The sequence below is a fragment of the Leucoraja erinacea genome, chromosome 26, assembly GCF_028641065.1.
Source record: "Leucoraja erinacea ecotype New England chromosome 26, Leri_hhj_1, whole genome shotgun sequence".
NCBI classification, from domain to species: Eukaryota; Metazoa; Chordata; class Chondrichthyes; order Rajiformes; family Rajidae; genus Leucoraja; species Leucoraja erinaceus.
In genome coordinates, this window is record NC_073402.1 from 15354961 (window position 1) to 15499139 (window position 144179).

Consider the following 144179-nt stretch of genomic DNA (forward strand, 5'->3'; position numbering starts at 1 on the left):
GAAAAAAATTCCCATTTAGGCTTAACAATTAAGAAGTGAGATTCCAATGTCATGACTGAAATAGAAGAATTGTGAATGAAAATCAACTTTAGATAAATAGACCCTAATGCTGACTGCCGCTTGTGATCAGTTCATTAAACCACACCTCACCCATGTTGACAGATTCATTTCCCTGCTTCCACATATGTCACGCATACCCACCTGATGTACACACAGCATGTCGGCGTAACATCAATCATTGTGCAAGGCACATTTGGCACGCAGCCTGCCAAAATCAGTCTACATTTATGAAACTAGCACATGATGGGGGCAACACATTAAAAAAAAAATCAGCTCTGAACAGCAGAAACCATGGTAATTTAAAGACACCATCAATTATGTGGAGCTTTGTTTGAGGATTCACTTGAAGGAAAGATTGTTGGGAGCAGCAGGACTGCATTTACAGCTGTAAATCCCTGCGCAGATTGTCCTGAACTGACTCCTGGTTTATTTCCAAAATTGGGTACTGTGGTGAAGTCCAAAGAAACCTAACCAGTAGCAGCAGCTGATGGGGGGGCACAAAGGAGGAATAGGAGAAGCCTTGTAGAGCTGTTGGCTTCGAGTTCCACTGACCCAGGTTCAACCCTGACCTCAGGTGGTGTATTTGTGGAGTTTGTAAGTTCTCCCAATGATCATGCAAACTCCTTCCTGGTGCTACGGAACCCTCTAGTGTCATAAAGACAGCTGGGTTGGTAGGTTAATTGGCCGCTGTGAATTGGGCAAGGGGTACAACCTGAGGGGATTTGATGGGAATGGGTGGAGAAAGAAATGGGGAAACAAGGAACTAGATGCTGGTTTATACCAAAGATAGCTACAAAGTGCTTGAGTAAGTCAGAGGGTCAGGCAGCATTTCTGGAGAACATGTCTAGGTGATGTTTCAGGGCGGGGCACTGAAGGGTCCAGACACAAAACGTCACCCATCCTTTTTCGCCAGAGTTGTTACCTGACTTGCTGAGTTAATCAAGCATTTTGTGTCTATGTTTGAGAATAAAATGGGATTCGTTTAAATGGGATTGGGATTATGAATGGCTGACATCAGGATTTAGGGGCCCTTGCTGCGATATGTTTTGGCATTGTGTGGGGAGGGGGTGGTGGATCAGTGGCTAAATGGTGTAAGGGATGGAGGGAGGACATGAATGGGCCAAGCAGCAGTCTGATGATTGGCTGAGGTGATTGGGGGGTAGGAAAAAGAGGGAGTCAAACCCCTGCCTTTGCAGCGGGGTCTTGAGACTGGAATACCCGATTTACCTGAGAAAGAATGTTAGGGCAGCACAGAAGCGCAGCAATAGAGTTGCTGCCTTACAGCGCCAGAGACCCGGGTTCAATCCGTGCTGGGTGCTAAAGACACTGTTTGTACATAGTTAGTACATTCTCCCTCTGACTGCGTGGATTTTCTCTGGGTGCTCCCGTTTCCTCCCACATTCCAACGATGTACAGGTTTATAAGTCGATTGGTTTCGGTAAAAATGGTAAATTGTCCCTAGAGTGTAGGATTGTCCTAGTGTACGGGGATCGTTGGACAGCATGGACTCGGTGGGCCGAAAGGCCTGTTTCTGTGCTATATCCCTCAAGTAAACTAAATGTTTTTGCCATGGAGCGAAGGGTCACCAGACTAATTCTTGGGATGTCAGGATGGGATGTGCAGAGCAATTGAGATGATTAGCTTATATTCACAGAAGAATGAGATTTATAAAATCACGAATGAACTGGCACACTAGTTGCGGGAAGAATGCCGCTGATGCAGGGAACATCAGGACGATGGATCACAGCCTCAGTATGCAGAGCAGGCCATGGAGAACTGCAATGAGGAGAAATGTCTTCACCCAAAGAATGACGAGCCTGTGGAATTCTGTACTGCAGAAGGCAGCTGGGGGAAATCATGAAATATATTCAAAACTGAGTTGGATGTAATCCTAAAGAGATCCAGAAATGTGGGGCGAGAATAGAAACAGGGTCTGCAGTGGATAATCCACAACCATCATATAGAATGATGGGCAGATTGGCCTACTCCATCTTGTGGTCCATATGTTTATTCCGCCAGGGGGGTGGATGCAGAAGAGGAGCAAGGCCAGAGTACAAAGAGTGGTGGAGCATAGTTTAGTTGAGAGATATATAGCACGGAAACAGGCCCTTTGGCCCACCAAGTCCGCACCAACCAGCGATGCCTGTACACTAGCATTATCCTACACACTAGGGACAATTTACAATCTAATGGAAGCCAATTAACCTACAAACCTGTAGGTCTTTGAAGTGTGGGAGGGAACCGGAGCACCCGGAGAAAACCCACGTGGTCATGGGGAGAAAGTGCAAACTCCGTACGGACAGCACCCGTAGTCATGATCGAACCCGGGTCTCTGGCGCAATAAGGCAGCAAATCTACCACTGCACCACCTTGTCAGGATGGGGCTGGTGGAGTTTTAATGTGGGGGGAAGTTGTAAGCATGTATCTCAGTGTTTCACTCAACTTCCAGACTACCAAAACCTACCCAGTGGCCATCAAATCATTTTGTCCAGAGAATGTCTATCAATGGCAGCTCCCAGGACCACATGCGAGGGACTATGCAGTTCCCCTGCCGTGTTTACAAGGAATGTATGACTTCATGTTCCTGAAACAGTAACCGCATTGGAATTGCAATGGTGATTCATGACTGGAAGTGCCTGGTCAAATTTCCTGACTAGCCTTATTTGAACTGGAGATGTTACAAATGTGAGTTACTCCTGGGATAAAAAAAAAATTCAGTTCCAGAGTGCCAGGAAAAGCAGCAGGATGCAATCCAATCCCCTTCATTCAATGTTGAAGTTCTGTTCTTTAAAAGGCTGTGCTTTCCTTGTCGAATACGTGTGCTGAAGGATTTTTCCACTTCTCCATGATGTGGTTCAGAAGACTGAGGCAAAAATGCAATTCAAACCAGATGGATGAAATGCACTCACCTCAAGCTCCTTTGCTCTCGGCTCCCTCTCCTCCCCTCCCCCCACTTCCCCTCCCCCCCATCTCCTCCACAGGGGCAGCTAACGTTCTCACAGTCTCCATATATGGAAGAGCAGACTGCTGTGTGAGTCCGCCTGTCTGTGACTGTTCTGATTGAAGCTGACCCCCATCTGCATGGCTGATGCCCTTTCTCAAGAACGGAATCTAATACTAAAACCCAACGTTAAATGGAGACAAGAAAGGTTTATGCACATAACTTCAAGACAGTATTTGAGTACTATTTCTACAGAGGGTGGGGTGGGAACTGAGAGAAAGGCAGAATGTGTCCAGAAAACACAAAAAAGGATTATAAATTAACTTCCAAACAGCTCATGGGGTAATTTATTTTACAAATATTTTAATTGCACCTCTGTTAAACATTATAAAATTCACAATAAAAGGCCACGCTAATGGAATTGGGGCTCAACACCTCCCTGTGTGCCTGGGTCCTAGACTTTCTCACCGCCAGGCCCCAGGTAGTCAAGATGGGAGGGAATACATCGGAGTCCCTCACCCTGAGCACAGGATCGCCCCAGGGTTGCGTCCTCAGCCCCCTATTGTACTCCCTGTACACACATGACTGTGTGGCTAGGTTCAGCTCCAATTCAATAATTAAGGTTGCTGATGACACTGTGGTGGTGGGCCTGATCTCAGACAACGATGAGAAGGCCTACCGGGAGGAGGTGGCTGGTCTAGCACTCTGGTGCCAGGATAACAGCCTCCTCTTGAACATCAAAAAAATGAACGAGCTGATCATGGACTTTAGGAGGGCACATCATCCGAGGACGTACACTCCATTGAGGATAAATGGGGATCCTGTGGATAGGGTGAACTGTTTTAAATATCTGGGAGTCCACATCTCCGAGGATATGACATGGGCATCACACGCCTCAGCACTCGTGAGTAAGGCAAGGCAGCGCCTTTACCACCTCAGGCAATTGAGGAAATTCAGAGTGTCTCCGAGGATCCTCCAGTGCTTCTACGCAGCGGCGGTGGAAAGCATCTTGTCCGGGAACATTACCATCTGGTTTGGGAATTGCTCTGCCAAGGACAAGAAGGCTCTGCAGAGAGTAGTGCGTTCGGCCGAACGCACTATGGGAACTTCACTCACCCCCCTGCAGGAACTATACAACAGGAGGTGCAACTCCAGAGCAAACAAAATCATGAGAGACCCCTTCCACCCCTGCAACGGACTGTTCCAGCTGCTACGGTCAGGCAAACGCCATGCGGTGAGAACGGAGAGGTTGAGAAGGAGTTTCTTCCCAGAGGCAATTCGGACTGTAAACGCCTATCTCACCAGGGACTAACTCTACAGAACGTTTTTCCTTCCATTATTTATTATGTAAAAGAATATGTGTGTTATGATTGTGTTTATAATTTGTTTGGTTGTTTTGTTGTTTGTCTTTTGCACAAAAGTCCGCGAGCATTGCCACTTTCATTTCACTGCACATCTCGTATGTGTATGTGACAAATAAACTTGACTTGACTTGACTTGACACAGTGTACTTCTTACGGTACGCTGTAAAAATAAGTTCCTTGAGCTCTAGAGTTGTGTAACATAGACGAAAGACTTGGACGACAACATAAAACAGCCACATCAAAATCTGAGCAGTTACCAGATTAATCCCAAAATCGGATCCCCGCCATAGGTTTCTTGCGATGCCTTTTATGTGTGTTATGTTTTATTATATTAAGTTTTCGGTATGTCAGAGAGGATTCTCTTAAACTTCTACAGGTGTACAGTAGAGAGCACATTGACTGGTTACATCACGGCCTGGTTTCGGCATCTTGAATGCCCAGGAGCAAGGAAGACTGCAAAAAAGTGGTGAACACTGCCCAGTCCGTTACGGGTGCTGATTTCATTAAATGGCTTGCAGATCTCATCGGTGTTGGATGTCTCTTTATTGTGCTAGTCACAACAGGGTCCTACAGCAGATATTACACTCCCCAATACTGAAGGGATTTACAGGAGTTGCCTGCATTATCAGAGACCCACCCCTGGCCACATTCATTTCCTGCCATGAAACTATAGAATACTACAAACTCCATAAGAGCTCTGAACTAGAGCTTTAATGACTTGGGACCATTGGTTTTGTATTTTCGCTCTATTGTTTTTTGTTTATATGTGTACGCATGCACGTATATATATATATATATATATATATACTAGACAAAGTGCAGACCCGTTGGGTCTGCTCCCCCAACGCAGCCGTTCCCTACCCGTGGTCATCCAACTGAAGATTCGAGCACTCAGCAGTGCGGCTGTTTTTAAATGGCGTCTTTGAGGCGAGAGGCGGGCGCCAGTAGCCGTTATGGTCGCTGGCCAGCAGGAGGCGACAAAATGAGTGAGTGGTCGGGGGGGGGGGGGGGAGAAGGATTTTATTAAAAATGTGTACATAAACATGACGAAATTTAATGAGGAGTGGATACTTGGAATGAAAAGTGAAATCTCTACCGAAATGGAAAAAATCTGGGTGTTTGTGGATCTGGTGTTGGCGTAGCAACGAATCAAAGGCTGGCACCCACAGGCTGGCAACCACATGACAGGCTGAAACACACAGCACACACACACAGTTTTAAATATATATATATATATATATAAGATATATATATATATGTGTGTGTGTGTGTGTAATGAAAAATGTTCACTACATATACTTTATATATAGTAAACTTTCTCACTTATTATATTTTTTACAGAGTACCATGTTTACATATTTTGTTTATTGGGTTGTGCCGCTGCAAGTAGGAATTTCATTGTTCTGTTTGGTATAGATGGCAATAAAACAGTTGATTCTTGGCTCTCTTGTCAAACGTGGTCTGATTTCCCTTGGCCATGTGCACAGTAAGCTGGTAAATAGACTGTTGCATTCTTTTTTTTTTAATAGGGTGCCTCAGGATTGAGGATCACCTTTTTCCACTCCAGTTTTGTGGGCCCTGAGATGTGTGCCGAGGCCAATTGCAAACCACACGCTCTTCCCAGCTTTTCCACAGATGGGGCAGGTGGTGGCTGACAGGACGTGTTCGTGGGTAGTTTCTGAGGTGGTGTGTTCCTCCTGACACTTCTACACGGTTTCTGGATGCTCCCACTGCATGGAATCAAGGTTCTCAATATCATCCCAAAGTTCTAACCCAGAACTGTTCCAATTGGAGATAAACATTGAAACATTGAAAATGGGTGCAAGAGTAGGCCATTCGCCCCTTCGAGCCAGCACCACCATTCAACATGATTATGACATCATCCAAAATCAGTACCCCGCTCCTGCACTCCCCCCCCTCCCCCCCCCCTCCACCAATGGATATGGGGGGGAAAGCAGGAAGGGGGTACTGATTTTGGATGATCAGCCATGATCCTATTGAATGGCGCTGCTGGTTCGGGGCCGAATGGCCTACTCTTGCACCCATTTTCTATGTTTCTATATTTCTACATCTCTCTCTGATTGGAACAGTCCTGGGCTAGTTCTCAGGAATCAATGGGAACATTGCATTGTTTCTATGTGTCTATGAGCAGTGTCTTGAATATTTTCCTGAGTGTCCTGGCAAATCTCTTCTCATGACAGAGCTTGGAATTAGTGTCTGGTGTGGGTCTGGTGTCTGATTACCCTTTTTTTCAAACTGGCTGATAATGCACACAACATGATCTCAAAAACAATAGTAGCTTGACCTCGGCACGGCTCCGAACTTCCAATTTTTTCCAATTCTCCCATTTGTGTATTATCATACCAGATCCCAGGTTACTGCATATAGGAAGTCAGGCCAGGGAAGGTCCTTCACCGTGGATGGCAGGATCCTGGGGAGTATAGTGGAGGAGAGGGATCTAGGAATGCAGGTTCACAGTTTCTTGAAGGTGGTGTCACAAGTAGATGGTGTGGCCAAGAAGGCTTTTGGTACATTGGCCATCATCAGTCAGGGTATTGGGTATAGATGGACACAAAGTGCTGGTGTAACTCAGCGGGTCAGACACCATTTCTGGAGAGAAAGAAAAGGTGATGTTTTAGGTCAGGACCCCTCTTTAGACAGAGTTGGGGGTGAGTGGGGGGGGGGGGGGGGGGGGGGGGTGAAAGAGTTGGCAGTGACAAAAGACCAGGACAATCTGGACTAGCCGTTAATTACCTCAGGCAGGGTTGTGCCTTAGTGGGCCCATTGTATAGACAGATGCAAAATGCTGGAGAAACTCAATGGGGCAGGCAGCATCTCTGGAGAGAAGGATTGGGTGACGTTTCAGGTTGAGATCCTTCATTGTACAGATGTTTGGATGTGATATTACAGTTCTACAAGACCTTGGTGGCTTGGTTCTATGCCTCCTGGAATTCAGCCATTTGTTTCTCAATATGATCCTTGCCCATAAATATGGTTTGTGAAACAAATGATATAGGTCTAGAAATTCTAACACAGCTGAAGATGCAGCAGTGGAAAGTTAAAATGAATCTTTGCATTCTTTTGTATTCGAAAGGTGTGTTTTGAAGGAAGAGAATTTGGGAGCAGAGGGCAGGTCAGAGTTAATGATTGTGTGGGAACCAGCAGAGGGTATCGATCAGTCTGAAGAAGGTCTTGACCCAAAATGTCACCCATTCCTTCTCTCCAGAGATGCTGCCTGTCCCGCTGAGTTACTCCAGCATTTTCCTACACATGGGGTGTTGGAGCTTGCCACTGCTGAGTGGGAGGAGGGAGGAGGGTGCAGCTGAAAGTCATCGGAGGAGGTTGAAGGAAGAGAAGGGCACTGCTAAAATGGAGAGGTTACTGGGTAGATAGAATGCTTCAGAGAGATCTCATCACTTGATAGGCTACCTCAAGAATGATATGATCTGGTAGCACTGATTGACCAGGGCTGATACTGATGGGGTTTCAGGTTCTTGGCTTCTATTTAGCAACCCCCCCCCCCCCCATAAGAACTGGAATAAGCTTGTGAGAATCACGAATAATGACAGCAACAACAATAAAGCAGAGCATACTACATCTGAAGTTTGAATCTTGGGAAGTGGGATAGATGCATGTTTGGGTTTGGGATAGGGATCAGAACATGAACGTGGAATGGTATTGTCACATGAGACACCAACAATTAACTGGCAAATAACAACATGGACATGATTTTCACATCCCTGTATTTTTGTAGTTTAAATGCCAAGAAGAAAAACAAGGGGCTATTTCAGAAACAACTGAAGTAGTTCATCAATGATCTCACAAATCTGTATCTCTTCCTTATTTCCATCCTCTTCTCTCTCTTCCCACTATCTCTCCCCTCATCTTTCTCTAGAGGTAGTGAACCATTTTGAAGGGCAGTTACAATTATCAGCTTCCCCAAAGCAACTACTGAGTCCCACAGGCAATAATAAGATGACAAAATAATACATGTATTTTTGGTGATATTATTGTGATAAGAACAGTCTATAGGACAGGAGCAGTGCAACACCACCACCTCAATTCACATGCAACCTGATAGTATACTGGTGGATCACCATTCTTTTTATCATTGCTGTGTCTAAATCCTGCAACCCCTCCCTTACATTGCTGTGGAAGTACTTGACTCACCACAACCATGAGTAACTCGGGATGGGAATAAATACTGCCTCAATAACCAGTAAACACATAAAACAAAAATATAAATATTTCCCTATAAACATTCTCAGATGTCACCTCTCAGAAAGCATCCAACTTTTTGAAATGTAAATCATGACATTGCGTTCATGTCCTGGAATGGGGATGATGGCAGCTTACTCAGGGCCAAAGACCTGGGTTCAATCCCGACCTCAGATGCTGTCTGTGTGGAGTTTGCATGCTTTCCCTGCAAACATATGGATTTCCTCCAGATGCTCAGGGTCCCCCTGCATCCCCAAAGATGTGTGGCTTGGTCGGTTAAAAGATTGGCCACTGTAAATGGCCCTGTGTGTGTGGGTGATCGATGGACAGTTGATGAGAAAGTGGTGAGAAGAAAAGAGTAGGATGAATATGTGGATTTTGATGATCAGTGAGGATTAGGTTGGCCTCAGGGCTTGTTTCCGTATGGTGTCTCTCCCTGACTTGATGGCCACAATATAACATATGCTATGAGAGATGTTATTAAAAGGGGAATAACAAAGAGAAACAAACAAAGTGGAGAAACGTACGTGAAACTTGTTTCTAGTTTGGATATTTTTTAAGGAATGTTACAAATGACCATCTCAGCCACCTGAAAAGACTGCAAACCTCAGAGAACTAGGGTCTGAGTTGGGCCTGAGCGTATACTTGCTAAGTTTAGTTTAGAATTACAGCTGGTAAACAGGCCCTTCGGCCCACCGAGTCCGTGTCGACAATTTAAAATTGTACCAAGCCAATTTTACTTCGTAGTCACATGAGTGACTACGTGAAGAACCCCGCCAGGACGCATGCGTGTCATATCGCTACACGCATTGCGAAACAGTCAGGTGGGGTGGAACGACGTTCCCCCGCAGCGGCAAGTTTAAAAGCCGGGACCTGCAGGTAAGAGATACTCTGCGGTCTTTTGTGTTGTTCCCATACTGTTTTACAGGTGGGGAGTCAATGGACAAGTCCAAGCAAACAATGAGGGCTGTGACAAAGCTGGCAGGGGAGGACCGCGGCGTTGCGAGCAGCCAGCAGCAGCCAGCGGCACATGAATCACCCGTAATGGGAACAGCTGTGCCCGACTTCGCCCCCGCACCGGCCAGATCCACACCGCAGCCGGGCGGTAAGGCAAAACAAAAAACCAACAAAGTCGTTAACTCAGATGAGTCCGACTTTGAGCAGCCGCGAGCGGCCAGTGACCGTGAGCGCTGGAGCCGGCTTGTGGAGCAGGTGCTCCAACGTGACAGGCTCCGGGAGATGGAGTCCAGTCACTATGGGCAATATATCACACCCACAGCAGCACCTCTTGTAGGGCTGCACAGCACCTCTTGTAGGGCTGCATCTCCCTCGTCAGAGGGGAGTACTGGGGGTCAATTCTGGGCTGATCCTGAAGAGGGGTTTGCAGAACAGAAATCAAGTGTGCAAGGCGGGCAGGAACATGAAAATCTACTGGACATGGTGTCCAACTTCATACAGCCAGACCAGACTGGCCAAAACCTGGAACAAAAACTAGCTGCCAGTATTGATTATATATCCTTTAAGCAGCTTCAGGGTTATATCACCAGCATGTTAGACTACAGATTGACAATACCACCGTGGTAGCATATATCAACCACATGGGTGGAAACAAATCAACATCATGTGACAATCTGGCTAATACAATTTGGCAGTGGTGTATCCAGAGAAATATTTGGATATCAGCTACTTACCTACCAAGTAAACTAAATTTAGTGGCAGACACCAGGTCACGCAAATTTAATGAAAACACCGAATGGATGTTGAATAAAAAAGTATTTGCTGGTATTACAGCATGGTATGGAACACCAGATATCGATCTATTCGCATCCAGACTTAATCACCAGTTATCAAACTATGTTTCATGGGAACCAGACCCTGGGACAGCAGTGACAGATGCATTTTCGCTGCATTGGGGGAAATTGTTAATTTATGCATTCCCTCCTTTCTGCCTCTTCAGTCGGGTATTAAGGAAAATACAGCAAGACTCTGCGTCTGGTATTTTGGTAGTACCCGATTGGCCTACTCAACCATGGTTCCCTGTGATACTCGACATGGTATTAGAACCATGTATCACCATCCCGAATAGACCAGATTTATTGGTTCATCCCGTAACAAGGGATAGCCACCCATGTCATAACTATATGAATTTATTAATTTGTAGAGTCTAAAAATACCTCTACTACAGCTGGGACTGACGGACCGAACAGTGAACATTATTTTGGTGGCCCACAGACAATCCACCAAAAAACAGTATCTGGTATATATCAGGAAATGGGAGATGTATTGTCACAGAAACAGCATCACCTACAGATCAATGAACATCCCGTCTGTTCTGGAATTCCTGGCAGGCCTCCATTATGATGAGGGGCTCAGTTATAGTGCCATCAACTGCGCCAGAAGTGCCCTGTCAACATATCTATGGCAAGGAACAGAGCGTCATTCTGTTGGGACTCACCCACTGGTAACAAAACTTATGAGGGGAATTTTTAATATCAATCCCCCAAGAACCAGGTACTCTCAAATATGGGATGCGAGTAGTGTCCTGACTATGCTAAGGAATTGGTCTCCAGCAACAGCTCTGTCCCTACAAAGACTGACACTGAAAACAGTCATGCTGATGGCTTTGGTCACGGCACAAAGGGTACAGTCGTTACATAAATTAAGACTGGACAACATGACTTCTTCATCTGGGAATATAACGTTTCATATTTATGAATTAGTCAAGCAGAACAGACAGGGATCAGCAGGCCTCAATATAGAATTTAGGTCTTACCCGACAGATGATCGTCTCTGTATAGTAAGACATTTGTTGTTATATATGGAGAACACGAAAATCATCAGAGGCAATGAGATGGCACTTCTAATCAGCCACAAGCAACAACACAAAAAAGTGACGGTCCAGACCATCTCAAGATGGCTGAAACAGGTTCTAATACAGGCTGGGGTGGATACTAACATTTTAAAATCTCATTCCACCAGGGCTGCACCTACATTGGCAGCGATGCAGTTGGATGTAGCAATGGACCAAATCCTCAAGACAGCAGTTTGGTGAAAAGAAAAAACATTCCAACTATTTTATCATAATCCAGTAATTAAACTTGGAACGTTTGCAGAAACAAATTTAAGTTCTGTAATATAATTTCACCCCATAAATAGGGGCTATAATTTGGTGTTAATAAATTTATCATGGATTTCAATGTCGGATTCATGTCTAAATTAGGTTAACACAATTCCTCCCACAGTCATTAAGGCAGATGTGATGCATGGACACGTTTCCACGGCATGAAATCACAGAGCTTTGAAATCTTCACGTAGTCACTCATGTGACTCCGAAGTAAAATAGTAAGATTAAACGAGAACTTACCAGTTCGAAGTTTGATCGTTATTTTATGAGGAGTACGTTGAGGGAATACGTGCCCTCCGCTCCCACCTTTGATCATATACTCAACTGGTATCTTCTTCTCTAATCTTACTATGTTCAGTCATTACAGTTATCTGTGATTTCACACCGCTGCTTTGAAGAATGACACGCATGCGTCCTGGCGGGGTTCTTCACGCATTCCCTCAACGTACTCCTCATAAAATAACGATCAAACTTCGAACTGGTAAGTTCTTGTTTAATCTTACTATTAACCTTCAAACCTGTACGTCTTTGAAGTGTGGAAGGAAACCGGTGCACCCGGAGAAAACTCACGTGGTCACAGGGAGAATGTACAAACTACGTACAGACAGCACCCGAGGTCAGGATTGAACCGGGTCTCTGGCGCTGCAAGGCAGCAACTCTACCGCTGGGCTACTGTGCTGCCCATGATTTGCTGCTTCCCAAACCATCCACAGGAATGCCCTCAGAATTTCCTGCCTATCTGTATTGATAATCCGCCTCTGAAACCAAACATTTACAAAACGTGACACTGTGTCACAGCAGACAACTTACAACAAGATCAACGAGAGCTCCACAACGATCATGTTTAACACCTCCCTTTTCTCTTGCATGCTGGTGTGTAAAAGTGGGAAGGGAAGGAGAAAGGAAAGAGGCAATGCTTAGAATTTAAATAAAGGATTAGGCAGAGCATTCATTAATACGTGCTTTTACCTCGTATTACAGTGAAGAAGTAAGAAATCAGGAGAAGTCTCATCCTGGCAATACTTTCCCATTTTCAATTGAAACTCCAATTTATGTCTGTCTTCTGTTACATTCAGTCAATGGATAATAAAGATGTCATCACTTTAATGATCCAGTTCTTCCTGTCAGTCAAAGGTCCAGACCACAGGGTTAGCATGTCAAGTGCTGAGCTATGCCCATGTGATCCTCCTCCTTGAAATAGACTGCAGTCTCTTTGCCGGGAGTGTATCCTTTAGTCAAATTATTTTCCAAGAATATAAGGGTGGGGCTCATTGTTTTTGATAAATGCCCAATTAGTCCCACAAAGACTCGTTCCTCTTGACCGGGGCCAAGTCAGGATTATAATGCAATACCAACCAACCACATGGATAGATGTAATTGTAGCAATGGTTCATGATTCTCCCAGGATTATGTGGTGCATTTGATAAGTGGTCGTACATTCACAAATTCTGCATTTAACTCTTCCACTACTGTGGCTCTGTGATGTACCATCTATGGATTATACTGCAGTTACTCACCAAATTTACTCATAACACCTCCCTGTTCTTCAAGCATGCAAGGTGGAACAAGGAGGACACAGTAATAACATCACCTTCTTCTCCGTCATGCTTGTGGTGTCTTACAAAACCATTTCCAAAGTAATTCAATCTGCAGAATTATATTGAAGCTCTAATTCAGATTAAAAATTATTATTATTTATATCAGGGTACAATCAAATTCCTTGTTCGCATGAAACTCATATTGTACATGATGATAGATACAACAGTAAATCTGGTGTTATTTTACAAATAAGTAAACAAAATGATTGAAAATCCACCATGCTAGCATTGGAGCTATGTAACTCAATGTTTATTATCCATAAATCTTTAACAGTTATTCTGTTTTGATTTTAATTTTTAATGTAAACTTTAAAGTTCTATGTTTGAAAATTCTGGAAATATGGCTGGTGAACTACCAATGATTAATCAAAAATGATTCAGCACTTCATTCATGAATGCAAACACATCAGTTGATGTTTAATGCATGTGTGCTTGGAGACCATATATATTGTTGTGTACGCATGCTCACCTTATGATGCAGTTGCACATATGGGTAGCTATCACTGCAGAATGCATTTGGATTGGATCCCATTGATCTGAAACAATCCATCCTCTAGCAAATAAGCTGATAGAACTAAATTTCAGGAACAATACATAATAAGCTACTAGTAAGTGCATATCTGGTGTAAATAGAGGATGTATTTCTACCTCTATACCACTGTTTCTCTCTCCATCATTGATGTCTAACTTTCCTGAACTTACTCTTTTTTGGTGCTGATTTTCAGAATCTGAAGCATTTTACTTTTGTCCTTTCAATGCAGGCACTGCATTCAGAATCAGGTGTAAAGATTGGGTTGTTGATTAAACACAGTTGAAAAAAGTAATGAACACAGTTGCAAATCAACATGTTAAACTTTTACTGCTTTGATTTTGAGTCTTCATGAAAGAATGCAGATTTTGTAGTAAAAACAAAGTTTCGCACAATGGTGCCAAGGATCACATTGAAACTCAAAGGTAGACAAAAGTGCTGGAGAAACTCAGCGGGTGCTGCAGCATCTATGGAGCGAAGGAAATAGGCAACGTTTCGGCACGAAACGTTGCCTATTTCCTTCGCTCCATAGATGCTGCTGCACCCGCTAAGTTTCCCCGGCACTTTTGTCTACCTTCGATTTTCCAGCACCTGCAGTTTATTCTTTATCACATTGAAACTCACATCTTTTTCAAGCTAACGCCACAGCGTTACATCAGAGCTCCCCCAAACCAATACACATTGTCTCCTACCACTGCCACGGCCTGAATACCTAAACAGGGTGGAAAACTGAGCTAGTACTTCCCTAAACCCTGGATGTCAGGAGCTTCTCAAGTCCCTGTAATCCTTACATTACAAACCCTCACATTTCCTTTACTGGGTTGCTTGAAAAGGCAGTGCATTCCTTCCTTTATAAAGACCATTGAATAGGAGATAGACAAAAATGCTGGAGAAACTCAGCGGGTGAGGCAGCATCTATGGAGCGAAGGAATAGGCGATGTTTCAGGTCAAGACCGTTCTTCAGACTGATATCGGATATCTCTCCATACCCCCTGATCCCTTTAGCCACAAAGGCCACATTTAACTCCCTCTTAAATATAGCCAATGAACTGGCCTCAACTACCTTCTGTGGCAGAGAATTCCACAGATTCACCACTCTCTGTGTGAAAAAGGTTTTTCTCATCTCGGTCCTAAAAGACTTATCCTTAAACTGTGACCCCTTGTTCTGGAGTTACACAACATTAGGAACAATCTTCCTGCATCTAACCTGTCCAACCCCTTAACAATTTTGTACGTTTCTATAAGAAACGTCGCCTATTCCTTCGCTCCTTAAATGCTGCCTCACCCGAGCTGAATTTCTCCAGCATTTTTTGTCTATCTTTGATTTTTTTCAGCATCTGCAGTTCTTTCTTAAACATTGAATTGGAGATCATTTTTTGGTTTTTAACTCACTTGGCATAATACGTAATGTTGGTCTCTGCATGGTTTGCCCACTCCAACCTTGGACCGTAACTCCAAGTGCACAGTGAGTGGGTCGAAGGGCCTGTTTCCATGCTGTATCTCTAAATTAAACTAAAAGCAGGGAACAAAGTTAGATCCCAAGTTAGTAACTGCTTAGATGACCAGGGCAGCATTCTTGTGCTTTCTTTCATCCTTACATTCATTGAAAGCACAGCAGCAAAAAGGAACATATGCACCAATGCCCTTGGGCACAATTTATGCTCTCTGTTGAAACTCAGCCTAGTTTAGAGTGTGCGATGTCTACTGGGATATCCATTACATCATTGCTATCTTACATAAATTTGAGGTTATCCGTGACCAACAACATGACAAGGATAGAATCCAGATGTCCAATGTTAGCTTTTCCAAGAAAACATTAAGCTCTTGATTTCCTTTTTTGGCAATATTGCATAGACTTTTTGCAAGGTTAGACTCAGACTTAAAGGACAGTTTGTGATGCACACACACGCGAATATACGTGCAAACATGTACACACACATGTACACACACGCTCCAGTAGAAAATACATATTAAAATGTCTTTGTTTCTTCCTGTAAACATCGCAAAACATTTTCAAATTATCTGTTTCTATTAACCAAAATGAGTGCAATTTCCAGACCAATTTAGGTAATTAGTTTTCAAGAAGGAACTGCAGATGCTGGAAGATCGAAGGTACACAAAAATGCTGGAGAAACTCAGCGGGTGCAGCAGCATCTTTGGAGCGAAGGAAATTAGTTTAGTGAGATTAAAAAATATTTGTGTTTGATATCACAATGGTATGTTGTTCTAATTAGCACAGAAAATGTTACGTATTAATATTAAAAGTACTTTAAAAGTCAACTGCCAACCCACCTTTTGTATTATTATCTTGCCGACATTACATTAATGATTGTACTCGCAAAGACTAGTTAACTTAAAGGAGGACTTTAATGCAATTCACTGTGAAATCACTATCTTAATTACAGTTTTTTTTATCATGTTTCATATGTACGAGACCAAACTGCCTTAAAAACGTCAGTTACAAGCTCCTCCTCTCAAAGTGATGATTTACCTTTCACCATAATATTTAATGTTGCATTTTAAACGACTGCTACCAGGATTTATGGGGTTAGCAACTAAATAATTTTAATCATAGGGTACTTTTAAGATTGTGGGCAATGCAAGGGTGGCACAGTGGCACAGCTGTTGCCAAACAATGCCAGAGACCCAAGTTTGAACATGACCTCGGGTGCTGTCTGTACGGAGTTTGCACGGTCTCGCTTTGATCACGTGGGTTTCCTCCTGGTGCTCCTGTTTCTTCCCACATCCCAAAGACATGCGGGTTTGTGGGTTGCCTGGACTTTGTAAATTGTCCCCAGGGTGGAGGAAGTGGATGCAGAAGTGGGGGGAAAACATAGAAATGGTGTGAACAAGTGATTGATGGTCAGCATGGACTTGGTGGACCAAAGGGCCTGTTTCCATCCCGTTTCATTCAATCAATCAAAGTACAAATTTGTTGTAAATAAATGATGCTATGCTTCATTTGGAAAAAATACTTATCACAAAGATATTACTACAACAAATATAGAAAATGCTGGAAATGGTTAGCTTGTATGATCCTATCTTGGGAAAAGAAGAAATCCTTTGTTTGAAACATTGACTTTTTTTCTTTTCCCACAGATGCAGCCCGACCTGGTATTTCCAGCATTTTATGCTTTTATTATAAATTTCCAGCATCTGCAATTAAAAAAAAATCCCATTACTTCAACAAACTATTTTAATGTAGTATAATTACCTGGTAGAACTTGCCTCCAGTTTTTGACCTGTCAACCAAATTCATGGCATGTGCTGTATCAGTAAGACAATGTTTTTGCACAAAGTCTGATTGATTTGTGTGTGTGGGTGTGTGGGTGGAGGGGGGGGGGGGGTTGACTATCAGTTAAGGAAGGTGATGAACTTAGTGGGTCAATACTGGAAGTAATTTCAAACTTGCTTTTCGGCAGCAAGATGATCCCTGTGGTCGGGCTGGATTCAGTACAGGAAGGATGAATGAATAAGTTTATTGGCCAAGTATATTCACGTACAAGGAATGTGCCTTGGTGCTCCACCCGCAAGTGACAACATGACATAGAGGGACAGTTAGGAATGACACAAACATTAAACATTAATAACAAAACATTATCGATTAAAATGTGACAAATTTAACCGTGGGGATGTTATTCGATCCCCAACTCTCTTCAAAATGCCTGAGCAATGGGGAGAAGTGGGGTATCAGGTAGGAGCAGATCATCACCATTTTAAAGTAAGTTGTTTAGTAGACAGTGATCATGTAGGAATCGTGATGGGCAAGGGCAGGAATGAGGAAAGAACACACGCTGCTCTGACTGCTTTGGAAATCCGAATTTCACATTTACATTTCCCAGCCTCGTTGAATCCGCGCCCGACATGCATCACTTCAGCATTCAATACCTGACTTGGGCAGCAAGGTGGCGCAGCAGTAGAGTTGCTGCCTTACAGAGCTTGCAGCGCAGGAGACCCGGGTTTGATCCTGACTATGGGTGCTGTCTGTACGGAGTTTGTACGTACTCCCCGTTACCGCGTGGGTTTTCTCCGAGATCTTCGGTTTACTCCCACACTCCAAAGACATTCAGGTATGTAGGTAAATTGGCTTAGTAAATGTAAAAATTGTCCCTGGTGTGTGTAGGATAGTGTTAACATATGGGGATCGCTGGTCAGCACAGACACGGTGGGCCGAAGGACCTGTTTCCGCGCTCTATCTCTAAACTAAACTTGGCTGGGCTAACACTGGTGATTTGTCAACAACTGAATCATCCCCTCAGTTATAATTCCCTCTACCACCAACTGGTTCACACGGAGGTGTCAACATTCTGTTCCTTGCATCCCCCAACCAATGTTCTGATTCTTTCGCCTTTCTACATCTCTGTTGTGAATGTGCAGAGTATTCAGTCACACTTCAAACAGTAACCAATGTGGTGAAGAAAGCATTTGGCAGTCAGTGTCTTTTTTTTTTAACTAAATACAGCAGTTGGGACATGATGTTACAGTTACACAAGACATTGGAAGCCCATATGAAGGTTAAAGAATTCTGTGGGGGCATAAAGAGTGTAGATACTCACAATCATAATCATGGTCTTTTTCCAAAAGTAGCTCTTAATTAAAAATAAAACTAGAGGGCATAGCTTTAAAGTGAGTGGCATGATTTTTCATGCGGGCATGCGGAACAAACATACATGGAACAAGCTGCAGAGAAAATGGCAGAGGCATGTACAATTAGAACATTTGAAAGACACTTGTGCAGATACATGGAAAGGATGTGAGAGATATGGGCCAGAGACATGTAAGTGGAACTCGAGCTCAGTTAAGCAACTTGGTTGGCATGGATGAGTTGGGTCAATGCCTGTTTAAGTACTAAAACTCTCTGACTTTAATGGACATTATCACTCTTTAAATCCGACCTTCTCTAAATTCATTTATCTGCACTTGACCTTACAATATACCTGAAGAGTACAGTACAATCCTCGACCCATTCCCTTTCCCTTCAAACAGAGCATTGTTTTCACTGGGTCAAAGCAACATGCCACGAGTGGACACATCAGCTCAGTGCACAATGCTGCTGATATACACTTTGGCACATTACAGTTCAACCTTACACAGTAAATATCCAAACTTTGGACCTATTCTCTATGGATACAACATTGAAAAATCAGGGTGTGCACGTTGCCAGAATTGGAGAAGTTCAGAGAATTTTTGCTGAAGAAATTGAAACAATCCCATCCTCTCTTTCAATATTGCTGTGCACTTCTCACAAAGTGATGAGGAACTAGGAACCCAACTTTTTTTCCTCAGGTTGAGGCCAGAGACCAATTGGTGTGGCCCATTGGTCATTGTGTTGTGTTGTACAAGGGAAGCTTTGTACAAGGGAAGACCATTAATTCTGCTCTTCAGTATCTTATCCTCATCTTGGCACTGGAATGGATGTTCGCATTTAATGAAAGGACAATATACAAATGGGATAAAGTGAAATCAGGGCCAACAGAAAGTTCAGGCTAATTTCTTTATTTTTGTGCAAGCATTTTAGAAAAAAAACATAAATGAAAAAGTAAGTCAGTCAGGCAGAAAAACTAAACTAAACAGACGTTTTAATGCTACAGTGCATATGTTAAACAATGCACAAATACTCTGACTTACCAGCATCAAAGCTTTTACAAGTGTTATATATGAATTTGGCTTAAGTGGTTAATTAAAAAAAAAAACTTGACATGCATAACATTCTGCTATATGTAAACTCTCTTGTGAGGCGTGGGACTGGCCCACTATTCCCAATAGTATTTGGTTACAAATCACGTGATCAAAACAGGAAAAAAAGATTTCAAAAGAACAACAAACAACAAGAAAAAAAAATCAATGCGCACACACACACCAACATTTGGCAATTTTACACTTTTTTGTTTGTTGTAACATCAAGGGAATTTCCATGAGGGGATAAGCAGGAATGTGTGTACCACAACACAGAAGCCATCACCAAGTTTCCATTGTTGGTGGACTATTTTATTTTACTTTTAGTTTTCTCACACATTCATTTTTTATGCACTGTTCCAATATCATAGCTTTGGGTCGCAGGGTGGTGGAAGGAGGTTTGATTCTGCCAACGGTTATTGTTTTTTTTGGGCACTAGTAATAAATCTTTTGGGCTTCTGGAATTTGTTGGATAAGAAGGAGCATACCAGGTTCATGTGATGTACATGTAGGGAGCCAAGTCATTTAAAGTTTATTTTGTACACTTTGAGGCGTCTCTCCTCAATAACAAAGTCAGTTTAAGTAAATGGTATTTGATAAATCACGATCAAGTCTGAATGTCCTCAGCTGGCACTTCTAAATACCTGGTGATGTCTGATATTTGTTGCGGTTTTATGGCAAATTATTCCTTCTTGAGTGCAGGACTGTTGTGGCTAACTTAGTCAGCTAATAGAATAGAGATCATGACAGGATCTGTGCTTGCTGTTAAACATTTTATTGAGTGAAAGTACTGCAAATATTCCATGTTGTATGTGATAGTTGGAGCCATTTTGCTATTCAGTCATCCCACCTGCAACAATGTCAAAGAGCACATTCATTGAAAACCATTCTGCAGTACCATTACTGATAGATCAACTCGAACCAACTATTCTACCCCACCCTTCTACCTGTAGTTAGGACATATCACTTCAGCAAGGGGCTCAATTGAAGAGTTTGACAAACCAAGCTCAAAGATTCACTGGATTGATGAAACAAAGTCAAATCCACAATACTTATGGTGATTTGCGGCTCACCCCATTGTGTCTCTATAATGATTAACCACTGTACAAGTATCACACTGAGACACACAATTACCGGGAACTATTGTGAATTCCTCAAACAGGAAACTTGTTACAGTAAATACAAAAAAAAGATGACTATATCTGGACATATGAATGACAAACTACAAACCTCTAAATCAGAGAGTTGAAGTGTTTGGAATTGTATCAACTCATCTGTAAACAAGAACTCCGTCTCAGTAAGATTTTAGACTGAAGCCAGTGACGCAGCACCAATGTTTGCATTTCCAATCCTTTAATCCATCTACTTCTGAGCAGTTGAAATGTAACTTACTCATTGACTTGATAGAATCAGCTTTCAGTGAAACTCAGCAACTTATCTTATGAAACTAGTGAAGATATAAACCTCCTAGTTTCAGTGAGAAGAGTGTTCAATATTGCTGTAGGGCCACATCTGTGGCCAAAACAGATGATAAAAATCTAGTTGTTGCTTTTAAAATTATTGACAAAGCAGCCAATTGATGATTAATATTGCACATCTCTACATTATATTACTGCTTGTAGAGCGTTGTAACCATGTCTTTCATTAGATGAAAAGAAACCCCACGTGCACAGAGCATCTTCCCTCTCTTTTTCTCTGACACTGGTCAAAACAAGAAAAAAAGCAAGTGCCAATTTCAACATTGGGTGAAATACAACATTCCAAGCATGGTGGACTATTAACTTTAAATCTCTTCAAAACAAGTGCAGCCATGCACTTCTAACCCATTTGAACCCACTGAGCCGCATCACAACACCCAGGCAAAGGAATGATGATGAACCTTGCAAGGTCGGGTGCAACTTTGCTAAATACCAACAGGTGGAACGGGCCAGGTTTTTGTTTCAAATTTATCGAATCTTCCAAATTGGTGGACACAGAGAAGGCACAATCTGCTGTACAATGTGTAAAGGGCATAATCACTTGATTGCATATTCGCATAACAGAGTTTTAGAGAAGAGATTAGGCAAGCATTGATTGAGTGATCTATTAATTGATCCTAAGAGCTGGGGAATTGTTCAATCCAATCGCGCAACACGCAAATTCAAGAATTCACTCACGGCCAACTTTTTTCATGTGACTTACTGCAATCCGAGTGGTGTTTATTATGCCTTGCTAATAAGAACTGCAATGAACCATTGTGTTATTGGCAAATGAACTGATGTGGATTCTGGATGGCTGGCTGTGGAAAAACGCGTTTATTTAAAGATCAGGTCAATTAACTGATGGGCGGGGTGCAAAGAAGTCGGAGACAGGGATTTCATCAGCGAAGCAGAATTAATTATACCAGCTGACGAGTAACAGATTGGAATGATATCACAGGTTACCATCAATCAAGGAATGGGTATCCAGTTTAAAATACAACTGAAAGGGTATTGAGTTGCGAAGTCTATTTTCTCCTAGTCTTCCAGAATACCAACTTGGCTGCCTTTTGAGTTGCAATATTGGTGTGTTTCATAAATTAATTTAGTGTTTGCACGTCAGCCACTCCACTTGAAAACTGCTCGAAAGGATGGTAACATTTTCATAAATAATTACTCCCAGATGTCTAATCAAAATCTCCATCTCCCCATTTCCAAACAATTCTGTTGTGTTCTGCTGCCATTGATTTGCCCAAATGTAGTGGGATGATATGGGACACGGCTGCTTTTCAGGTCACTCAGGAGGTTTACACACCAACCCATGCACGCTTGTGTGTAAGGTGTGTAATGTCCAGTATCACTTCTTGCGGGTGTCAGCGATGTAGAAAAACACATTCTGAGTGAATACCTAGTGATGGCAATTATTTCACTATTCATTCATCCAATTGAAAATGGTGTCTTGCAGGAGAGACAAGAAAAATATTCCGTCTTAAGTACCTTTATGACAAACTATTTGCTTGTATAACCTTGGTCAGGCTGTGGAGGAGAGGGTAGGGATTGGGGTTGGAGTTGGTGGTGGAGGGTTGCAAAATAACTGGCAGTCCAGTTCTATCTTTATTTAATATCCATACTCAGGGGTGCTTCAACCAGCGATCACCTACTCTGGACCAGCAGTATTAGAGCTAGCAGTATCTTTGGATGTGGTTCTGCAATTGTAACATCGTAAGGTGACCATGACAGAGAAGAACACATTCACCACAGTCTAGGGAACAAACTAGAATTTTTCAGGTATGAATGGCTCAATATGATCTTAGTTTGAGTGGGCATGTAGCATGGTTGGGACCAGAATGGTGCTTGTCACGCATACATCTCGTTCTACCCATGGACTCAAAGGATGATGATATGTGATGGGAAGCATATTTAGCATCATTTTGTGCCCTATGGGTTGAGTTTTTAACTTTTTGAACATTTACCTTTTAAACCATTCAGAAGTTTGTGTTACTCATTTGGCATCTTAAATGTGTTGCGATAGAAAGCATAACTTTAACACTATTGAATAAGTAACAGAAATGACTAATTTCAGCGATGTGATTAGGAGAAAATATCGGGCTGCAAAAACTCTTGTCAAGAGTTGCTTAGCCTCTCTATCTGTAGAGTGATGCTAGGAGGAGATGAGGCATCCTGCATGGTAATAAGTGTATAAAATACCACTAGGAAAGTATACAGAGGAAAGATCTCCAGGATACAACCCGTGCTTGAAATGGCCTAATGCTGGACTGGTGCAACTTAAATGTACAAAAAGGTATATGAAGAATCGAACTGGAGTCAACAATCAATTCACAAGTCACTGTTACATTCACGGCAAAGAATATCAGCCTTCTCGGGAAAGAATCCTTTTCCAACCAGCGAGGCCGAGCATCGTGTGCAGGAGAAGCAGCTCTGGTGCCACTGGCGATCTTCAAAGGAAATGTATTTGCCGCCTCCAAAACCTTTAAAGACAGATAGGTTTGTTAAGAAACATTTAATCAATGGCGGCATGCCTCAGACAAACTGTAATGGTGCTCTGTAAATCCTGCCAGGAAGCTCCGCTCAATAGTAGTGATCACCAACTCTTGCTCTATCAGTCGGCCATAAGCTTTTATACTCAACATATACTTTTATCATTTTGACAACTTGGATATGTTTGATATTTTATGGAATGGCATAAATTTTAATTCTCAACCTTGCCATTAATAGCAGTTGGAGCAATTGCAAACATGTTTGTCTTCTGGAATTGCCATAAACATCCATATTGGACATGCATCTTCCAAAAAAATGTTGCAGAAGGTGAACTATAGAAAGTAACAGCACGAGGCGGTGAATAGACTTGTGACAAATGTATCATTTAACTTTTCTCTCTTTTCAATAAAATGTTCTGATTTCAAGACAATTACCGTTACTCTTAATAGTTGGGCATCTCCAGGTTTGATGTGCAATCTCTGATAGTCCAGAGAAGTTTCCAAAGGTTCAAAGCACCTTGGAGAGACTCGCACTCTGTTTGGCACTTGCCACATCCAAGGTCAAAAACTGTAGCTGCATTAGTTCCATTAACTGAGTGCATGGATGAGTATCAAGATTAGCAGGTCACAAGCTTGAATACTTTCAAACTTAACAAGTAATTATTGAGCTTTTCCAAGTCACACCAGTTTCTCGTTCTCACCTAGCAAACAGCTAACGGGGCTGTCCCACTTGGGCGACCTAATTGGCGAGTTCAGGAGAGTTTGAAAAAAAATGTCACGTTGAAGACTTCCTTCGACTATTGAGAAGACCTCCTTCGACTATGTTGAAGACTAGCTTCGACAAACTATGACTAACTTCGGGAAAATTGGTCACCGAATAGTGGAGAGTGAAGACGACCTCCTTCGACTACCTTCGACCTCCCTTCGACTACCTTGCCGACCTACTACGACTAAACCTACGAGTAACAAAAGTATCGATTTTTTCCATGGCGACCTTTTTTTTTACTCGCGGGCATTTTTCAACATGTTGAAAAATATGCCGCGACCTAGCTGAGGCCTCGAGTACACGGGGACTCCTCTCGAGCATGAAGGAGAGTTACAAAGACCTCCTACGACCTCATGTCAACCATGCTCCGAGTGTGAGTTGAGGGCAAACTCGCCAGAACTCGCGGATTGGGTCGCCCAAGTGGGACAGCCCCTTAACAATGGCCGGTTTCCTCTATCATAAGTACTTTTTGCATATCTTTCATTCATTTGTTCCATCTATATCTCACGTTTTCCTTTCCCCTAGTCTGAAGGAGGGTCTAGAACCGAAACGTCACCCATTCCTTCTCTGCAGAGATGCTGCCGGTCGCGCTGAGTTACTACAGCATTTCGTGTCTATCTTTGGTTTAAACCAGCATCTGCAGTTTCTTCCTCCAGACTCCATGTCCTTCCATCTCTCCCACCTCTGCGTCTGCACCATATAACGTTAACCTATCTTCTTTCTTGAAACCACAATATTGAGAGCCCTGGGTTTTGCTATTTATCAATGTAGGTCTAACCAGCAAGTCCCAGTAGAGTTTTTGACTGAGGAGCTGGAAGTGGGTCGAGGCAGAATCCAGACCTAGACCAGTCCTCCAGCATTTCCACTGTTCGACTGAAATCAGTATATTATTGGAGGAGAAAAAAAAGACACCAATTTTAGGAGGAACTCAGCGGGTCAGGCGACATCTCTGGAGAACATGTGTAGGCGATGTTTTACAGGACCCTTCTTCGAACCTGAAACCAGATGTGTGTGTCCTGTCTGAAGAAGGTTGCAACCCAAAATGTCACATATCCACATTCTGCAGAGATGCTGCCTGACCCACTGAGTTACTCCAGCAATTTAGTTATTTTTCTCTAAACCAGCGTCTGCAGTTCTGTGTGTCTACAATTAGAGAGTTAAGAGTCCCCCATAAGTGCTCCAGTGTTCTTCCTGCTACTCCACCTCCATTGAACCAACCAAACGCAGCTTTAGACCAAGCTCGCCGACTCCCACTGTACATATTTCAGCAGCATACCAACTCTCCTATTTACATAATCTGGGTTATTTTTGTCATTTGATTTTCTCTGATTCTTAGTTGAAGGAAGGAGGGGAAGCAACCTTATTACAAAATTCAACCAATTTGCAAGAATTACTTTAATTCACTGGAGTTAGCCCACTCTTAGTTCACTCAGCCCACTCCCAAAAGCACATTACACTGTGACAGAAAGTACCCAAAGACACATAAGCAGTATTTCATTCAATTCAAAATGACTTGCCTAATTCAATAATAATTCCTGAATCACAATTAAACACATGCACACCTATAAAGCTTTATTAATGGCCCCAGAAATGTGTGTGTACAATGAAGTTGGTAATTAGAAAGTCATAAATTAGAGTAGATTATTTCTATGGCTTTCAATTAATACAGGATTAATTTGCATTCACTGCCTAATGCTGGTCCAATTATCAGTATTGACAATGCTTTATTATAGCTAATTTAAAAGATGCCACAGTGTTTACTGAACAACTTTATCAAACAATATTTGATCCCAGCGAGACCTCTAATCAAAGCTTTAGCTTTAGAGTTTTGGCACAGGATTAAGAAAAATACTGGGATATTTATATTTATAATTCTGACGTCTGCCTTTCAAGTATGAGAGAAATGTTTCTGATATTCCTGTGACTAGGGCAAATCGTGCCTGGAGGTGTCACTCACAACTAGAAGAGAACCGATTATTGCATTTAAAAAAAGATATCAATGACATAGCTTTGTAGTAAAAGCAAATAGGTTAATGGAACTATTTAAAACAAAATTGACAACATTCAACACATTCTCTGACATTTTTCTCCATCTTCAGAAACGTATCGTTTATCCTCTGATACAATGAAAATATTCTTAGTTTAAAAAAAAATTGCTTTGTATTTATATTCTTTCCCAGGTGGCAGCGTTTTCATGAATCTGCTCTGCACCCTCTCGATAATGTTGCCATCCTGGGGCCATCCTGGGGCTCTTTGTAACCTTGAATCTTCAATGCAAGGGTTTGCCCCATTGAAATTGTGGAATTAGCCACATAGATCTTCAATGCAAAATGGATACCTTACTTTCCATTAGCTCAACATGAGAGACTGGACCACTTGGGAACTTTAAAGGAACACAGGTGAACATCTCTCCTTGTTGGGAATATTGTTTGACAGCCGTCCTGTGAGGTGCCAAAAGATATTTAGCTACATAGAAAATGCTCTGTTAAATGTTTTTGCCAAGTTTAAAGGCCACATTTATAAAGCACTTGCACAAATTTAAGAAACCTCAAAACAGTTGACTGCTAATTAAGAGTTTTGAATGCGTAGTCACCCTGGTAACGCCATCAATTTGAGTACAGATTATTTGATATCTGTGCAAGTAAGAGCAGATGGGACCTTGGTTTAATGCCTCATCCGAAAGACAGCACCTCCTGCGTTATGTCAGAGCACAGCACTACACAGCTCCTCCTCAATGTCAGCCTCAATGTGCTTATGGCCCTGAAATTCGACCAAAAGGGGCACAACTAAATCAAGACAGACACCTGGCATTGCTTTTAGTCTGTTAATTGCTAACCATGATTGCAATTAAACTATGAGAATTGACCCACAATTAAAGCACTTAATTATAAAAAACCTGGACTTGCCTTGCTTGAAAATTGTGAGTCCAGAACATTTCTGCCAATGGCCACCATATACACTACAGTTAAGGAAACGGAATGCAACACCACCAAGCTCTTGCTACAAATAAAACTTTCTTATGATGTTACAATCTTAACTTTTAATAATGGCAATTTCATTGATCTACAAAAGTAGCTCAGCACCATTTTTCTGCAGAACATCTGATGGAAATTCTACCACAGTGTTCGCAGCTTGAGTTGTATTGGCAGTCGGCCAGGAGGACACTTGGTAGTGGAGGCTGCGGCGCACAGCTATTTACCTGTGATGGGTTTAGCACAGGCTGCACATTTCTTGGCATACAGGTTCCCAAAGCACTTGAGGCAGTACGGAGATTCCTCTCGGGAGGTGAAGTGCTGGCCAGCCAGCTGAGTCTTGCATCCACAGCAGACAAAGCATTCCTTGTGATAAGGCTCCTCATGGTAGGTTACCCCTCCTTTGGTCAGAGCCTGCAGGAGTTTTAGAAGAGGAGATTTGAATTACCACTGCACAAGATTAATTCTTTACTGTTTACATAAGCACAGTCAGCAGTGTATAGAGGCTGGTAAAAACTCTGTAAAAGGATATTCAACGTATTAATCAGAACCAGCAAGTGGCTTAGCCATTGTTGACACCTTCATATTTCTATGATATTAATCTATGATATACAATTGTTGTTCTGACACAAGTGTTATTAAAATGGGAGAAATCAACACCAGCAGAGAAGCAATGATATGTTGAGCTCTCCAAAATAATAGGAAAACGATGTATGAAAATACATCCTAGTTACAGAGAAAGGTTGAACCAGTTAGGGCTTTATTCTTTGGAGCGCAGAAGGTTAAGGGGGGACTTCATAGAGGTCTTTAAAATGATGAGAGGGATAGACAGAGTTGATGTGGATAAGCTTTTCCCACTGAGAGTAGGGACGATTCAAACAAGGGGACATGACTTGAGAATTAAGGGACTGAAGTTTAGGGGTAACATGAGGGGGAACTTCTTTACTCAGAGAGTGGTAGCTGTGTGGAATGAGCTTCCAGTGAAGGTGGTGGAGGCAGGTTAGTTTTTATCATTTAAAAATAAATTGGATAGTTATATGGACGTGAAAGGAATGGAGGGTTATGGTCTGAGCGCAGGTGTATGGGACTAGGGGAGATTATGTGTTCGGCACGGACTAGAAGGGTCGAGATGGCCTGTTTCCGTGCTGTAATTATTATACGGTTATATTATATGGTTATATGGTTATATTGAGTAAAATTCTGATTTTATTTAGTTGGGGAAAACATTCATGACTATCACGGAAGGGGATAAATTGATCCAGAAAACCAAGTTCATTCTGTCCACCACGAGAAATCGAGGAATAATTCCCCCCCCCCCCCCCCTCTCATGGTGTGGGCTTGAAACACACTGCCAGAAGGCTAGTAGAGGAACATGCCTCCTCATATTTATTCAGTATCTGGCTGAGATCTTGAGGTAGATTAATTGACAAGACCACGGACCACGAGATGATTACTACAATTCATCTCAGTTGTTCTCTTCCACCCAGGATGGAAAGGCAGCCTCGACTGGAAAGTACATTCTCACACCTTTGAGAGTTTAATTTTGACCACTGCTAGAGTGTGATCCGAATTCTGCATATTCCAAAGCTCAAAATTCAGACTTGCATATACTCTGGTTTCTCTGCTAAAATTCTCTTAATAGCAACTTGCGGGCAGGGAAATCGCTATCAAAACATGCGGGGGACAATTTCTTGGCGGCCGCGCATGCGCATACACAAGTACACGCACGCGCATACATGCGAGGCTTCAGCCGTGGGCCAGGTAACATCTGAAGCTGACCTGGTTGATGACCGACTCCGAAGTCCAGCAACAGCAGTTTCGTCCGCTCTGAATCGTGGGGCTTGAATCGGCCCATTCACGGGGTCTTTCATCGGCCAGCTTTCATCAACATCAGGAGCCTCGATGCAGCAGTTTGATTTTAAGCTATGCCGGGCGCTGAAAGGCCCCGTGAATGGACCGATTCAGCCCTTAGAAAGCGTCTGATAAAGTCCAGATTATAAAACATGGGGGGGGGGGGGGGGGGATTGTTGTCCCCCACCTCGCAAAGCATGGGAGGCGTTGTCACAGATATGACTGCCCACTTTTAAGAGTCGAATCAAGAGCGTTTTATTGTTTGTACCAGATAGAACAATGAAATTCTTTAATTGTGCAGCAACACAACAGAATATGTAAACAAAGTACACTGTAAACCATATCATAAACAAGAAAAAAGTTATATATACACAAATATATATACACACACACACACATATATATATATATATAACACACACACAAAATCAAGGTTCTGCCATTACCTTCTTGCAGTGGAAGCATCGTGGAGCAAAGTGGTTCTCGTAGCAAGGCACACAGTAAATCTCACTCTTGTCAGGCACAAAGGCCTTTGATCCTATGGGCTGCTCACAGGTGTGGCAAATGAAGCAGCCTTCATGCCAGGTGTTGCCGTTGTATTCAAGTTTCCTGGTACCTGATCAGGAGAATCAACCAAAAAGACCTCATTAGTAACAAGCTCCAATATTGAATTAACCAAAAGGTTCTCCACAAAAAAAGAGAAAAGTTCATAAGTTATAGGAGCAGAATTAGGCCATTCGGCCCATCAAGTCTACTCTGCCTTTTAATCTTGGCTGATCTATCTTTCCCACTTAACCCCATTCTCCTGTCTTCTTCCCATAACACCTGAACCCCGTACAAACTCTGCCTTAAAAATATCCATTGGCTTCCACAAATTCCACAAATTCTCCACCCTCCGACTCAAGAAATTCCTCCTCATCTCCTTTCTAAAGGCACATCCTTTTGTTCTAAGCTATTGCCTCTGGTCCTCATCTCCCCCATTAGCGGAAACATCATCTCCACATCCACTCTAACCAGGCCTTTCACTATTTGGGAAGTTTCAATGAGGTCACCCCTCATTTACAGGATACAGCCGTCATTTTCTGTCCCTGCCACAAATTCTATACCTTGGACCTGAGCTACAGAAACTAAAAGCTACCAAATGCTCTCCGACCCAGTCCAAACTTGCATCACCCATTCACTACACTTGTTGGCTTTAACTGGCTACTGGTTAAGCAACACATTAAAAAAAAATAATCACCCTTGATTTCAGATCTTTTCCAACTCTCCGAAATCAAATCAGAATTTATGGCTGCTGAGGTCACAAGCTTCGGAACTCCCCCCATAAATCTCTTGGCTTCACTGCTGCTCTTTTCATCATCAAGGTGCTCTGGATTCTTTGATCAAATCTTTGACCACTTTCCCCAACACCACCAGATGGCTGAACACCAACATTGGTTTGGCATTGCTAATGTGAAATGGCTTGAAATACTTCACTATTTCAGAGATATTGTATAAATATTGAAGTTGATGAATATTGGCAGGATATTTATTAGTATTGTAGGGCAAAGAGTAAAAACTAAATCATTAGTGCTGAATTCAGCCCTGAACATACAGGCTTTCAAGAAAATTTGGTTTTAAAATGAAAAATATCTCTGTGGAATATGCATTTATCAGATGCAAACAGCAGTGTGGTTGCCCCCGTTATCTCAGAATCTTAGTTTAGCTTAATTTATGTAATGTCACTTTTATGTAATTAATAATGTTACCTCAGAATCTTAACTTAGTTTAATTTAGAGTTTCAGCAGGAAACAGGCCCTTCGGCGCACTGAGCCCGCACCGACCAGCGATCCCCGCACATTAACACTATCTTACACTAGGGACAATTTTTACATATATACTGAGCCCATTAAACTACAAACCTGTATGTCTTTGGAGTATGGGAGGAAACTAAAGTTCTCTGAGAAAACCCATGCAGTCACGGTGAGAGGGTACAAACTCCGTACAGACAAGCACCGTACGCAGCCAGGATCGAACCTGGGTCTCTGGCGCTGAAAGTGTTGTAAGGCAGCAGCTCTACCGCTACACCACCGTGCCGCCCTTAATCCTAATTATAAACATTTTATTCGTAAACTTCGGAGATATGTTATCACACAAATTGATGGAAGAAAAGACTTGGTCTGACGGATGACCTCAACAGAAGTAGGAATGAGCAATAAAGTGTTGGAAATATGAAACTGCAAGGCACATACCAGGCATGACAACCTTGTCACAGGAAATACATTTTGAAGAGAATTCACTGCAGTAGCAATCATTGCATAACAGCTCCTCTTCTTGGCATGTAAATGGCTCATCTGCCAGAGATCTGTCACACCGATAACACCTGAAGCAATGCTCGTGGTAATGACGGTCTTCGTAGAACAGTTCCTACCCAAAGAATCAATAAAAATAGATGCTTAACAGCAATGAGCAAGGCAAATTTGTAATACCATGAATCATATATGATTCAAAAGGTTCAACAATCATTTTCAAACTCCCGTCAATAATTCATGAGAAGGAAGAATTCACATTAAAAAAAGCCTTTTATGAACTTATCATTGCTCCAATATTCTACCAGCCAATGAATTACTCTCAAGTATGGTAATTATTGATTCAGAGCCAAATATAGCAGCTAATCTGTGGGCTAGATGCCACAAACAATAATGAGATGACTGAATAATTAATTGTTTTTTCTGTATGTTGGTTGAGTAATGATTGTTAATTACTGTTATCAGATAGACAGAGAGTCTGTATAACAACTGCCAGGCAACAAAATCATTCAACAAGATACTCAGCCACAACAGCAAATATCTATCATAATCACTAATGTCTCCCATTTTTGCTCCAGTTTTCTTTGACACCTCCTTAATCAAACATGGTTCTGCCTGGTACCTTCATTGATCGTGTACTTTGTGTTTTGACTTGGGGTTGAGCAGAGTGCATTCTACCTTAAACTTCTCAGGTAAAGGAACTATGGGTATGTTTTTCCTTTCAATGATGCAAGGGTAAGTAAGCGCTGATACTGCAATTGGTTAATACAGCGTATATGGGTCTCCAAGCATGGGAACATCCCAAACATCAGCTGCAGTTCCACATGGAACAGAACATTTACCAACCACAAAATCAGAGGCTTTCTTCTGCATTCCATGACTTGGCATTCTTTCCACCGTGACCCTCTCTACCAGCCATTCACAAGTTAATATGCATTTAATACATTGCACGAAAATGTGCCAAGTACTTTCAACCAAGGAAATGATGACGTTAATGCTTGCAATTTGAAAGGCAGGATATTCTTTCGTGATCAGCATCTTCGAGAACATATCTCTGCATTTCTAATGGAGCCAAATGCGGTATGAGAAAACAAAGGGCTACTTCATTCTCTGCGCCAACCATCATGTGTTGTCAGTTCTGCGCAGTTCCAGCTACATCAAGGGCAATGTCTAAATAGTGCAGTGTGGACTGTTGAACATGCCTGGAGATGCATTGGTGCACAATGATTGAGAGTGGTGCACTTAATAGCTCTCATCCACCCAAAACGTCACCCATTCCTTCTCTCCAGAGATGCTGCCTGTCACTCCATCATTTTGTGTCTATCTTCAGTTTAAACCAGCATCTGCAGTTCCTTCCCACACATTTTGTCCAGTTAGTTAGTTAGTTTAGTTTACTGTCACATGTACCGAGGTACAATGAAAAGCTTTTGTTGCATGCTAACCAGTCAGCAGAAAGACAATACTTGATTACAATCGAGCCATTCAAAGTGTACAGATACCTGATAAATGGAATAATGTGTGTAACGTTTTAGTGCAAGACAAAGTCCAGTGAAGTCCAATTAAGGATAGTCCAAGGATCTCCAATGAGGTAGATCGTAGCTCAGGACTGCTCTCTAGTCAGTGATAGGATGGTTCAGTTGCCTGAAAACAGCTGTGAAGAAACTGTCTCTGAATCTGAAGGTGTGCGTTTTCACAGTTCTATTCCTCCTGCCTGATGGGAGAGGGGAGAGGAAGGGAGTGGCCAGGGAGCAACTTGTCCCTGATTATGATGATGCCTTGTCTAGGCAGCGTGAGATGTAAATATAGTGAATGGAATGGAGGTTGTTTTGTGTGATATAACCATATAACCATATAACAATTACAGGGCTGTGTCACATTAGGAAACATTGAGACTACTTGTTTTTTGAAGCTTGGTCTCTGAAAGTTGACTTTTGTCTTGCATTTCACACTGTGGAAGCCATTAGGTTGCTAGCATAACCTAATAAAAAACTGCAGATGTAGCAGTTAATGGCTGCAGTTAAGCACATGGAAACTATTCCGTTTCTGACGTGCTCTCACTGCACAGATGATCTGAGAGAAAGTAAACTTATTCTTGTACTTCTGTGATGAAATGAACTTTTCGAACATTAAACAAAAGTAATCTTCAAAGCCTCAGATCTTCCTTTAAAATAAATAGGCTAATGAGGTTATCTGGCATCATCCCAAAATAAAACAATGAAACACTCCAAGGGAAACTAAGCAAATTTACCATGCTCCCAAAATCCTCGGAAAGATCAACTGCTTTGGGAAAAGCAATTATAAAGCAACATTTTAAAAAGAGAACTATTAATATGGACGGGCAAAGTTTATGTACACATCAAATCCTTTGTTTATGATAAATTTAAGCAATGTTTTATTCATTTTTTGATTGATATTCATTAAGTACCAGACTCTGTAATACCAGGAACAAGACAAACATTACGTCTCTGCTGTCCGGTCATGTCCTCATGGAATGCATGTTTGGTGGGAAGTGAATAAACATTATTTATTGAGGCAAAAGGGTAATATGCACAAATCCAAAAGTGCTCAGGTCATGTTTATTTTCAACAGGAACCAACTTCCAATTAGAGGAAATCGTTTAATTTGTGAAGAAATATAATAAAAGCAAATTTTCAACCTTTATATTTTGGAAGAGAACATGATGGATGGTTGGCATGGACTTGGCGGGCCAAAGGGCCTGTTTACATACTGTATCTTTAAACTAAACTCCAGCTGGATTGAATGGTCTGGTCTTGAACCAAAATGTCACCTATTCATGTACTCCAGGGATGCTGCCCGGCCCGCTGAGTTACTCCAGCATTTTGTTTCTTTTTTTGTTGTAAATCAGCATCTGCAGTTCCTGGTTTCTACATCTTGAATAGCTTAAGTGCATGTGTATATTCAGAATGTCACAGGTTTGGCGGATAGCCAGAGGGCATCAGCATTAAGTCATCTATTTTAATGAGATGCAAGTCACGGTACTTACTCTAGCTTCATGGCCAATTAGTTCTTTGCACTCATCACAGGTATTGGCAAACCGGGTATCATAGCATGGGATGCAGTAGGGGGTTTCTTCTGAGAGGATGTATTTCCTGCCATACAGCGACTCCTTACAGTTGTCACAATCGAAGCGCTCACTCATCTTTCACCGGCAGCTGTCACTGCAAAGAGAAACGAGGAAAAGCCTTTATTTAGACATTATCCGTTAACGCCACATGAGATCGCTGGCATGCGTATACCTCGATCAGAACTTTCTGCAAGTGGAAAGCCTGCTAATCTGCAGTAGTTGGCAAGATTCGTGGAAAAGTGACTGGAAATGTAAATATTTCTCCTCCCATCCTGACAGGAGCTGAATAGGAAAATTGTGAGGAATGGGACATGGAATCCATGGACCTGTAGTGAACTCTTGGTCCATACTCCAGCCCCAAAGCTACTTATTTCCCTGAAGGCAATGACTCATGCTGGCACACAATTCCACACAGGCAACGTGCCAACATAGTCGCTGATTGTATTTTGAATCAAAGCAATGAGTCTTGCCAGACAATTCAACCGTAAAGGATAACAGAAAGATACCTCATCCGTGCCTTCCTGATGAACATGCCTGTACTTAGTGTCACATCTTGGGTATCTCAACTGATAGGAATTGTAGCAAACTTGATCATGGGCCCCCCATTGCAAACTTCTACAGTGCCCAAGACGTGTGGAACTGATCAACCGTGTCTGGTTAAATATCTGGAACGGTGCTAAATAATACAGAATTTCACTACCAAAAGTACATTTTCAATTTGGGGAATGGCATTAAATAAAGAGAGAACAAAGCAATCTATTTTTTTAGGCTATTCATTTTGGTTCCCCTCCCTCCTCCTCTTATCCAACCCTGCTCATATCAAATAGAGTGTGGAGCTACAGCTCCAGAACCCATGAACTTAAATACAAAGTGCCAGAGTAACTCAGTGGGTTAGGCAATATCTCCAGAGGACATGGATATCTAATGTTTCACGACGGAAGTCGGGTCCAGACCCAAAACATTGTCTATCCATGTCCTCCAGAGATGCTGCCTGACCCACTACTGCTTTTTTTACCCCCATATGCAGACAGTTCAGTTCCACATGGCAACAGTGCCCTCATTTACTGAGCCGTCAGCTTAACTGTTAATTGGTGTTGGTCAATAGGTCAAAACAGCGAGGTACGGTGAATGGAACAAAAATAGCCACACCTCACCCCACATTCAGCAAAGTGTAGAACGGGTAAAAGCCAACAAGAACCAGTTACAATAGAAATGACAATCAAATTAATTTTAAACCATTGGCTGTAAAAGGCTGCCGAGAAGATGAAAGACAAGAACAGGATTGTTAAAAATGACCAGACATTCTTCGAAATATAGTGATCGAGATATATGTCCAACAATAAACCTTCGCTCACAGAGTGGATATGTTATAGTTCTCGGCTGATTGCCAATACTCCGTAAATATACAACTTTTAATACAGATTGTACATTGGGAGTCTGGAACTCTACAGACTGGGATTCCCGATTGGTGCGGGATGATTAGGACTATCTATATTAAGTCTCACTTGCAATACACTAACACTTTACTACCGAGTTGATTAGAGCGTCAATCGTGCATTTAATCGTGGAAAAAAACATCCGTCATTTTTACAACTGATGATTAAAGGCAACGACCAGGTTATTACTTTAATCTCTAAAGATTGACTTTTTGAAACTTTCAAGATGCACACTACGCCTGCAAGGTTTTTTTTATTGTTGTAAAGAGTCTTGAGGATATAAAACTACAGCAAACAATGTGTCCCACTTCACAGCATTCCTGAAGAAAACAAGCTGTGATTAGGTTACGATCATCATATTGTTAGAACCAGCATGACAAAAATGTAAAGGAAATAAAGTTAAAAACTTACGAGGTGATTCCAACAAGTATCCACAGCTATCAACAGGATTAACACTGCCAGGCTAGGATACACAGCACTCCACAATTCGCTCACACCAAATGCCACACTTAATAGACTCGTTTAGGCAGGAAGATGACTTATCACAAGAAGATGTAACACATGGGCTATCAAAGTACCTCGTTACTAATTCAAATTGTCATTCTTTTATGTCCAAGAGAATGTAATTCGCTCAAAGAAGGGTTTAAAGAAAGTGAATCACATTTGCGGTTCAACTGGTAGCTTCTCACTGAGTCAGAGAAGTGTGGGATCAAGTCCCACTTCGATCCATGCAAAACTAAAGAATTCCTGGCTGTGGGAGGTACTCGTTTACAGAGGAGGTGTCACGTACTCTGCTCTCACTCCGTTGGATGTGAAAGATTCCATGGTATAATCTTAAAGAATGACAGGAAAATTATTCCTGGGGCTCCGACTGATATTTACCGTTCAACCGCCTTCACTGAGGGAAGCCCAGATTACCCACTCGCTATCACAGTGCTGTCTGTGGAAGCTTGATGTGAACAAATTGACTGTCACCTTCCTGATATTACAGAGTAACTGCATTTCCAAACTATTTATCTGGTTATGAAGCTCTTTAGTACACTGTATGAACGTGAAATAAATATCTGAATGATATATTAAAAATTGGGGCAAGCAAAGCTTTCAGTTAAATAGTTCATGAAAATGGCTGAAAAGCCAGAGATTAATACTCATTCAACTCTGGGTGAGAGCTCAAATGTTGGTAATGGCAATCTGTTATGGTAACCCTTTCTGGCCTTACCCTGTTCTTGAGTCTACCATGCATCATCTTTGCTACTTTGGAGAAAGCATTAGTAATTGCTTCTGAGTAATTCTCTTTTTGCATTCCCCCATGGATCAACTCGCAGAGTTCTACTGCACATCGTGAAGAAATGCATGTATCATATTTGAAGTACCTTTTTAGATCAACCACTGCCATAATGGTGCAATCAAGCAGGGTAATATGTTCCCACATGTCCATGATTGTGCAACTGTTACATTAAATTTGGGCATTCAAAGCCTGCAAAAACCTGCCTCTTTGAATGTACTTCATTCCATTCCCCACCTCTGGCTCAAATCCATGACTTGATTAATTAACTTCTGATTGATTACAACTGTTTTGTGAAGCTTACGTGTGTCAGATGTTGATGACGCATTGTTTCTTGATGTTGGAGCAAGCCTTACGTTGAGTGTTAGCATTCCCCTCAGTAAGAGAGCAGAGAATTTGAAGCATTGCACATACTTCACACTTGGCAAATGGAACTCTTGCTCTGCAGTTCAGTTGACATCCAGTGGGTTGAATGGATATTTTTTTAGCTCCTCTTCACTGTACCGCTGGATGATCCAGTCAAAAGCACCAGCCTTTCGGATCAGCCACCTGGTAGCCAGTTACACACTGACGTTATGACAAATCAGAGTGTTTATCAACCTCAAATCATTCCTCTGTATGCTACCCTTCAGGGGAAGGGGATAACAACTCTATTTTCTGAAGCTAGTGTGGGATGAATTTCCAATCACCAGTATGAAGTGTGGCCCACAATTATAAAGTGTAGCTGTTAGTCTACGTTTTTTGTTTAGTTTAGTTTAGAGATATAGCGTGGAAACAGGCTCTTCAGCCAACCAAGTCCGCACTGACCAGTGATCCCCACACATTAACACTATCCTACACACACTAGGGACAATTTACACTTATACCAAGCCAATTAACCTACAAGCCTCTACGTCTTTGGAGTGTGGGAAGAAACCGAAGATCTCAGAGAAAACCCAGGTGGTCACGAGGAGAACGTACAAACTCCGTACAGACAACACCCGTAGTCGGGATCGAACCCAGATCTCCGGCGCTGCAAGCACTGTAAGGCAGCAACTGTACTACTGCGCTACCATGCTTCCACTATTATTAAAGGCACCGTGAATCCATGGAAATAAAAGGGGTAGTTGACAGATTAATGAATCATACCTGTCCTCTTGAACTATCCTTAGGGTGAAATACTTCCATTGACATTGAAATAGATGCTGATAACAGACTATAGTGCCCGTGTTGAAAATGCTGGAGAAAGTCAGCGGGTGAGGCAGCATCCATGGAGCAAAGGAATAGGTGATGTTTCGGGTCGAGACCCTTCTTGACATTACCTATTCCTTCGCTTCATAGATGCTGAATCACCCGCTGATTTTCTCCAGCTTTTTTCCTACCTTCGATGTTTCCAGCATCTGCAGTTCCTTCTTAAAAATAGTGTCTGTGATGGCGTTTTGATAGAGCAATCCAATTAGTCCCACTCTCATATTCTTTCCCTGGAGTCCAGAGCCATCTCTTCCTTTCAAAGTGCACATCACAATCCCTATAAACGTTACTATTGAATCTGCGTTCACCACCCTGGCAGAGAGGAGGCTAGACCACAACACACTGTGCAAAAGTGAAGCTGCCACATCTCCTCTCTGATTCAGGCCACCCCTGCCAATGGAAACAATTTCTCCTAACGCTAAGCCAAACCTTCGACAAATTCTTCAACTCTGAGATCAGGGCAATGCTGAAGTCAAGGGCTGCTAAATTGAAAGAAGAAAAATGCACTTTTATCTTTCCAGGTTCTTGCCGAGTTTGGTGACCTCTGCCAAGCCAGCAGTTTCAGTTTTTTTTGTTGTCGAGATGCAACGTGGAAACAGGCCCTTCGGCCCACCGAGTACACGCAAACCAGCCATCCCCGCACACTAACACTGTCCTACACACACTAGGGCCAATTTAAAACTTTACCCAGCCAATTAGCCTACAAACCTGTACGTCTTTGGAGTGTGGGAAGAAACTGGAGAAAACCTGTGCAGGTCACAGGGAGAATGTATAGACAACACCCGTAGTCTGGATTGAACCCGGATCTCTGGCGCTGCAAGGCAGAAACTCTACCGCTGCACCACCATTTAGCAGCTCTAAGCTCTGACTGGGACGCCAGCCAGCACTGACTTGGCTCAAACAGGATAAGCCAAAAAAAGTCCATCACCTCTAGAACTGCAGCCCAAACTGAGCCAAAGCTGCAGGAGGGAAGAGAAAGAAAACAGGCTATTGTTCTATATTTATTCAAATTTATAACCAAAGTGTTTCAACTGATATAACCAACTGTTATTCCAAAATGCCACTGTGAGAGTGGCAGCTGATAGTGTGGAAACCTCTGGCTCCAACAATGTTTACATTTATTATACAACTTGTCAGCTGCTTTACTGCCTTTAAACCTTCCAGCTGTTTAAATAAAAAGGAAAATAGCATTTATTCTCAATCTGCAAGAGAGGGGGGCAGATTGAATCTACAGCTAGATAGTCTTTTTAAATGGGTTCCACTAACTCTCTTTGCGTATAATTACCAATTAAAATCATGCAGAGCATATTGAATCATAACTATTAAAGGCAATATAAGTTGTGTCATCTCAATTAGTTGATGTGTTAAGATGAGCAGGTGTTTAAGAGGAACCAGAAAAAAGAGAACTTTTGAGTTTTGTCTTATTAGTTTTATCAAGCTAAATTGGTGATACATGGACTCCTATATCAGAGTCAGACATACAGCACAGAAAGACACAATTTCCCCTAAATCACTGTTGTCCATCAATGACCAACTTAACCCTATATTAATCATTATTAATCTCCCCATATTCCCATCAATTTCCCTCAGATTCTACCACTCACCCACCTATTAGGGGCAATTTACAACAACTCATTTACCTGCCACGTGTATCTTTGGCATGTGGGAGGAAACTGAAGTGCCCAGAGGAAACCCAGGGAGAGCGTGCAAACTCCATGTAGGTCAGGACTGAACATGGGTCTCTGGTGTTGAGAGGCAGTTGCTCTACGCTATGCTGCCCACACCCTCACCACTGCCAACATGAACCAATTGCAGAAATTGCGCGACAAGGAATTTTGAGTAGTTTTCTCTGAGCCGCATAGCTGTGGCACAAAAATCCAGGGGACCATTTGACAAACTCCTGTCTCCATCAAAAAACATGTTTTAGTGTGTTGTGAGTGCACATGGCATTGCAAACATACTGTACATGCATCCACTCAATGAATCTTTGGCTACCCATTGAAATAAGCACATGGAACAGCTGAGAGTTGCCATTCTTAATGTTGTTAAATGTAATGATTTTATGGATGTTCATTGTAGCCGTTCAAGCTTTGGAAAATAAAGGATATAATAGCTAAACAGATCAGCCAACAGCTGAAAGGCATTTCTAATACATAAAGTTTCGAGGAGTCAGTGGCATAGATTTAAAGTAGAGGCACAACATACGGAAGGAACGTGTGGGGAAAAGGCAGAAAATGAACGATCTGGAACCAGGAGGATGTGGAAACAGAGGCAACGCACGCTTTCAAAAGAACAACAAATAGCCATTGTTCGTACTGGAAGATTTAATGGCCTGATTGGCTTTATTACTGGCTGTAATGATTCAATGATGCTATGATTCCTTGAATTGATCATATGGAGCACTTTTGGAGGCATTCACTTGCTATGTTAGCTAACTTACTAAACACAAATAGTAGGTACACAAAAATACTGGAGAAACTCAGCGGGTGCAGCAGCATCTATGGAGCGAAGGAAATAGGCGACGTTTCGGCACGAAACGTCGCCTATTTCCTTCGCTCCATAGATGCTGCTGCACCCGCTGAGTTTCTCCAGCATTTTTGTGTACCTTCGATCTTCCAGCATCTGCAGTTCCTTCTTTAAACACAAATAGTACGTCGGTATTGCTTCATGCAGCAACTGAAAGAAACTTACATCAACATTACATATATGGTTTAGCTGTCAGAGTTACCTGGTTGGGAGGAGTTAGGGGTTAGTTATGTGCAATCTACTCAAGCCAGATTTCAACCTGGATTCTACCCCAAGTGGGAGGAGTTGTGAAGGAGCAGCTGCACCTCCTGCGGGAAAGGCACCTCCATTTCTCGTGTGCCTTAGTTGCTGCCCAAAGGCAACACACCTGTTCTCAGTTGGAGAAACACAATTCTAGGTGAACATGGATGAATCAATCTCATTAAAAATATATATTTTTTTCAAAAAGTGCCAGATGTACAGTCCCATTTATATTCCCTACATTACAGGGACACAATTACTTGCTTTGAGAGTTAAGGAACTCTCAAAGCAACTAATTGTGTCTCTGTAATGACTTGCCTTGGAGAGGCCACATCACACAGATTATCGATAACGGATTGATTGAAACTAAAACGAGAGAGGATCAATATTGAGAATTTAATTATAAAATATACTCAATATGTTCTTGCTTGTGGGTATAAAAATTTTGTTATTTTGGTCTGATAGAGAAAATTATTAATAAGGATATTCAATAATAATTGCAATGGCTACATCGGAATTTTTAATTTACATATTAGTTTGTAAAAGGGTGGCACAGTGGTGCAGCGGTAGAGTTGCTGCCTTGCCGTGCTTGCAGCACCAGAGACCCAGGTTTGATCCCAACAATCGATGCTGCCCGTATGGAGTTTGTACGTTCTCCCCGTGGCCGCGTGAGTTTTCTGCAAGAACTTTCGTTTCCTCCCACATTCCAAAGACGTATGGGTTTGCAGGTTAATTGGCTTGGGTTTGTATACTAGGTATAAGTGCTAATTGTCCCTAGTATGTGTAGGCTTGTGTTAATGTGCGGGGATCACTGGTTGGTGTGGACTCGGTGGGCCGAAGGGCCTGTTGTCGCATGTAGGAAAGAACTGCAGATGCTGGTTTAAACCGAAGATAGACACAAAATGCTGGAGTAACTCAGCGGGACAGGCAGCATCTCTGGAGAGAAGGAAAGGGTGGCATTTCGGGTCGAGACCCTTATTCAGACTGATCTTAATTCAGACAGATATTAATAATTAGCAACTAAGTTACAGAGAAAGGTTGAACAAGTTAGGGCTTTATTCTTTGGAGTGCAGAAGGTTAAGGGGGGACTTGATAGAGGTCTTTAAAATGATGAGAGGGATAGACAGAGTTGACGTGGATAAGCTTTTCCCACTGAAAGTAGGGAAGATTCAAACAAGGGGACATGACTTGAGAATTAAGGGACTGAAGTTTAGGGGTAACATGAGGGGGAACTTCTTTACTCAGAGAGTGGTGGCTGTGTGGAATGAGCTTCCAGTGAAGGTGGTGGAGGCAGGTTTGTTTTTATCATTTAAAAATAAATTGGATAGTTATATGGACGGGAAAGGAATGGAGGATTATTTGTCTGAGTGCAGGTATATGGGACTAGGGGAGAATACGTGTTCAGCACGGGCTAGAAGGGTCGAGATGGCCTGTTTCCGTGCTGTAATTGTTATACGGTTATATGGTTATAATACTACAGCAGGTACTTTCATAGTGAAGAAAAGCAAAATTTTAGATCCAAGCATTAAGACTGCTGCTTTCTAACAGTGGTTTTAGATTCTTTCATGAAGCACTGAAGCCAGAGGGTGCAAGGTTCAATTCCCAAACTGGGCTCTGTTTGCTGTGCCATCACTGGACTTCCGTTGCACTGAGCCAGGGTGGAGAAAACTGAGCAAGGATCAAATGTTATTTTATCATCAAATGTATTCCAAATCAAACTTGGATTTCCTCTCATCATAATGAATTAATAGATTGAAGTTGTCACTGCCAAAATCCTTATTCAGTACATAAACCCAAGCTTAAATGGATAAAGCACCGGTCATTGTTCTAGCTGCAGGCAGGAAGATATCCATGGGCATATTTGCACAATGCCGACATAATTTTGCCTCGATGATTTAATGTGCCTGAGAAGAAATGCCTCTTCTAACATCTTCTGGTCTGTCTGTCTCATAGAGGTGACAACATTTAACAACCAAAGGTAGTAGGATAGCATTACCCGTGACAGCCTTTGGTTCCAATTTATATAATTTTAAATTATTGACCCGTTCCAAAAAATAAGGAAGTTAGGTCAGTTTTAGTTTAGTTTTGTTCAGAGACTCAGTGTGGAAACTATCCCTTCAGCCTATGCCGACCGACAATTACTCATACACTAGTTCTATCCTACACACTAGGGACAATTTACAGAAGCCAATTAACCTACAAACATGCACGTCTTTGGAATGTGGGAGGAAACGGGAGCACCCGGGGAAAGTCCATGCGGTTACAGGGAGAACGTGCAAACTCCGTAAAGACAGCACCCAAAGTCAGGATCACACCCGGGTTTCTACCACTGCCCCTAAAGACAAATGGTGAATGCGGGCATTGATCCAGCTACCTTTCGCATGCTAAGCAAGCACTCTACCATTTGAACTAATTACCCAGTAAGTTGTGATCCTCTAAGCCAATGTAATTACAGTTATAGTATCAGGTGCAGTACAGTGCAGACAGATACTGTAGATAAAGAGGAGTAAAAAGTTTGCATCATGGTCTGGTATGGCAAATCCAAATCATAAGAATACCAGATGCTTCAGAGACTGATGGACTCAGCCCGCTCCATCATTGGAAGGAACCTCCCCACCATCAAAAGCATCCACCCGAGGTGCTGCCTCAACAAATGTATCATCAAGGATCCTCACCATCTAGGCCAGGCCTTCATCATTGCTATCATCAGGCAAGAAGTATAGAAACCTGAAGTCTCACAGCACCAGGTTCAGGAACAGCTACTTTCCAATAACCATCTGCTTAAACCAATCCTACCTTGACAAGGGAACACTACGGACCACCTCTTGCACGACTATGAATGTGTTTTTCTAATTGTGTTTTGCACTAATGTCTTGCGCTGTCATTTTCTTCTCACTACCTTGTATAATTTATGTTTCATTGTGTGCCGAGTCGAAGTGCCGGTGATTCTGCTACAAGCCAGATTTTCGGAGTAAGAAAAACTGGAAGTGCATGCTGAACTGGAGAGGCTAGATGCTAGGGAATCATGGGGAAATCCCAACACGACTCTTTGGAATTCGTGTCAATATCTTTACGAAAAACAAAAAGATGTGGTTACCAATCATTCAGGTCTGACAAACCTGAATACATTGTGCAGTAAATTCATTCGAAATTGGAAACCTTTGTTACTGTCAAACAATTGATTCCATAGGCTACTTTATGAATTGCATCCATTAAAAGATGCTTACTATACGGTGCTTATGCAGAAGGATTATAGACGTTATTAATTCTAAGCTAACACCTTCCACCACTAAGGACTACTTGGGGTTCACCTTTGACTTAGTCTACACGTGGGTAACTTATCAAAGGAAGGTACAGACTTAACCGAGGCCAACAACCTCATTGACATCAGTAAACCACCTATTCGACTGGTAGCAAGGGTAATTGGCAATACTGTGGCCTTTCCAGCCACACTGTTTGACCTTTGTATTACCAATAATTACAAGGACAAAGGTATAAGCACTTAAAATCAATACTGGTCATGTGTAGAGACCAATGAGGCTACCAATCTAAGCAATCACAGAATTACAATGATAGGGGAAATATTGGGCATTGTTCAAACCCTATCATTGTCAGCAACCATTCAGTGGTGCTACAAACTGATGCCAGTGTTCATGGTTGGCGTGTTACTAACCCCATCTCTAGTTGTGGATATAGATGGGATGCACAAGAAGCATCATTGCTTCAGATACATGTCATGAACAACTTGGAAATGTTGGGTGCGTTCTATGGACTAAAATCATACTGTTCAGAAATGAATCACCTGCATGTTAGACTACAGATTGATAACGCCACAATGGTGACATATACTAACTACATGGGTGGAATCAAATCAGTATCATGTGATAATCTGGCTAACACAATTTGGCAATGGTGTATTCAGAAAAACATTTGAATATCAGCTAGTTACCTATCAGGTAACCTCAAATTTAGTGGCAGACAACAGGTCACGCAAATTCATGACAAACATCGAATGGATGTTGGACCGCAAAGTGTTTACTGATATTGTAGCATGATATGAAACACCAGAGATTGATCTATTGCATCTCGGCTTAATCACCAGTTGCCCATTTGTGTTTCTTGGGAATCAGACTGGGGCATCAGTGATGGATGCCTTCTCGCTGCATTGGGGAGGGGGGGAAAATGTGTTCGTCAGTAGGATCTTAAGTAACCATTTCCGGACCTGGGACTAACGAACCAAACAATGAACATATACAGCGGCATACAGGCAGTCCACGAAGAAACTATATCAGGCCCACATCAGGAAGTGGGAAATATTGTTCTAGGAACAACATCACTACTGTACGACGAACAAAACGTCTGTTCTGGAATTCATGGCAGTGGCAGGCCTCCATTATGATGAGGGGCTCAGTTACAGTGCCATTAACTGCGCCAGAAGTGCCCTTTCAGCATATCTATGGCGAGGATCAGAGCGTCATTCTGTTGGGGCTCACCCCCTGGTAACCAAACTTATGAGGGGAATTTTTTAATATCAATCCCCCAAGAACCAGGTACTCTCGAATATGGGATGTTAGTATTGTCCTAACGTTGCTAAGGAATTGGTCTCCAGCAACAGCTCTGTCCTTGCAAAAACTGACGCATAAAACAGTCATGCTGATGGCTTTGGTCACAGCACAAAGGGTACAGTCGTTACATAAGTTAAGGCTGGACAATATGACTTCTTCAACAAGAAATATAACTTTTCATGTTCACGAATTAGTCAAACAGAACAGACCAGGACCATCAGACCTCAAAATAGAATTTAGAAAATAGAATGGATGGACCAAATCCTGGAGACAGCAGGATGGTCAAGGGAAAAAACGTTCCAACAATTCTACCATAAACCAGTGGTTAAACCTGGAACTTTTGCAGAATCAATTTTAAATTCTGTAATATGATTTCACCCCATGAAATAGGGGCTATAATTTGTTGTTAATAACTTTATCCTGGATTTCAATGTCGGATTCATGTTTAAACATGTTAACACAATTCCTCCCTTAGTCAATTAAGGCAGATGAGATGCATGGACTCGTTTCCACGGCATGAAATCACAGAGCTTTGAAATCTTCACGTAGTCACTCACGTGACTCCGAAGTAAAATAGTTTCGGGTGGAAAGACGTCCCGTCTGATAAGTCGGAGCCACCAGCCGGACGCCTCCATGGCGTTACTTCCAGCCCGCTGCTGAGGAGCTAGCGGGGCTGGGCTCGGTGTTGGGATAGCGGAGCGCCGGGTAAGCGGTCCTACCTCCTTGTTGCTGGCCCCGCGATGGAAACGCTCCTCGGTGGAGTCTGTTCCGTTGCTGCCCCCCTGAGCGGGGGACAGGTCTGTTCCATTGCTGCCCCCCTGAAGGAAGGCTCCTCCGTGGAGTCGAGCGGGGGACAGGTCTGTTCCGTTGCTGCCCCCCTGAAGGAAGGCTCCTCCGTGGAGTCGAGCGGGGGACAGGTCTGTTCCGTTGCTGCCCCTGCGATGGAAAAGCCCCTCCGTGGAGTCGAGCAGAGACAGGTCTGTTCTGTTGCTGCCCCCCCCAGATGGACGCTTCTCTACGTGGAGTCGAGTGGGGGACAGGTCTGTTCTGTTGCTGCCCCCCCCCAGATGGACGCTCCTCTACGTGGAGTCGAGCGAGGGTTTGTTGCAGAGCCTTTCGTCTCTGCCGGACAGCAGAAGGCTCCCTATGAAGGAAACCGACGTCAGCTTACCTGACGGTCCATTCTTTCACCTCCATAGCGGGAGCGCCTGACTCCCGCTGTGCCGCTGTTGCTCTGCTGGACGTAATGCCGCGCATGCGTGCTGAACGGGTTCTTCACGGAATCGCTCACGTGACTCCGAAGTAAAATCAGTACCGTGCCTGCTTTTTCCCCCATATGTCTGAAATTCCTTTAGCCCTCAGAGCTAAACCTCTCTTGAAATTGGAAGGACTTAACTTACAGAACATCTTCCTTCTTAATATAAGCATCTTATCCTTCAGTGTTCCTTGATACCAAAGCATGTCAATTGTGGTTCAGCAAACAATTCCAAATTTATTTCAACTGCAAAATACGCCACAACACTCACTCCCTGAAAAACTTGAAATACTGCAGAACTTAAGGCAAAGAATTCAACTAACACAAATGTTTTCCAAAAAATCTGAGGAGACTTTGGCTTATTCAAAACACTAAATAATAAAGCAATAATGAAGATGTACCATAATTGTTATGCTTGGATGGCAAAAAAAAGTCAGACTGCTAAAAAAGAAACCCTACACTTTAAACTTAATTACTGGGTGTAAGCAGCATTGGCAGCCTAACGGAATTCCTTAAAATGCCATTGCACCTACCGCTTTTGCTTCTTCTTCTTGGTCCAACATATTACTCAGTCTCCCACTTGGGTGTCATCCCGGGGTAGAATAGTGATGGGAATCAAAAGCCCCCGTCACTAGTTTTAATAGTGAATGCGCTAAAAATAAGGACGATTTCTATTGCGACTTTTAGTTTAGTTTGAGATACAGCGCAGAAACAGGCCCTTCGGCCCACCAGGTCCGCACCGACCAGCGATCCCCTCACTGAACACTATCCTCGTCTTGAAGGGATTTATATTGTGGTGACAGAAGACAGTGTCCTGTGATGTGGGGTTATGCACAGTTCATGATGTGTATGCTCAGCTTTGAAAAGTAACCCAGTGTCTTTCTGTGGTGGGCAGCTGTCTTAAAAATGGAACTGTCCCATTTGAAGTCCCGAAACATCTGCACTTCTAATTCTGACCCGTCACAGCCTTTGTTGTTTCCTCCTCTTTCCAATTCCGAAGTTAATGAACATGGAAGGCAAAATTGAATATCCCATTGCTGTTTTTCACTGAGTTTGCCAGACAAATTATGACACCACAAATTAACATTGTGTATTTTTATCCATTCTCGTCTTTTGCTCAGTCGTTATAATGAATTTGTCTTATCCAGAATGTTCATGTGAAATTAATTTTGCTTTACCTTTTAATTTGTCATCAAGGCTGGGTAGGTTTTGCAAAATAGCAGAATGCTTTTTTGTATAATTTTGTACAGCAATGCAAAATCAATCGAATATCGAAAGGACAAACAGAATATGGCAGGCCAAAGCCCAGCTCAAAGAAAAGGCTAAGTATCATCAGCCACAAAAAGGCTTGCGTTTATATTGTGTCTTTCTTAGCTTCAGTATTTACAATGTGTAGGATGGAATTAAATTAAATTAATTTAAACCGAAGATTGACTTTAAAAAGATGGAGTCAAAGGATAGGGATAGGTGATGTTTCGGATCAGGTCTTATACAATAAAAACGTTTGAAGTCTACTTGCTTTGTGGTACTGGAGCCACTGTGGTCAAGCTAATTATGAAAGTGCGGATTAATAATAGCAGCAAAAGTGAACAACAGGTCAAAAGTTTTTAGGGTCTTTGAATATAAACATTATCCTTCTCTTTCCACATGCACTGCCTGTTCTGTCAAATGCTTCCGACATTATCACTTTTTGCAACTGTTTTTATGACTATTATCTGGAAGGATAAATATTGAACAGAATAATCACTTCTTCAAAATAGTACTATCATTGTTTTAAACTTGTGTTGAGAAGGAATACAGATATCTGATTAAAAGTCTCACGTAAAAGAAAGGTTAAAGGCTCGGTCCCACTTTCCCGAGTTACTCACGAACTCTCCCGAGTTTTCCCCAAGATTCGAACTCTGGGAATGTCGGGTAATGTCGGTAGCGAGCCCGTAGGATTCCGTAGCGGCTCGCATTGCCAGCCGTAGGAAGTCGGGGCATCAGGTAAGTTGGGACATTTTTTCAACATGTTGAAAAATGTCCACGAGTTTAAAAAAATAGTCCTGAGTACCTACGAACGGCTGTTACCATAATTCTCTGCGTTCGAATCAAGGGGAGAACTCGGGAGAGTTTGTGAGTAAATCAGGAAAGTGGGACAGGGCCTTTAAGCAAAGCATAGCATGCACATGCAATACTGTACTGGAGAAAAAGTAGATTTGATGGTCAATAGGTTGGGATTTGAGTTCACAATCTTTAGTGGTACCAGCAGATTCCAGCACAATTAACATGCTGGATCGCTGGAATCAATGTGCCTAATTGGTTTCCTAAATTATAACAAATAACTTCAATTATCAAGTACTTAATTGGCGGTAAACCTCAAGGATGTCCCGAGATTGTTCAAAAATGATCTGCAAATACAAATCTTTTTTTTCCCCAATGTTACCACATGGAGCATCAGCAGTGTTCAACTCCAGATAAATCTCAAATCATGACATTTCAAAGGTGTGACAGACCTTCCACACTTGATCAAAAGTTGGAGACACTGTGTGACTATGGGCTTTCGTGTGCAATTAAACTTGTATCCCCAGATACCAATTCTTAAAATCCAGAATTGTTATCGCAGGGAGAAAAGAATGTTATTTAACCATGCTAGATGAGAACCCACACAGATCTAGATCCAAAGCCATGATAATGAAGCAGTTTACAAACATTGTGGGTTCAAGATGTTTGCATGTTAAAATTAGGTAATACCAGCAAATTGTTGGCCATTCATTTTGTGTTTGACAATTATTTTTCCACTCTGCACAATTACCACAGCTTACAACCCAGCAGTATTAAAATTTGATTTCTCTAACTTCAAGTAACCCTTGCACCCCCTCCCACTCCGCCTCTCCCCCATCCTAGTCATCGTACTAGTTTCACTGTCGTCTTGTTGAGTTTCAATGTTTGTATAACTCGTCCCACAGACAAGAATAGACCATAGTGGGCTTCACCTTTCCTTGATCATCGTTACTTTTTGCATATCTTTTATTCATTTGTTCTATTTCTCTAGATCACTCTCTATTTTATCTTGTTTCCCTTTCCCCTGACTCAGTCTGAAGAAGGGTCTCAACCTGAAATTATGTTACTGTTATTGCCTCAACTATTGCTTCCAGCAGCTCATTCCATACAACCACCACAAAGTTGCCCCTCAAGTTCCTATTAAATCTTGCCTTGGTTTCAGGTTTTTGATTCAAGAGAAAGTGTGAACTTTTCATTAAAAAAAACAGATTTTCCATTGAAGGGTTTTAAAATATAATCAAAGACTTTTGAATATGAAGGAGGGCCTCAACCCAAAATGTCACCTATTCTTTTTCGCCAGTTTAGCTTGGTTTGGAGATACAGCATGAAAACAGGCCCTTCAGCCCACCGAGTCTGCACCGACCAGCAATCCCCGCGCATTAACACAAGCCTACGCACACTAGGGACAGTTTACACATACTAAGTATACAGTTAGCCTACAAACCTGTACAGGTACATCTTTGGAGTGTGTGAGGAAACTGAAAATCTCGGAGAAGACCAACACAGTCGCAGGAAGAACGTATAAATCCGTACAGACAGCACAGACAGTGATGCTGCCTAACCTGCTGAGCTACTCCAGCTTTTTGGGTCTGTCATTGGTTTAAACCAGCATCTGCCGTTCCTCCCCACACAATCTTGAAACAGGTTAAGGATGTACCGATAGTTGTAATTATAATGGCAAGTGGTAGACATCAACACAATGCATGCATAGCAGAGAAGCCAGGGAATGATGGGCCTGAAAATTATGATCTTGAGTCCCTTCAATGTAAAGTTTTCTTTCCCCCCCGGCAGAAAGACACTGATTTATGTTGAAATGATGTGTGCTTTGTGGCCGAGGTTGAAACATTGGAATGAACAGACAATGAGTTTCCTGTTTTGTTTTGGTCTTCTGCCAATCCCAGCCTTTGCACTGTTGGGGTCAGTCCAGCATCCCGAGCACAATCACCCGGCAGCCAAAGAAGGGTTTCAATGTTGTAGCGGAGAGCAGCAGTGATGTAAAATGCCAGGGAGAGAGAGAAGAGCGAAGAAAAGATGAAGAGAACAAAGAGAAAACCCTGAAGACGGGTAGAAATTATGGTAGAAAGGTGAGATAACAATGGATAAATGAGAAGGAAAGTAAAACAAAATTGAGGCAGAGAGAGCAGAACAAAGATAAAGACAAAGTAAATCATTTATTAATAAAAGTCGTTAATTTATACGCATGCAGCCATAGGACAGTTTGTTGTATCTGCACCTGAACACATGAAGGCCAGCTAAGGAACACATGAAGGCCAACTGCAGATGCTGGTTTGAACTGAAGATAGACACAAAAAGCTGGAGTAACTCAATGGGACAGGCAGCATCTCTGAAGAGAAGGAATGTGTGATGTTTCGGATCGAGAGAAGGGTCACGACCTAAAACATCACCCATTCCTTCTCTCCATAGATGCTGCCTGTCCCGCTAATTTACGCCAATGTTTGTGTCTATCTTCAAGTCCAGCTAAGGGCTTGGTTAGGACAGCACAATGGCATAGCTGGTAGAGCTGCTGACTGACTCATAGCGCCAGAGACACGGTTTGATCATGATCTCGGCTGCTGTCTGCATGGCGTTTGCACGTTCTCCCTGTGACTTCATGGGTTTCCTCCGGTAGCTCCGGTTTCTACCCACATCCCAAATACATGCGGGTTTGTAGATCAATAGGTCTCTGTAAATTGCCCCTAATGTGAAGGGAATGCTTGGGAAAGTAGGATAACATAGAACTAGTATGAAAAGTGTAATCGATGGTCAACATGGCCTCAGTGGGCTGAAGGGCTGGTTTCATTTCTGTATCTTTCAATCAATCAAATATAGAAGATGCAAGGTGTAGGAAGGAACTGCAGATGCTGGTTTAAACCGAAGATAGACACAAAAAGCTGGAGTAACTCGACGGGACGGGCAGCATCTCTGGAGAGAAGTTTCAGGTCGAGACCCTTCTTCAGACTCAGATGAGATGCAAGCTTCAGAGAGAGAGCCGAGAATGAACTGTGGGAAGAGCTGTGGTAGGTGTTACTAAGTTCCAGAGTTCGTGTTTTATAAACCTTGGAATCTGACTGAGGAAATGGAAGGCAATTGCTCATGAAGCGCAGATGAAACCCACATCCTTGTGGCTTCCAGCCATAGCTCAAAGGTGCCTGAAGTGATTTAACCATGTGCGATCATATGCTGTCACATAACAACTGGGCTTGACGCAATGTTCACTTCTCATTAATTCACAATGCTTCCTTCGTGTGTTGCTTGGAGCAACAATAAACATCAGAATTCCCTGCACACTAAGGCTGAAGCTATTTAATTGGTCTTTCCACATGCCTTACAAGGAAAAGATTTAACTTGTTGGATTCAGAGTCCATAAATCAGTTTAAATGGAGTCATGGAAAGTGTTTCTGAGCTGGAGATAATTTAAGTGACAAGCAAAGGTAAGTCAGTGAAGCAAAACTGTTTACCAGGATAGCGTAATCACACAAATCTGTGGTCCCGCACTGGACGATCCGTTACTCCAGGACGGGAATGAAAGCTATCCGTGAACTCACACGACAGCTGAAGAAACAAACAAAATATACCCTATGTCCTGGCAGGTTGTTCGAAAGAATTCAAGTCTACATCAGGAGGGCAGAGAGAGATTTGTGAAGGTTAAATGCCATCATTGTTCACAATCACCCCATTTTCTTGCTTCTCACTCCACACGTTTTCATTCACAACCAGCAAACTTGGACCAATGAGGAAAGTCCAGATCAGTTCAAGCAAGCAGGGAGAACTCACAGAGTAACCTCCTCATCTCACCTAGCATTGCTTATAGGCAATATTTGACCGAGTTGCTAAATTAGACCACATTTTAAAAGTCACCTGATAATATTCCTTCACGTCAGCACATTGCAAATTCAATTTACTGCCAATGAATGAAAATGTTGGGAATATACACATCAGTCAGAGTGGAAATCTTTGAATCCATTTTGTCAATATCATAATGTGTGTCCTGAATAAGAATAACAGATGAAGGTGCAGTCAGCAGTGGCACAGCAGTAGAGTTGCTGCTTACAGCGCTAGAGACCCAGGCTCAATCCTGACTAAGGGTGCTATTTGTACAGAGTTTGTACGTTCTCCCCGTCTTCTTCTTGTGTAAGGCGTGCACAGCCTAAAGTTGTAGATCGAGGGTAGACATCCAGGCCAGGACAGCATCAGTTACTGGGTGGATGGTTTTAATGCCCCCGGGGAAAAGCCTCAATGAGCATTCCTGCACGATGTGTGGGATGGTCTGGTCTGGATGTCCGCAGTCGCAAGCAGGGCTATCTGTCATCCCCCATTTATGCAGGTGATGGGCTGTTCTTGCAAGGAGGGTGCGGATTCTGTTCAGGGTTAGCCATTGCTTGCAATGGAGGTTAAAACCCAGTGGTTTCACAGTGAGGTCTGTGATGACCTCTCCGTTGTTGGTGTTGGCATCTTTATAGGCTCTGCGCCACTCAGTCTTGGAGTCAAAGCCTTCCAGGGATTTAACGGAAGACCAGGAGGGTTTGCGGGACTTCAGGCGCATGTTGGGCAGATTGTTCAAGTCAGCATGGATGGGAAGGTCAGGGTTAGCCTCGATTATGCTTTCTTCCTGTGATAGCTCCCTGTAGGTTTTCTCCGGGTGCTCTAGTTTCTTTCCACACTCCAAAGATGTACAGGTTTGTCAGTTAATTGGCTTAAGTAAATTGAAAATTATCCCTAGTGTGTAGGATAGTGCTAGTGTACGGGGTGATCACTGCTCGCCATGGACATGATGGGCCAAAGGGCTTGCTTCCATGCTGCAAAAATAAGGACTGTTTTAAAGATGTTGGTTTTGAAATCTTGCAAAAAGCTTTTGAGTGAAAGCTCCATAAATAAACTGTGTAACACTCTGCCACTTACTTTTATTCCACACAAATTTAGGCTCCCAACTATTCAACAATGTGAATTTGATTCTCATAATAAACACAGCAGATTGTGATTGGTTATAAAACAACTCAGCACTGGACTAACTCTCTCCAGCTCTGTTGTATTGTCATTTATCTGGTATCTCCAAAGGCTACAGAGCAATTTGCTGAATTCGTTCATGTCCTGGACACCTATTAAAAAAAAAAACTGCCAAGCACAAGTCCTCGTACATTAATACCAATAAATGCTCAAGTGTACGGATTCAGTGGTACAATGCCAAGTACCTGTCCAGTATGTATGTATCTATAAGGTGCAAGGGCACATGCAGGGGACATCCAGACGTCATGGCAGACAACATTTATCCGGGGTGTTTCTAGTGATTTAATACAACACAAGCTACAGTAGAAACACAAGGGATGCACAAGGATTGATCACAGTGAGGTATGTGGGAAATCCGCTGTGGTGGATGTTCATGTTAACTTATGTAGTTGTGTGTCTTGGTGCTTTATTTAGTACGGCGATTCGAACATCACTGTACCGTAATTGTACCTTGAACACTAGTTAAAATTGAAAGAGCCATCTTGATAGGGATTGTAATCTGCATTGTCATTTACTATGATTTAACAGGAGAATAATTATGACTGGTGTATGATAATGAAATAGCATGAAGATTATTGAGGCACTTTGGAGACGTGATCTTTCACATCACTGGGAATGTGCCCATTCATTTGCCAGCATGTTGTCAAGCGTATCAAGAGTGTGCTTTTCTTTAAATTCTTCATTATAAGGACATGGTGACATGTCTCGGGACAATAAATAGTCATCTGGAGAAACATATTCCACTTGTAACTCACAACAGTGTTAAATTATATAAAATTGTGTTGACAAAATCATTTGTATGAAAAGTAAAATATGGCGCTGCAGTACTAAAGGTGGGAGAAATATGTAACTTATGAAATATCTTTCCTGTGGATGTGTAGTTCAGATGAGCACCTTTCAGAAGAGGTGTCCATCATGGACACAGCCCTCTCCACCAATGAAAATATCCACATGAGGTGGCTCATGTAGATATTTTCAATAGTGCCCTGTGTTGTATACATCTTCTGAAAGGCGCTTACTCTTGGTGCCTCAAGGTAAATCTATCATCAAGGATCCTCACCATCTTGGACTTGCCCTTTGTTCGCCACTATCGTTAGGCAGGCGATACAAAAGCCTAAGGTCTCACACCACCCGGAACTGCTACTTTCCTACAACTAACAGGTTCTTGAACTGACCAGCACAACGCTAATGCTACCTCAGATGCCTTGGACCACCTCTTGCACTACCATGCACTTGTTTTCTCATTGTGCACTGATTTTTTTATTTTCATCAATTTTCTCTCTAATGTCTTGTTTTTTTTTGTGTTTTTTTTAAACAGCCTTTTTTCTCATTACTGTCATGTAAATGTTTGTGTAATCTATATATAATTTATGTACATTATATGTTGATGTAAGATAGATATAATCATATTCGTACCTCACTGTACTTGTGCAGATAACATTTGATGTGAAAATAAGCAGATTGTTAATAGCAATGATGATTTTTTTTAACAGCAGTACTCTTAAAGATATCATTATTACTGTACTTTCTATGCATTTTAATATATACCCTTATTTTTTCTCGTTAAAAACTTGGAGTCAATCAATAAACTGTTTTATTTCACTGTTCATAAGTAAACACGAATATTAAGTTGTCCTGGGTGAATTAGCTAAGTGGATACAAAATAGGCTCGAAGGTAGAAGAGGTGAGGGTAGATGAATGTTTTTGAATACTGGAGGTATGCAACACATCGAGTGCCACAAATGTTGGTGTTGGGTCCACTGTTTCAAACATATACTGTATGTTAACAATTTTGATGAGAATGTAGATGGCATGATTAGAGAGTTTGCTGATGACACTAAAATTGGTGGTTCAATCAGATTGGAGAAGGTCATCCAACATTACAAAGGTCATAATAAACCTTTTGCCAATGGGGTGAGAAATGGCAGGTGGAGTTTAATTCACTTAGGGCGAGGTATTGCATGTTGGTAAGACAAACCATGACAGGAATACACAATAAATGGTGGGGCTGTGAAGAGTATTATAGAACAGATAGACTTTGGAATGCAGATATATAGTTTCATGAAAGTGACAACAAGGTAGACAGGATGATGACGGAAGCATTTGGCACGTGTGCCTTCATCGATCAGTGTAATGAGTGCAGGAGTTGGTGATCATATTACAGCTGTGTAAGATTTTAGCAAGGCCACATTTGGAGTGCAGTGCACCAGTCTGATCACACTGCTATGGGAAAGATGTCATTAAACTGGAAAGGATGCAAAAAATCTTTACGAGGGTATTAACAAGCCTGGAAGGTTTGAGTTATACAGTGAGGCTGTACAGGCTGGGAGTTTTTTTCCCCTGGAGTGTGGAAGGCTGAGGGGTGAACTTTTAGCAGCTTATAAAATCATGAGTGGCAAATATATAAGGTAAATAGCTGCAGATTTGCCCAGGATAGGAGAGTCTAAAATTAAGAGGGCAAAGCTTTAAGATGTGATGAAAAAGAGTTAAAAAGGACACAACGAACATTATTTTTCACTCAGACGGTGGTGCATATATGGAAAAAGCTGTCAGGCAAGTACAGTTAAGACATTTAAGAGGCACTTAGACGAGTATGTGGATGGGAAATATTTTGAGGACATGTTCCAGGCACGGAAAAATGGGACCAGCTCGGTTTGGCAATTTAGTTGGCATAGATAAGTAGAGTCAAAGGGCCTGTTTCTGAACTCTTAACTCAATAGTACAGCACCGTGGCACAATGGTAGAGTTGCTGCCTTACAGCACTTGCAACACTGGAGACCCAGGTTCAATCCTGACTATGGGTGCTGTCTGTATGGAGTTTGTACGTTCTCCCCGTGACTGCATGGATTTTCTCCGAGATCTTCGGTTTCCTCCCACACACTAAAGATGTACAGGTTTGTAGGTAAATTGACTTAGTACAAGTGTAAATTATCCCTAATGTGTGTAGGATAGTGTTAATGTGCGGGGATCGTGTATTAATGGTCGGTGCGGACTCGGTGGGCCGAAGGGCCTGTTTCCGCACTGTATCTCTAAACAACTAAATAATCTCAATAACTATGCCAAATTTAGTTTTCAGTTGATCCTAATTCCTCTTCATAATAAGCAAAGAAATTACATTGCAACATCTAATTGTGCATGGATGTAATATTATTATATTCATATGTACATTATTATGTCTAACATGGGGTCAAAAAACAAGCGTTCACGTCTTGGCCCCACAAGAAGCGCAAGACGCCATTGTATGCAGGTACCGGGAAGTGTGTTCAGCTCTGGCTGAACAATTTCTAATCTTGTGATGTGGACTCGATACGAAGATGCCTAACATAGGGATATTCAAATTTGTATTTATATTATATTGATGTGTACATGAGATTATGTACAAATTATATGTTTATATACACACACAGGACACACGTGCCCATATTCAAAACGTATTTGGGAATTGTATAGAAACCAGCCATCTGCCGTTAGCTCAGTCTCATACATTGTATTGTGCTAGGCAGAAGGATATGGGCTTCAAAACAGAAAAACAGCAAAGTGACAGGAAAAGGAAACATATTGTTCAATCTCAAAGAGTAAAATACCATTACTGTTGGCTGGTTTTAATTAAAAGCTTGTGACATCAATTTTTGTTATAGAAATCCAGCTCAGAATAATGAACTTAGTGTGTGTGGCTGTGCTGCCATTCCCTCTTTATTTTTGTACAACATTTCCTGAATTGAAAGGATTTACACATGGCAACAAAGAAGGAATGGCATTATATTTCTAAGTTGGGATGAATGACAGTTTGCTGGAGGCCGTGCAGATAACGTATCAGATTGAGACATTGGTGGATGTGAAATAATAAATGGACACCATTCCCATGATACCCTCAATGTACTTTCTCTGAAAACAATTGTATCGTTATATTCTTAGCTCTTCATATTTGAAATTAGAAGCTGTAATGAAAGCACTTTTTCTAACATGGAGACCAACACAGGCAATTATTTGCATGCTAGAAGGAAATCTACAAACTCATATTACAATCACTCCGCCGTCCAATCATGGCTGATCTATTTCTTCCACCTAACCCTATTCTCCTGCCTTCTCCCCATAACCTCCGACACCCGTACTAATCAAGAATCTATCTATCTTAAATATATCCACTGACTTTGCCTCCACAGCCTTTTGTGGAAAATAATTCCAGATTCACCACCCTCTGAATAAAGAAATTCCTCCTCATCTCCTCCCTAAAAGAACATCCTGTTGGTGCATAAATCTTTTTTTCCTGTGTCTGGTCTTGTTTACATGCTGTTTATATCTCATATATGTTATCATATGTTGGTATGGGTGGCAAACACACCAAATACATGGATAATAATGGGAATGCTCTTGGATCCATTGCAGACAAGGGTCACAGTACACTGTGGGAGAGAAAGATACATTATAATGAAACATCCATACATTGCAAATAGGATTGCTCTCTCTTCTCACAGTACGATCCTTGGCAATCTCGGGTTCTGCAAAAATTGTACAATGGACATGTGTATAATTAAAAATAAGGCTCAATTTCATCCATTTTTGGGATTAAAATTTCACACTTCATATAATACTGCCTCAATGTACCGTATTATGTTCATTCTTTTATTCATCAAAACTCTCTAGAGTGAATGCTAAATTGAACATGATTTAAAGTCTGTGCATGCATAAGATCTACTCTCACAGAGGCTGCGGCTATTTGGGTCACATCTTGTCACTTGCATGTTCTGAGGCGCATTCTGGATCATGAGCACTTAAACCAGGCTCCCGCCCTGGTTTGGCATTGAAGATAATGCTGTGTGTTCAGAAGCCCCACAGATAAAACATTAAACTTGGACTTTGGATAATGTCGCATGCTGATTCCAAGTGGTACGCCAGCAGAGATAGCAGAGTCAGTGAGGAACAAATTGTCCAAGACTATATAAAGCACCAGTTCAACCAAAACAGTTTGATGAACTACACTGGTACAGAGGTTTCTTTTCCTTTTGGGGCCATATGATTTATTCCACAGGATGAGAAGCAAAAGAGACTTCAAACAAGGCATCATGTTTGCTCCAAGTGCCTGACGTCAGCAGAACTACAAGTTTACACAAATTCATTCGCAAATGAGCCATTTTTCAAACCACAGAAAGGAAAGCAGCTGTGTTGAAACTCTCCAGTAGCCAAACGCTGGGTCATGTTAAAAGGTTATTTTTCACTCAAAAATCCATTTCTTTATTTTCTGCACAGTGGAGAGCTGAAAAGAAAAATGAAATACTTTCTCCCACGTTTCATTTAATTTGCTGCATTTATTTAGCAATCATACGTGACTTCAGGAAACCCCAAAATGCTTCACAATGACTGAAACATTTTGGACGTGTAGTTTCTGCTGTGATGACAGGAAAATAGTTAGTAATTTGCAACAACTTGCACAACCCAATGTGATTATGTCAAGATAATCTATTTACAGTAAGTGATGTTAGTGGCAGGGTAGGTATTGGCTGGAATACCGCTGAGAATGCTCCTGCTCACTTTTGTAATACGATGATTTACATCTGCCTGAGGAAATGCAAAACATCGATTTAACAGTTCTAAGAGATTAATTATTTCTTTAAACAAAATCAAATCGCTGATGAATTTAGTTTCTTTAGGGCAGGGAAAAAATGCTTTTCAAGGACTCAATATACCTCAGCAATTGATATCTGAATGTGAAGCATTAGAATCACAGAATTACAGCACTATACTGCATCGAAGCAGGCCCTTCGGCCCATCACATCAATGCCGACCATCATGTCTCTCTACACTAATCCCACTTGGCTGTAATACTTCCATATCTCTTAATGCCTTGCTCATTCATGCAACTACACAGATGCTTCTTCAATTTAGTCAAAAGAAACAAAGCATATGTAAGCTTAATGAAGCTGAAAAGGACAGGACCCTTGGGGAATATAAAGGAAGTAGGAAAGGACGTAAACAGGGAATCGGGAGGCTCAAGGGGACCATGGAATGTCCTTGGAGGGACAAGGAACTGCAGTTGCAGGAATCTTGCATGGAACACCAAGTGTTGGAGTAACTCAATGGTGAGACAGCATCTCTGGAGACCATGGATAGATGTTTTGGGTCAGGCACAAAATGGAAATACGATGTTTCAGACTGAAGAAGGGTCATGAAGAAGAGTGTAGAAAAGGAGCAGGTAGGACACGCACGGAAAAAAAAAGGACAAAGGAGGGAATTAATGTCTGGAGCCGGAGGAACTAAACTATTAAATGAGTACTTTGCATCGGTATTCATCAAGGAGCAGGAAATGGAGGATAGTGAGATCAGGATCACTGCACTATGTTCTGTGTTAAATGCTGTTACAGTTCCTACATGCATTATTTCCTTGTCACCTTATTCCAAATTGCAACTACTCTTTGTTCACAAACTCATTAGATCTTATTCTGCTTAATTTTCTTGCTGGATGAAACTGGGGTAGGATGGCAGTGTTTACTCAGCTGGATCAACTAACCAGACACCTCGTTTAACATTCTTCAGGCAACTATTCAAATTCAATCACAGAAACGGAGAAATCTAATGTAAAATAATAAATTTGAAATTAAAACTGAATATCAGACTGGTGACAAATCCATGACAATGGGTTGCCATTTCCAGCTCCTGCTCTTTAAATGTGACAATATTGCTAAGGGTTTTGGCCCGAAACGTTGCTTATTTCCTTCGCTCCATAGATGCTGCTGCACCCGCTGAGTTTCTCCAGCTTTTTTGTGTACCTTTGCTAGTTCACTTTATGCAGCTCAAAAACAGACCAGGATGATGGGATTAAAGACAGACACAAAATGCTGGAGTAACTCAGCGGGCCAGGCAGCATCTCTGGAGAAAAGGAATAGATAACGTTTCGTGTCGAGACCCTTTTTCAGATGGGATTAAAGGCTGGTTTTATTGCTGACAAGTGGTAACAAAGTCTGCTCTACATTTACCAAAATAATGACATAAAGGAGATGGTAGACACAAGGAACTGCAGATGCTGGAAACAAGCAAAAAAAAAAAACAATGTGCTGGAGTAAATCAAAGGACATCTTTGGAGAACACAGATACACGAACCAATGCAGGAGGTTCATTGGAACGAGATGAAAAAGAACATTGGAAAGAGGCATCATGTCGGTAGAGTTGGAGAAATAAGCATCTATTGAGATTGCCCTCAACACATCTCTTGGAGGAATGGCTGAGGACAATGTCATCCCAAATTCAAAGCAAGCAGTTTCAGATTGAAATGATGAAAAGGTCCCAGAGAGTGGCGAGCCTGTGTAATTCTCTGTCTCAGAGGGCAGTGGAGGCCGGTTCTCTGGATGCTTTCAAGAGAGAGCTAGATAGGGCTCTTAAAAATAGTGGAGTCAGGGGATATGGGGAGAAGGCAGGAACGGGGTACTTATTGGGGAAGATCAGCCATGATCACATTGAATGGCGATGCTGGCTCGAAGGGCCAAATGGCCTGCTCCTGCACCTATTATCTATTAAATGAGTGGAATAATTGTTTTACAAATTATGTATAAGTATGAATGGTCATGTTGTACTTGACATGATTCATTCATATATTATATAGACATTCATATATTATAGTAACAATAGTTGGAAAAAAGAATTTTCAACTGTCAGTGGCTCTCAAGATAATACTTTCCACTACTTTGTTTATGGTTTTCCTCACACAGATCCAGCTACTAAAATTATAGTTTATGGTTGTCTCTTTACAGGTCTCGCTGGAATACTCAGTCATATCTTGGTCTTTCTCAGTTAGAGGATCTGCAACGTATCATACAGAAACACGTCAGAATCGACAGTAGGAGGTGTAATCGAACAACCTTGTTATATTGCACCCAAAGGCATTTTTGCAGAGAGGATGCACTGTACTTCAGTTTAATTAAAGAATAACATAAAACAAATGTTCCATGGCGATGGGGATAATTAGATATATTGCTGCAGTATGGTTTAGGTTTAAAGTAGGGGTACATGACTGTATAAGTAGCCTGAAGCACCAGGGCTGATGTTGGAGAGGTAGTTGGTGCCGTTTTGTTGCCCTGTGAACTGTTGAACTGGGAATGGAACGATCTGACCTCATTTTCCAAGGCAGATGGGAGATTAGTCGAGACAGACGTTGCCTTTGGGTCTGCTTAATAACCAAACATGAATCCCAGCACTGAGGATGGATTGTCAAGGTGAACACTGAACCAACATAGAGGTGGGCATTCAAAAAAAGAAGCCAAGGACTGAGCAATACATTAAATTCCTCCCACCCAAATTATGTGTGGTGTGTGTGTGTGTGGTGGATGTTAAATGGGAACAACAGCCTCCCCCAATCATTACAACAGATTAAGATAAGATAAAGATGCAGATGCAGCAGGCAGTGAAGAAAGCGAATATGTTAGCTTTCATAGCAAAAGGATTTGAGTATAGGAGCAGGGAGGTTCTACTGCAGTTGTACAGGGTCTTGGTGAGCCCACACCTGGAGTATTGCGTACAGTTTTGGTCTCCAAATCTGAGGAAGGACATTATTGCCATAGAGGGAGTGCAAAGAAGGTTCACCAGACTGATTCCTGGGATGTCAGGACTGTCTTATGAAGAAAGACTGGATAGACTTGGTTTATACTCTCTAGAATTTAGGAGATTGAGAGGGGATCTTATAGAAACTTACAAAATTCTTAAGGGGTTGGACAGGCTAGATGCAGGAAGATTGCTGCCGATGTTGGGGAAGTCCAGGACAAGGGGTCACAGCTTAAGGATAAGGGGGAAATCCTTTAAAACCGAGATGAGAAGAACTTTTTTCACACAGAGAGTGGTAAATCTCTGGAACTCTCTGCCGCAGAGGGTAGTCGAGGCCAGTACATTGGCTATATTTAAGAGGGAGTTAGATGTGGCCCTTGTGGCTAAGGGGATCAGAGGGTATGAAGAGAAGGCAGGTACGGGATACTGAGTTGGATGATCATATTGAATGGCGGTGCAGGCTTGAAGGGCCGAATGGCCTACTCCTGCACCTAATTTCTATGTTTCGATGTATGAGAAAGTTCTGAAACTTCTAAACCTCTGAAAGTTGCTAGGTTGAACGCTCCACTTTTCCCCCCTATTGCAATCATATCGTTCACTTTTGCCCACCTTGAACAATGGTTTTTAATTTATTTGTTATCTGAACCTGAACAAGGAAAGTCTTGTGTAGAACAGAACTGCAGATACTGGTCTGAAGAAGGGTCCCGACCTGAGATGTTACCCATTCTTTTTCCCCAGAGATGCTGCCTGACCCGCAGAGTTACTCCAGCACTTAATGTCTCTCGAGGGAAGTCTTACTTGCTGCACTTTACAAACGCATTGGTCAGAACAATAACAAATAAATATGCAATAAATGTTCAATTATGCTAAGATTGTGAGAGTGCAAAAACTGATGTAAAGCAACGCTAGTAATTTGGTGCTGAGGTAAGGTTGCAGTTAGGGTTGCACAGGGTGGTTCATTAACCAGAGGGTTGATGAGAAGGAGCTGTATTTTGAACATGGAGAAATCAATTCTCAGTTTCCTGTACCTTGTGTCTGATGGTAGCAGTGAGAAGGAACCATGGCCAGAGTGGTATGGGTCCTTGATGGTGATGTGCCTTCTTGAGGCAGTGCTTCTTCTAGATCCCTTTGATGGTGGGGAGGATGGTTCCTCTGATGGACCGGATAATGTCCATTACTTTCTGCAGCCTCCTTCATTCTTGAGCATTTGAACCAGGCCGTGATGCCATCAGTTAGTATGCTCTCCACCTGTGGAATTTCGATACGAGTATTCAACGACATTGAATTTCCTCAAACCTCTGAGGAAAGAGGCATTGAATTAGCTTTCTTTGTGATTGTATCAAAATGCTTGGCCCAGGACAGATCATCATAGATGTGTATGCCCAGGAATTTGCAGCTTTTGACTCTCTCCACCATCGTCCCGCCAACGATAACGGATGTATGGTTCCTTGGCCTTCTCTTCCTGAAGACAACAATCAGCTCATTGGTTTTGCTAATGGTGAGAGCAAGGCTGTTGTTCTGGCTCCATTCAACCAGATCATTGATCTCCTTCCTGCACTAATCCATCATTATCCCTTATTTGTCCAACCAGGGTGATATCGTCGGTGAATATAAAGATGGCATTAGACCGTGTCTGGGTACACTGTCATGGGTATAGAGAGAATGGAATGGAGCATTCAACCTTTAGACTTGAGGTGCCCCTGTGCTGAAGGACAGCAAGGATTGAGGTCTGTCGATGAGGAAGTCGAGGATCCAGTTGCATCGGGAGAGCAGAGACAGAGTTCCCTGTGCTTGACGATGACTTTGGAAACCTCAATGGTGTTGAACGCAGATCTGTAGTTGATAAAGCCTGACATATGTGCTCCTGTTGTCTCAGTGGTCTAGTGCAGAGTGGAGAGCCAGCAAGATAGCATCCGCTGTCAATCTGTTGTGATTTAGTTTAGTTTTCGTTTTAGAGATACAGCACAGGAACAGGCCCTTCGGCCCACTGAGTCTGCACCAACCAGCGATGCCCGCACACCAACACTATCCTACACTGCTAAAGGACTATCTGGAGTGAGTCACGAACTGTGAATTGACATATTTTGTCGTAGCTTTTAAAAATCGCTGTACTGAACTTTATAGAATTTTCCAACACAAAAACATGTGGTTTAAGGAGCATTTGTTCTGGGATCAATTACTGACAGTAGAATAAAGGAAGATTCTGTGAAAACCCAAAGTTCTCTTGGCAAATGGGCGGTCCTCTCAAGAGTAACTGACTGGATGAGATTGATTTGTACGCTTTTCTTTGCCTCACGTACAAGTGAGAAGTTGTTTTTAATGCTGCAGCTACAAATTGCAAGCCGCTGATCAGCTCTGCAAATCCACACCTCAAATTCTATGTGGTGGCTATGAATTAAAGAATGTTCCAATGCTCTTCACCGAGGTGTCAGGTAAAATGGTTATTGGCTTAGAGTTGAATGGTCAGAGTGGTGAGAATAGAGAAAGGTCTGAAAAGTGGAAGAGAAAGGAGAACAGATTTCGAGGGAATTCTGGCGTGAGGAGTCAAGATAGTGTTGGCTTCAACTGAAGCCTTCAACATGGGATCAGAATTAGAAAGCAGTTTGGGTGTGAATCTACGTACGAATTTTAATACCAAAAAATAGACACAAAACGCTGGAGTAACTTAGTGGGTCAGGCAGCATCTCTGGGGGAAAGGAATAGGTGGCTTATCAGGTCGAGACCCTTCTTCCCGGTATTCGGACCAAATACCAGGAAGATTTACTTATCTAAAGATTCCCAAATAAAATAGGTTTGGGGAATCTAAACCTACTCTGTCTCAATGGCCTATGGTTTCACAATGACCGACAATAATGTAACTGTTTTGGGTGAACAGGCCACCAAAATGCTTGGTTGACAAAGAGATAGTCTGTCACAGTGACGTTGATCAAGCAAGTTCCAGGGCTAGGTGACACCGTGGCACAGTGGGTCGAGATGCTGCCTCACAGAGCCAGAGACTCTGGTTCAATCCTGACCTTGGGTGCTGTCTGTGTGGAGTTTACATGTTCTCCCTGTGACTGCATGAGTTTCCTCTAGGTATTTAGTTCCCTCCCACATCCCAAAGATCTGCTGGTTTGTTGGCCTCTGTAAAATTACCCCAAAGTGTGCAGGGAGTGGGTAAGAAAGTGGGATAACATAGAATGAGTGTTAACATGTGATTGATGGTTGGGGTGGACTTGGTAGGCCTGAGGGCCTGTTTCCATGCTGCATCTCTAAACTAAACTATTGAGGTTGGGAGGGAAGGGGAGGGAAAGTCGTGTCGCTGATGTTGGAGGAACTGAAACAAAGTCAAAGTATGGAGAAAACTACAAACATCTGGAGATTGCAGTTTGCTGCAGAATCTAATGAGAGTAAACAGATACACAACACACAAAAAAATAAAACAGACCCGTGTTCAGTGCAACATCTGCTTTGCATTTTGGAGATATGCATCCTGTCTTGGAAGGCCACATTGGCTCTCGAAACACTTACGTCATAACATTGTAACTGTTTGAAACAGTGCCGCTCCTGTCCGGTTTCTCTGCGGTATGTAAATTACCCACTTAGTTCAGTTCTAACTTTGATCTTTAGAGCTCAGCAGGCTGCCCAAAGTAATATGTGCAGTCACCAAAACTAAAGGCGCTTCCAAACTTCCTATGGAGCTTAAACAGCATGAGCCCTGGAAGCAATCATTTTCTCCTTATCCTATACGCCAGCGTACTGAAAAATTCCTTCTGGCAGCTCAGCCATCACTTTTTCCATTGAACACTTCCACATTGTGTGCTATATCTTTGCACCCATAACACTAATCCAAGCTGCCCAGAAGCAATGCTTCAATGGAAGTGGCATTGCCACTGCCTGCCCTCGCCTGCTCTCCAAGTTGACTCTTTGCTAGAGTCTAGGTTAACCAGGATGCTGCCTGGAATAGAGGCTATTACCCACATGGAGATGTTGGATAAACTTGGATTGTTTTCTTTAGAATATAATAGGTTGAGGGTAGACCCAATAGAAGTATATAAAATTATGAGCAGGAAGGAACTGGAGATGCTGGGTCACACCGAAGATAGACACAATGTGCTGGAGTAACGCAATGGGGCAGGCAGTATCGCTGGGGAGAAGGAATAGGTGATGTTTCGAGTCGATACCCTCCTCAGGAAGTCTCGACCCAAAACATCACATAAAATGATGAGGCATGGATAGGGTAGACAATCAGAGTCTTTACCAAGGGTGGAAATGTCAAGGACTAGTGGGTGAAGGTTTATGATGAGAGGGGCAAAGTTTAAACGAGATGTGCTGCGCAAGGTTTTTTTTTTACACATCGTGGCGAGTGGTTGGAATGTGCTGCCAGTGGTGGTGGTGGAGGCAGATATGATCATAGCGTTCAAGAAGCTTTTATAAATGAACATGGATATGCAGAGTAGACAAAAGTGCTGGAGAAACTCAGTGGGTGCAACAGCATCTATGGAGCGAAGGAAATAGGCAGCATTTTGGGCCGAAACCCTTCTTCAGACTTCCATGGATAATCAGGGAATGGAAGCATACGGATCGTGTGCAGGCAGAGGATTTAGTTTAACTTGGTATCACGTTCAGTATGGACATGACGGCTGAAGGGGCTGTTCCTGTGCTGTACTGTTCTATGTCTTTGTAAGAGTCTTGGTTTGCAGTCAGAAAGTTGCAGCCCCCAGCTGGAAGCCAGGAGTTGAGCAGATGACCTGGGCTACCATATGCAGTGACTACAGTACTGTCCAGAATGATATTCTTCTGACAAGATGGATGTAAAAAATTCCATGGAACTGTTTAAAGATGGACAAGATGTTCTTTCTGGACTATGATCTGCATTCCTTCCTCAGCAAAGGAAAATGACATAATCTATCATTATTTTTCTTTGGCTGTTTTGAGGTGTGCACATTGTATTTGCGCATTACATAGTGTATATCATGACAAAAGGAAATCAGAATTATTTCACAAATTGTCAAATACTCTCAGCCATCCTAATGATCTGTCGGGATTGCATGCGAACCATGTGGCAGCGTGCACAGGCACTAAACCTTCACTCTGTGTGCGTGCGTGTGTGCACACATTCAGTTTCAGGTTTGTTTATTGTCCTATACACCAGAGAGCAATGAAATGCCAAATGAGTGGAATCAACAAATGAGGTGGAGTTGAGAGCAGCAGTAGGTGGCAGCATCTCCGGGAGTGGGTGTGAAAGAGGTGATTAGTTCAGGAGTTGGATAATATTTGGAATAACCTGTTCTTACTCTGGGTATCCAGACTGCTAAGCCTCTGTATCTTAAAAGGAAAAACCTCAGGATATTTGTGCTAAATGATAATATACATTCTGCTTGACTTAAAATCTTTACTCTGCGTTTGAGTGTGTAGTGTTCACCAAATCATTGCACTTTGGACCAGTGTATACAATCTTCCTCATTGTGTCATGATGCTTACAAAATGGCTGGGCTACTCTACATACATGTATGAAAGTTAGCTTAATACCTTGGGGTGAAATAATATGAATGGTGCACTGAGATAGAGGGCTATAACAAGATGAGTGGAGTTCTCTGTGGGTGGTGTTGAATTGGGATTCTGTACTGTAATTAATTTGAAGTAGTTTCCCATTAATCTAGCAGCCGCATGCACGTGGGATGTGGGAACACCAGAGGACACGGGGAGGAAGAGCAATGCAGCTACAGGGAGAGCTTGGAACTCGACAAAGACAGCACCCAAGGTCAGGATCTAACCTGGGTGGCTGGAGCAGTTACACAGCGGCATCAGCTGCTATTCCGTTCAGTTTAGTTTATCGTCACGTGTCACAGATACAGTGAATAGATTTTTTATTTCGTACTAACCAGCCAGCGGAAAGACAATACATGATGACAATCGAGCCGTTCACAGTGTATAGATACATGATAAGGGAATAACCTTCAGGGCAAGGTAAAGTCAGTAAAGTCCAATCAAAGATAGTCCGAGGGTCACCAAGATAGTAGTTCAGGACCGCTCTCTAGTTGTGGTAAGATAATTCAGTTGCCTGATAACAGCTGGGAAGAAACTGTCCCTACATCACCCTGTCACCCATGCCAGAGTTTACATTACAGAGAGTGAGAGAGAGGCAGGAAGTCAGACACTAAAGCAACACAGAACAGGATACAGGAGGATTTTGTTGTCAAAAGATAAGTTTGTTTGTAACTTGCTTGTTTTGGTACTAGGACCACCTACAGAGTCACTTGAAACAGGCGGAAAGACTGATTCTGGGGGATAATGATATTGATCTACTTAAGGAAAAAAAACTAGTAACTCCCTAATACCACTTTAAGCTATTGGGCGAGCAGCAAATGATGAAACCTTTGTACCCCACTCTGTAACCCCATCCTACCCACACCCCAATCATCCTTCTTCGCATTACCAGTTCAGTTTTTCACTTGAAGCCACTTTCATTTTGGCTTCAGCTGTGAGATGGATCTTTCAGTGAGAATTCAGGATTAGAATCCAAATCAAGAATGGTGTTTCAGCGGATCCACCGGGATAATAGATATGGTCCTAAAGAAATCAACGAGATTTTGGATGCCGATTGCTATCAATGTTGCCAAAGGTCTCAATGTGTAACTGCATTAAACATGGAAAGTCACATGACAGTTTATCCAGAGGCACTACTTACACTCAACAAACCAATCACTTTTAGCAATCAAGTTTCCATTCACCCTATTGTGTTGCACATAAAAAGATAGCGCTATACAATAGAATTATTTGCCTCTTGAGCTCACTGCAACTTTAGATTTAGACCTTCTCTATTTAATTATTAAATATGAAGAGAGACATTTGGTATTTAACACAAAGTTGGATAAGGAAATGGAGATTTTAAAACCATCCTCGATCTAAAACATCACTGAGTTGGGTTTGTATGAAGTTAGTCCATATTGTCCATAATTAGTCCATATCTGGACTATCAGCAGATTTTTTGAGGGGCATTTCTGGCAAGGTCAGCATTTACTGTCTATTTCAGGGTGGTGAGGCCACATTTGGAGTGTTGTGTTTAGTTTTTGTTCCCCTGCTGTAGGAAATATGTGATTGACCCGGGTGGTGCAGAGAGGATTTTACAAGGGGTAGATGTTCCCAGGACCTGAGGGGCCGAGCTATGAGGAAAGGTGGGACAGGCTGGGACTTTTAACCAGAGTAGGGGAATCAAAAACCAGAGGACGTAGGTTTAAGTGAGGATGGCAAGATTTAAGAAGAACCTGACTGGCAAATATTTCAGTTGGAGTGTGGGGAGGGGGGGTATATGGAATGTGCTGCCCGAAGAGGTATACGGATAGGAAAGGTTTAGAGGGATATGGGCCACATGGGATTCGCTTAAATGGAGGATTTTAATTGGCATGGACGAGTTGGGCCAAAGGGCCTGTTTCTGGGTTGTTGTGACTGTGACTAATTAGTTTTGACAAGGTGGTGGTGAGCTGCATTCTTGAACTGTCGCAGGTTTTTTTTAGTTGGCTGATGGCTGGGACATCCAGGATTTGAACCCGTCTTAGACCCAGCAACGTTGAAGGTCCAGTGATATATTTGCAAATCAGGATGGTGGAAGACTCGGATGGGACCTACAGCTGGGTACTCACTGCAGTCATCCATATTATTAAATACATAGTACAATGTACGTAATACATAGTTCAGTGCACATTTTTTTGTCACCATATTCTGGCTGGTGGTATATTGAGGGAGTCATCCCTTAACACTGCCACAAAAAGTGTGTATTATGGATATCTGGTGTTTTGTGCTCAGAAACTTGCATAGCAGCCACTGTATTTTTTTCAATATTCAATGAGGTTTTATCAGCCAGGATGTACTTCACTGTAAATGTGTAATTCAACAGAAGTTATCGGTCCACACTTGAAATGAGTAGTTATAGTCACACAATTGTACCTAACTGTTGACTGTAGTCTGTGCACTCGGTAGGCCAAAAGGCCCGTTTCAATGCTGTATCTCTAAAGTCTAAACCATCAATCTACAGTGGCTTATGTCACAGTCACAACCAAAATCACGGTTCAAGAGCTGCTGTTAGAATACCCCGAGTGAGTAACTGCAGTACATGTTGTACAAGGTGCACACTGTCACCACTCTGCCTTGGTGGTGGAGGTAAGGAATGTTTGACGTGGTTGATGGACCACCAGTCAAGATGAATGATGTTCAGTCTCTTAATTGTTGTTGGGACTGCACTCAGCCTCGCAAATGGAGAGTAATTGGTGCCTTGTAGATGGCAGAAAAACCCAGCGACATAATGTGGGGCCATATGGCTTCCTAGTGCCAAAACAGAGTGGAACAATCAGTGTCCTGAAATAATATTTGCTTTATTAAGCAAGGTTTACTTGAGGGAGCCCAACTCGTCAGCTTTTTATTTGTAATAAAGAGTCATTCAGCAAAAATGCTCTTAATCCTCATAATCATAAACCCTCCAGTCTGCTGATTTGATGGCGCATTTTTGGTGAAACGACTAAGAATTTTAACAAATCTTTGTGAATTTAAAGCCAAAAATGTTAGCACAAAATTACAACATAGGCAAAGAATGCAGGACACATTATCCAGAGTGCAGGGCCTCTCAGTTTTCAGAGTCTGTTCTCCCTGTGCAAAAAATCTTTCAGCAAGAACACTTTTAACACAGTGAGAGGTCTAACTACTGAAAATGAGTGGAAGTCCAAGCCTATCTGATCCCAATGCACACAGAGGTTTTTTAGAGAAAGCATGCCCCAACGTGGGGTATTGGTAGATTTAAATACCATAGGAAGTCTAATCACTGTTGTAGTTACCTCCGACTGCCCCAGAATTAACCTTTTTATCCACATTTGCTCCAGACAGCAGAACCATTAGCGTTGTGCACAATCCCTTGGCTACAGAGGATGCTCATTCCCATTTCCAATGGGCACTTGTGAGTTCAGCTGAAGGCCACTGAGGCAACTATGAGGGACTGGGCTGCTGGCCAGAGGTGGAACAATGGTGAAAAGAGAGTATTATATAGAATTCAAAAGAAAATCCAACAAGGACATTGATTTTTAAGCTTGCACGAGACGCGCATGACCAATGGCAGCCTCCAGGAATGCTCAGTTGTGACGGATCACATGCATCTAATCACCAAAAGTCAAGACAGCTGTTTCTACTAACCCATTCCAGCCCTCTATCTGACATAGCAGACAGCTCTCTTACAATCTAATACGCTTTTCGTTACAGTGAAAGAATTTCAAATGTCCCCGTGAAGTGGCAGGACAACTGCTATCTCCGAATCTGGTGAAACTCCACTTACAAGTGTATGTGCAATTCACTTCAATCAAACATAGAACTGGGAAAAGTACAGCACAGGAGCAGGCCCTTCAACCTGCAATATCTGTGCCGAACATGATACGAAGATAAACTAATCTAATCTGTACATATATGATCTATCGCCCCTCATTCTCTGCATAACCACATGTTTTTTTAAAAGCCTCTTAAATGCCATTGTTGTATCTGCCTCTACCACCACCCATAATCGTGCATTCAAGGCATGCACCATTCTCTGTGTAAAAAAATTGCCCCTCTAAAGTTAAAGCTATGCCCCCCTAGTCTTTGACATTTCTATCCTGCAAAAACACTATCTGTGCCTCTCATAAATGTATACATTTCTACCACGTCTCTCCTCAACCTCTGGTTTTCTAAAGAAACCAATCCAAGTGTGTCCAACCTCTGCTCGTAGCTAGTACCTTCTAATCCAGGCAACAATGTGGATACAAACCTCCTATGTTTAAATTAAAAGTCACTTTATCGCTAAAATCCTCCCCATACCACCATGAATGATCCTTCTCCTGTTTGAGCAGTCAAGGCCCAATGGTTCCCAGCAGTTGGTGGAGGTGCTGCACTTCTTAGACAGGCAGAGGGCACATTCAGAGTCTTTTCCCCTGTTTGGCTAGTAAACTCCAGGAATTTAATGTAAATCACATGACATGCCCAAGAAAAATAATCGATGTGTAACTTGAGCAAGATGAAAAATGTTATTTCTTGCTGAACCTATCACCTTTCATTATGGAAGTAACCACCAGTTTTGCTTGCAAATTTGCTTTAATTAGGTTTATAAAGATAAATTCGTTTGGTAATTCTGACAGTTCAAACAAATATTAAATTGTACCCAGCTAGTAGAAGTTGCTATGTGTTTACCCATCGTTTGACGTTATAGTTACAGAGATACAGCAGGAAACAGGTCATTCGGCCCACCAAGTCCGTGCCGACCAGCGATCATCCCATACACTAGCTCTATCCTACACACTAGGGACAATTTACAATCTACAGAAGCCAATTAACCAAGGGGAATACTTCTTTTTTAATCTCTTACCTCGACGGAGATGCGATTTTTTTTCCGTATCGTATCTCCATCCGCACTATAGCCTAACATCATGGAGCTGGTGGCCTCTGCTAGGGACCGACATCAGGGACCTCCAACCGCAGGAGCCTGCAACTTAACATCGTGGAGCTCGCGGTCCCTGGTTTGGGACAGACTTCGGGAGCTCCAAGAGCTTTGACTGCCTCGTTGCGGGAGCTTCGACCGCCCTGATCCGGGTGCTTCATTCGCCAGCTGCAAGAGCCTCGATCGCCTTGACTGCGGATGGTTCGACTTCCCCGGCCGCAGGAGAATAAAGAGGAAGAAGTTGGACTTTATTGCCTTCCATCATAGCGACGAATGTGGGGAATCCACTGTGGTGGATGTTTATGTTAATTTTTATTTAGTTATGTGTCGTTGATTTTCTTTAGAATGATTGTATGGTAATTCGAACTTCACCCTACCTTAATTGGCACACGTGACAATAAACTTACCTTTGAACCCTTGAACTATGAGAGGAAAACCCTCATGGTTACAGGGAGAGTGCACAAACTCCATACAGACGGAGCCTATTGTCAGGATCGAACCCGGGTCTCTGACACTGTAAGGGGGAGGGGAGAAGGAGTGGAGACAACTTTTAAGAAGCCAGACGACTTTTAATAAGCCAGAGATACACAGCTGTGAAGCTCGGCGGACATTTAACATTACGGGTCGGTTATCCTTGGTTTTGAAAATTACTGCTCAGGTTTTTTTCCCCAATGGGCCAATGAAATTCACCGGTCACGCCGGCTACAACCTACGAGAATCTAAGAGAACCTTCGGCCTCCTGGCAACCCACTAGGACCTCCTTGCGAGCCACCTACGGCTCGAGAATTGTCACTACTCTCTATGGCGGTTTCATTCCAGTCACCACCAATTTTTCAACATGTTGAAAATTTTTCTGCGACCATAATGAGGCCGCAACTAGTTCCCAGAATGTGGGAACTCACGACCATGAAGGCAACTCCCCAGCAACCATCCACGAACATGTGGCGACTGCATAGTCTCCTGCAGTCGCCTAAAAGGTTGCCCAAGTGGCACAGGCCCATAAGGAAGAAGAAGGGGCAGCCAAAGACCTGTTCATCTGAGCAAACCATCCTTTCATTTTCCATGCAAGATATACAGTGGGGTGGCATGGTGGCGCAGTGATAGAGTTGCTGCCTTACAGTGCCATAGATCCGGGTTCAATCCTGACTACGAGTGCTGTCTGTATGGAGTTCCTACGTTCTCCCCGTGAATCTCCATGGATTTTTTCCAGGTGCTCAAATTTCCTCCCACACTCCAAAGACAAACAGGCTTGGAGGTTAATTGGCTTCAGTAAAATTGTAAATTGTTGCTGGTGTGTGTAGGTTAATGTCAGCGTGTGGGATCGCTGGGCCGAAGGGCCTGTTTCCACACTGCATCTCCAAACTAAAACTAAACTAAATAGAATGCAAACAGCTTTACAAGCCACACAGAAGGCAGCCATCTTTCAATCAATCTCCACCACATCTGATGTTAACATGGAAATGCAGCATCCTATGTTTGTATTGTCTCGGTTAAACCCTTTGTGTTGTGGTTAGAATGTCTTGTGTCTCAAGGTGATTTTTGCTTGCGATTAAATTTTAAGCTTACTCCCTCACTGCTACAGAATGGTGAGGAGGGGGAGGGAAACCTATGTTTTTATGCTGTGCAGAATCCTGCTTGTCAAATGTCAGGGGCACCAGTCAACCACACAAGAAAAAAAATGTTACAGAAGGACTTTACCTACTAAAGGAATACATTTCTCGGCATATGGTTCTCATTTGCATGAGATTTGAATCTTTATTTCATATATTTTTCAATGCTATCAACCGTCAGTCACATCCCTTGCTAATTCGAGACAGGGCTAAGAATATATTTCTTGTCATATTAAAAATGTAGGGAGAAAAAAAACCCTGCAGGATAAAATCAGTGCAGGAATGAACAGATTCATTCTTTCAGCATTGTCCTTAGCTTGTTCAAGAAATGCCACATGTGGACTTGTAAAAATGCTTGTGACATGAATAGCACCTTCCTACTGGAATAACTTTACATCCTCTCCAGCCCCATTACACAATTAAACAAGATTCACATTCACATCAGCAGGGGACAGTGATTCCGAGATACTGGATCTATCCCAGGTTGCTAACCAGCATAATGCTTGGTGTGCAATGGATGTCCCGGCTGGTCAGTGGATGTGGGTTGGATTCTTGAAAGTGGAGCAACTGAGTAACTTCAAGCAACTCTGAGCATTAAGTATACAATAATCATCGTACTATTCACCTTTTAGATAGCTGGTCAACTTGTGCAGCATCTCTTGTGCAACATCAGGTATTCACTTCCCTCCTCAAACCTTTGTCCCCTCCCTCGCCAGTATGCACAGGCAGCGTACTTCTGGGGGGGTAGAAGTACGCTGCCTCTTCATGGGGGACAGAGCGCAACATTGTTAGTGCCACTCTGAGATAACCCTCTCCCCATACTCCCATCACTATGACGCTACATTCCAGCATTTTGGCCATTGAAATCATGCCTCTCCTCAGCATCCCGCAGAAAAAATGGCGGGGTACCCAGCTCTCGATTCTGACTGGAATGTCTATACAAGTGTGATATACTGCACGATATACTGCACAGTGCCACAGAGATCTGCTTATTTCAGATAAATGCTAGAAACTCAATGATGATTCAATGATATATTATGGGTAGACCAAAATGCTGGAGAAACTCCGCAGGTGAGGCAGCATCTATGGAGCGAAGAAAATAGGTGACGTTTCAGGTTGAAGAAGGGTCTCAACACGAAACGTCGCATTTTTTCTTCGCTCCACAGATGCTGCCTCACCTGCTGAGTTTCTCCAGCATTTTGGTCTGCCTTCGATTTTCCAGTTCCTTCTTAAACAATGATATATTATTGTCACGTGTACCTAAGTAGAGTGAAATACTTTGTTTTGTATACAACCCAGTGAAATCATACAGCAGACCTCGCCTAGACAGTACACAAGAGTCGCCACGACAAAGTTACAAAAGTTCACCGAACAATTCTCTCTACTGCCTGCCACCGCAAGTGGCAGCAGACTTCCTGAATCCATGCGACCAAGTCCTTGTGAATCCCGTATATCTTAGGTTTGTCCGACCTCTCCTAGTTAAGGGTCTTGCTATCAACCGTATGCCTTCTCCTTACATTCTTCAGGGTATAGACAGAGAGACGCCAGTCGTATTTATAATGAGAAGAGATATTACAACTAAACAACATTCCTTTTCACTATCTGTTGACTTATTCACAGATTCAGTACAGAAAGAAATCATTTACATTTAATGCCTGTCCATGTACATTGAACAAAATGATCAATTTATCCTACCCCCCTGAACTTGTCCTGCAGCCTTGTAAAAAAATATTTTCTTCCAATTCTCTTACAAAATATATTATCCAATCTTTTTGGATTTCCTTTTTAATATTGATTTCTGGTCTTGCAGATTGTGTTGTGCATTATGTATTGTGTTAATAATATAGAGGTGTTCCATTTAGCTCCCTTTTATGTTAGGAGTTGCTCTTCAAGCAGTCGGTTCCACATCTGTTACCTATGACTTTATTGCCCAGTTTGAAATTGACAACATTTTGTTTCGTCTTGTGGTCATCTTCAATTTCAACGAAATTGATGCAAAATCAAAAGAGCTCAGGTCGGCATGAGTCACACATGCCCCAGACCTTACCTCACTGATCATAACAAAAGCTGTCTGCATTTGCCTAACGCAGGCTATGGTTCACTCTAATGTAGGGTCAAGTGGACACACTTCAGAAAATTTATCTTGCCATTAGGTGAGGGGTGTGAGAGGGTGGGGGAAGGAGAGAGATTCAAGGTGAGGGGGGGCAACTTTTTTTTTTTTTTTACACAAAGATTAGTGGGTATATGGAACGAGTTGCCAGAGGAGGTACTTGAGGCTGGTACTATCGTAACATCTAAAAAACGTTTGGACAGGTATATGCATAGGATAGGTTTAGAGGGATGTGGGTCAAAAACAGGCAGATAAAACTAGTGTAGTTGGAGGAAGTTTGTCAGTATGGCTAAGTAGGGTCGAAGGGCCTGTTTCACACTGTATCATTCTATGACCCTACAGGAGTTTGGAGAAGGGTCTCAATCCCAGCTCATAAGCCATCTCCCCAGTGATAATAATGAACATAATTGCCATTTTTCAAAATTGGTTTGCGTTATTGCCAACGAATACGTTTCAGTTATATATTTAAATTGAACTTCAACTGTTTAGAGGTTAACAGAATCAAAATACACAGGATGCTAGGAATCTAAAATAAGATAAAACTGCTGGACTAAAGCAGATCAAGATAATCAATTATTCATTTGAATGTCATTTGACAGTCAGAGATAAGGTTAGAAAGAGCCTGGGTAAGTGGTAACATCCAAGAGAAGTTGCATCCTAAAATCCACAGCATCTCCTTAAATTTACACTAAAGAGTTAACCTCGAAAACTAACCAGCCTCTAAAAACTAGTCAAGTTGGCACATGCTGTTGGTTCCTGTGCCACCAGGCCAGGATGGGGTGGCACAGGTAGTGGTGCCCACTTTGTAAGCAAAAAAAGATCAGCGCAGCAATTGGAAAAGTGATCAGGAGTCCATTTCAGCAAAAATTGCAAGAGCAATAAAATAGTGGATTATTTGCATTTATCGTGTTACATTATACAGCCTTCAGGTAAACAATGGGTGGGAGACAAAGATTAACATGAACCCTGTCAGCAGCAGGGACACACACACACGCACGCCAATTACTAGCTTGATGGCTGATGCAAACACATGGGTTAATGAGAAGCACAAGTGCTGATCATATATAGCATAACAATAAAGAAGTTGTTGGAGGTAATTCACATCATTTCCTAACCCTCTGGTGTGAAGCAAGACAAATGAAAAGTGACTTTAACGTTCTCTGTCTGGATTAGAGTCTTGGTGTAAAACAAAACACAGGCGCAATAGGGACTTGGTCGTCAGGGTCATTGACTTTTACATCTTCCCTAGGTTCAGATAAAGGATATCTTTAGCTTGACCTCAATGCCATTAAGTTTCTCCTTTCATTGTCCCAGTGGACTGTCCATTTTCCTGTGTTGAAAGAGGCTGGCTGTCTCATCAAAGGTTTTGAAGGACAAGCCGTGAAAGCAAAGGGCTTGCTCAGCATCGCAGCCTGTTGTTTTTAAATCCTTCTTCAACACTCTACCTCTTCCATTTTGCTGAAATGTAATCACTCTTGATCACTTTTCCAATTGCAACTTCATGCCCAGGAAGTGTGTATCATTGTAAGTGCCACCCTATCCTCACTGGGGGGCACAGACACCAGCACCATGTGCCAACTTGGCAGCATTTCCAGGTTGACACTAGTTTAGCTGGGATGTAATGTTAAAATTGTACAAGGCATTGGTGAGACCAAATCTGGAGTATGGTGTACAATTTTGGTTGCCCAATTATAGGAAGGATGTCAACAAAATAGAGAGAGTACAGAGGAGATTTACTAGAATGTTGCCTGGGTTTCAACAACTAAGTTACAGAGATAGGTTGAATAAGTTAGGTCTTTACTCTGGAGCGCAGAAGGTTAAGGGAGTACTTGATAGAGGTCTTTAAAATGATGAGAGGAAGAGACAGAGTTGATGTGGACAAGCTTTTCCCTTTGAGAATACCGAAGATTCAAACAGAGACAACTTCAGAATTAAGGGACGGTTTAGGGGTAATATGAGGGGGAACTTCTTTACGCAGAGAGTGGAGGCGTGTGGAATGAGCTCCCAGTGGAAGTGGTGGAGGCAGGTTCATTGGTATCATTTAAAAATAAATTGGATAGGCATATGGATGAGAAGGGAATGGAGGGTTATGGTGTGAGTGCAGGCAGGTGGGACTAAGGGGAAAAAAAATTTGTTCGGCATGGACTTGTAGGGCCGAGATGGCCTGTTTCCGTGCTGTAATTGTTATATGGTTATATAGTTTAGAGATAGAGTGTGGAAACAGGCCCCTTCAGCCCACCGACCAGCGATCCCCACACATTAACACTATCCTACACACGAGGGACAATTTACACTTACACCAAGCCAATTAACCTACAAACCTGTACGTCTTTGGAAAGTAGGAGGAAACCGAAGATCTCAGGGAAAACCCACGCGGTCACGGGGAGAATGTACAAACTCCGTACAGACTGCCCCCATAGTTGGGATTGAACCCGGGTCTCTGGCATTGCAAGAGTATGTGTAGGATAGTGTTAATTTGCGGGGATCACTTGTCGGTGGGCCGAAGGGCCTGTTTCCGTGCTGTATATTTAAACTAAACTAAAGGTACTGGAATCTGGATTATTTTTTAAACATCGACCTGGAGCAACTCAGTGGAGGAATTATCTGAGCCATTACCTGATTCAGTGGAACCAGAAAAACAAAGGATGCCATCAAATCCAGTGCTCTTTTTGAGATGGTTTGTGCTAGTACAAGATACCAGCACCTTTAAAAAAAAATGTAAGTGCATGATTTTGTTTTCCAGCCATATGTCATGTCGATTTATGAATTGGTCGTACAGGCACCTTAATGAGTTCAAAAAAGCGTTGCTCAAACCAATATTCGGTGTTTATTTCATTGGCAAAAGATTAAATTATCCCCACAAGGCCCTGAATTTCTTTGGCTTTTCGGTTACTGTGCTTTCAGTAGATTTGCATTGTAAACTATATTTATCTATGTTATAGGGTGTTGCTTGAAAGTTTCAGCTCAGGCAGTACCATTAAAAAAAACACGTAGGGCAAATGAACAGAATACATTGGCCTTTGAGATTAACTGGCTATAGCGGTTCACAGTAATTAAACATCCCTGCAAAAATACAATGGTCTCATAAAAATACAAAGATTAATAGATACAAGGGAAAGGCTTCGAGACTGGGTTCACTGATTAAAGACTGATCTTGCGGTTCACCTTTGTGATCCATGGTGTTATATGAGCCTTGGAAATCCAACAACAGCCTTGTAATGACATCTAACTACCCATAATTTTCTATTTAATAGATAGAACATGAAGTCAGTGAATCAATGGAGCTGTCACTACTTTTGGCAGTGAGACAAAGTTTCAAACACACTCAATCTACTCATCCACATCCTCTTTCACACAATACTGCTGACAGTTGCGTGATGATATAACTATGAAATAAACTGATACTCTCCAGTCAATTGACATTTATTGGCTGAAACATAGTGATGGAGCAAGCTGTGAACTCACTCAGCAAACAAGCGTTCAAGACCTGGCCATACATTAACTGCAAACGGTTGGAATGGTTTATGTACTGCATCCAACGACCTAATGACTGGTATCAGTAACTTATAGGATATTCAATTACAGGAATAAATGGCTGGCCTTCACCTTCACATCACCCCATTCTTCACCCGGAGTTTGGCTGGAAGTAACAACCTCATCCCCCACAGGAAGTTATGATGAGCAAAGGTTTCAGTTAACCTTGCAGTTATTTTGAGAAACAGGGAAATTGGGTGCCTGAAACAATAGCGGCATCCTGTTTGCCAGAGAATACACAGAACTCAAAGGTAACCAACACTCTGCAGTTAAGAAGCGATTATTATTTATTCATTTCTTGGGAGATGGATAGCTGTGGCAAGGACAGTATTTATTGCCCTTCAAACAGCAGTCACTTTCTTCAATCACTGCAGTCCTTCTGTAAAGGTACATCCACAGTGTTGTGGGGTGGGCAGTTCCAGGGTTTGGACCCAGCAATAAAGAAAGAAGGGGAATATATCAGTACAATCAAGATTGTATGCAACCTGAAGGAATATCTGCAGCTGGGGGTATCATCAGGTGCGTGAAGCCCTTGTCCCTCTTAACGTAGAAATTGCAGTTAACAAGGCATTCCTTCATAGCCAAAGAATGTAATTAGTGTGTTTTTGTAGATTATTCAAACTACAGCATGTGGTGGAGGGACTGAATGTTTAAGGCGGTTGGTAGAATCTCAATCAAACAGAGTGCCTTGTCCAGGATGTTGTGGATTTTGAGAAGTTATTGGAAAATTGTAGGAACTGCACACATACACTGGATATAAAGGACATTCCATCATGAAGAAGGGTCTGAAGAAGGGTCTTGACCCAAAGCGTCACCCATTCCTTCCCTCCAGACCTGCTGCCCGTCTCGCTGAGTTACTCCAGCATTTTGTGCCTATCTACGGTTTAAACCAGCATCTGCAGCTCCTTCCTACACATTTCATCATGCTCCTGACGTGCCTTGGAGATGATGGAAGGGCACTGACTCAATCAGAAGGCGAGTTACCCCCTGTGGGATACCCAGCCGCTCACTTGCTCTTGTATCCACAGTATTTACATGGATGGTCTGACTTTCTTGTAAACAGTGCCATCCTGAATGGTAGAGGACTCGGCATTGGTAATGTTGTGAATGTCATGGCTAAAGTGGTGAGAATTCTGTTTGTTGGAGATAGTTGCTACCCAGCACTTTTGTGGCTAACCCTAACCCTAACCCAGGTCCATGTCTGAGTATTGTCTAGGTCTTGCTGCATGCAGTTGTGGACTGCATCCTTTGCCGAGGTATTATAAATAGAACATTGCATATTCATGAATGACCAACTCTTCCTCTGACCTTATGGTGAAAAGAAAGCCATTGATGACGATAGTTGGGCCTAGGACAATTCCCCGAGGAACTGCTATTGCCATGTCTTGGGACTGGATTGAAAAGTTTCCCAACTACCAAAACTTTTGTTTGTGCAAGACATGACCAGCCATCCCTTTGATATCTACAGACTAGAGTTTTGGCAGGGTTGCTGGAGATATATATGGAATATAAGTTCCACTCTGTTTTCATTATTTAGTTACATAGATCGTAAAAATAAAAACACAAAAAAAAAATTAAAATAATTTGGTTCTTATTTTTCCAGCGAGTTTAGAACAACAGCTGTGTCAAAAGAACCTTCACGATGCACCATAATGATTATATTCCTATGAATTTTGCACCACCTCAAAATCCAGTTCTAAGGTAAACTCAGTAAAGATGTATAGATTCTGGTGAACATTTCTGAGTGGTCTATAGATATTTTTAATCTTATCTTAAATAAAAGCAGCATTTTTATATTAAAATCTCCATTTTGCAACTAAACATTTTGCGGCCTAACAGTTGGATTGGTGCAGCCTTTCCGGGAGTCGGGTCCAGAGCTTCAGCAGCGGGCGCAGCGCGGACTTTCCATCGTGGAGCCGGGCGATCCCTTGCCGGGGCTCGCTAGAAGAAGTGCCCAATCGCTGGCCTGTGGACTATGACATCCTGAAGCTGCGGTCTGCAGAGCATCTAGCCGCGGGCGCGGTGTGGACTTTAAGAGCTCCGACCGCCGGCCTGTGGCCTATAACATCGTGAAGCCCCGGTCTCCAGTAGGAAGCAGCCGATTCAGGACCTCCAAGCCGTGGAGTGTCCGTCCATCCCGATGTCGGACTTTTGAGCATTCCGATGCGAGGGCCTGTACATCTGTCCATCCGTAGCGGCGATTGTGGAGGGTTCATGGCTCAACACAGGAGGAGGACTGACTGAACGTTATTGCCTTCATGTTATATTCTATTTTGTATTGTGCTCTTTTGTTTGTATAGCTGCATGGTAAATCAAATTCCACTGTACCTTAATCGGTGCAGGTGGCAATTAATGTGAACTTGAACTTGAGAATCAAACTATCAATTTATAAAACTTATAAATGAGCAGGAGTTGAAGCAAATTGTCCAGCATAGCATACAGTACATACAGCCCTAACCATTGTACTAGCCACAGGCAACCTGGAACACAGGCACCTAGTTAACCCATACCCATGAAGCCGAACAGTCAAGCAAAGTCTACAACTGCTGCAGTCATCACAGCACACCAAGCTCACCACAACCACCCTACTAATCTGCCAGCAATTACAATTTACCACAGTCATCCCACCTCAGTTATCTGGTCACCACAGCACTAAACTGTCACAATTGCCACCTCTCCATAGTAACTCTGCCAACCAGTTCACCACAGTCACTTCATATGGTCATAAGTGATAGGAGCAGAAGTGGGCCATTCGGCCCATCAAGTCTACTCCGCCATTCAATCATGGCTGATCTAACCCCATTCTCCTGCCTTTTATCCCCTTAACCCCTGGCACCCGTACTAATCAAGATTTTATCTAGCTCTGCTTTAAAGTTGTCCATTGATCTGGCCTCCACAACTTCGCCGCAGCATCCCCACTACAGTCAATCAGCAACCAGCCATTACTGTAATTTCACCAATCTGACCAGCTTTATCATCCCATCGGGTACGCAATAACATGGCCCACCATACAATTTATTTCAATCTTTATCTGTCTGTCTATCAGTCTGTGGCTGTATCTCCATCTCTATTTAATGTCTACATTTATTTGGGGTCTGCTCACCACATTGTAAGTGACTGAGCGCAGATCACAGTACATGCCGCTGTATTTAGGCAGTGGGTGAAGAAGGGCTCATCGACATTGCAGCAGGTTGCATCTGAATAAAAGATATGCAAAAAAAGTAACAATGATCAAGGAAAAGGTCCATTGTGGGCTCTGAGCTAGGTGATAATGAGTTATACAGACAATGAAACTCACCAATACGAGTTGTTGTTCCTCCAATTTGCATTTGAGCTCACTCTGACACTGGAGGAGGCCTAGGACAGAAAGGTCAGTGGAAAGTGGTGTGCCTTAGAACTGGATAATGAATGATCACAGTGTTTCTATGAATATTGGTATTGTTCAATCAATCAATCAATCAACCTTTATTGTCATCTTGCAAGCAACAAGTACAGTGCAAAATGAAAAGACGTTTCCCAGTGAATAGCGGAGCCTCGCACATGAAATTTAAAACACTTCTCACATAATAACACTAAAAAAAAAACAATCCAGTCCCTGATGGAACAGAATAAATAGTTAAAATCAGGTAAAAAAACACAATGTTAAAAACAGTAAACCAATCATAAAAAAATGTCCGGGGCCGCTGATTTGAGTGGCCAGTGCCAGTTATTAAAGTGTCCGTGCCAGCCGCAGAGTCAAGTCAAGTGACTGTGAGTGCAGAGTGACTGTTTAGCAGCCTCACAGCCTGTGGTAGGAAGCTGTTTAGCAGCCTCGTAGTCCGGGCTTTGATGCTTCGATATCTCTTGCCTGATGGCAAGAGATCCAGGTGTGTGTGGAGGGGGTGCAGTTTGTCCTTGGCAATTCTCTGTGCTTTCTTCAGACAGCGGCTCTGGAACAGTTCTTGTACCGAGGGTAGGGAGACGCCAATAATCCTCTCTGCTCCCCTCACTACCCTCTGCAGAGCCTTCCTGTCCGAGCAGTTGCAGGTGCAGTACCACGTATTGATGCAGTACGTGAGTACAGACTCCACCGTGCCCCTGTAGAAAGTCCTGAGGATGTTGGTGGGGAGTGAGGCCTGTTTTAGTTTCCTCAGGAAGTGCAGTCGCTGATGGGCCCGTTTGACGGTCCCAGTGGTGTTCCTGGACCAGGTGAGGTTGTCCGTTATCTGCACACCGAGGAACTTTATGCTCTCCACTCTCTCCACTGCAGTGCCACTAATGTTGAGCGGTGTATACTCTGGCTGCGCCCTCCTGAAGTCGACAACCATCTCCTTAGTTTTTTCGACATTCAATTCCAGGTTATTTTGGCCCGCACCAGTCCACCAGTTGTTCTACTTCCTCCCTGTACCTTGTTTCGTCATCTCCACTGATGAGTCCCACCACTGTAGTGTCGTCCGCGAACTTTTATGATTTTATTGTCCCTGAATCTGGCAGCACAGTCATGTGTGTTAGCAGTGTGAACAACAGCGGGCTGAGCACACAGCCTTGAGGGGAGCCGGTGTAGAGCGGGATGCTAGAGTGTTCTTGAACATAGAGCGGTCCTCTGTGAAAAGTCTTATCCAGTGCACAGGGTGGTGTTGAGCTGCTGAAGGGAAAGTACTCCAGTTCTGTGGGATGATGGTATTTGCATTTGAGCTAACTCAATGACACTGGAGGAGGCCTAGGACCAGATGGTCACTGTGGAAGCGTGGTGTGGCATCCTCTGTAGAACGGATAATGCGATAGGCAAACTGTAGGGGGTCTAACGATGAGGGGAGGCTGGCAGTAATGTGGGGTTGTTGAATTAAACTAGCTCCCTGTGAGTTTACCATAGGGCAAATATTGACATTCTAGTGCGTTGTGTTCTGTATCAAGTATGAGCTGGCATGAATTGAAGTCTAAAGGTCGTGCATTCATTATTCCTCTCAAGGAACCTGCCAGTCACTCCATCACAGTTCATCCCACAATGAACACAAAGTGCTGGAGTAACTCAACGGGTCAGGCAGCTTCTCTGGAGGACATGGATTGGTGATGTTTCGGATCGGGACCCTTCATTGGGCAGTTTACTCCATCACAGTCACATCAATAGGTTATAAAATATAGGAATATAATTAAGCCATTCGGCCCATCAAGTCTACTCCACCATTGAATCATGGCTGATCTATCTCTCCCTTCTAACCCCATTATTCTTCCTTCTCACCATAACCTCCGACACCTGTAATCAAGAATCTATCTATCTCTGCCTTAAAAAATATCCACTGACTTGGCCTCCACAGCCTACTGTGGCAAATAATTCCACATTCTCCACCGACTAAAAACATTTGTCCTCATCTCCTTCCTAAAATAACATCCTTTAATTCTGAACAATCATCATCGACTATCAGCACTGCAAGCTTTTAGCCAATTGATGTTCCCACCCAATGTTCTGCCCTCAACCATTACTACCGAGAAACCAGTAAGTATAAAGAGTAACTGGTAATTAATCTGTGAATGTTTGTGGGATGTTGCCTGGTTTATTATGAAACAGATGCCTTTATGCATTGAATTTTATTGCAAAGGAATATTATCTCCACGTGTACAGTTGATTCAGGCATTACATCAAAACAAATATATCTATTTTTATTATCCGCAAAACTGCTTAGAGAAGGTTTCTATATCCATAAGCCTTTTGGCTTGAGTTTATGTGGTAACAGTTTGAATTATTTTCCCATGAATGCAAACATGCAAATGTCAGGCTTTGAAAACAGCAAACTAGTGACATGGATTATAAACCAACTGAAGTGAATATAGCTGGGGTTAAACATACAAAGAGGTTATATTTTTTCACCAAGAAAAAATATTAGGGAAATGGTAATGGAAATGTGAGGCTTGGTGGTTCAGTGAGATGAGATGGGCCTGTGTTGAGATAGATGGGGCTGTGGTGAGGTCCTAGATCACAGGTTATTTCTGCACTGCAGGGAAGGAGAGCGATGGGAATGAGCCTTGCCCATTGCCAAAGTCATCTGAAGCTAAGGGATTTGCTGCAAAAGCATTCAATTGAATCAGGTCAGATCGTCTGTGTAATCTAACATGATTTTATCACTTTAAAAAAACATGTTTAATGAATTCTCAGCATTTTTCAGTGCAAATGGCCAATTCCATTGTAACAATGTCACATAGCAGCAGGGCAGTGAGGTCCAGATTTGTAATGGGAACATGGAAATACAGTTGGCAGACTGTAAAACACTGAAATGACACTGAACTGCAGTCAATGACAAATACACTGTTGCTTTTGTTAGCAGTGTTGGGGTGAAGACAATAGGTTTCCAAATCGTTAAAAATTCCAGTCAGATTATTTGAACCAGCACCTTCCTGCAGCATCGGTTCAGTGAAGGACATTTGTTTGTCAGATTAAATGTTTGGGTAAGGCTTTCTGATCTGAAGCCAAAGCTTGTCTTTGTGTAAAAGAAAACAAGCTAGGCAGTCAATCTAATTGATGTGTCAAGGTTTTTGAAGTGTCTGCATTTCAAAGATAGCCCTTGTACCATTACCACTCACCTCATGTTTGAGGTCAGTTCGGCTTAGTCCATGTGGGAAAAACCCGAACAAGTACTTGTCCTTCTATTTCTGGTAGTTCACAAGCAGCGACCCCCTTAATGCTACAGGTTATAGACTTCCCTGCGCACTGCTGTGTGTAAGTATTGCTGCCATATAATGTTGTGGCAGAAGGCGACACAAGTTGGTTTTTAATGGAAAATTCCACACGATACTGGCTCTTTCAAACCTCTCCTTCAAAGTCAAAACAGGCAATTCCTTATACGGGTACAGTTGCTCCAATAGAAACAACAGTAAATGAGTGCCTGAACTATATAGAGATATTATGAAGAGCAGACTGAGCCAAAGCTGTGGGGATTAAAAGTCCATCGCTGATAATTGTGGTGTATAAAGTCATGATTGCAAAGTTATGGAATGCCACGTTGGCTTACAATGAATTGATTGCTAAAATCAGCAAGACTTTTTGATACCTTAAACTGTACATTTGCAGAGTCACGAACTGCAGGACGAGGGATCAACTGTTGAAAAGTGGAATTAGCTCCAGGGGCTCAGTGTCAACTAGAAAAGACATAGGAGGCCTTATGGTCTTTTGCTGAACCATAGGTTTTCTAGAATTCAATGCCCTATTATCAGTTGCCCGTTACAATTACAATTCAGAGAGAGTTCCCAGCCTTGCTTGAACCACCGACAGCTCCCTCCTTTGAGCTTTTTCATGAGAATTAACAGGGGTCAAAACTCTGGTGGAAAAGCAATCAATAATGGATAACTGCGGACTCAGCTCGAGTTGACTTGGTATACGAAGTCAAAGGTTACTTATATTCGTCACAAGGCCCATAGATAATGGCAGATAATGGCGCAGGGGATGAAGTGCATCTCTGTTGTGTAGTTAACATTATGGGCCATGACTGTATGTTGAAAGTGACTCATGCTAGATTGAATTACAGCAGGTGTTTTGGCTGAAAGTTCATGGTCTAAATAAGACACAATATCCAAACATCAGCTAACCGCATTGTCAGATGTAAAGCAGATGCCAACAGCTGAAGATAGACACAAAAAGCTGGAGTAACTCAGCGGGACAGGCAGCATCTCTGGAGAGAAGGAATGGGTGGCGTTTCGGGTTGAGACCCTTCTTCAGACAGCTGAACACTCTATTACCCGTTAAACTCACCCATTTTTCCCCCAATCCAACGTCCACAAACCACCTTCAAGTGCCTAATCTATTTTACATCTTGCAAGTAAGGAAATATGAATTAATTGCAAGCTGACGAGGAGCTGTTTTTTCCACTCATTCATGCAATGAATGGGTGGAAACGCATTGTGTTGTTTTGCACTGGTGTGAGTATTACTTCCTGGACTCATTTTCATTGTTACCATTATGCAAAAGAAATTAACTACACTATTATGTGATGGGTTTATTTCAGTTATGTTGCCACTCTATGGATGGGAAGTTGTCCACATAAATAGAGTCATACGGTACAAAAACAGGCCAACAAGTTTACGCCAACCATCGCAGATGATAGGTTTCACTGTTTGGAGTTTGTACGTTCTCCCCATGACCTGCCTGGGTTTTCTCCGAGTGCTCCGGTATCCTCCGGTTAACTCTATAAAGACGTACAGGTTCATTGTGAGTCAATCGGCTTCGGTCAAATTGTAAATTGTTGCTGTAGGATAGGGTTAGTGTGCGGGGACCGCAGGTCGGTGTGGACTCGTTGGGCCGAAGGGCCTGTTTCTGTGCTGTATCTCTTAACTAAACTTTGCAACTAGTTCTGAAAGTTCCACTGCAAAGATTCACTTTCATCAGGGTAGATTGATGGACATTAATACTGAGTAATAATTAGACAGCCTGTATGCATGAGCCCTTGGCACATATCTTTTACACGGTCAGGAGTTTTATTTTGCAAATGCGCCATAAATTCAGGCATAGAAATAAGATTCTTGTAGTGGGCATTGAACTGTTTTTTTTTGTCGAGGTTCACTTGTTGCTCACTTGTTCAATATTAAACTTAGAAACATATGGTTGTTACCTAATTGCCGTGCAAAGCTTGTCTTTGTTTAAATGCAGTTATTGATTGTAATCCCCTTTAAATTAATTTACGTGACTGTTCTGACAGAGGAAGCACCACTCTTATCGGATAAAGGATAATTTGTAGTGGTTGGGCAGACAGCAATGATTCTGCTCAGACCACAAACCACAGTTTCCATTTTCTCAACAATAAGGCATGTTTTGGGAGTGAGGTAATGCGTGCGACTCATGCTGCCTTTGCATTTATTTGAATTCATCTGCGTCTTTAGGAGGAGAGGAGAGGCCATTAAATGTTATGAGCGCTCAAATCTATCCAGTAATTTGTTCAGGCAAAAATGGCATGCTCGAATAGTTTATTAAAGGCATTGGACAGACCAATGCATATCAAATTCATCGCCACACTGGCAGTCTGTTTCTTTACGATCTATGACTCAATAACTAGCTATCACAAGAAAATTTCAAACTGAACCACACAATGTTAACAACAGTTCGGATCTACAAAACTGCTTGAACATAGTAAAATAACTCGAGGCACTTCAGAGGAGTTTTATCAAACAGAAATTCGCATTGAAACATACTTGAGTGCAGGTCACCAAAAGTTTGATCAAATAGATAGGATTTAGGGAGAAACATGAAGGGGGAAAAAAAAAAGGAGGGAGAGGAGCCAGACATTTTAGGAGGCTATCTCGAGTGTAAAGGGCATTGGTAATTAAAGGCATGACTGGTTAGAGATGGATACATTAAAATCGGATACACAAGAGTCTAAAGCTGAAAAAGTATAGCTTCCTTAAAGAATTGTAGATTGGGAAGAGATTCAGGATATGGCCCAGCATTGATTTTGCAAACAAATATTCACTACTTTGTCCATTTCAATTACTTAATTTAATGTAGTAAATATTATTCAGCTCCAGCAAAAAATCCCTTCTGTCTTAAAGGTGACCAATAGATCTCAAGCAGATAATAGGGAACACAGCTCAGTCTATCAGTCTTGTCACATCCTTCCATTCAGTTCACCTTCATGGTGCATTACAGCAGGAAGGCCGGAAATATCCTCAAGGATGCCTGCCACCCCCTGGCCATTCACTTTTCCTTTCTACCTTCTGGGTGAAGTTTCAGGAGCTTGAAAACTCAGCCGTCCAGACTTAAGGACCGCTTCTTCTTCACATCTATCAGACTCCTGAACCAATTATTTATTTCACACACACATTCCCAGAGAGCTCGACACATACTTGATTTCTTTACTTCATTTGCTTATTCTCTGATTGTATCTCAATTTTACCCGAAACGTCGCCTATCCATGTTCTCCAGAGATGCTGCCTGACCCGCTGAGTTACTCCAGCACTTTATTACCTTTTGTAGAAGTTTAACTTGTCAATGTCATCCTTTATTGTGCGAGTAAAGCTCTTCATAACACCATCATTTCAGTTATGAATTTTTCTTAACTGGTGCTTATTTTTTTTTTAAAACCCTAAATGGGTGCAGTCTGATTAAGAAACACCTGTTTGAAGGCTGGAATTCAGCATAGCGTTTTCGGGCTAATTGATGGTTGTTGCGATGTGGACGTGCCCGCAGGTGATGAAACCGACTTAATGCAGGTTTACCACTTGGGCACTGACTGGGCGTCGAGGCGTCTGTGGGAGCCTACTCTCAGTCATCTCCAAGAGTGTTAGAACTCAGCGACACTTCTCCAAATGTCCAAGGGACGGAGTGGAAGTCTGCCCTTGCTCGCCGGTGTAAAGCTGGGGGTGCTACAGTGCAAGACTGTGGTGGAATGACATCCTGTACTTTACAGGCAGGAAGGGTCTTCCTTGCCCTCATATCCCTCTCCTCTGCCCTAATAGCTCCCTTTCCTCAACCACTTCAAGGCAGTTTCTTACCGACAGGCTGCCCATTAATGCATTGTTATGTGTGTGAATGATTTATTTTTGAATAGGCTTCAGAAAAATACATGGAAAGTACACATTAATTTTTACAAGAATAGAATACTCAAATGATGTTCTGGGAGGGCTGTCTGTTTCAGTGTACTTCGAGTTACTGACACGACAATATCACTTGCCGAAGATGACAATATCCAACAGAGCTCTCCCCTTTTAAATTTCTTGGCTGCTACCCATGATGTCGTAAATGCTCAAATTCCACACCCGCTCAGTGATAAATCATGAATTGTAAAAGTTTTATTTCCAAAGCTCCTGATACCATAACTCTTTGAAATATAGACGCAACATGTTTAATTGTATTTATCCAACACTTCAGCGCATCTCAACTTTGCAGGTCAGATCCCGCAGCTGTTCTTCATCCCACAGACTGGCAGCGAGGTTTTATGGCCCTCGTTAAAGAACATCATATTACAAGGGTGCCTTGGTCTACAGAATAATCCCCGAAAGACAGGGAAAGTTCTAAACTTACATTGTTGTTCAGCCACATAGCATTGAAGCAGTGAACAGTTGCAATGACTGAAAAGGACAATCAAAGACTTTCTGTGAGAGACTGCTAGAAATATATAGCAGGCAAAAACAACACCAACTCAATGAATGCACTGGTAGGTCAACCAATAACCTTCCCTCTCCCTCAATGTGACCCATAATATTTTACCCTTTTCACTCAAAGGACCCAAGGAAAGTCCAGGAGAACTCTGCATCACCCCATTGATCCGGGTGCTCAGGTTTCCTTCCACACTCCCATGACGTACAGATTTGTAGGTTAAATGGCTTTGGTAAAATTGTAAATTATCCCTAGGGTGTTGGGAGAGTGAAAGTGTAAGGCAAGGCGATCGCTGGTCGGCATGGACTCGGTGGACCGAAGGGCCTGCTTCCATGCTGTATCTCCAAACTAAAGAACAAAAATGTCAATATCATTACGGTCTGTTTATCTAGAGCATCTTTTTTGGCCTCAGAATGTCCTAAAGGACTTTCCCACCAGTGAAGTCCAATTATATATGTAAAATTGGAAAGTGCATCAGCTGAAGCTAGTTCAACAAGGTGCCTGTCAGATACATTTTTTTTTTTTAAAAGAGGTTGACTGAGGAGAGTTATTGGCTCCACAATAGTGTTATTGGCTATTTACATCCACCTATAAAGTGAATCTCCAGTCACAAAGATTCACTGATAAGAAAACAGGAAGCAAACAAATGTGCAGTAACTTTAACTTCCCCCAAAATGTGTCATTGTTTGCATTACATGCCTGATCCAAGGGAGTTAGGGCATTGTACACCACTCCAGAAATTTGGTTCCATTGACAGCAATGGAACAGCATTTCCCCAAATAGAGCACAACACGCTTCTGTTACTGCATCACACGTGTAGCAGATGCAAACATTGTTTTAAATATGCATCATAAGAAAACAATCACAAAAAAATCTCAAGAAACAAAACCTTTTGCTCCTGCGAGCGTGCGCCACAATGAGCCTTAATCACCACTTGAACTAAGTATAACTTTATGAGTTATTTTGCAGCTATTCCCATTGTCCAGAGGAGGCAGCAGGGAGACATCAGCTTTCAAAGTGTTTTCAAATTGAATTCCAGTGACTGAGACTGCATCCCAAAATGTCAAGAGCATGAATTTACTTCAATGTTCAAATTCAATTTTGAAAAATAAATTAGATCCAGTGAATTAAGACATGACAGAGTTTGTACACATGTCTGTCATCTTGCCCTCAAATTTCACCCATCTTTTCTTGTGACAACATCTTAAGATATTAGTTCAGTTTAGAGAGACAGCGCGGAAACAGGTCCTTCGGTAACACCGAGCCCGTGCCGACCAGTAATCCCCGTTACACTAGCACACAAGGCACAATTTGGAGTGAACCCAATTGATCTACAAACCTGTCTGTTATAGAGTCATAGAGTGATATGATACAGTATGGAAATAGGCCCTTCAGCCCAACTTGCCCACGGTGGCCAACAATGTCCCAGCTGTACTAGTCCCACTTGCCTGCGCTTGGTCCATATCCATCCAAACCCGTCCTATCCATGTACATGTCTAACTGTTTCATAAACGATGGGATAGTCCCAGCTTCAACTACCTCCTCTGGCAGATTGTGCCATACACCCAGCAACTTTGGAATGTGGGAGGAAATCGGAGCACTCGGGGAAAACCCACGAGGTCATGAAGAAAACGTACAAACTCCATACAGACAGCACCTGTAGGCAGGCTCGAACCTGGATCTCTGGCTCTGTAAGGCAGCAACTCTACCTTGGCGCCACCGTGCCGCCCTATATTTCCTGAGACTGAGTACTTTGTCTGCGGTCTTTCTTCAGAATGGTAATACGTTTTTAAAATTTCAGACAGCAAATCAAAAATCAATATACCCGACTATGATAAATTTCAACTTGGATTCTGGGGAGACCCTTCAGCAGAGGGTCTTCTAGACAAGGTACACAAAAATGCTGGAGAAACTCAGCGGGTGCAGCAGCATCTATGGAACGAAGAAGATAGGCAACGTTTCGGGCCGAAACCCTTCTTCAGACTTCCTTCAGACAGTTCCTTCTTTAACACCTCTTCTAGACAAGGACAGGTAAAGGTATCCTGCATGTGTAGACCTAGATATTAGGCATCAATGGCCAGGTGACCTCAGCCACCAATAAAACCCAGTTTGATTCTTCTTTTATCTGACTCTAAGAGCAACAATTTTTCCATCAAAGATGGTGGTCAAGCCTTCAGGAATTAATCATAACTTAAAATTTATATTATCTCAGCCATTACCAGAGAATGGCCAAGAAACAGAGAAAATGCCTGTAATTCTCAGCAAGTTAGGCAGCATCTGTGAAGAAAGGAAAAGATTGAACATTTCTGGTTTTTACCCTCTACTTCTCTTCCCATTGTTTTGTTTATTGGCACCGAGGTGTGTGTTCCGTACTATCCAGTCAGTGAAAAGACCACAAATGATTACAATCGAGCCGTCCACAGTGTACAGATATCGAATAAAGGAAATAATGTTCCGTGCAAGTCAAAGTCCAGAAAAGTCCAATTAAAGATAGTTCGAGGGTCTCCAATGAGGTTGATGGTAGCTCCGGATCACTCTCTAATTGATGAGTACGAAAGAACTGCAGATGCGGATTTAAATCGAAGGTTGACACAAAATGCTGGAGTAACTCAGCGGGACAGGCAGCTTCCCTGGGGAGAAGGAATGGGTGGCGTTTCCGGTAAAGACCCTTCTTCATGCTGGACGAGTCTGAAGAAGGGTCTTGACCCGAAACGTCACCCATTCCTTCTCTCCAGATAGGCTGCCTGTCCCGCTGAGTTACTCCAGCATTTTGTGCCTACTCTCTAGTTGGTGATAGAATGGTTCCGTTGCCTGATAACAGCTGGTTATTTCAGCTTTCCAGCATTTGAATATTTTTTGATTTTCAGAGATTAGAGAACTAGCAACGTCTTGATGGCCGTTGCACAGTATGATGCCATTATCAGCCGACTAATTAATGCAAACATGTTGAATTCTTAATCCATTGACATCAATGGGATGAAACGTATAGATTTTTTAAAGTGTACAGGTGCTTTCAAACAGGTTACCACGTTGGGAATACAGTTGAAAATTACCCCATGTACATCAGAGCCAGGGAATGTAGTCTTTACATGTTACAAGTTTTGAAATGGAGCAACATTAAGGAATAAAAACAGACGGCAACAAATCATCAAACCTCAGCCTCCAGGCTACTCCTGAGAAAACCTCTTTGTTTCAGTGTCTCAAAATTACACAGAGGACAACACACAACCTCCAAAGTAAGTGCCTGATCTTTGATCCTGTAACTGACAACCAACTTAAAATTATGTCTGTAACCTGATATTACCAGTGGTTAGACAGTGTCGGGCCTGATGCCAGACACAGTCTGAGAGAATCGACACAATCAGTCTCGCCACATTGCCATTTCAAGGCTTGATAATAAACCTATTTTGTCACCGCATACAATAAGCGATTCCTTTGTTAATTAGACTCACACAAACTTACACCAGCAATGTAAAATAGCAATTTCAAAAAAACAAATAAAAATGAGGTAGGATGTGTAGGAAGGAACTGCAGATGCTGGCTTATACCAAAGATAGGCACTAGGTGCTGGAATAACTCAGTGGGTCAGGCAGCATCTCTGGAGAAAAGGAATAGGTGACGTTTTGAGCCTGAAAAAAAGTTCAGATATGAAACGTCAACTATTCCCTTTCTCCAGAGACCCGTCGAGTTAGTCCAGTACAAAGTGAGGCAGATTTTGCTTTTCCAATCTCTGAAGTATCAAGGGCCAAGTGCAGACATGATAGAAGTATATAAAATTAACAGATGCATAGATAGGATAGACAGTCAGAACTTTTTTTTCCCCCCAGGGTGGAAATGTCAAAGAAGAGGGCATAGCTTTAAGGTGAGGGGCAAAGGAGATGCGTAGGACAAGTTATTTTTTTACAGAGAGTGAAGGGTACCTGACAAATGCTGCCATATGGTGGTAGAGGCAGATATGCAAATATAATTTAAGGGGCTTTGGATAGACACATGACTCTGCAGCAAATGGAGGGATATGAATCACTTCATGGATTAGTTTGACTTGGTAACATCTTCATCGTGGACATTGTGGACCAAAGATAGACACAAAAAGCTGGAGCAACTCAGCGAGACAGGTAGCATCATTGGAGAGAAGGAATGGGTGACGTTTTGGGTCAAGACCCTTCTTCAGACCAAAGGGTCTGTTCCTGTGCTATACTCCTGTGTTCCATGTTCTATGCTCTGTTCATTCAATTATCGAAACATTATCTGCCTCGGGTATCACATTCTCCTCACCCACACTAATTTTGATGACACTGGTCTTCTGATACCTATAAAGGGAAAATCTAGCAGATAAATCTAACTTGTTCGAGTCAGTCAACAAATTGGTGTCGGGAATTTGTCCCTTACTTTGACCTTTTGTCCCTTATTTGGGACTGAGAAAGTTGGCAACCCCATGCAAACCAGAGTAACATCATCACATATTCCACCCGGGTAGTTTACAACTCAAAGGTAAGAACATTGAATTCTCCAAATTTAGGCAACTACATAACCCTTGCCTTCTCCCTTCCCTCTAACCCACCTCCCAATGGTTCCCCTCCCCGCATCTCCTGTGTGCCCCGGCTGGCTTCCACCTATGTCTCCCCTCCCCCTCCACCTATATCTCCGCTCCCCCTCCCCTCATATTCCTTTATCTAGCTTCACAATATGCAACTCTTCAATCCTTTTGTTTTATACTTTCTGTCATTTCATCGCTGGCCTTTGCCTACTATTGGCTATCAAAACCTCCCCTCACTTGTCTCAGCCTTTTACCTGTCTCTCCTTTCTTCTACCACCCCCTCCCCGACCCCACCAACCACAGTCACTCTGAAGAAGGGTCCTGACCTGAAATGTCACCTAACAATGTTCTCCAGACATGCTGCCTGACCCGCTAAGTTACTCCAGCACTCCGTGTCCTTTTTTGGTTGAAATCGTTTTTCCTTCGCCACCAGGAATTCTAAAATAGCTTTTAAACTAGAACAAATCCATATATATATATATACTCAACATTTTCAGCAGATTCCACGTGGAAAACCACAAGCATCCCACTTGCACAGATCATAGGAACAGAATTTATCCTTGTACATTAATTTCTTCTTGTCAGTTTGATGTGTGATCATGTGAAATTCATTATCACATTCAAGAGTCTTCCAACAATGAACAGTTTCCAACCGTATCTCAGCATTACTGTCACCCCTTCACAATACCATCCAACATATCACTAATGAAATAATTGCATTTTAATTGCTGACAGTGGATAACCTTCCATTAGTCACCTTTGGGGTTGTGTAGGATGAGTAAGCTGCCAATCTACCACAGTATTGCAGCTGGAACATACATCTCAGATACACCCTAACACATGAATTAAACACAAGAAAAAACAACCATTTATTTTCTCCTGTTACAAAATAAACCCGAGTGAGCAACCTTCTCACTCAGAAGGATAGGACAGGTTACAGGTCATTTACATGGATAGGATAAATTTGGAATGATGTGGACCAAGCGCAGGCAGGTGGGACTAGTGCAGCTGGGACATGTTGGCCGGTGTGGGCAAGTTGAAACAAAGGGCCTGTTTCAACTCTGTATCACTCTATGACTCCAAGGTAGTACGTGTATGGAACGAGCCGTCAGGGGAGGCAGTTAAGGGCAGGGACATTTATAAGACACTTGGATAGGTACATGGAAAGGAAAGATTTAGAAGAATATGGGCCAAATTGGGCAAATGAGACTGGCTTAGAGGGTTATCCTGGTTGACATGGACAACTTGGAGCTAAAGGCTTCATGCGATATGACCCTATAATTCCATCAGGCTGATTATCTGTAATTAACTAGCATTCAATTCCCTCTCTTGGATGGTATTAGTATAATTTGTGTCATTTAAATAACTTTGCAATTCCTCCCCTGATACAATAAACACAGTTGTTTTCTTACTTTTCTATATTACTGATGAAAGGTCATGGACCTGAAACATTAGGTCTGTTTTTCTCTCCACAGATGCTGGATGATCTAACGAGTATCAATAGCTTTTTCTGTTTTTATTACAATCTTGTGAACTATTTCTACCAATTTATTTAAGCATGAACTGGGAAGAAAGAACACCTTTTGCCATCCACAGGATATGTTAAAGTGCCTCATAGACCATTAGGTGGACTTATAGTCACTGCTGCAATGAAGAAATTCAACTGTTTCTCTACCCAGAGCTAAGTTCCACAAAGGGCAATGAGCCACTGTAGACAAGCAGGGTTTTTCTGAGTGATGGATGGCATGGTAGCACCGCTGTGGAGATGTTGCCTTACAGCATTTGCAGCGTTGGAGACCCGGGTTTGATCCTGACTACGGGGGTTTCAACATCTGGAGCCTCGACGCAACGCTGAAAGGTCCCACAAACAGGCCGAATCAGCCCTTAGAAAGTGGCTGATGAAGTCCGGATTACAAAACTTGGGGGGGGGGGGGGGGGGGGAGTGTCCCCCACCTCTCAAAACACGGGGGTTGTGCCCGCCTCCCCAGGATTTCCGCCCATGCTGATTAGGTTGAACTACAAAGAGCTAGCACAGACTAAATTGCCTAATGATTTGTCTGCAACATGACTCATAGTCACTGAGTAAATTCACGGAGAGATCAATAGGTTCTGGATATTAAAGGAAACAAGATGTGAGGTTATTACAGGAAAGTGACACTGAAGCAAAAAAACAAAACAAAAAAAAACTGAATTTATCGAACGGTCACTGTCGTCGGGTGATAAGGGCCCTACAGCACAGAACCAGGCCCTTTGGCCCACAGAGTTCATGCTGTCCATTGTGTCTAGTTGTATGAATCCCATTTATCCATGTTAAACAGTAGCCTTCTAGGTCTTCCAGATTCAAGTTTTTGTCCAGATGCTTCTTAACTATCCTGAGAGTATCTGCCAATAACATACGTTAAAGCACTGGATTCCAGACTCCAGCCACCCTCTATGTGAAAATAACCCTGCATGGAACCCCTCGAAAACTTCTACTTCTCATCTTAAATCTATGTCCATGACCATGGGAAATGAATTTTACTTTTTGGCCCAGCTAACCCCCTCATTATTTTATGTGTCTTTATCAGGTCAGCTCTAAGCCTCCTCTGTTCCATGGGAAACCAACCAGACTATCCAGACTCCTTATAATAGCAATGATCTAATTCCAGGCCATGTCCTGGTAAATCTCCTCTGCACCCTCTCCATTGCACGAGTCCAAGTGGGAAAATAACATATACATCTTTCTATATCTTATATTCTCAGGTGTTGGCAACAGACCAATAAATGGAACCGCAGATGCTGGGTTATATCGATGATAAGACACAAATGCTGGAATAATTCAAAGGTAGCCAAAAGTGCTGGAGAAACTCAGCGCGTGAAGCAGCATCTATGGAGAGAAGGAAATAGGCAATGTTTCAGGCCGAAACCCTTCTTCATACTCTGGAATAATTCAGCATGTTCATGCAGCATCCCTGGAGAAAAGGGATGGGTGATGTTTGAAGAAAGACACCAAATGCTGGAGTAACTAGGGTCTTGACCCGAAACGTCACCCATTCCTGTGTGTGTTACTCCAGTATTTTGTGTCTACCAATGGGTGATGTTGGAGTCTGAAGGAGAGTTCCGTCCTGAAACGTCGCCCATCATTTTTCTCTGGAGACGCTGCCTGACCCGCTGAATTACTCCAGCAATGTCGATCAGTGCTGTAACCAATTTTAATGGATTGGCTTCCAATACCTAAAATTCCAGCTCAATTTCTCACTGCTGCTCAAAGGTCATACCTCTGGAAAGGGCAACAGGGAAAGTGAAGAACATTCCTATTTTTGGTATTGATGGGACAATCATATGGCTGTCACAGTTGAACCCAAAGTGCTAATGTGATCGTCAGCACAAACACTTTTTTTAGCAGGAACTGTGATATGGGAGGGAGTGGCCAGACTGATTAATTTAGAGCTCTCTAAGCTCCCTCTTACGCACAAGTCCACTGGTTTAGTTAAATCAATTGTGACCCTTCTGGTCAGTGTGGATCAGTGACACACCATCATTAGTAATCGAGCCATCAGGAGAACATTCCAACCTCATCATAGGTCCATATATAGTCAAGGCCAATGGGAAGATTAATTCAAAAAACTCGAATGATGTACTGCCTACCAAGTCCCAACAAGCCATTCATTACAGTGCAGTACATACCGCACCCACATCTAATCTAATGGAGTGCACACTGCACATATCACACAAACCGCACATACAATACCTATCACTCATGAAGTATATGTTGCATAAGTCAGTGGAACAGGTATTGCGTTTATTTTGAAGCATTTTATAAACTGGCATTCAGCCAAAAAGTGGGATAGTTGGGAGTGTTTTTTGAGTCACCATTTCACATTGCCATGCCAAAGTCTCATTGAAAATCTTACCATTTCTATTTGTGTTGTACTAATATGTACCTGCAAGTGAGCTAAAGGTTTTTCAGCCAAAGAGAAGCCCAGATCATATTGTAAACCTTAAATTACAAGCTTTGAGCAGTTTGCAAACATCTAGGATTAGATTACACTTAATAACACGCCCAGTTTTGCCGAATAAGAGTCAAGAGTCAAGAATGCTTAACTGTCATATACTGTACACCTGGTGTTGGTAATATATGCTCCATGTTGAGTTTTAACTCCAGAAATTCAGTTAGAGCTCCAGGTGTATAAATAATTTCAAAGAGAATCTTTGAGCTGGAGATGCTTCAAGTACGAAGATATTACACCCCTGTCCACAAAGCTGTGGCCAACACACACAAATGTGTGTGGGATCTTATAAAAAGTCCATGTCATCTTTTCTCCATCCCACACACATTTGATTGCAATCATGTTGCGAACACTCAGTTCAGTGTTTTAGCACAGACTCAAACAGCTTTTGTTAAAATGACACACATACTGTAAGAATTACATTGCACCAATTTAATTGCTTGATACCAATAACATAAAAATTCGATGTTCTAATTAAATTGGGTTAGATCGGCCATTTTTAAATGGCAAAATCTGGACATTTTGTTACATGAAATTAAACCATATATATGTAACAAAATGTCTAGATTTTGCCATTAAAAATATAGGCGTTTTACCCAATCTAATTTAATTAGAACATCCGATTTTTATGCTATTGGTATCAGGCATTTAAAATTGGTGTGAAGTAATGTCCATGGGTGCCATTTCAACAACTTAATCTAAAAAAAAAACTGCCCATGAAATGGGATTAGCTATCTATAAATGTTCCTTTCCCCGAAATCACCCACCATCATTTGAATGAAGCAACAACAAACTGTTATGAAGTCTGAAGACGGGTTTTGATCATTTTTGATCTCCTATTCCTTTTCTCCAGAGATGCTGTGTTATTCTAGCATTTTGTTGTCCATCTTCAGTGTAAACCAGCATCTGCAGTTCCTTCCTACACATATTATGATCCATACTGCTATCCAAATGGCTCGACGACAGTATGAAGAGAAAAATAAATATTAACTGTGAAGAAATTTGAGTTGCATAATTTTACAAGCACAATAGATCAGACACACGCTTTACTCTTTTGCAAATGAAGGTGTCCTCTTGAAAGTCTTGCTAGATCTAACTACAAGGCGGAGAGTGAGGGAGATTGACTTGGTGACCTTGAACAACCTTTCCATTGAGAGTCAAGTGCCTCTTAACTTGATAGCTCTTTACAGTAACATACAGTATAACTGCTTTGCATAAGCTGTTACCAGTGAAGATCTGTCGATTGTAAGCAAACATTCAAATAACATATGCTCTCCTGCCAAGAATCTTTCATTAAGCCAGACCCAAGGCCCACATTTTGGTCCTGATCAGAAAGCAAGAGTCAGTTATTTGAGACCTGGAGAGACATGATCTGGTAAAGAGATTCTGCAGCTGAACATTATAAAACAGAGTCAGGGACACATCAAGAATAAAACAAAAACTTGCCAAAAGCAATTTCTGAATAGTTTAGAAATAGCTAACTTTATAAACTTGTGCCTTCTTGTGGCATTCCCATGATTTTAAGGTATGTTACAAAACTATCAGAGGGGGGAGGTGGTCCCAAATGCAGCTTCAGGGCCTTCTGCAGTTCCTGCAGCTTCATGTTGGATGAACACAGTCCTTCTTACATTCATTATATAAAAGCCTTGTGCAGAAATTGTCCCTCTCCACTCTCCTCGAGATGTTTGTTCTTTTTCCCCCCAAACTCTTTGTTTTATGCTTAAAACTGTCACAGATAATACAAGCCAATATGGCCGAATCGGGGACCTTCAAATCTGTGTAATTGAATGACTTAACCAATTGTACTATCAGTAGACCTCTTCCACTTAGCTCTAGGCCTTTAACAGGCAAGGTCAATAATGCAGTAAGTGCCTTTAACTAATGTCCATGCTGCCATCGTTTTGTAATTCCATACGCAATACCAGAATGACTTTGTGAAGTGGATTAGACTACAAAGACTTTAAAGTCCGATTGGCATGAAGCCCAGCACTGGACAGCAGCCACTTGGGCCAGTAAACTGGAATTCATGCCCAGCACACTTCATCCCGACACACTGAATCTCTCTGTAAATGAAGGAGGGGAGGGATTAGCAGTTGCATGCCCACAAATGACATGTACTGTATGTGGGTCAGGTTTCAACAGGAGCATTCCTTAACCTTCCACCTATCATAAAAAAACCCAGCCTCTGCTCTCCTGTGTACATTAAAGGCTAGAGGCAGACAAGTGAGATTTACGAGGAACCATCACCTTAAGCCTGCACCTGTTCCATAATGAAAGCCACATGTGTGAGTGACCTCACCAGAATTTATGACTCAGAATGAAGTCGACTTGGAGCTTCCACTTGAGGGTCTATTCTCCCATTCCCCTGGGGTCTGGCATTTAATTATTTGTTGCAGCACCTTTATTCATCCAATGGTTAGCCCCTGCTTTGAACAATAGTGAAATGTTGATCTGCTATTCAGAATAAAGATCACAGAACTGCTAGAGAATGGAGCCTCCTATTGATTGGTTTAGTTTAGAGATCCAGCACAGAGGCCCTTCTGCCCAATGTCCGGCCAGCCAGTGATCCCCGCATACTAATACTATCCTCTATATACCATGGACAATTTACCATTTTACCAAGCCAATTAGCCTACAAACCGGTTTGGCTTTGGAGTGAGGGGAGGAAACTGGAGCTCTCAGAGAAGCCCCCGCAGGTCACGGGGAGAACGTACAAACTCCATACAGACAGCACCCGTGGTCAGGATGGAACCCGGGTCTCTGGCGCTGTAAGGCAGCAACTCTACCGCTGCGCCATGATGCCACCCAAAGGTGCCACCTGATAGCGACCTGATTCTGTAATTTGGCAATATGAATTTGGAAATATGAAATATGGAATACAGGGAAACAGATTAAAAGCAAGGTAGCTCTCCTATCGCAGCAACCATTAGTATGTGGGTGGGCAAATTTGCCACCCACCTACAGCCAGACCCCATCAGTACACAGAGTTCCCAGGACATTGTCAAGAGCTGACTTTCACGCCCATTATTCGGGTTGAGTTGGTGTGAAAGGAAAAGGGACCTGTGGGATTCTTAGGTTCAAGTAAGTTAGAAGGCATGAAAGAGCATTGGTTTAATATTTTCATTCGACAACATCCAAGAACAAAAGAGACTAAAAAGAGTGATTAAAAAAAATCTCCCTGAACAAACAGAGATCTCAGGCTGTTCAAAGTCACCTCTTAATCACCAAGTAACACTTGCACAGCAGGAGTTTTAGAAGTTTGTTCCAATACAAACAATTAAAATGCAAGGCTTGCTCAGGTACTGTTAGTCTTCTGAGAAAGCATATATCAGGGACGTATTTTAGCAGGACACATGACTGACTGTAAGGACATAATTCTGGAATAGTTTATTCACCAAACTGCCAAAATGACATCTTCCCCGCAACACTAAAATGTAAAAGGACAACAGAAACAACATCTTTAATCAGTGCTTCCATGGGCATTTTTATATGTCCTGGGCACATTAAGAAAGATTTAAGCCACATAAAGACATGTCAATGAATATCATTTTAATCCCAACTTTTTTTTTCATAAAAGTGACTTGAGAATTACAAGTAATTATTGTTTTTGTAAAAATGTTATTTCTGCATCAAATCCTATGAAGCCATTTTAACAAAGGGATTACCAGCAAGAGCTTAAATAGTTTGAAGTGGTGAGGTTATTAGCTTCCAGAGAGAGTCTGCACAAAGTTGATTCAGGGGTGCATAACAATTGACAGCCCTGGTAATAAGATTACAGTAGGCCCCTTGTCATAATCTTGAACTCCTTGCTGTGGCCCCGAGCAGCTTCTTGGGACACTTGCAAAGTATGTTTTGAACAAATTCATGTTCTGTTCAGAATGAAAGCTGAACAACGTAACAAAAATATCTTTGGATGTGTGTGCTTATTGTGTGCTATCTTGGTGTGATGCAAGGCAGTGCAAATGTTAAAATAGCAGGAGATTGCAGATATTGCTGGAGGTACTCAGCAGATCAGGCAGCATCTGAGGAAAAAGAGCAAAGTTAACATTTCATGTCCTTTTGCTTATCACCCTCTGATGAAAAGTCATTAAGTTGAACTGTTAACTCAGTTTGTCAACAGCTCCTCCCCAGGTTACAGGAGAGTCCCCACCCTGTGAGCTGTTCATAACTCTGAAATGCGGCCGCATATCGAGTTCTCCCACGGCAGAGATGCCTGCAGCAGCCGGCAAATCCGTCCCACTGGTCTCCAAAATGCTCCATCGTATATACAGGCTGTGCATAAGTTAGGCGCTCGTAAAGAAATTCACATTCACATATGAAAAGTGAACTACTGACCGTTTTTATTTGAGGTTAATACGTTGTTTCTTTTTTTTTTTTTTTGCAAATCACATCCAGCCCAGAGCCACAAAATTAGTTAACACATGCTGTATTTAGTAACTTGGTTGGCTGTAACTTCAGCGTTGGCTGCTGGATATTTGTGGTGCTTGGATCCTCAGCCAGCAAAAAGAATCACCTTCCAATGATTCAATGGTCAAACAGAAGGTCAAACAGAATGGTCAAGAAGGTCCCCAAACTGTGCTGAGCGACTTACCCCGAGAATACAGTCAGAGGGAATGTCACTATTCATTGCAGTGACCACAGGCTAGAGATGAGAAAGTGATCCATTCGGCCCCACACCACCACCCGACTGCAACATAAACACAAGTGAGGACATCTTTCAGCAGGGCTTTAGCTTCCCCTCCTCCACAGTGCTGTGGTAGAGTTGCTGCTTTTAAAGCACCAGAGTCCTGGGTTCGATGCTGACCAGGAGTGCCGTCTGTGTGCAGTTGGTACATTTTCCCTGTAACCGTGTAGGTTTCGCCAAGACGTGTGAATTTGTACATTAAATGGCCTCTGTAAATTGCCCCTAGTGTGTAAGGAGTGGATGAGAAAGAGCAATAACATGGAACTTGTGTGAACGGGTGATAGATGGTCTGCATGGATTAAGTGGGCTGAAGGGCCTGTTTTCATGCTGTATCTCTAAACTAAACTAAACTTGCATATAACCCATACATACGAGTGAGCGTTTGGGAGATTGGGAGGATGCCTTTGACAGCTACGGCGGGGCTCAGGGCATTTCTGCTGAGCAGGAACTCAGTTTGCGGCTGCATTTCCGACTTGCGAACTGACCTGGCTACGAACAGGTCTCAGAAATGGAACCCTGCCATAAACTGGGGCCGACCTGCACTCAACTCCTATGTTCACCGACACCATTCGCCACATGAGCGAGATACCAACAAGGTCAAATATATCCCATGGAAAGACAGATTAAAATTAGCAAAAGTAACAAACTGAAGTTTTTCTTTCCTGCTTATCTGTGCTTACCTGCATTTTGTTATAGTATATAATAATGATATTTCAATTGTAAAACTGAAAATTTCTCAAACTGTTTTAGGCAATAAAGCAGTTATTTTTGGTGGTGCTGTTAATATTATTACCAATATCCAAGAGTGATTGTTTCTTTATTTGTTCATGAATTGTGATACTGTGACCCTTGTTTTACGGCAGCTTGACATTAGTGGTTTAATCATTTCTAGCAGAGCACTGGTTAATGCATCAGCATCAAGGTCCACTCCTTTAATGCAGTTTTCACTCACTCACAGCTAATGTCTGCGTTAACACGGCGCCCAAGGGAAGCTTACGTAAACCCATGCTTCATCAGTCTCCTACCACATCAACAGCAACACCACCCCTCACCCCCTCCCCACTACCACAAACAGTGATGTCTGAAATACTTGGAGGGACTGAGGAATGTTCCTCCATATCTATTATCATATAAATCACCCTGCTTTGAAAGCAAATAAATCTCATTTGAAACCGCAACGAATATTTGAAATGTTGTCTGAGAACTGTGAAAAGAGCTTCAGTTTGCAAATTATAATCTGTTACAAAGAGCAAGCCCTGCCTCAGGAAAGTAAGACCACATGGTATTGCCCTTATTTTGACGAGTACAATCCAGCATCTCAGTTTAACTCCATCTTTAAATGATCAGGGGAATCTGCTTTCATTCAAAACTGCAATTAATTGTCTGCCCATCTGAAACCTTGAGAGTTATGCAGTTGACAGTTAACCTGGAAGGCAATGCATCTGAAATTCACATTTATTCAAACCCACAAATTTATAGGAAAAAATTATATTGTGATTGTAGGGAGCTGATTGTTGTTTGAGGTCAGAACGACCAGCTTCAGGCTCCACTTCCTGACCTCCTGCAGAAGCATCTGCTGCCTCTGCCTTTTGGCTCTCACAAGACAAGGGAAGCTCCAGGACTGGTAATCTAATACAGGACACGAGATAACGGGAGCTGGGAAGGACAGCACTTTCAGGACTCAGCCTGCGTTTTGTTGAAAGCTGATGTGTATTGCTTCACATTCAGCAGGCAAGCTTCAAAGCTTCAAACCTTCCTTATTACCCAGTGGGTGATTCGGGGGTAGAACTGGAAGCATGGCTCTTTGGACCAGAGCAAAGTCAGACTGTGGTTGTATTCCCCATTAAAAAAACCCAGCAGCTTCGTTCTCCAGTCTCCAGGCTAGATGGTGTTGGAGATTTGTGTGTCTGTTAATAGTATTTTACTTCATTCGTGACCACTTGCCCTGTAGGAGTATTGGGTAATTGCAGTGGTCAGGAGCCTGACCCATTCGAAAAGGAGAGGCTGCTCTTTGATTGAAGTTGTAAACTTTACATTCCCCATGTCGTCAGGGAGACGTTGGAAGCTAAAGCAAAATGTGAGCTGTTAAGTTTCTTTCTTCCCCTGCTTTAAACCACCAGTAATTCCAATGACTTCACACAAGCAGAAGGCCACCCTGTAGCAAGGTATTCTGCAGGGCATTCAGCAGACGAGAGAAACATTGCAAAGGCACGCAGCTCCAGAGAGCTTCCAGTCTGCTATTTACAGACAACAAGCACGAGCAGCGGTTACAGTAGACTGGAGATTTCAAAGAGTAAAAAAAAAAAATTGGACACTTACCAACAGTATCAGCAGTGAATTCAGGTCACTGATCAAAGTGCTCCCTGTGAAGGTAAATGCTTGAGCCGTTCACTGTGCTCTCTCCTCTTGTGAAGTGGTTGGGGCTTCTAACATACAGTCTGCAAGGCAGGCAGGCAGGCTGAAGACTGACTGCTCTGACAGAACTGAGGCAAGAATAGGGGCCCAACAAGCACAGGAAGTGACTCACAGAATCCTGCCCTGAAACCCTTGTATCCAAGCCAAGGTAATTAGCAAGCAGCTAACCAACTCTGACTAGGAGGCTCCTTCCACTCACATGTGACGGCATCGCTGGGAGGTGTGACTGATTAGCACCTTTGGCGCTGTCGATCGGTGCACACTGATAACACTATCAACACCGACTCACTGTGCCCTTTAGCAACCTGACCACATCTAAAAGAGGAACTGCTGCAGAGATTTCTGAAACAAATGAAAGGAGGGAAGGCGTCTCTTCCTTCTGAACAGAACCATCAGAACGCCCTGACTGGTTCCAGGGAACCAAATAGTGTATCTTGTACCTCGAAAACCTGCTGATTTATTCCTTTCAACACAAACAGCAGCAGATTTAAATTACAGAGCACATTGTCACCCAATATGACTTCAATCAATAGTTAACATTGAGCAACATTACAATATGCAGGCGGTCTCTTGGTGGTTAAAGAAATGCGAGAAAATTATTTAACATAATTTTAATAAAGGTCACGAAAGGTGAAGATCCGAAATTACGGCGTCAGCATCTGAGAGATGCAACTAGATCAATATTTGGGTCAGGCACATCAAGTTCTACTGTGGCATGCAACTAAGCTGGCTCCTTCCATGAGTGTGGCTCTTTGTTATTGAATTCTAGCACATAGTACAATGATTTTTATGTGTAGTGGAACTAAAGTCAATCACAATCTGGTAACGCACTTCAAGGAATTTAATTCTGGATCTCTGTGCTCATGTCAGGTATATTTTGTTGGCTCGTGTGCAAAATTCTTGTGGTGTGCACCTGACCTCCTAATGGAGGAGACCAGATGGTGGGCCAGACCCTTCATGGTACAGTGTTAGGAGTTTCTGGCAAAGCTTCCATCATTTTCCAGACAGCTTCTCCTTTCGATAGCTTCCCCAATGTTCCCTTTCATCCAACCTCTTGCTGACCCAGGACCTTGAATTACACATTGTCCAATATCGTCTGATCTCGAAGACCCTAATCCTCAATGCTGAAGTCTGGAGAAGAGTCCTGACCTGGAAGGTCACCCATCCATTTTCCCCAGGGATGCTGCCTGATCCGCTGAGTTACTCCAGCACTTTGTGTCTATCGCCAAGGCTACAAGTCCATACCACTCCATCGTCAGAGTCCAACTCCCAATCCTACTAATCCTAGGATTAGGGCTCAATCCTATGATGGTCTCTGCCATTTCAAGTCAGAGCCATCCTACTCTATCAATAATCCCCTCCCTACATCTCCGTCCATCCAGAGAAAAGTATTTTGAGCACAAAAGGTTACTTGAGACATGGGGGGCTTGTACAAAACAGTTGTAAGCTTCCTGTCAAATGACTGCTTGACGCCATGGAATTATTAGCTTGTTGTTCTTATTAAAGCATTTAAACTATTTAGCAACACTTCTGTTTACCCCGCACCTTTAATTTGTGTGGTGCGGAGACAATAATCAGACACCCAAGTTCAGTGCTGGGGAGAACTACAACAATGGACAAGCTGCAATTTGGATAAAATGAACAGAGGTTCTGTCTGCTTTCTCGGGTGGATATGCAAGAACCCATGTCATAATTTGGAAAACGATTTATAGCCCCCTTTTCCAGCCTACATTTATCCCTCATTCATGCAAAAGAGCAAATAGTCTGGTAATTTTCCCATTATTGTCTGTGAGATCATACTGTGCTCCAACACATGTCCTACATAATAACAATGACTAAAATGTACTGTTTTATTTTTGAAATACTTTGGGGCATCTTAATTTTGTGAAAGGAGACATGTACATATAAAGCATCTTTCAACTGATTTCAATTGTCCCACCCTGACAGATATGGTTTAAGGTGCTGTTGGCACCCACCCTTCTAATGCAACGTCCCAGAGGAGATCAAAGCCTACTTTTAGGAAGCGGAACAATTTCATTGAGGAGGCAGTGCTAGAGTAGGGTTGGAAAATATACAGGTTGAGATCAAAGGCTTGGTGATGACGGGGAATAAGCAGGAGTGGGGAAGGATAAGATCTAAGCCTTGGTGATGATGGGGAATAAGCGGGAGAGGGGGAGGATGAGATCTAAGGCTTGGTGGGATGACAAGTAAGTAACCTCTTCCACTAAATCGGAAGATGTGTAATTGTGGTTTGGAGCAGTGAGAGGGTCTAAGAAGCAGAGAACACAATTAGGATTAAATGCAGGGACGGAGGAATTGGAAGTCAAGGAAAGAGTGCAAGTCAAGGATCAGAAACACCAAGGATCAGGAGATCATAAATCAAAACACACTTTTGTTAAATGGGATATTTGCTACTTTGCCACTTTTCCTGGGTACACATTCCTAAGGATGAAGGATATGAGCAAGGTTACAAGGCACTTGATGCTGTCCATTTTTTATGCTCAACGTCTAATTGTTGTGTGTAGGAAGGAACTGCAGATGCTGGTTTACATCAAAGATAGACACAAAAAGCTGGAGTAACACAACGGGACAGGAAGTATATCTGGAGAGAAATAATGGGTAATGTTTTGGGTCGAGACCCTTGCTCAGACTTGTTGTTATTGTTAATTAACAATAAATTGTCAATTGTTGTGAATGGAATGCATCTTGGAGTTACGATTATTAATCACATACCTTATTGTTTTCATCTTTGGCTTGATGTTAGTATCATAATTAATGCATGACCCATACTGATCTTTCTGTCCTGGGTCTCACCAATTGCCAGAGTGAGGCTACATGCATACTGGAGGAACAGCACCTCATATTCTGCTTAGGTAGCCTACACCCAATGGCATGAACACTGAATCCTCCAATTTTAAGCAATATCCTAAGTCTCAACCCGAAACATCACCCATTCCTTCTACTCCAGAGATGCTGCCGGTCCCGCTGAATTACGCCAGCTTTTTGTGTCTATATACCCCATCTCTACTTTCTGTACACGCATTACACCCACTATCCTACCCCTTGTCACCTCACGCTCCATCCCCTTCCACCTATAACCCTCTCTCTGGCTTCACATTTCACTCCTCTTATCCCTTAAACTGCCATTCTTTTGTCTACTATTCATTTCTAACCCTTGTCACTTACTCCACCCATCTGCCAAACAAGCCCCTCTCACCTGTACCTATCTATCACTTTCCAGGCGACTTCCCATCTCCACTTCACTTTTCCAACTTTCTCGCCCCCTACTACAATCATTTGGGAGAAGGGTCCTGACCAAAAACATCACCTATCCATTCTAAAGATAGACGCATAAAACTGGAGTAACTCAGTGGGTCAGACAGCATCTCTGGAGAAAATGTGACGTTTCGGGTCGAGAATCTTCTTCAGACATCCACAGAACCTATCCATTCCATCCACAGGTGTTGCTTGGCTCACTGTGTTAATGTGGAATTTGATCTTTGTTGGTTTGTTAATTGGGCACTGTAAATTGCTCCTTGTGTGAGTGGTAGAATCTGGAGGGAGTTGATGGAAATGTGGGAAGGATAAAATAAGATTAATGCAGGATTACTAATAATGGGTGTTTTCATTTTTTGTTTTACGGTAGAATCATTTCATTTCATTTTTTTTTTTTTTTTACAGTAGGTGGGGACTCAGTGAGCCCCAAACCTATTTCCATGCTGTATTACTGACTCCCTACACAATGCTACCCCCACACTTGTCTGTTCCATTTTAATAATCCTCAGCATTAAGCAAGCTATTAGTCACATACCTTATTCTTTTCTTCTTTAGCTCGTTGTCGGTACAGAAATGATTAAATGTTTCTGACACACCTTTGATAAGTTTTGCAAGTCAAATGTTCTGCAGAAGTGCAAAATGCTTCCACTTCTCTTTGCTGCTAAGCCAATGCATGTATTCCTGCACGTCCTGCTCCCAATCTTCTAGCAAACGTTATGCTTCAAGAAAAATCTGTTAAAGATTGTATACTTTAAACAAAAAGAACATTTTTGCTGACAACTCAAAAACAATGGTGACGGAAGGGAGGTGAAATTTACAGAACAAAATGTGACAGAAACAAGAATCGATTGAGCAAGACAGTGTGATTCAGTGGGTAGGATGACAAATGTGTGTCATACTAAGGGGAAGTAATGTTTCAACTGCATTAGATTGTGAGACAAAAGCAAATAAAACTGCCGGTGCTGGAAATCTATAATTAAAACAGAAAATGCTCAAAATACTCAGCAGAGCATGCAGTTTCTGTGGAGAGAGAAACAGTGTTAATGTTTCAGGTCAATGATCTGTCATCAAAATTGTGAATGGCCATAAAAAGTTTGTGGAAAACAAGTGACTGGCAACTTGGACATTGCTGAGGGTCAGAAGGGTGTCGGTGGATTGGGGGGGGGGGCCATTGTTTGTCAAGCTGGGTGGAAGGATGGATTGTTGGTTGGCAGGGTTGGGATGGGCATTTTCGAGGCTGTCGGAGATGGAAAAGTGGGGAAGGAAACTGGGTCAGGACTGGCCTCAGGGATGTTGTGAGATGTGTGGGCAACTGGGAGTCAGGGCCAGCAGAATCAATGCAGAGGGGTCTGGTCAGGCCTTGTGCAATCACAGTATCAGATAGGGGCTGAAGATCAGGGAGGTGGGTGATTTAGTGAAGTTTTAGGTCATCTTTTGTCTGTCAGCGAACATTTTGGAAATATTCACCAAATCAGGCATTATCCACAAAAACAAAACATAATTGAGAGAATGTTTCAGATCAATTATTTTCTTCACCATTGGAAAATTGACAAAGCAAGTATGTTTTAAGTTATAGAGCCGGAGAAGGCTATTGAACATGACAAGCTGCAGGAAACACAAGTAAGAATGGTGTAAATACTCCGCAGATCAGGAAACAACTGAGGACACAGCAAAACTGACTTAATACAACTGGTGATGACCTTACATGTTGGCTGCCACACAAACAGGAAAGGCTGGCTATCTGCAATTACTGCATTCAATATTGACTCCTGAGGGGTGCAGTGTCTAGGGAAGCGTATTGAACGGCATTCTTTGATCAATGTGAGTGGACATTAATTACATGGACCTGTGTAGGAAGGAACTGCAGATGCTGGTTTAAACCGAAGGTAGACACACGATGCCGGAGTGACTCAGTGGGACAGGCAGCATCTCTGGAGAGAAGGAATGGGTGACGTGCCTCCGCCTACGCCGCATCTTTTCCCAGGATGAGACATTCCATTCCAGGGCATCAGAAATGTCCTCGTTCTTCAGGGAACGGGGATTCCCCTCTGCCACCATAGATGAAGCTCACAACAGGGCCTCATCCATACCCCGTAACACTGCTCTCTCTCCCCATCCCCGCACTCGCAACAAGGGCAGAGTCCCTCTGGTCCTCACCTTTCACCCCACCAGCCAGCAAATACAACACATAATCCTCCGCCATTTCCGCCACCTCCAACGTGACCCCACCACTCGCCACATCTTCCTATCTCCCCCCATGTCTGCCTTCCACAAAGACCGCTCCCTCCGCAACTCCCTTGTCAATTCTTCCCTTCCCTCCCGCACCACCCCCTCCCCGGGTACTTTCCGTTGCAACCGCAAGAAATGCAACACCTGTCCCTTCACCTCTCCCCCTCGACTCCATTCAAGGACCCAAGCAATCGTTCCAGGTGCGACAAAGGTTCACCTGCATCTCCTCCAACCTCATCTACTGCATCCTCTGCTCTAGGTGTCAGCTGATTTACATCGGGGAGACTAAGCGTAGGTTGGGCGATCGTTTCGCCGAACACCTCCGCTCAGTCCACAATAACCAACCTGACCTCCCGGTGGCTCAGCACTTCAACTCCCCCTCCCATTCCCAATCCGACCTCTCTGTCCTGGGTCTCCTCCATTGCCAGAGTGAGCAACAGCGGAAATTGGAGGAACAGCACCTCATATTCCGCCTGGGGACCTTGCGTCCGGATGGCATTAACATTGAATTCTCCCAATTTTGCTAGCCCTTGCTGTCTCCTCCCCTTCCTTAACCCTTGAGCTGTCTCCTCCCACCCTCCTATCCGCCCGCCCTCGGGCTCCTCCTCCTCCCCTTTTCCTTCCTTCTTCCCCCCCCCACCCCCCATCAGTCTGAAGAAGGGTTTCGGCCCGAAACGTTGCCTATTTCCTTCGCTCCATAGATGCTGCTGCACCCGCTGAGTTTTTCCAGCAATTTTGTGTACCTCCGGATGACGTGACGTGACTGTTTTACACTTTAAAAAATTACTCTGGCATAGGAAATAACATAAAATTATTATCATTCAGAAAGTGTGTTTAAATACATATTGGACGTGATTAAAAAAAAATCAAAAAGAATAAAGTAAGAATAAAGAAACTTGTTCTTTTTGGATTGGTGTTTGGCGTTTTTATGCAAATACATGGTCTCTGTGCATCCCTATGTAATTGGATCCTTGACTTTGTCATCTGTTCGAATTGGCAGAAATACTTCTTCCTCATTAACAATCAGTATGGGAGCACATCAAGGCTGCGTGCTCAGTCCCCTGCTCTACTCACTCTATACTCATGACTGTGTAGCCGGACTCCAGTTTCAAGTTCGCCGACGACACCACCGTTGTTGGACGAATTACAGGCGCTGATGAGTCAGAGTATAGATGTGAGTTTGACCGATTGACCAAATGGTGCCAGCACAACAACCTGGCTCTCAAAACCAATGAACTGGTTGTGGACTTTGGAAGAGGAAGGATGAGGACCCACAAACCTGTTTATATCAACGGGACGACGGTGGAGAGAATCAAAAACTTCAAATTCCTGGAAGTGCACATTTCCGAAGATTCTTCCTGGACCCTGCACACTGATGCAATTATAAATAAAGCACATCAACACCTCTACTTCCTGAGAAGATTACGGAGATTCGGTATGTCAGTGAGGATTCTCTTGAACTTCTACAGGTGTACAGTAGAGAACATATTGACTGGTTGCATCATGACCTGGTTCAGCAACTTGAATGCCCAGGAGTGAAAAAGATTGCAAAAGGTTGTGAACACTGCCCACTCCATCACCGGCTCTGACCTCCCCTCCATCGAAGGGATTTATCCGAGTCGTTGCCTCAAAAAGGCAGCCAGCATCATCAGAGACCCACACAATCCTGTCCACACACTCATTTCACCCCTGCCATCGTGAAGAAGGTACAAGAGATTGAAAACTATAACAGCCCTACAGCCATTATTATTATTATTATTATTGCACTACTATTGTGTGTTTTTTGTGTGTACTGTACGAATGTCAGCGTGTGTGCGTGTGTGTATACAGTATGTGTGTACGCAGTACCGTATATATGTGTTCTTGTGAGTTTGCTTTATAGACACTGAACTTTATTTTCTCTCTCATTTATTATATTGTTTACAGTGTACCATGTTTACATATTCTGTTGTGCTGCAGCAAGGAAGAATTTCATCGTTCTATCTGGGACATATGACAATAAAACACTCTTGACTTGACTCAGAGAAGAGAAGGGGCCGTTGACATAAGTGATAGGAAAACAAGTTCTTTAATGCTGACAAGGACTTAAAAGCGTTGTTGAGTTGCCAGACTTTACTTTGATGTCAACATGGACAATAAGACTGTCCAAGCCAAAAGCTGGGACCCTTTTGTCAGTTTAAGTGGGGTGATGACATAAACAATGTGCTATAAGTCAGGAGAGCTGTAAGAATGAAGTAAGTGAGGCACAGCAACATTTCTCTAAATATTTTGACAAGTTTGTTTTGATTTCTCCGGAAACAGGCAGGGAAAATCATGCCGTCAATTTAAGAACGTCAAGATATAAGGAAGAATTAAGAGAGACTCTTCATCCAAATGTATTTGTATTTTCATCCAAAGATATCCAGAATAATAACTTGCCATTAGTGTATAGAGCTGGAGAGGGAGGTTGGGAATTCTGCTCCGGACCATTTTCCACTGGTCCCAGGATTTATTTGGGTGTCCGGCTCAGATCGGGCTCAGTTTCACCAGATGCCGGTGTTTCTTGCCCGGTCTAAAAGAATAAGAATAACCTTTTGGTTAATGTGATTTTTAGGCTGGAGGTGGAACTGCTGCTTCCCAGTATCAGAGACCCGGGTCAGATCCTGACCTTGAGTGCTGTCCATTTGGAGTTTGCACCTTCTCCCTGTGACCACATGGGTTTCCACCGGGTGCTCTGGATTCCCCCCACATCCCCAATAATTGCAAGTCTGTAGGTTAATTGTAAATTCTCACTAATGTGCAGGGCGTGGATGAAAAAGTGGGATAACGGAGAACTAGTGTGAACGGGTGATCAATAGCCAGCGCAGACTCGGTGGGCCGAAAGGCCTGATTCCCGGCTGTACCTCTAAACTAAACGAAATGGAAGGGCTGCTGGTGACTCCACAACCCTTGTCAGCATGGGGAGTTAGCACCTTCAGAAGAGGAGAAAATAAAATTGATCAAATAAATTGGCCGTTGGGTTAAGCCCTTATCATCAAATATGTGCAAAATTATTATTTTAGAATTTCATTTGAAAAGCATTGATGACGTTCAGTGTTTACTGGGAGACATTTTTAAAGCAGCTTCCTCTAAGTGCACCATTGTTTGTTGTCGTGCAGACTGACGGCTGTCAAAATGATACATGTCTTTCAACAATTCTGTACAGAAGTCATCCAGCTTGACCTGAGCTGCAAATTACTTTCACGGATATAACCTGGTTTTACTCTTGAAAGTGTCCATTTAATTGGAGAATGAATTAAATCTATTCATCCACTACTGAATGTAATATGGAAAGGAAAACATATGAAGGGAAAGATGATGCGAAAAGAACAACTGAACTATCTAGCTTGCCCTATCTAGTTGTAACGCCATTTGCGTCTTATTACAGAGACTCCACCAACACAGAAACATGCGACCCTTTGGGAGTAGTGGAATTCCAGACAATATGGATGTGAAATAGAGGGAAGACTTTGGAAACCTCTCCAAGCAATCCAACTAACTCTGCAGGTCACTATAGCTTTATACCTAGAGTAGGAACTGGTTGTAGTGCAGTTCAGGCAACATTATTTCCACACCACACCTGGTTTCAGGAAATGTATTTTCAAGATGCTTTTTTTTTTTTCCATAATCACATCTAGATTGTAACCTGTGTTTAAGAAGGAACTGCAGATGCTGGAGCACTTCAACTCCCCCTCCCACTCCGTCTCTGACCTCTCTGTCCTGGGTCTCCTCCATGGCCACAGCGAGCAGCATCGGAAATTGGAGGAACAGCACCTCATATTCCGTTTGGGGAGTCTGCATCCTGGGGGCATGAACATCGAATTCTCCCAATTTTGTTAGTCCTTGCTGTCTCCTCCCCTTCCTCAGTCCCCCTGCTGTCTCCTCCCACCCTCCAGCCTTCGGGCTCCTCCTCCCTTTTCCTTTCTTGTCCCCACCCACCCCCGCCCCCGATCAGTCTGAAGAAGGGTTTCGGCCCGAAACGTTGCCTATTTCCTTCGCTCATGTGTACCTCTAGATTGTAACCTGTTTGCTAATCTCCCTATCTAGACATAAAATGCCAGAGTAACTCAGCGGGACAGGCAGCATCTCAGGAGAGAACGAATGGGTGATGTTTCGGATCGAGACCCTTCTTCAGACTGATCTCACTGCTAATCGCACTGCTTATGTGAAGATTTCCAAGTGGCATATCTGCTGCTACAGCTAGTTCCCTCATCCTCATACCGGCACAATAGCGCAGCGGTAGATTTCCTGCTTTACAGCACCAGAGACCTGGGTACGATTGTGACCACAGATGCTATTTGTACGTTCTCCCTGTGACTGCATGGGTTTTCTCCAGGTGCTCCAGTTTCCTCCCACATCCCAAAGATGCGCAGGTTTGTAGAATAATTGACTTCCTGTAAAACAAATTGCCCCTAGTGGGTAGGATAGAATTAGTGTTCAGATGATTGTTGATTGGCATGGAGTTGGTGGACTGAAGGGCCTGTTTCCACTGTATTAATTAATTAATCTAAATTATTGACAGAATAGTCAAATAGTTAAACATGGTTGGCAGGAGACGATAACTGGGCCTGTTTATGCCGTGAAATTAAGTTTATTCAGTCACATTCAAATAGGCAAAGAGCATCAAAGGTTTATTTCAGCTGTGGCATACTGTTACTGGCGGATGCCAAAGGCTGTAAAAATGATCTGTTTATATAAAATGGACGTTTGATCAGAAGCCAGTCATTGTACACATGCTGAAGCTTGTGTGATGGCATAAATTTAGTACTGGCACTTTTCTCAATGTCATGGTGGCTCAATGGGATGTACGCAGATCTCAGGCCCGCTCCTGGGATCTGAGCACAAGATATGATGCCAATGCTCTGGTGTTCTGGGGCAGTACAGCACTGTCCAAAGGGCCATCTATGTCAGACGAATGTACAAGATCTCATAGCACTGTTCAAAAGGAAGTTGGAGTATCCCCCAAGTCCTAGCCCACAATCAACATGACAAAACAAACAGATCTAGTCATTATTACATTGTGTGAGCTTGCTGAGCACATATTGGCTGCATTCCCATTCCCTAACATTCCCACCAGTTTCAACACTATTCCACCATCGGTCACACCTTCCTCAGCCCACCCATTTCTGCCTTCCGCATAGACCACGCTCTCCATGGCTGCTTGGTTTGCTCATCCCTCCTCACCCACCCCTTGACCTCCTTATAACCCGGCATTCTCCCCTGCAACTGAGGCAGTAACAACTGTCCATAACCTCCCTCTGCCTCCATTGATTGACCTACACGGACCTTGCAAGTGTAACATGGGTTTGCATGCATCTCAGTACATGCCTCAGTAATTGCATTTAGCGCTCTTGACGTGGCCCCTTCTAAATCGGTGAAACCAAGTGTCGACCAAGTGACTGCTTCACTGAACAATTGTCCTCTGGTCGCCAGAGCCAGCTGAAGCTCCGTGTTAATTCCCCTTCCCATTTCCAAGCCAACCTGTTTATCCTCAGCCTCCCACACTTCCAGTGTGAGGCCACACATTAACTAGATGAACAGCATCACATATTCCACTTGGATAGCTTATAACTGGCAGGACATTAAATTCTTAAATTCCTCTCCCCTCCACCACCTCCATTCATCACTCACCTCTCTCTCCACTGGGCCCCCCATTTTTCTTCCCACCTCCCAGTTTCCTTCTACCCACCATCCATCTCTCCGGTTCTACATTTCATTCCCTAAATTCCTTTTGTATCAGATCCCATCATTTCCACCCTTTTGTCTTCTCTACTCATCACCTCCAGCCCTTGTTACTATCTCCATCCTGCCTCCCTCACCCGACTCATCTCCCTGTCAACCCTTCCTGCCCTGGATCCACCTATCACTTGTCAACTCTTGCTTCACCTTTATCCCTCATCTCCTTCTTCCAGCTATCTACAGTAACCTGATCTCCAAACACCAGTCTGAAGAAGGATGCCGATAAAAACCTTATCTGTCCATTTGCGTTCACAAATGCTGCCTGACCCACTGAGTTCCTCCAGCACTTTGGGTTTTTTTTGCACCAGTTAGCTGCTGTTGTTTCCTGTATCACAGCACTGACTACACTTCACAAGTAATCCATTGTCTAGGAAACACTTACAGAAAGCCTGATTAGTGCACTATGAATGTAAATAATTTTAAAATGATTTGACAGATCCATCTAGAGATTGTGAAATGTACACACACTGACAGGCAGAACATTTCACTGTCCGAGACTCACCAAACATGGACTGCTTTAACCCAGCAGAAGCAGGATGTGGGCAGAGATAAAATTATTAAAAATCAGCAAGGGGAGTTGAAACGGAAAATTTGTGTGGAAAAGTAGGTGAAAAAGAGACACAATAATAAGCTCTTCTAAACCATCTCAAAACACAACAAACTGCTTGACTGAGGCAACTATATAACAATCTGTTTATTTCAAAAAAAGACATACAAGTGTCAGGGGTCAATGTTCTGCATGTCTTCAAGAAAATAATAGGTCTCCTTATAAGAATTGAAATATTAATGACCAAAATACAACAGCAACTGCAAAGGCTGTTAGCGATCCACTTCTCAACTTGCTAAGGGCAGAACAGTGTTAACCAAACTCTCTGAGATGCGAAGAAGTGTCTTGACCCGAAATGTCACTTCTTCCATTTCTCCACAGATGATGCCTGACCTGCTGAGTTAGTCCAGCATTTCATGTCTATCTAGAGACCCACCTCTCAACTTGCCAAGGACAGAACAGGTTAATCAGACTCTCTGAGATATCACCCACATCCTTTTCTCCACAGATGTTGAGTTAGTCTAGCATTTTGTGTCTATCTCTGAGATGAGAGTCTGATTAACTTGATGAAGCAGTGGTACAAGACTCTATTCCTCAGACTAGGGCTGACATTTCCAATCAGTGAGGATTGGTTGATTTACCAATGAAACATTGCAGGAGTCCTCACTTGCGTGGATCTGCCCGAGCTTCTGTGACATTAAAAGGAATTCTGTGAGCAGTTTCCTTTCCCAGCTTGATGCCTGTGTACGAGATCGCGGTGACCTGATTGAACGTAACAGAATAACAGCCACAATAAATCCAGAAACAACAATGTCAGCATGGATGTTTTCTTGGGGCTTTGACATATTTTACATAATTTCCCGCCTGCACAGGATGGTAAGTATCCTGACCAGTGTTGCTGCTGCCAGGGCTTTGGAAGGAGTTGGACATGACTGAGTTGTAATGGGTTGCCTATTTTTCTCTAAACTTCAGCTGGGCAGAAGTGCATTATTTTATGAAGATTGGCCACTTAATATCATGAGGTTGGGACAGAGCAATATTACACAGATTATAGTTTAGTTTTAATGATGCTGAACCTGTTTGAAATAGACATTCCATTCATTTCTCAGTCAGCTGGTAAGATTTAGGGAGAAAATGAAAGAGCAGAGGGGTGGCATGACGACGCACCACTTTTTGTACCAGGATTCTCCGCAATTCCGCAGAATTTGTCAAGGCACAAAAGTCCCAACTTCCTGAGAGATGCTCCCCATGTTTCCCTACCTATTGTCCAATTTGAACTAGTCCTGGAGTCTTGTTGTGGAGCACTGACATTTTGTCATTTTCCGGCATTTGGGTGGGGAATCTGCCTACTGAAGCTGTGCCAGGTTAGAACATCTGCAGGAATAGTTACTCCAATCATGTCACTGGAGAAGAATTGCTCTGTGGGAGATTTGGAAACTTTGCAACTTTTTTATTTCATTCATAGAACAACATAGAGTGGGCTCTTTCTTGAATCATTAGTGCCGGCTCTGATATGTTCTGTACCTTTTCATACCTCTAGTTTCCCTCTCCCCTGACTTGCAGAGTGAAGAAGAGTCTCAACCCAAAATGTCACCTATTCCCCTTCTCTAGAGATACTGCCTGACCACTTAGTTACTCCAGCTTTTTGTGTTTATTGTCGGTGTAAATCAGTATCTGCACTTCCTTCCTACACAAAACAATGCTCTTTGGCCATCATGTCCAGGCTGCCTACTGTACCTATCCAACTAATGTCATTTGCCAATATTGGCTCCATATCCCCCAAGTCTTTAGACACAGGGAACTGCAGATACTGGTTTACAAAAAAAGAAACAAAGTACTGGAGTAACACATCAGGTCAGGCAGCATCTTTGGAGACCATGGATAGGCGACATTTTGGATCGGAACCCCTTCTTCAGATTCCATGGCAATTCAAGCATTTGTCTAGGTGCTTCTCAGTGGATGATCTTGGGACAGATAAACTTAATGTTTTAAGTCCAGGACCCTTCATCAGAACAGAGAAAGAGAGAAACGAGTAGCAGAGAAGAAGGGATATCAAAGATAGTTGAACAAAGGGTATTTCACTGATTGAATTAAATTATATGGTAGTTAAGCAGTTAAGGAGCAGTTGAAATCAGATTAGTCTGTTGCAAAGACTAATTGGATTTAAACTGCTAATGTTGTATAATTTGTGTAATGTTGTATGGCCTGGTCTGCAAGGAGATGCCTAGCAGGCTAGAGTACACAATTGAAATAGAACAAAGAATAATGGTTAAGGGAGGGGGGGGGGTGGGGGCAAATGGCCAGTTCTGATACAACATTAAGAAGAAGCGAGCCGTCTAAAGCTGGAGAATACAATATTGACCCTTGCAGGCTGCAAAGCGACCAATCAGAATATGAGGTGTTCTTCTTTGAGCTTTTTTGAGCTTGCTTTGGGTCCCAATGAAGCAGTGCAGACAGAAAGGTCAGAGGGGGAATGGGACATTGAATTGAAGTGGCAGGCAACCAGAAGGCGAGTGTCACTCTAACAACTGAGCACTGGTGCTTGGCAAAGTGGTTGCCCAATCTGTTTTGTTTCTCCAGTGTAGAGGAGGCCCCATCATGAGAGCACTGAATGCAGTGCAGTAATTTTGAAGAAGAGCAAGTGAATTTTTGATTCACTGGAGTGACTGTTTGGGTCAGCCGTAGAGTAGTTGCCTTACAGGGTCAGACACCCGGCTTGGATCCTGATTGCGGGTATTGGCTGTACGTAGTTCGTGCGTTCTCCCTGTGACCACATATGTTTTCGCTGGGTGCTCCTCCCATACTCCAAAGACATATAGGTTTGTAGTTTTAGTTTAGATTAGAGATACAGCGTGGAAGCAAGCCCTTCGGCCCACCGAGTCCTCACTGACCAGCGATCCCCGCACATTAACGTTATCCTACAACACACTAGGAACAATTTACACTTACACCAAGCCAATTAACCTCAAACCTGTACAGCTTTGGAGTGTGTGAGAAAACTGAAGATCTCTGAGAAAACCCACGCGGTCATGGGGAGAATGTACAAACTCCGTACTGACTGCACCCGTAGTCAGGAAGAAACCTGGGTCTCCAGTGCTACAAGTGCTGTGAAGCAGCTACTCTATCGCTGCGCCACCGTGCTGCCCCGGGCAGGCTAATTGCCTTTGGTAAAAATTGTAAATTGTCCCTAGTGTGCAGGATAGCGCTAATGTATGGGGATTGCTGGTCGGCACGGACTCGCTGGGCCAAAGGGCCTGTTTCCCTGCTGTGACTCTAAATTAAATTTCAATTGTTTTTGTTTCATTTAGTATAGGCGATTGTATGGATTGGTATTTGAATGTCAGCATAATCAGCCTGTTACTGTTTTGTATTACTATTGTTGAAAATCAGAAAGTGTGCAATCAAACAACTTTTGGTATGTGGGGCAAAAAAAAACTGCAGGTGCCAGAATCTTGAGCAAAAAACAAAATGCTGAAGGGAATCAGATAAATTGTGGAGGGAATTGTGGATGGCATTTCCGGTCGGGACACTTCTTCAGTGAACCTGGATATTGAGAATTGGCAGACTGCCCTCACATTGTGTCAGTTGTAGCTCAGGGATAATACTCTTCCTTCCTAGTTATAATGCTGTGGGTTCAAATGCCATCCAAAAGATCTGAGCACACAGAGTCAGCTGACACTTCGTTGGACTACTACCAGTATATTGCCAGAGCCACTTTAAAAAAAGACTTCAAGCACCTCCCAGGACATGAGGAGAAATTTATTTAATCAGAGGATGGTAAATCTGTGGAATTCTTTGCCACAAAATTCTGAGGAGGCAAAGTCAGTGGATATTTTTAAGGCAGAGATAGATTCTTGAATGTTAAATTCCCTCAAGTGAATCACCCATTCCATACAGTACCATACAGGACAGCACTCTCCCGCTCCATCCAGCCACACCCCTGCTCTCTGGTCATAATTTTCAGGACCTACCAAGCCTTACAGTCCAAGTAATGGACATAGGACACAGTCCAAAGAAGGCCTCAGAATGCTGTGGAGGCCAAGTCAGTGGATATTTTTAAGGAAGAGATAGATAGATTCTTGATTAGTACAGGTGTCGGAGGTTATGGGGAGAAGGCAGAAAAATGGGGTTAGGAGGGAGAGATAGATCAGCCATGATTGAATGGCAGAGTAGACAATGGGCCGAATGGCCTAATTCTACTATCACATGACTTTATGAATGATCCCATGGCAAGAACGTGAAAAAATGTTTGGATTCTCAAGGGCGTCAGTCACACAGCATGGAAACAGGCCCTTCGGCCCAACTTGCCTACACTGACAAACATGCCCCATCTACCCTGGTCCCACCTGCCCACGTTCAGCCCATATCCCTCCAAACCTATCCTATCCATGAACCTGTCCAAATGTCTTAAATGTTGAAACAATGTCACCTGTCCATGTTCTCTAGAGATGCAGCCCAACCCACTGAGTACTTCCAGCACTTTGTGGACACTATTTTTCTCTGAACTTATAAAACAGATGATCTCTCTGCTAGTATTGGAACTGCAGACGTCTGCACTTACACCAAGATGGAGACGTCTGCAATAATGCTGGGACTCAGCTGTTAATATGAACACCCACCGAGACTCAGACGACTCATTGTGAGCAGGTGAACTACATCTGTACATATCACACATGTGTTGATGCCTCCCAGCAAGCTGCAGCAGCAGATGCCTGCTGGCATGCCGTGTAGAAACGAAGGGAGCCTGTGGGTGGAGTCCGCGGAACCTGGGTTGACAGAGTCAGGTGAGCTAGCAGAAATGCCAAGGCCGGAGCCTCGCGGATTGGACTTCCTCCTGGCGATCCATCTACTCTCCATGGCGGCTTCATTCTAAAAATGTCTGGCGACCATAATGAGGCTGCGACTAGTTCCCAGAATGCGGGATCTCCATGAAGGCGACTCCCCAGCAACCACCCGCAACCATGTGGCAACCATGTGGCAACTGCGTAGTCTCCTGCAGTCACCTAAAAAGTCGTCTAAGTGGGACAGGCCCATTAGTGGGACAGGCCCATAAGTCTTGTCAATTAGGTTATTTATTAGGTTAATAAAATTAAAACAATCCTAGATGGTTTCCTTCAAGAAGGCTGGGAACACGAACAATTGTATTTCATGCCTCTGTACTATTTAGTTTAGCTTAGTTTAGTATTGTCATGTGTGCAGAGGTACAGTGAAAAACTTGGAGACAAAATAAATCTTACCAGTTTCCCATTCTTGATTCTTGCAAGTGCGGGAAACTATATATGACCAAATGTTTCAACCTTTGTCTGTAAACTCTCCCAACTCTCCGCTCATCTGCTATTGGTGCTTATCCATCGCTTCGTTACCTCCGAACTTGGCGCTTTACATAAAAAACAAATCCCGTTTACCCAGCTGTGTCTGTGCATCTCACAGGCAGGTCACACAGAGGGTTTATTTGGAGACATTTTTTGTTTCAAGTTCCTGTTGCAGACAGTACAGTATTAAGTTGCTCGCCTGACATATGGCTCCCCTCACAGCTGGAAGAGGTTTGCATCAACCACTCCGAGCAGCCTGACGTGAGCTGCTGGGTTTCAACTGGTCAATCAATGTTAACTCAGTCACCATTTTAAAATTGTTTAAAACCTTAAGTTAGACACAAAAAGCTGGAGTAACTCAGCGGGTCAGACAGCATCTCTGGACAAAAGGAATAGGTGATGTTTTGGGCCGAGACTCTTCTTCAGACTAATTCTGAATTAGACCATGTGTGAATTCCTTATCGTTCATTACTAGAACAAACTACTCAAACCCTGTTGGAAAATTATGGTTTCCTGAAAATGTTTAATGCCGATTCCATAATTGATGTGCATTGGCTTTTAGAATATGATGTGAGGCAGTTTCACAGAATATTAAATAATTTTTTTCCTCAAAAAATAAACTTTATTCAGAATAGAAAATAAATACAAAACAAAAACTGGGCAAAAATGTTTAGTACAATCACAGTGTCTATACACTTAATAGCAGTGGCGGTCTGGGCCTAAAAATATTGGTTGCCAGGAGACAAAGGGGGCCCACTTCATCAGGGGCCCACTTGCCATTGGGCAAGCTGACACCCTGGCCAGTCCGCAACTGCTTAATAGTGTTATACTCAGTAGTGTCTGCACCTATCTTTAAACAAAACATCTTGTCACTGAGCATCAGAAATGTCCCTCCTCTCTGCCCCAAATAATGAGACATCAAAATGTAAAAGTGTCAAGAAGCTCAGGCAACATGGAGGAGGCAGAAACACTGTATATTGACTGGGATCTTATCACAAACGCAGACACAGATCACAGATCACAAGACTTAACAGTATGTCAGACAGTCTGGGCAAGCTAATTACTGTATGTGCTCTGCAAAAATTCCATTGCTAATTTGCAGAGGCCTGTAATTACTGCTTACTAAAATATACATTTGGAACAAAACATGGCTCCTGGTTATAGAACTCTTGCAGTTTCCTGTTCAGCTGCGCCTGTGGTTCAGGAAGAGTTACTGTCCACTTCCTGGAGATTTCTTTGTTCGGACTTGTATGTAAAGAGATCAATAAGAACGTTTTCCCAATCTTATCACCTTCTCTTGTTAAGAGTAAGAGGCAATAGTTTTATTCCACCCCAAAATCTACAGCACTCTTCTCAGTTGATCAATCAGTCCATGTGAGTTTTAAACTTGGTGTTGTGAGGGAATCGGGATGATGGATTGAGGTGGAAAGGAATAGCGCCCATACAAATACCCAGCCTGGTCCCTCCCTGAGGTCAACACCTCTTTCCCAGCTCACCACTAGTCCAGAGCAAAAACCCCAGTCAATCTTTATTTCTTTTTTCCAGTGCCCAATAAAGTGAAATCCATTGTTGTTCTTCTTCCTACCTTTTAGGAGCAGCAGCTGAAACTACTGAGTTTAGCACAGGGTGGAAGTTTGGATCTAGCACTTTCCCCTTTAATATTTCTACTTTCGCTTCCTTTACTGAAACTATGACACTGCGCTGTATTATTGGACATGGGGAACCCATGGTGCCTCGGTTCTGCATGTGCCAATAACTGGTTTGATTGCCCTGGGGGAAAGCAGTGCCAGATTCTCTGTGTGCAATATCGTCATAGATGCAGTGAGGCACAGCATATATATATCAAAGGGGCAGTGGTTTATTTGCATAGCAGCATATTTAACACATGCTGAGTCTTCAACCTTCTACTCTTAGGCTGCGTTCCATACAGCATCATCATTACCAAGCAATCATAATACATGTCTCCAGTACAATAGAATTCCGGTATATCCAGAGAACATAGTACAATACAACACAGGAACACGCCTTTTGGCCCACAATGTCCGTACTGATCATGATGCCAAGATAAACTAATCTCCTCTGCCTGCACATGATCAATGTCCCTTTATTTCCTGCAAATCCATGTGTTTATCTAAATGCTCCTGAAACACCACGATCATATCTGCCTCCGCCACCACCCCAGGCACCCGTCACTTTCTGTGTAAAAAAACCTGCCCGCACAGCTGCTTTAAATCTTGCCTATCTCACCTTGAAGATACAAGATACAAGATCTTGTGGCCAAGTGTGTAAGAATATACAAGGAATTTGATTTGCCATACAGTCATACCAAAAAGCAGCAAGACACACAACTATATAAAAATTAACATAAACATCCACCACAGTGCACTGTGATGGAAAGCAATAAAGTCTTATCTTCTTCTCTCCTTTTCTCCCGCGGACGGGGCAGTCAAAGCATCTGCAGTCGGGGCGATCGAAACTCCCACAGCCGGCGATCAAAGCTCCCGTGTTGGGGCGGACGATGCTTCTGCGGCTGGAACTCCCAAAGTCGGTCCCTAACCAAGGCACTGCGAGTTCCACGATGTTAAGTCCACAGGGTCCCGTGGTTGGAGCTCCCAAAGTCGATCCCCAGCAAGAGGCCGCCAACACGATGTTAGGCCACAGTAAGGATGGAGATATGATTTGGAAATAATCGCAGCTCCGTCAAGGAAAGAGATAAAAAAAGTTTCCCCACCCCCCACATACTACAAAACTGAAGACACACTAAAACATCCATTTAACAACAAACTAAAAACAACGAAAGAAGAAAAGGACAAGACAGACTGTTGGCGATGCTGCCGTCGTGTGGCACCATCCTATGCTCTCTAGTCTTTGCATTTCCACACTGGAAAAATGGTTCTGACTGTCCACCCTATTTATGCCTCTGATAATTTCATATACTTTTATATTTGAGATCAAGAAGGCTGGAAACTGTGCATGGCTCGATTGTAATCATATACTGTCTTTCCGCTGACTGACTAGCATGCAACAAAAGCTTTTCACTGTATCTCGGTACACATGCCAATAAACTAAACTAACTAACTAACTAAACGTAGATACATGGTGACTCCAGCCATATACATACACCACTATGCTCCCACTTTTTTTTAAGGTAAAGTATTTTTGTCTATGCCATGTTTGTACTTCCAACAGTAAAGTGCAAATAACTTTTCAATGCACACATTCAATGTACACATATAATTAACCAAGGATAGACACAAAAAGCCGGAGTAACTTAACATTGGCTTTCTTCTTTAAGTGTATAGCAACTATGAACTGGTCTAGTATTTGGTTTTCAGAAAGATGATTAGCCTGAAGTATTGCCTTTGTTTCTGTTTCTACATATACTGCCTAGCCTGCTGTGTGTTTCTAACACCACTGTTGATTTTCAATCTTCCTGATCTCAACAAAATGTGCTGAGCTGTCATGTGCTAAGATGTCATGGGAGATGTCTTGTTTGCCTAAGGCGGCCGCACGTACCACACAGACAGCACACGAGGACAGGATCGAACCTGGATTTCTGGCGCCGTGAGGCAGCAGCTCTACCAGCTGCACCACTGTATCATCCACTGGTTAATCTTTCCTTTCATTGCTGCTGCAGGTTAGCATTGGTTGTGGTTTTGCAGCTCACTCTTTATGATAATTATTTATGTTAACGATTTAGATGTGAATGTACGTGCCATGGTCAGTATGTTTGCTGATAGATTTACATCCTGGCAAACATTATAGGTTACAGAGTCAGGCTACCTTTTCACATTCTTCTACGTGGCTGCTTACTAAGGTAATTTAACCAGATCTCAAGCCTTTGCCGTTGAAATAATGGGGAACTGAATCTGTTAAAGGAGACAGAATGTGCTGGCATTTCAACATGCTGTACCCAATGAAATGCTGCATTGTAAACTTGCACTGGCAATTGTTCGTTGAGTTTTCAACCACCTACCTGTTTGAATCACACCAAGCTATTCTCATATATCTCCCAGAATTTGGATACAGAGCAGGGTATTATTTCAGTTGAATAGACAGCCAACAACACTTAAGAAGTTCAACACCATTGAGAACAAAGAAACTACTGATATTTTCTTATTCATATTTCCAGATGTGAGCACCACTGGTATTTATTGCCTATCACATTGCACTTGAGAAGATGGTGGTGAGCTTTGTCCTTGAACTGTTGAAGCTCTTTTGGAGCATTGGCATCCCCTCTACCATCCCTCCCTCCTCATTAATCCCTCCCTCTTCCATCAATATATCTCTGCTTCTACCGTAGTATTTCCCAAACATGCAATGATGCCACACGAAACTTGCACTCAAAGTAACACATCACCCTGACTTGGAAATGTATTATTCCTTCATCAGCATTTGACCTAAGCCTGGAGGAAAGTAAAACAGTCATGGAGTGAACGTGCACACTCCACACAGTAAGCACAAAATGTCGAGGTCAATCCTACATTGATTGAATTTTAAGGCAGCGGACCTACCTTTTGCGCCATTGGACCTTATGAGACATCCTGTAATGGCTCAAGAAGGCTAGTCTACACCAAATTGGGTTGGCAAGTAAATACTCATCTACCACCAATACTTATATCATAAGATAAACACAAAATACTGGAGTAACTAAGCGGGACACTTAGCATCTCTGGATAGAAGGAATGGGTGACGTTTCGGATTGAGACCCTTCTTCAGACTGTGAGAAGACTGACTCTAAGTCTGAAGAAGGGCCTCAACATCACAGTCTGAAGACGGGTCTCGACCTCTCAGTCTGAAGAAGGGTCTCGACCCAAAATGTCACCCATTGCTTCTATCTACAGATGCTGCCAGTCCCATTGAGTTACTCTAGCATTTTGTGTCTATCCTCGGGATAAACCAGTCTCTGCAGTTCCTTACAACACATATCATTACATTACAGGTTCAATGTGTGTAAATAGTGGCTGTGGAAGAAGGGTTTCTGCCCGAAATGTTGCTTATTTCCTTCGCTCCATAGGTGCTGCTGCACCCGCTGAGTTTCTCCAGCATTTTTGTGCACCAATGTGTGTAAATATTGGGTAAAAAAAACCTCATAGTTCAGCAGCTGCTCACATGTGCTTCTCCGTTAACAACACTGCTTTAGTTTTGGAGGAAGACACAAAGTGCTGGAGTAACTCAGCAAGTCAGGCAATATCGCTGGAAAACATGGATGGGGTGGGTGACGCTTCGGGTTGGAACTATTCTTCAGATTGGATGTCCAGAGGAGTGAGATCGGAGTGATTAGAGGGAGTAGAGAAGTCACTACCGTTGATATCATGTCAGCAGTTGGAAATAAAAAGGCCACAAGGAGGAAGTGTTGGAAATGGGTTAGCGTTGGGAGGCGAGGACTCTTTGCCAGAGAAAATGGACAGGATGTGGAGGCAATGGAAGTGCTCAGCATCATGATAGGCTCAGAACTCATTGAGGTGTGGGCATAGGAGTACATAAGTAATGCTAATGCTGAGGACTGATCATTCTGCATTAGAAAGGAGGAGTTTCGGTGGGGATGGTGAAAACCGGGCAGTGGCCAAGCTCTGAGGAAGGAAAGGGGGAGGTACTGTGGAGGGAGGAGAGGGATTTGAAGAGGTGCTTGGATGAATTTGGAACAATAGAATCATAACATGTCATAGAGGAACATCTCCCAATTAGGATTAGAGCAAGCCTAAATTGAATCCCAAAATTGAATGAAAGATAATATTTTGGAACACCTTATCCAAGCACACCCAGAAATAGATGGGGAATCAGAAGACCATTAAAGTTAAATAAAATGGTAAATGAAAAATCTGAAAATTGTGGTTACTGCAAATCTGTAAACAAAACAAAACTTCTGTAAATACTCAGTAGGTCAGACTGCATCTGTTGAAAGAGAAAAATACCTAATGTTTTGGGCCAAGAACCTTTCATTAGACTTTAGACTTTAATTTAGAGATTTAGAAATACAGCATGGAAAGAGGCCCTTCGGCCCACCACGTCCACACCGACCTCACCCTACACTAGCACTATCCTACACACAAGGGACAATTTACAAATTCACTGATGCCAATTAATCTACATACCTGTATGTCTGGGGAATGGGAATAAACAGAAGCACCAGGCGAAAATTCATGCGGTCATAGGGAGAATGTACAAACTCCGTACAGACAGCACCCGTAATCAGGATCGAACCTGGGTCTCTGACGCTGTAAGGCAGCAACTCTACCGCTGTGCCACTGTGCTGCTCCATGGGAACTGGGAAAAATAAAAACACGTTAGTAGAAAGCTGCTATAAAAGTGGAGAAGGCAAAATGGATAGAGTGGTGCCAGGTTGCTTGGGGAAGAGGCTGTAAATGAGATTCAATAGTCAGTAGGTAAATGGGGACAAGTAGGCATTGTTCATGTAAATTACAAAATGAGGGTAGTTAGAGAGTGAGAAGGGACACATTGATGTACGAGTTTTGGTGAGCAGGTTTGAGGATATGCTCAGCAGAGTAAGCCATGCAGTAAGAAAAACGGAGCCAAAAGGGAAACTGTATTGCAAAGACAGCAAGTAGAATGCATTTATAGCAAAGGGTGCAGTTTTATGTAGATAGTCCTAAAGAAGAATGTACATACCTTTAAAAGGATGCAGTGTAAATTATTAAAATAAAAATAAGGAAGCAATTTGACTTTCCAATTGCTAGCTCTACATGTATGTATGCATGTGTTGCATACATGTTCATTCAGAACATTCTGCACAGTAACAATTATTAATTTCTCTTCATTTATGAATATTCTACCAAACAAATCAAATACATTTTCACAATTTGTATTTTTCCTTCATTTTATTCTGTATGCCTTTGCAGACTCAGTCATCCACACAGCTCGGTCTCCCACCTAAACTTTGCATCAGGTTACACTCCGTCCTTTCATCCGTCATTGATGTGGATCATAAAATATTGAAGCCAAGGTTGGTTTATAAGAATAGCTTGAGCAGAAAGTGCCTGTTTCCTATGGAGCTTTTTAAGAATTGAAACTTAAGATTCTGGAAAGAATGAATAGGTGAGACATTCAAAGACAATTGTCTCCATTGGGGGGGGGGTCTAGAATTAGAGAATAGTTTCAGTAAAAGAGACTGCCATTTATGACTGAGATGATGAGTCAAGGGGCAAGAGAGTTTAATTGTCATATGTACTGGCAACAGAACAATGAGATTCTAACTTGGTGCTGCCTTACATGCCCCATTAATGCAAAACACACAAATAAATATGCATTATCATTAATACAATGAAATAAAAATCTATTACTATTTTTAAACTAGGTAACCATACTATAATAGTGCAAAGCTGAAATTCGTAGTGCAACTAAAACAAAGTTCATAGTTGATCATAGTTGTGAGGTAGTGGTTAGCGTTGTGCAGAGTTTAAGGACCTGGTTGCTGGGAAGAAGCTGTTCTTGCACCTAGAGGTCACAGTTTTCAGGCTCCTCCACCTTCTTCCCGATGGTAGCGGCAAGGTGAGAGCATGGGTGTAGGTCTTTGATGGCATTAGCTGCCTTTTTGAGGCAGTGCTTCCTGTAGTTCCCTTTGACCTGGAGAATGGTCTGGGCAATGACCACCACTTTCTGCAGCTCCCTTTGTGCTTGGGCATTCGAGTTGCTGAACCAGGCCATGATACAACAAGTCAGTATGCTCTTGACCATGCACCTGTACAGTTGGATGAAGTAGTGACATACTGTATCTCCTCTATCTTCTCAGGAAGTAAATGCATTGACGAGCTTCCTTTATGATTGCATCCAAATGCTGGGCCCAGGGGCGAACTTCAGAAATATGTATGGCCAGGAACTTGAAGCTGTTCACTCTTTCTACTGCCATCCCATCGATGAATACAGGTTCAAGGATCCCTGCCTTTCCTTTCCTGGAGTCATTAATCAGCTCCTTGGTCTTGCTAATGTTGGAAACAAGATTATTTTTCTCACACCATTCAATCAGGATGTCCATCTTCCTGAGTACTCTGTCTCATCATTACTCATAATTCGCCAACAACAGCAGGTGTTGTTGTCGAATATAAAGATGGTATTAGAGCTGTGCCTGGCCACACAGTAATGTGTTTAGAAAGAGCAGGGACTAGGCACACGGCCTTGATGTGTTGTTTATTATCAAGGAGGAGGTGTTGTTGCCAATTCGTACTGATGGTGATCAGTCGATAACAAAGTCAGGGATCCACTTACATAGGGATGAGTAGAGACCCAGTTCTCCAGGTTTTGAGGGGATGGTTGTATTGAACACCACATTGTAGTTGACTGTAAGAACACATACTGTTTGTTAGAGGTGTCCTTATGGTCCAAATGGTCCAGTGCAATGTGAAAATCCAGCAAGATCACATCCGCAGTTGATCGTTTGTGATGATAGGTGGATTGTACTGGGTCCAGATTCATGTTAAGATAGTTATAATTGTAAATCTTTATTGTCATTTCCTGAGTATTCGCATACTCAGAGGAAACAAAAAAAACGTTTCTCAACCAGTGTCCGTTCAGTTTTCGTTACAAAATAAATAGCAATTAAAATTAAAATACAGTCATGAACAATTTAACCCTCTAATAACATTCAATAACATTCAACAGCCGTTCCGACAGGCAGCGGCACAACAGTGGCTCTGCTGCAGTGTGGGGGGTGGCGCGATAAATTGGCAGGGGGGAAAGTATTTAACAGTCATAGCCTGTGGGAAGAAGCTGAGGAGCATCCTGCTGGTTTTGCAGCTGATGCTCCTGTACCTCTTCCCAGATGGGAGGATGGAGAAAACGGCATGTGATGGGTGGTAAGGGTCTTTGATGATGGAGATCTGTTGATGCATCTCTTCTTGTATATTCCAGCAGGAAGGGTAGTGGAGCACCAATAATCCTGCTTGCGGTCCTCACTATCCTGTCCAGTTGGTGCCGTTCGTACGCCTTGCAGCTTCCGAACCAGGAAGTGATGCCTTAGGTTAATGTGCTCTCGATTGTCCCCCTATAAAAAGTTTGTAGGTGTGTAGTGGGGAGACCTGCTTTCCGTAGTCTTCGGAGGGGGTGAAGTCGGAGCTGGGCTCTTTGACCAGAGCTGTTTAGGCCGTGGACGTCAGGTCATCAGACAGGTGTAGTCCCCAAGAACTTATGCTGCTGACCCTTTCCACATCAATGTGCAGAGATGCATGGTGATGTTTCCCCGCCCTCCTGAAGTCAACCACCATATCCTTAGTTTTTCCCACGTTAAGAATGAGGTTGTGGGATTTGCACCAACCTGTGAGCAGCTCCACCTCCATCCTGTACGCCGATTCATCGTTGTCACTGATGAGACCCACTACTGTTGTGTCATCAGCGAACTTGCTGATGAAGTTTTTTATTGAGTCTGGCAGTACAGTCGTGTGTCAGCAGACTAAACAGAAGGGGGCTTAGGACACAGCCTTGGGGTGAGCCAGTGCTCACGGCTATGGTTTTTGATGTCCTACTGCCCACCCTGACTGTCTGCTGCCGCTGCGACAGGAAGTTCAGGACCCAGCTACATGTGCCAGCATCAACCCCCAACAGCTCCAACTTCTCCACCAGCTGCTGCGGGATGATTGTGTTGAAAGCGGAGCTGAAGTCTATGAAGAGGATCCTGGCATAGGTGTTTTTCCGATCGAGATGTGACAACACGAGGTTCAGTGTTGTTGAGACTGCGTCCTCTGTGGATCGGTTGGCTCTGTAGGCGAACTGCAGTGGGTCTAGGTCGGCAGGTAGACTGTTTTTGATGTGCTGCATAACTAGTCGCTCAAAGCACTTCATTACAATGGGTGTAAGGGCCACTGGTCGAAAGTCGTTATGGCAGTTCATATGCGTTATGGCCAATCCCTCAAAGCATCTAATCACCAAGGATGGTAATGCTCTGAGGCATGACACCTTGCGTTTCTTAGGCACAAGTCTTATGGATGGCCTTTTAAATAAATTACTTCACTCACAGGATTGCAAATCTGGAGCTTTCCATGTCAAAGTCCCAAAGAATTATAAATATTCAGTCACTAAGAATGTTCATGACTTAAAATATGAGATCATTGGGCATTGTGAAGATTAAGACGTATGGAGATTGATCAGAAAGGCAAACTTCGTACTGGGTTATCTTGTTCTAATTGAACAGAGGAGTTTCTTTTTTAGGCTGTTTAGCCGGCTCTTACTCCAGTTTGCTATGTTTTTATGTTCTTTTTAAAAATGGCTTTATTAAAATTATATCCCAGCAGTAATCAAACCTTTCAGCAGAGAAGAGGGAGAAATCAATAAATTAGCAACAATAAAAATGTAGGCATTTATACAGCTAAGTCTGGTTATTCCATTTTTTCAGTATCCAATAAACATATTATATGCAGCAACTATTGATGGAATATATACTTTACTTCAATTTAATGGTTTATGATATCAATAAAGTGCTTTATTGTGTGATTTTACTGCACTTTCAGAAATTGATAGTAATCCTCCTGTGGAATAAGACTGATGAGTGTTTTTTATAAGCTGAGCAGTTAAAGGTGAGCCAAATAGATTGGGAAGCTTAAAATCTGGCAACATTTAGGGAACACCATTATCCGACAGCTCTCTGTGATTATTTGAGATTTTAGTTATTGTCAGTTGTGTTTCTGATATGTGAAAAAAAAATCAGTAGAAGACATTACTTTAGGACAAGGGACATCAGTAAGTCTCAATGTAAACTAGTCTAATTTAGTCACCTTATCCCTATCATACTACTCCTGAAGACTTTGTTGGAGACCTCAAATCTCAATCTCTTATCTCATTGCCACCTCGACCCTCAATGGCAATCCTCAGCGATAATCTTGGAAACAATATTAGGTTGCCTATTTTTTTGTCAACCTTTGGTCATAGAAACATAGAAACATAGAAATTAGGTGCAGGAGTAGGCCATTCGGCCCTTCGAGCCTGCACCGCCATTCAATATGATCATGGCTGATCATCCAACTCAGTATCCCATACCTGCCTTCTCTCCATACCCTCTGATCCCCTTAGCCACAAGGGCCACATCTAACTCCCTCTTAAATATAGCCAATGAACTGGCCTCGACTACCCTCTGCGGCAGAGAGTTCCAGAGACTCACCACTCTCTGTGTGAAAAAAGTTCTTCTCATCTCGGTTTTAAAGGATTTCCCCCTTATCCTTAAGCTGTGACCCCTTGTCCTGGACTTCCCCAACATCGGGAGCAATCTTCCTGCATCTAGCCTGTCCAACCCCTTAAGAATGATTCTTTGTTCCTGAACCACAGCCTGTGACTAATCTGATGACACTGAACCAGGTCTGGTTAACTACTGGGCAGCACATTTTTGTTGTTGAAATGGTTGTGGGCACTCTGCAGCATAGCATATTTTGTACACAAAATGAAATAGAGATGAAGGAAATTTCAAGACCAGACATATTTTATCACTTGGCACAGCAAACATGGTCATGTGCATATTTGTTATGTCTATCAATATATGTGTACTTGGAGTTAGCCCTGACAACACTAATAGTGTCGTAGAGTCATACAGCAATGAAACAGGCCCTTCAGCCCTACTTGCCCACATTGACCGACATGTCCCATCTACACTGGTCCCAGCTGCCTGCCTAATTTGGGTGTCCGAATGTAAAATTCAATTGGGGAATTCAGTTGGCAAGAGATAAACAATTTTCATTTCTGGAGGAGACTTCCAAAGTTCTTTGCTAGTTAAGTCACTGCGCTGAAACATGGGAGGCATTCATAAATACACAGCCTTCATCTAGAAAAAAAAAGAAAGAAAATCGCATCCTAACAAAAGGTCAGGCTGGTAATGTAATTCCTCATGTAAAAAGTGACAAATTGAGAACCACGCACAAGAAACCTTTGGAATAGTGCAAGAGGCATCTAGGGGCAGCAAAGGAGCAAGTAAGGCAGCTTTCTTGATGCAAGAACACAAATGATTTGATGGGCTTTTCTCAGCCAGATTTATCTCATGATCTTATGAATTGACTTTATCGTCAAATTGTGATCCGCCACGAAGTGCAGCAGTTCCACATCCATCATTACTTGTTAGTTGTTTTTTGGCAAACTGCTGAGCCTCCTTGTGTAGCCACATTGTGCGATTCTCTAAATGATACTTGAAATGAGAAAAAGGTCTTTCAGATACGTAGCTGCCTGCCACATTCCACAATATAATACCATAGTTGTTATACTGACATTACATCACCTCCCACCTATCAGGAGAGTATAAATGAGGAAGAATACAGTACACAGTACAGCACTGGGAAATTGTATCCACATTTTGGAAAATGCTCAAAAACCAATTCAGAATCTTCCAACCTGAAACTATCCACTAAAAAGGAGGATTTTTTTTGAAAATCCCACAAATTAAATATTTACATATTTAAATAGTTTATATGAATCACTAACAGCACCTGTGGCCTGTTGAGTAAATAACGATCCAGATGTACCATTAATAGAAGTTAGATCAGTTGTCCTGGTATTCAACAAGCATTTATCTCATGCATTTAATTCAGAAAAATATCCCCAATCGATACAAAAATGAAGGGAAGTGAATGCTCAGCTGAAAGAGAGATTATGAGGAGTGACCAGCATTTCTCCATGAGATACAGTTTGAGGAATTACTTTCTGAATAGGGGCATATGGAGGTATCTCCACAGGGTAAAAGTGTTGAAGTCACGGGCAATGTAATGGGAGGGAAATGTATGAGTGGAACTGAGTTTGGAGTAGAGGGATGGGTTGCAAGCTTGGTGAGAGAGATCTCATCTTATATACTTATAATAATACAGTAAAAAGGCCATTCGGGCAATCAGATCCATGCTGGCACTCAAGAGAGAAATAATTAAATGCAGATGGAAATTTTTTAATTCAGGTAGCAAATAAAAAGGCACTGACTTGAAACATGATTCTAAAATGTGAGGAATGCTGCCCTCTATTCATGGTCCCCAGATTTCTACCCATTAAACTCACATTAGGAGCAGACGAGGGCATTCGATCCAATTTGTTATCCCAGTTACAAAGACAGATGTATACAGCAATTTGTTCTCCCTCGCACAATTAAAGCATGGAATAATCTCCACCCAACTATAGTTACCCAACCAGATGCAACTAAATTTAAAGTAGCTCTTTCTTCCGAATAACCCTTTCTGGCTTAAGCCCTCCCTTCACCACCTCCAGTTTAAATTCCATTTGGAATATTTTGGAGGACCAAGAAACCAAGAACCAAGAACCCTTAGATTATGTGGGTCCCCCAGCAGGTGTTCAATAATCCAATATGATCAGTCCATTCAGTTACAGGCCATCCACTTATCAATCCCCCAGAAACACTTCTACAACAAACGGACTCAAGCTGCTACTCTGATTCAAATACCAAAGCTACAGTTATTATAAATGGATCATATCAGTAAAAACAATTAATTTGAAAAAAAAATGAAAATAAAAATAATTAAGTATGATAACTAAATTAAATCAAAATTTGTAAATTCTATGAAATTATCTTTCTCCCTCACTGTTAATCCTCTCCATTGAATTGGAGTTATTTAATCTATACTAAACAAGAGGTCCACAGTTGCTGAGTTGGCAACTGTGCTCAACTGTATGGAGGTTCAGGACATCAATGCTTTCGCACTTCCATGACCCTGCATAGTTATTAAGTCCTGCCTTTTACTGGAAATTTCAGCTACAAAATTCTGTTTTTCTTGCTACATTTTCTGTCTGATCGAATCAGTATATCTGGTATTTTCTGTTATTATTGCAGATTTTCACCACCTGTTGTACTTTACATCAGTATCCAGTTGATGTGCTATACTGGTCTCTGTGTTCCCAGACTGGGGAACAAAATCAGTCAGGGCTCTATTCTTAATCCCACTACAGTGAGCTGAGTAGACAGTGCGCATTGACGAATAGTGAATATAAAACATAATTGAAACTGGTTAGGATGCTTCATTGTTTGAACAGCCAGCCTACACTCAATATCACTCAATATCTAGCCTTGAGCATAGGAAATGTTTCACTCAAATGTCCTTGTGCCATGTGTGTTGGTAGACAGTTCCATCAAGGGTCATTACCAAGAATCAGTTCTGTTCCTTCCAGCACCACCACTCCCTCTACCCCAATCCCACCCAACCCCCTAGATGTGGCATAAAAGGCTCGATTTATACACTGTAAATGGCTCGATTGTAATCATGTATTGCCCTTCCGCTGACGTGTTAACAAGTAACAAAAATGTTTCATTGTACCTCAGTACACGTGACAATAAACTGACAAAAACTGACAAAATAAAGCAGCACAACCAGAGAGACAGCTGCCAACCATTTGTGTTTGGGTGTGTTCCTTGTACTGACATATGAAATTCCCTGTATTGTATGAGAAGCCCATCTTCCTGCATAATTGAACACCCTACCTTAAAAGATCAAGTCTCAATCTCAAGTTAAATGGATCCTGGAAGCTACTCTACCAGAGTCGCCTGGCAGATCCACATACCTCGGGCTCTGTGCTCATTGCTGATGCAGAAATTAATGAGACCTGAGGTCCATTACAATGAGGCAAAACCAACCCCACCGCACTTGTCCCTCATGTTTGAAGTGCCATGTTCCAGTGAGGGATTAAATCAGAAAGTACCTTGCTCCAAATACAGAAAATACTGGAAATTCTCAGCTGGGCAGGCACCATACACACAGAGAGAAACAGTCTGGTTGTTTCTGGTCAATGAAGTCAGCTTTGGCAAAGGCAGTAAGAATCAGTGGAAGGAGGGGAGGAAAACAGAAGTCTGTAATAAGGTTCAAGGACAAAATAATTAAATGACAACAGGATAAAAGTACATAAAGTGGTAATGAAATCAGCAACATTATAGATAGGACACCATTGCTCTATGACTTTGCCCGTTGAATAGTACTAATTTTAATAAATAAACTATTTAATATTGATATGGTGTGATGGTTTGATGGTACTTTCCTTTACAGTAAGGCCAGACAAATGGATATCCTTGTAGTTCCGCAGCAGTAACTTAAGATATATAGATGTAACTATGGTTACCATTCTCACCTTACAATGAAACCACACACAACTTCCGATTGCAGAGGCTCAAATTTGTTTTTATAGTCACAGGCGGCAATAGACCCTGTGCTTTTATTAACTCACATCTAAACACTGTCATTTAATCCACGCCTATGCAAACCACAAATTGCATCCAAGTATAACTTTAAACAGCATACAATTTGACAAGAGTATAACATTTCAAAACCGCACATGCTATCCTGTAGACACCCACTTAATTTCCTTAATTACATCCTATGTCCTGCGTAACTACATTGTTTTCTGGAACAACATAACCTTCTGGTTTCTAGAGATTCATGGTATCTCTAAAGCTCTGACTAGTTTTAAACATCTCAGTTTCAAACGGACTAACTAAATCATGCTGATTTTCTTTGTTAAGCTATTGAATTGAGTGCCATTTCACCAATCAAGGATTTACAGCATTTTCTGTTTTTTTGTCCGATTTCCAGCACCCGCAGCACTTTGCTTTAGTTTTCAATGTCTGCCACTGTATTTAGCTTACCTGGTAGGTAAGTTGCTGAGAGCCAAATATGTTTGTCGACACACCATTGCCAGATTGTGTTGACCAAATTGTCACATGATATCGATTTTATCCCACCCATATAGGCCACCACTGTGGTATTATCAATTTGTAAACGAACATGCAAATGGTGCATATTTGTACAATATGCTTTTAAACCATAGAACGTACCCAACATTTCCAAATAGTTTATGCCCAGTGTCTGTAGTGATGATTCTAGATGAGTCCATCTACCACCTGTGCTGGATATGGTATTAGTTGCTCCCCAGCCTTGAGCATTGGCATCTGTTTGTATAGTTAACGTTGGGTTATTGATGATGATAGGGCTGGAACTATGTCAAATGTTCTCTATCCACCATTGTAGCTCTGATATAGCTTCAATGGGCAATTTCATGGTTCGGTCAAAATGTCCTGCGTGTCGTTTTAACGCTTGCACCTTTGCTCTTTGTAAGTTTTGATAGTGCAAAGGTCCAAACTGGGTAGCTGGAAATGCTGCTACTATTTTTCCAATTACTCTTGCCACTTGTCGGATGGTTGGTCGATTGTTGACCATTAATTTGTTACATGTTTGTGCCAATTCTGCTGATTTCTCTTTTGGCAACGTTACAGACATGTGGACTGAGTTAATTGTGAACCCCAGATAGTCCATAGTTGTGGATGGTGTCAACTTAGATTTATCTGGATGTATGACAAAACCCAGGGTTTCAAATAAATGTTTAGTAGCTAATACAACTGAATTAGCTAATTCCATGGTTTTGCCTATTATTAAAATATCATCAAGATATGCCATGACAATATGTTTTTTGTTTTCTTAATATTGCCAAGGCTGGTTTTAGTATCTTGGTAAACAGTCTTGGGGATGATGTTAGGCCATTAGGCAACGATTTGAACTGCCACAGTAGCCCCACCCAGGTAAATTTTAGGTATCTACGATGATCCTTGTGAATAGGTACTGAATAGTAGGCATCTTTTAAATCGATGCTTGCCATAAAGTATCCTTTGGAAATCAGTTGTTTGGCAGTCACAAATGTTTCCATTTTAAAGTGTATATACTTAACGAAAGTATTCAATGTAGTTAAGTCAATGATGATGCGACATCCACCATCTTTTTTTGGTTTCCATTCCGGAAGTGGCGGCGTTGTGAAATGGCTGCGGCTCGCCTGCAGTCTGTCTGTTTTTACTTTTTTGTCTTGTTTTTTTTTGTCTTGTTCAGTTAAACTTTTGGTTATTAGGTTGTGTTATGTGGGGGTGGGGGGGGAAATAGGGCATTCTGTCTCTCCCTTCAGGGGAATGCGACTTTCTTGTCGTATCCCCCTTCTCTTCCCTCATCTGAGCTGAGGCCTAATGGCGGAGCTCGCGGCCTCCAACCTGCGACCAACATCGAGGATCTGGAGGTAGAGCCAGCCAGCACTTACCAACGCGAGGCTGGCCATCTTCGAACTGCGGCAGCATTCGGGCAGTGGCTCGACTCGGCGCTCCAGTGAGGGCGGACCGGTGCGGGGCTGAGACGCTCCCATATGGGCGGCCCGGCTCCCGGCTGGAAGGCGCTCCCGTGTGGGCGGCCCGGTGCGGGGCTGAGACACTCCCATGTGGGCGGCCTGGCTCCCGGCTAGAAGGCGCTCCCGTGTGGGCGGCCCGGTGTGGGGCTGAGACACTCCCGTGTGGGCGGCCCAGCTCCCGGCTGGAAGGTGCTCCCGTGAGGACGGCCCGGCTCCCGGCTGGAAGGCGCTCCCGTGGGGGCGGCCGGTGCGGGGCTGAGGCGCTCCCGTGTGGGTGGCCCGGTGCGGGGCGGAGACGGTGCTCCGATGGCTGAGGCGGCGTTCTGGCGGCTGCGACCTGAATCCGAGGCTCGGCCGCGGGCCAGTGGATGACATCGTCGGGAGCTCGCTGGTCACAGGTTGCTGCCTGTTTTCCAGAGCTCCCGTGGCAACAACTGCATCCGCTGGACTGGAGGGCGGCAGTTTCGACCACCCTCGGGCCGCGGAGCTGGAACCGCGGGACTGACTTACCATCGCCTGGTGGGGTATCGCCTCAGTGCAGAGGGAGAAGAGGAGGGAAGAGACAGCAACCCTAAAACTTTTGCCTCCATCACAGTGAGGAGGTGCTTGGTGAACTCACTGTGGTGGATGTTAATTTGTGTTTATTGTGTGTTGTTTATTATTACATGTATGGCTGCAGGCAACGACATTTCGTTCAGACCAAAAGGTCTGAATGACAAATAAAGGATTCAATTCAATTCAATTTAATTTCGGTAAATATATATATATAACACAGACAATAACCTCCTACTCAACACATCAAAAACCCATGAACTTATCATCGACCTTAGACGTAAGGCACAACCCAAGACCCCCCTACTCATCTCCGGCGAACCCATATCCACCACTGACTCATTCAAATTTCTTGGCACTCACATAAGCAATAACCTCAAATGGAAAACCAATTCAGATCACATTTATAAAAAAGCCAACCAAAGACTCCTTTCTCCGTCAGCTCAAGAAGTTCAGAGTGAGGAAACATCTCCTAATCCAATTTTACACAGCCATCATCCAAAGCATGCTCACTTCATCAATAACAGTTTGGTACAGCAGTTTAGACACTCACTCCCGTAATAAACTACAGCGCATTGTCAACAAAGCATCCAAAATCATCAGCACTCCCCTCCCATCAATAGAATCACTCAATCTCAAACGGTCCGTGTCAAGGGTGAAGAAAATCATTTCTGATCCCTCCCACCCAGCTCACCACATCTTCCACCTGCTGCCCTCAGGGAGGCGCTACAGCTCACTGCCTGCCAAAACATCACGATTTAAAAACAGTTTCTATCCATATGCAATTCGAACTCTGAACTCTCTATGATAATATCACAAAGCCACCTTGTGCATGTACTGTATACTGTATGTTGTTTGTGTTTTATGTTATGTTTGACGGGAATCAGCCTATTGTGTAACATCCTGTACTGAATATGAATTCCACCAGCTTGACTGTGTGGTCATTAAATAATCTTGAATCTTAAATCTTGAATATTTGAAACAAATTCCAAAGGTTCATGTTCAGATTTCTAAATGATACCCTTTGTAAGTAACCTCGCCAGTTCTGCTTGTCCCTCTAGTTTTTCTTTTAGTGAGAGGGTAAAACCCCTTTGGGGTGCATGCTGAACTGGTGGCATGTTTTCTTGAATAAATTCAATTTTGTATCCTTGAATACTGTTAATTATCTAACTATCAAGTGTGATAGTCCTCCATGCTTCCATGAACAGGTGTAGTCCCCCCCCGCCCCCCACCCTCCCGCCTGTTATGTACTGGTAGGAACCAGACCCACTTACCTCCATTGTTATTGGTGGATTTATTTCTTCTGTTTCTTGTTCTGGTTCTACGTCGGTCGTGGTGCTGTGTGGGGGTGGCGCATTTTCCATGGGGTCCGCTCTGGGCCCTGTCCTAAAAAAGGCTTCCGGGGATGATGTGCAGACCCCGAGCTTTCACCAGTCCCATGGAATTGACGTAGACTGGTGGATGCAATGGGGTACTGCTGCTTTGGTTGAGTGGTTCTGCTCGTTCCGGGACCTGCCCCATGAGGCCAAATGCTTTTGATTCCTCATCCAGGTCTTGTACCAGTCAAATCGACAAAGAAGGTAAATACTCTGATATGTGATGGAAAGGCAATGATAACTGTGACTGCTGACGTGGAAATGAATGAGGCTACCATTTGATGATTCTGATTGCTCAATGAATTCAACTCCGAGAATTAAATAAAAACGACATTCTCTTGGTTCAAATACGAGATTTAAAGGGCCTGCGAAGACAGAGCCAGAAACACTCACCAAAATCTTGATTCCTGGTGAGGTCCCAACAATAATAACATATCCAGTGCGCTTGGACAGTTATTGCCATGTAAAATACTGCTGAAGATTACAATTATAATCAGATACCACTCATCAAACCATAAGAACTTTATGAAAACATTGATCAAAGCGGTGAAAGCTCTGAGTAGTACCAAAGCTTTAAAACAAAAAAATGTTGAAGTAAATATTTAACGACAGAAGCAGTTAAATTATTGCCATGTATAGTATCAAAACTTTATAACACTAGAATGAATTAAATAGAATGTAGTTCTGGATAAATATTATGCTTTCCGAGTACTCAAAGATACGTCAGAATATCAGTGTTACAATTAAGGATTTTTTCCAGGTTGTCAAACTGACTTGACATTAGCAAAGACATCGAGTCTTCCATGAAACGTTTGCATTTTGGGATGCCCATTATGTTTTCTCTGGTATAATAGCTAGATAAATTATAGCAAGATATAGCAATTCCACATATCTAATAATGGACTGAAAAAGCCGAAAATTCAGGTTCAAAATAAATGGTTGTATTAACACAAGGCAGTTGAATGAATAGTCATACAAACAATAACATACTAATAGGGAAGATTTAGCATTATAAAACGCCCCAATTATCAAACAGAGTTTGAAGCGAAAGCACATAAGGAAATATTAGTGTGGATAATTAAAAGCTTTGTCAAAGGGAAAAAGTTATTGTCAAACGAAAAGGGTGGGGAAAAAGCGGAGATGTTGATGGAAA

The 144179-nt window shown here is 42.6% G+C and overlaps 1 protein-coding gene across 3 annotated transcripts; it reads right to left on the minus strand.

Moving 5' to 3' along the window:
* Nucleotides 1–19314: 19314 nt before the first annotated feature.
* Nucleotides 19315–108022, minus strand: fhl3a (four and a half LIM domains 3a). Of its 3 annotated transcripts, XM_055656202.1 has the most exons (7): nt 106809–108022; nt 104397–104492; nt 34347–34521; nt 31286–31460; nt 29501–29670; nt 27431–27617; nt 19315–23456 (listed from the first exon to the last, which is right to left on the minus strand). In XM_055656202.1, exons 3-7 carry the CDS (start codon nt 34500–34502, stop codon nt 23305–23307), a joined length of 840 nt encoding a protein of 279 aa, XP_055512177.1. In that variant the 5' UTR covers nt 34503–34521; nt 104397–104492; nt 106809–108022; the 3' UTR covers nt 19315–23304. The 3 variants fall into 3 exon arrangements, with proteins under 3 accessions (XP_055512177.1, XP_055512176.1, XP_055512178.1); XM_055656201.1 differs by lacking the exon at nt 104397–104492 and having other exon boundaries at nt 106809–108016; XM_055656203.1 differs by lacking the exons at nt 104397–104492; nt 106809–108022 and adding an exon at nt 36275–36432.
* Nucleotides 108023–144179: the final 36157 nt, after the last annotated feature.

Coding starts and splice junctions, on each gene's coding strand:
- fhl3a (XM_055656202.1), bottom strand. CDS start 34,502: ATGAGTGAGCGCTTCGATTGTGACAACTGTAAGGAGTCGCTGTATGGC. Junction 31,461..34,346: donor TAATTGGCCATGAAGCTAGA/GTAAGTACCGTG, acceptor TTCTTTGGGTAG/GAACTGTTCTACGAAGACCG. Junction 23,457..27,430: donor CTGTGCTAAACCCATCACAG/GTAAATAGCTGT, acceptor CTGTCTTTAAAG/GTTTTGGAGGCGGCAAATAC.